Source organism: Triturus cristatus, chromosome 8 (genome assembly GCF_964204655.1).
Source record: "Triturus cristatus chromosome 8, aTriCri1.1, whole genome shotgun sequence".
NCBI lineage: Eukaryota > Metazoa > Chordata > Amphibia > Caudata > Salamandridae > Triturus > Triturus cristatus.
Genome location: NC_140591.1, coordinates 42567181 through 42711359, shown reverse-complemented (window position 1 = coordinate 42711359; position 144179 = coordinate 42567181). Strand labels below are relative to the sequence as shown.

The following is a 144179-nucleotide window of genomic DNA, read 5'->3' as shown; positions in this document are numbered from 1 at the left end:
TAATCAGGTTACTGCCCAGCCCCTTTTTTTGATTTAGAGGGTTTAGGAATTTTTATCACGTGCACTTTATATATCATTGCTCTGGTCCTGAAGAAGCGCCAACGACCCTTAAGGCGACACAGGCGCGAAACATGTCGACCTATGACCTTTTGACACCCGGACATAGTATGTTTCCGGGGCAAGTTTTTAATCAGCAGGCAATCTGCCAAGGGTTTACTATCCATACATTTGCTGCATGTTTTACCCTTTATTAAATATCTCACCACTTTGCACGCACCACTTTCACCCTCAATTGGACCCATACCCCACACACCCACATGCGCCATCCTGTAGGCCTAAAAAGATCTCCCACAAAGAGACCCTTCGGGGACCCGTGGGGAATTGCAGCGCCGGCCCCACGAGGAGCAACAGCCCGATGATGAAGCATGACACCCCTTGGGGTGTGTGAGGGCAACAGAGTACAAGTGGTTGTTCCACTTCATGAATGGGCCCCCATTTTTACCTAGGATATCTTAATTTCTTTCTTTTATCCCCCCACCCCTTTTTTTCATTGCACGGGTGACTTATTGCACCCTCATGCGTGAGTGACTTTTGCACCCCGCATACAGGAACAGTGCCCCTTGTGTTAACGAAACTTAAGCATTTGGAGCATGGACACTGGACCTTTATTAGCTCCTTGCCCCCCCCCCTCTTTTGATATGTTTAATTATGCACGGCGGTTCAGCCGAGGGCCAGTACTATATTTGCTCTTTCTCTCTTTCCGTTTCTACGGGCACACGAGACATTGTTACTTTAATTAGGGGTCTTATCTACATGAACTCCCCCTTCCTCTTTTTCTGAAAAATGAGAAAATAGTCTTGAGGGTATACAAGGGTCACTACCCTAAAGACACCTCTCCACCACAACCCACTACCTCCCTATGGTCTTAACTTTAGAAGATTTAGTTGGTATATTCACTGACACTAGGAACACAAACCTTCTTCTTACTCTGTTCAGCACGGGGTATTCCCGGATTAACAACGTGGGAGCGGCGTTCTTGCGGCAGGATATTTAGCGCGAGTAACAAGGCAGTGGTCAGCAGGCACTTCAATTTGTGGGCAATTTCGTGATCGCTATTACAACGATCCAAATAGATTTTTTTGCCAAAAAGATTTTTTTGCCAAAAGGAATTTTTTTGCTACTTCTTAGCCCAGTTTGGTATGCGGCTGACCATTTAGCTTTTGCGCATGTGCTCGAGAGATCTTCTCCCTTGTTACACACATGCGCTGTTTACCCCTGCTTGTGCGCATGCGCGCTCCATGTTGATCTGTGAGGACAACTCGGAAATTGTATACGCCCACACCTGACCTCACTTCTTTATTAGCACCAAGTTCCGCGGCCACTGTTTCACTCCCGGCAGTGACTTGGAAGGGGTAGGTGTAGAGGAGGCAGCCCCCCCGGAGAAACAGTAAGTAGATTCCCGTGGCATAAAATTTAGACATGGTGAGCGTTTGGCTCAGGAAAGTCTGTGCTGGGTTTCTGTTCCTGCATCTATGTGTCCATCTCCATTTTTTTACAGCCCAGTAATGTTGCGGGCATTCCCTGCTCTTGCCGGCGGAGGTACCCTCATAACATTATGAGGTAAGCCCCTTTTATAATCGATGACCTCACGGCACCGCCAATAGGCGAAGCAACATTCGTTTTATCAGCTGCTGTTACTGTAAGGCATAATCCCCACTTGGGAGGGTTACGAGTGGTACCGATATTGACATTATCATATGGCATGGTGTTTCAATAATACCACACTGGGCCACTGCCCCATTGAACGTACTTATATGCCCCCTGTGCCTGTTTCTTTGCTTATTACTTTTATTGATGTGAATACAGATGTGTCACATTATGAGACATCAAGTTGTTACTGATGCTCTTATCTGCTTTTTCTGTTTCTTCTCCTAGGTTTTTATCAGGAGCGTTCTTTCACCATGCAGCTGTAACCGTACTAATGGTAATCAGGTTACTGCCCAGCCCCTTTTTTTGATTTAGAGGGTTTAGGAATTTTTATCACGTGCACTTTATATATCATTGCTCTGGTCCTGAAGAAGCGCCAACGACCCTTAAGGCGACACAGGCGCGAAACATGTCGACCTATGACCTTTTGACACCCGGACATAGTATGTTTCCGGGGCAAGTTTTTAATCAGCAGGCAATCTGCCAAGGGTTTACTATCCATACATTTGCTGCATGTTTACCCTTTATTAAATATCTCACCACTTTGCACGCACCACTTTCACCCTCAATTGGACCCATACCCCACACACCCACATGCACCATCCGGCAGGCCTAAAAAGATCTCCGACAAAGAGACCCTTCGGGGGATCCGTGGGGAATTGCAGCGCCGGCCCCACGAGGAGCAACAGCCCGATGATGAAGCATGACACCCCTTGGGGTGTGTGAGGGCAACAGAGTACAAGTGGTTGTTCCACTTCATGAATGGGCCCCCATTTTTACCTAGGATATCTTAATTTCTTTCTTCTATCCCCCCACCCCTTTTTTTCATTGCACGGGTGACTTATTGCACCCTCATGCGTGAGTGACTTTTGCACCCCGCATACAGGAACAGTGCCCCTTGTGTTAACGAAACTTAAGCATTTGGAGCATGGACACTGGACCTTTATTAGCTCCTTGGCCCCCCCCTCTTTTGATAAGTTTTGGTTTCAGCCAGAGTCACAGAATTATTAGAAAACTTTGATGATGAGCTATTGTCATGTGTCGATGACATATACTGAAAGGACGATGACCTTATAGGGCACTTGACCAGAGTAGACCACATCATTTTGGGGTGTGCTCACTTGGGCGACAGATTCAATTTAAAAAAATAACAAATTGCCTACCTAAGCGTATTTTTTGGGGGGTATGAATTGTCAACTGAAGGCAAAACCCTGGTGACTAAATGTTTAGAAAAATATGCATTGCTCCAACCTCCAACGACTCTGGAAAGGTTGAAATCCATTTTAGGATTTCTAAATTTTGGCAATACATACATTCCCGATTACGCAGAACGGATAAAACCATTGCAGTGAGGGGAACATTGCAATCACTGTAATTGCAATCAGGGAAAGGCCCTGATGCTTCAACGAACTGCAGCGGTGCAGAGATTCCTAACACAGGTTGCAGGATCCCACTCCTTCCTGCTTGTTTCAATACCACATTGCAGTGATGCTTGTGAGAACCTGTTCCAGCCTCTCCTGAAGGGAAGGTAGTCTGTGCTTGTATGTGGCAAGCCCACCTTCTACAGCAAGTCATTGAAGCAGGGATAGACTGTTATCTCCAACCTATGAAATGTGCAGTTATCACCAGCACCATTTTCTTGAACAACCAAGGGCCAATGAGGAGGCCAACGAGGAGCACTGCAAACTACAAATATTTCTGCTTGACTTTAACCCAAGGTAACTCCTGTGGGACTAGAGCAAGTAATATGAAAATATACGTCCTGTAAGTACAAGGACATCATCTAGTTCCCCAAATCCAGAGCAGCCAAGATCTGGGCTAGCGTGAGAAGTTTACATTTGTGCCTCCACAGCAAGGCATTCAGGGGCCAGGGGTCCATGATGGGGTGGGGTCTCCGTCCTGTCTTAGCACAAGAATGTAGCAGGAGTAACAGCCCTCTTCTCTTTCCAAGTCCAGAACCCTCTCAAAAGCACTTTTAGAGAGCAACACTCCTACCCCCTGTAACAGAATGGAGAGGTGGTCATCTGAAAGTCAGTTGGATGTGAGGGAAGATTTGGCTTAGGATAAACAAAGGATACACAGCAATGCAGAACGATTTGCATGATTCATTGGTTATAGCCACAGTGGAAGATTTAATTGAATCCTGGTCCCCAGGGGATGAGTTTGGGTCTCTAAGGGCAAGCTAGAGCATCTTAGTGGTTTTTGCGACAGGAGAGGGGGACAGGGAGGACTGGTGCCTTTTCTGGCTTGCACATTTTCTGCAAGACCCATGCCCCCGGCTTTGCAAGGACTGCGGTGTTTGCTGTGGCGGCTAGGATGATTATTGCTGCCTATGTATGTCGGAAGTTGGAGTGTTATGTGGTGCGGCTAGTTAGGCCTCACCATGTAATACGATCACGATACCCCAAAGCTGGTCCTTGGATTCACAATAATAAATCCTTAGCTCAGTCCTGCTGGTGTGGCAGAGAGCAGCCAGGCTTTACTAGAGGCACACGTGTTAAGCATTTCAAAGCAACAACAGGTACAATAAGTAATTGACACGACTCGAAAGAAATCCAACACTAATTTATAAAAATAAAGCAGTTGTTTATATAATTTTAGACAACAAAATTAGCAAAATTGAAGCAGTTTAACTGGAATTATGATTTTTGGAGTCGCAAATATGTTAATATTCAAACTATTTACAACAATAGATCAATGTCTATTCTTGATCCACAGTGAGAATGTTGATCTGCATTTGTGTGACGGAGAGCAGTGGTTCATTTTATAACAGGCTTGATGCTCATACGCTTCGGTTCATCGAGAGATTTCTCTAATGTTCAGTGACTAAACCCACAGTTTGCCAGGTTTGCCTGAGTGAAGTCTCTGAGCAGGCTCATGTTCGGTGTCTGTGGAGTAAATGATACATTTTCCTATTTCTTTCCTTTTTCTAGTGGGGGTGAGATGAAGAGCAAATGACGCCGATTTTGTAAAGCGCCATCAATACGTTTCAGCGTGAAGCCAGGCGCTATCTTCCTATGACAGTAAAGGAGATAAAAAGGCAATCAGAATAACAAGCACATGAATGAAAACAACAAAAATCTCTCACCTACTCACAGGAGACATAGGGGCATTTGTCTCATACTGTGGGGATTCTAAATTAATCAGACTGTCCATTTATACTTGGAACTGTAGGGCAGCAGTGAGGATCTGAATGGAACTCTGGCATCTGCCTGGGTTAGTCTGTAGGTATCTAAATCCGAAAGGCGTCACAGTCTATGTTTCTGTACCTGGCAGAGGTGGTCTCCTGAAGCACTGCAAGTACTTTACTTCAAGAATGTAAGCAAGGCCAGGGGGTCTAATGGGAGACTTGAATGTGTGTGGTGAAAAGAAGCTTTGATGGCTGAGTATGAACCTGAAAGGTGAGAAACGACTCCTGAGTGAGGCTCCCAGTTTATGGTATTTTTAGACTTCTGTCGGTATTTATGCATATTTAATGTGTTCTCATTTTTGTGTCATTTGTGCATATTTTTGTTTGGTTGGTGAAAAAGTTAAGTTGCAGCTGGGATGATTTTTATATGTGTTTAAATAATAAGGGTATCGCACAGTTACTTCGGATATTGTTACATTGCAAGTAAGTACATCTGGATTTTAAATTTGCATCCATTTTGGTTCCTCTCCTTGGAATATTCACCAAACACCAGACCGGATTCTGAACTATTCTCGAGCAAAGCTTCTGCATGCATAGAAATGCGATCCCTACATGCTGACGTCAGTTCCTTTTTTCCGTACCTTCCGGCTCAGATATGGAGCTCCGCCACCCAGAACTTTGGCCTTCCGAAGAGTCCTTACTAAAAGATTTGGCATGGAATGATTTTCCCCTACCTGAAACTACAGGGTTCAAGTCATGCTAGGAGTGAGAAAACAGATGTCAGTCTGTGACCCACACAAGGTGTTCTCTGCTGTTTGAGTTTGGGACACGATTCACAATTGTGTGACTAGTGTGCCGTCCACCACCCACATGTGATCCGGGACTGAGGAGTGCAGCTGTACATCACTGATCATAAGAAGTTCAAGACCCTTGCGTAAGTGCATCTCCCATTCCAGGTCACGGCCATCAACTCGCCGTAGCTCCGGTGCCTTTTATGAGAAGTCTGCTCTGCAGTTGAAGTCCAAACGGAGGGACAAAAAGCCAAGCAAGACTCAACATCATCCCACTACTCCAAATCCAAGGACAAGGTGCGAGGCCATAACTGTGACAGTGGGTCCCCCTTGGGCTCCCTGGTTATGGAGCCGATTCCCCAACTGACCCTGGTTTGCGTTTCCCAGGCCTTCAGCAACACCTCAGAAGATCAAGGCCTTCAAAGAGGCCATGTTTGCGATGTTTAGCCCACTTCCGCTCTCTCTTATATGTCTTTGGGCTCTAAGGACCCATAGGGCCCTGCTGTCTGTTTTCTGCCACTCTTGGTGTCGTTTGACATTCTAGGGTCTGTTTTAGGTACTGCACCAACTATGATACCCATGTCTTCTCTCGCATCAGGAACTGTACTAGACTGTTCCTCCTTGACAGTTTTTATGACGCGCCTGGCATCGATAGAGGATCTATCTGGTGCTGATTCTGATGCCTAATCTACTTTGTTCCAACCACAAGCTACAAAATTATTAAAGTGTAACGGGTCCTACACAGCCTGACTCTGTACCAAGGCCTCTACCGTGCTGGATGCACCATCCGAGGCTTCACTGTCTCATCAGCACTAACTCTGAACATGATGGGGAAGGGGATAGTGTATTAACCCTCCTTAGGACAAGGAACATTTTTTACATGGACTTACAAGAGGCAAGTGGCTTGATACCCCTCTTCTCATGATACAGGGTCAGAGTCACCAGTTGGGTCACTAACGGAGGAGAGTGCACCAGTTGCAGTAGTGGGACAGTGGGTAGCTGAGGTCACAGACTTGCAGCTGCCTTTGGTTGCAACCAAGACTAATGTCCTCACAGACATTTTGCAGCGTGGGCCAAGCCACTTATGAGCCCTCGCTTCTCCTTAACGAAGTCCTCACTGATACCTTGATGGGCACTTGGTGAAAGCCCTGTTCCAGCCCAATGGTAACCAGGCAGGTGGCCAGGAGTCAGAGACAGGCCCCTTGTGATCCCGATTATCTGAGTAAACACTCTACCTCAAGGTGCCTAGTGGTTCCAACTTGAACCAGCAGGGTGAGCCCCAACTCATTCCCTACAACTGCTCCGCATCAGGAGCAACTTAACTTTTTCACCAACCAAACAAAAATATGCACAAATGGCACAAAAATGAGAACACATTAAATATGCATAAATGCCGACAGAAGTCTAAAAATACCATAAACTGGGAGCCTCACTCAGGAGTCGTTTCTCACCTTTCAGGTTCATACTCAGCCATCAAAGCTTCTTTTCACCACACACATTCAAGTCTCCCATTAGACCCCCTGGCCTTGCTTACATTCTTGAAGTAAAGTACTTGCAGTGCTTCAGGAGACCACCTCTGCCAGGTACAGAAACATAGAGTGTGACGCCTTTCGGATTTAGATACCTACAGACTAACCCAGGCAGATGCCAGAGTTCCATTCAGATCCTCACTGCTGCCCTACAGTTCCAAGTATAAATGGACAGTCTGATTAATTTAGAATCCCCACAGTATGAGACAAATGCCCCTATGTCTCCTGTGAGTAGGTGAGAGATTTTTGTTGTTTTCATTCATGTGCTTGTTTTTCTGATTGCCTTTTTATCTCCTTTACTGTCATAGGAAGATAGCGCCTGGCTTCACGCTGAAACGTATTGATGGCGCTTTACAAAATCGGCGTCATTTGCTCTTCATCTCACCCCCACTAGAAAAAGGAAAGAAATAGGAAAATGTATCATTTACTCCACAGACACCGAACATGAGCCTGCTCAGAGACTTCACTCAGGCAAACCTGGCAAACTGTGGGTTTAGTCACTGAACATTAGAGAAATCTCTCGATGAACCGAAGCGTATGAGCATCAAGCCTGTTATAAAATGAACCACTGCTCTCCGTCACACAAATGCAGATCAACATTCTCACTGTGGATCAAGAATAGACATTGATCTATTGTTGTAAATAGTTTGAATATTAACATATTTGCGACTCTTAAAGTACACGTGTAAATGTTGTCTTTAATTCCGCACTGCGAGGGCTGATTGCGATTGCAGTATGATGTGATGTTTATTTGTTTTTGTTCAGAAATGATTGCCATTTAGGCGCCTACTTTTGTGAAAAATTATGTGTGAGTTGAGTGGTTGAAACCAAAGAAGCACAGTAAGTGAATGCTGCCAGCTCACTGAGGCATAGACTTGGGAACTTGTTTTAGTTTTTGCTTAACACATTAAGACGTTTTGAGATTTAGGTCTTGATTTACAAATAGACCGTTTGCAAATGGTGATTGTAATTTGTGCGTCGTCTCTTTGCATTCGTTCTGAATTGTAATTGGTCACAATATCTCTAGTAGCAGACCGGCCTGTCTAATGTACATAATTTAGGCAGGTTGCAATTTGTGACCTCCTGTGATTGGCTATAAACACAGGGGTGGTGATGTACAAACAGGGGACCACCATTTCTGTGTTTACATTCCTTTTTTCTTTTAACAGCAGCCCCTTTTCATTAAAAATACCAGTACTAATTTAAATTAATAAAAAGCTTTCCTGTTTAGGTTAACCTCAGAGTAACCAGTGGTCCCTTTGACCATTGCCTGTTCTTATCCCCCCCACACCCCTGGGGCTCACCCCACTGACACTATTCCGAAAGGGGAAGAGGTTTGTAGGAGGCTGGCTTAGTATATGATGCTCACTTATGTAAGTGTAGCACCCTGCATTAATGCAGACAACCCTTATGGTGATTTTAGTGGTCTTAGATAACCTTAGAAAGCTCTCTAAGTGGTAGCTGTGGAGAGCAGCCTTCAGGCTTAGTCCAGAAGGAGTGAGAAGCAGCTTGTTTTACCAGAACTTAATTTTATTGGTATAGATTAAGTGAAAAAGTAGCACACAGTGTATTTATAAAAATAGGTATTTATTATAAGACACTCACTAACACAAATATTTCCTACCCGGAGATATACACAATGCACACAATAAATTGCAATAAAAACAGGTAAGTAGCACAAATACCCAGTGGTCGCCGGGGAGGGTGTAGGGGGGGAAAGAGACCAAACCATATACTAAGATAGTGGGATGTAAACCACAACCTCAGTCAAGACTATACCAAGAAGATGTAGAAGTACGGGGGACCCAAGAAACTAAAAAGGTAAGTAACCAAGAACCCCACAGAGGCAGAGTGCAGAGTGCGAACAGAACCGCATGCTCAATTTAAGTCAATGTGTAAGTCGCAGTTGCAATTTTAAAGAAGGACCGTTCCCATTGGACCCTGGAGGAACCGCGTGGAAGAATGAAAGGTTGGGGAGCCACTCCACCAGTGGATACCCTAGGAACCAGAATACGTACAACAGGGAAGCCGGGTACATAGGTGTGAAGTGGCATCGGAAACCCCCGTCGAACTCAATAGAGGACATCAGGAAGATGCCGCTGTTGAAGGTGAAAGTGTCTAGTGGAACCCAAAGGTGGATTCAAGTTGAGAAGTACCTGCAAGCACAGGGGACAGAGTCTATGCCACTCAGGAGTTACCAGGAGGCACGGGAGATGAATGCCCACCGATGTTGGGAGATGCAGGAGAGTTGACGATGACCTTGGAGCTGCAGCTGTGTGGACCAGGCGACGCTGTGGAAGACCAGGAGCTGTTCACGAGCTGTCCCACGTCAGATGTCGAGAGTTGAGGGGCCGGTGTCTATCGGGGGCACCAACAAGCCTTGGCAACTGCAAACAACGTGGCACACAAAAAAGGTGCAGAGTTAGGACCAGCAAGGTCCAAGGTACTCACCAAGTGCAGGTGAGTCGGAGCAGGCCTCAAGCAAACAGGGAAGCCCACTGGAATCAAAGAAGTCCCTGGAAAGGACCAGAAGATCTCTGGAGACAAGAGTTGCCCAGCCTTAGCGACAGCCAGCCGACGCAGTGCATAGGGTCTCGGTTCCAGCAGTGCCGCAAGGGATACTGACCTCAGACTCCGTCTGAAGACAGTGCAGGCCTCGAGGGAGTTGTATAACCACCACCTGTGGAACTGAGCCTATTGGAGTCTTTAGGAGCCCAAGATCAGCAAATCGATCAGCTATGTTGCGGTGCCTGCAGATGCAGGGGAGTGACTCCTTCACACCAAGGGAGATTCCTTCGATGTCTTTGATGTCTACAGGTCCTGTGAGAAACCTGTATAGAGCACAGATACTGACGGGGCAGCAGACTTGCAGGACGATGAGACCTGGAGGAGACGGAGACTTCCCGGTTGTAGTCTCGGTTCCCCAAAGCGCAGTTTGATGCGGTCAGTCCGATGCGGTCAGCACGACGTAGTCAGTGTCCAGACCGTTGAAGATACCGCAGAGTTTAATCTGAATCGAACACCACAATGAATCTAGGGACCTACAAACAGGTAAGCCCTTAAGTACCCTAAGGAAAGGGTTGTGATGATTCAGGGGTCCCTCCCAGAGTAGGGACTGGACAGTGGGGAGGATACTCCCATGTCCTTTGTCCAGTTTCATGCCAGGGCAGGAGACAATGGCTCCCTGAACTGGTTCAAACTGGAGTATGCAAGAAAGGCACCAAGTGTGCCCTTGAAGCAGTCTCAGTGGTGCTGGCCAGCGCCCCCACCCTGCCCCAATAGACTAATCCCTGTCTGGGAGGTGGTGACACCTCCCTGTGACAGGATATCTATTGTTCTATCTTCCCCTGCTCGAGCTGGGTCAGCAGCAGGAGGGCAGAATCGAGTCTCTGGTCGGCAGCAGCCCTAGCTTGCTGTCCTGTTCTGTAAGACTTGTACCGGGAGCACTAACGGCCTCCAAGAGGAGATTTACCGTTCATGGAATCATACCACCCACACTGTCTATGGTGTGGGGGTATGATTCCAACATGTTTGATACCAAACATGACAGGGTTCGTTACAGACAGTTTAGAGTTAGCCATCGCGTGACGCATGGCCACTCTATATGTCGTAATGGCTGATGCACTTACAACCCAGGATAATGGACTCCAAAGGTTGTAGGGGTGTCCTGCTCATGCAGGGGCACCCTAACACTTAGAAATGAGCACCCTGCCTTCAGGATGGAAAGGCCTGCTTTAGGGATGACTTATAGGTTTTAAGTGTAGTGACCTCAGATATAGGGAAACCTATATCTGTCGTAAGCACCCACTTACTTACACAGGCTGCAATGGCAGGCCTGTAGTCACAGTTTGAGTGGTCTCCCATGGGTGGCATAATGCATGCTTCAGCCCAAGGGAGGGGGGGCTGGGGTACCTATGCCCTGGGTACTTCAGTGCCATATACTAGGGACTTATGAGGGTACACCAGAAGCCAATCTGGGATGTACCCAAGTACTCACCATTACCAATTTAGGGGAGAAAGCACAGAGACTGGGGTCCTGGTTAGCTGGATCCCAGTCAGGCTAGCCAGACACAGCATATCACCGGGCAAAAAGTGGGGGTAACCATAAGCAGATCCTACTTTCCTACACGGTCTAACTGGGAAAGCTCGCCCTTTGCTAATTGTTGTTACCCTCTTTGAAACCCATACTGCAGGTACAAGTACCATGAGTTTACAAATCGCAGGGTTTAATTTGAAAATATCTTTGTACATCTGTCTCTAATCCTGAAAGAGAAGGTTTAAGGTCTGGCTCCTTTCTTTAATTTAATATAAAATAATGTTATTATTCACCCAATCGAGTAGGGGCCTTTTTAGATTCATTCTTAGATCTTCTTTCTTTGTCACTATTCCATACCAACTTCATAGCGCTGGTGGACCCGGACTCTAACTATACGGCCAGAATCACTCTGTAGTTAACTGGATTTTAAATTTATTAATGGGATGGATTCCTTAGAGCTCGGTCACTGTCCTGGGGTCTATGCATGAAAAAGGCCATGTGCTGGATCTGATTTTTGGCCCATCTGAGGCAGTGAACTGCAGGAAAATTATACCCCAGGTGTGGTTCTCATCATTCTTTTTGTCAGAGTTACTATCAAGTAGAAGAAGTACGTCTCTTCCACACAGGAGGAGCTAATGCGAGTATGCGGATCCATCCTTGGGGTAGGTTATCCATTCCAGACTTTGTCCATTGACTTGGTACGAAAGACAGGGCTCCTATATTGGATTTCACTGCTGAGGATTTAAAAGTCATGTCCTAGTGGTTGATATAGGCTAAGATGCAGTTTCACCTTTAAAAAAGGCTGGTACAAAAAGCAGCAGACCTTCAACCTGTGGGCGTAACATAGGTCCCCACATCCCCCGCAGTGCGGGGGGGGGGCCAAGCTCCAGGGGGCCCCCTCAGCACTGCACTTCGGCCGGGGAGCTCCTGATAGAGTCCGGAGGGGGCCCCTCCACGTACCTTGCAGGGGGGCCCCCTCAATTATCGTTATGCCACTTCTTCAACCTATTGGTATACTTCCTCATTAAAAGAGGTCAAGTGTGGCTGTAAAGAATTGGAGAGAGTCTGGCGTCTGTACTATTCCCCTTCCTCCAAATTACCCCCTAAAAAGGCCATGATGCACTATAAATAAATGCTAGTCACAGCTAAATCTGAATACTACGCTAAAAAGATCTTAGCAGAAAACACTCCTCCGAAATATTTAAATAGTCTGAGCTTTGTTTGTCCCAAAGTGTGCATTATCTGCTTCTCAGCAATCAAAGGGACTAGCAAGTAAACTTTCACATTTATTTGAGGAAACATTATAATGTATTACTTGCAGAGATTTTCCACACAGAATATGCAATGGCGGCTGCTTGTTTTTGAAAGTGGTTGGGCGATCAGGCAGATATGATCGACCCCCTTTCCGGCACTCCAGAAATGCCCTTAGGCGCAACCCCAAATCTCTCAATCATGGGCTGTTCTAAACAGTGTTTATTACAGGCCATGATTAAGAGCGCTGGAGTTGAACCTGAAGGCAGTGCAAGTTTTTCACACTGCCTGGCAGTGTTTAAAAATAAATAAAACAATATTTTTAAAAACATACCTCCCTACTCTGCTACCGCAGTCCATGGCAAAAGGGCTGCAAGGAGTCTCGGAGCCAACTCTCCTAACCTATCCAGACGCTGCTCTCATGCTATTAAACACCATGACAGAAGCACCAGCATTGGTTGGAGCAGGCTGACTCAGCACTCCTACAAGCACTGGAAGCCTGTGCCTGATCTCCACCCAGCTAAGACAGCTTGGGTTGGAGAAGTTTAAACTACGTATGTCAGGCTGGCCATTGCAAGACAGCTGACCAAAGTGACATGCACACTTTGAACTTTAAGTGTGCACCACTCCACCTCCCCTATTGCCAGTAAGAAGTAATGACTCCGCTCCAACAGTTGGCTCAGGCTGGCATGAAAAAATGAAACGGTAATAAAATCATTTTATTTTTCATGTTTGCTGCACCGGCAGCACGGTGGGCGACGCTCCTCCACACTAATGGAGAAACCACTGCTGAGAATATGCTGTTCTATCCAGATGTGTTAGTTAATCATTCCCTCCGGGTCTCAATGTGTCCTAATGTGGGCCGTCCAAGCTCAGTCTAGTCAAAACTGCTGAAGTCCCACACACACCAGGTGGGGATGCAGTGACCAGAGAAGTGTAATTAGTGCTTTGCTTGGATCACTTTGATCCGTTCTGTTTGGAACAATTCATCAGGATTGCCTTTGGAGCCGATTCCTCTTAATTTGTGGAAAGCAGCTACTTCCAAACTTGCCAGTCCTTTACTTGATGTCTACGATACCTCTATAGATAATACTCGGGTTCCACCAAAGGAAAAAGCTGCTCATTGTTCCTTTATTAAAGAAATTGAATGTAGATAAAACATTCCTTTTCAAAATTAGACCAATCTTTCTGCTGCTCTTTTCTGTTAAAATCATGGAGAAGCATGAGAATAGGTCGAACTCCATCTTGCTGGAACAAAATTAGATCCCAGACCCTCCACAGCTTGGGTTCAGTTTAGGACACAGTAAACAAATGTCGTGAGTCCTCAGACCTTGGTCCCAGGACCTCACTCTCTCCGGCAGCTCAGCTCAGCGATACTCTGCGCCGCCTCGTGTCCAGCCAGCCGCCGCTGCAGGGTTCGAGCCTACCCTGGTCTCTTCTTTTCTTCTTGAGGGATTGCTTCTGTAACTGTCTGATACTATTTCCGTTATTCTATTTTACTTAATTTATGCCTGCTACTGTGTAATTGTATTCCTTCCCATCTGTTCCCCATTGCTGTGTATTTTGCCTCCCTCCGTTTTTCCTTCGTTTTCTGCCACTAACCTCTGACCCCTACCCTTCTGCCCGCTCCCGACTCTCAGCTGCTCGTCACTCCTCCCTCCCCTTCAAATTCCGACAGCTGCGTGGTCGCGCGCAACGGGCGCGCCTAAGGCAAGCCCATCTGCACCTGTCCGCGCCCAGCGCCAGACCCCCTGGCCCCTGCAACCTCCACACGACCTGACGCTGGCTGAAATTCCACATGCTTCCAGGCCACCCCGAAGCTCACCCACGGACCCTTCACCTGCCGAAGTTGCAGCTACACCAGCCAGCGCACACCAGCACGTCCTGCCCATTCCTACACTGCAGGCCACAACCATCTCAGCTGCATACTGCTCAACACCCGCTCAGTCCACAAGCACGCCGTAGAACTTTGGGACATGCTCGACTCCTCCGCCCCGGACGTCGCCTTCCTGACGGAGCCCAGGATAAACACCTCCTCGGCACCGGACATAGCCATAGCCATCCCGGACGGCTACAAGGTCACACGCAGAAACCAGAAGGAGGAATCGCCATCATCCACAGGAACACCATCAGCATCTCAACCAGCACCGGAGACGGCCTTAGCATGGCAGAACACCCACACTTCCAAATCCACGTCAATAACAACACCACACTCAGAGGAACCCTCGTCTACAGACCCCCGGGCCGCGATCACAATTCAGCGAATCCATCGCTGACCTCATCAGCACGCACGCCATCGCCTCCAAAGACTACATCCTCCTCGGAGACCTGAATTTCCACCTTGAGAACACCAACTACAACTCCACAACACTGATGGACAACCTCACCAACCTTGGACTCAAACAACTCGTCACGACACCCACCCACTCCGCTGGACACACGCTCGACCCCATCTTCTCTGCAAGCTACTAGGTCCCCTTCAGCCACACCACCGAACTCCACTGGACCGACCAACACTGCATCCACTTCTCCTTCGAGAAACACACCACACACAACCAACCGCAAAGTATCCCACACCGTAACTGGAAAAACGTCACCGAAGACCAGCTCATCACCACACTCGCCCAAGACCCTCCACCCGAGGCCTCCGAGGCTGACGCAGCAGCCCACAACTTCAGACAATGGATCGACGACTGCGCCAACACTCTAGCCCCGATCAGGAAACCCTCCAACAGGCGCAATGACACGAGAGCCATCTGGTTCAATGCCGACCTCCAGAACACCAAGCACACCTGCAGAAGACTCGAGAAGCAATGGCGCAATGACCAGACACCAGACAACCACGCAGCCCTTGTGAGCGTCAGACGCAAGCACCACCAACTCATTCGATCCGCCAAAAGAACCTCCTTCAAGGAACACATCGACCACAACGCACACAACAAGAAAGAGCTATTCAACATAGTGAAAGAACTCGCCACCCCCAGCTCCAGCTCCAATGACGTACCGACGTCACAAGAACTCTGCAACTCCCTGGCTACCTTCTTCCACCGCAAGATCGCAGACATCCACAACAGCTTCGACACTCAGGCACCGACGACAGACGCCGACACCCCCGACTCATCACCCACCAAACACACCGACCATCTGCTCTCCTGGAACAACGTCAATGACAAAGACACCATCAAAATCCTGAACACCATCCACTCCGGCTCACCTTCCGAACCCTGCCCCCACCACATCTTCAACAAGGCAAGCTCCATCATCGCACCCCAACTCCGAAAGATCATCAACAGCTCCTTCGAGACCGCCACCTTCCCAGAGAGCTGGAAACACGCCGAAATCAAAGCCCTCCTCAAGAAACCCAAGGCGGACCCAAAGGACCTCAAGCACTTCCTACCAATCTCCCTGCTCCCGTTCACGGCAAAAGTCATTGAGAAGACCGCCAACAGACAACTGACCCACTTCCTGGAGGAGAACAATGTCCTGGACTCGTCCCAATCTGGCTTCCGCAGCAACCACAGCACCGAGACCGCCCGAATCGCCACCACTGACATCAGGACCATACTGGACAAGGGTGAAACTGCGGCCCTCATCCTCCTGGCCCTCTCGGCCGCCTTCGACACCGTCTGCCACTACACCCTGCATACACGCCTCCATGACGCAGGGATCCGAGGCAAAACCCTGGACTGGATCACCTCCTTCCTCATCGGCAGAACCCAAAGAGTCCACCTCCCCCATTCCAATCCGAAGCCACCACGATCACCTGCGACGTACCCCAAGGATCATCCCTCAGCCTGACCCTATTCAACATCTACATGGCACCGCTTGCCAACATCGTCCAAGCACACCACCTCAACATCGTCTCGTACGCCGACGACACACAGCGGATCCTCTCCCTCACCAAAGACCCGGCCACCGCCAAATCCTACCTTCACGAGGGAATGAAGGCCGTCGCAGATTGGATGAAGACCAGCCGACTGAAGCTGAACTCAGACAAAATGGAGGTCCTCATCCTCGGCTCCACCCCCTCCGCATGGGACGACTCCTGGTGGCCGGCCTCTCTGGGAGCTGCCCCAACACCCACTAACCACGCACACAATCTGGGTTTCATCCTGGACTCAAAGCTCTCGATGACCCAGCAAGTCAACACTGTTTCCTCCTCCTGCTTCAATACCCTCCGAATGCTCCGCAAGATCTACAGATGGATCCCCACCGAAACCATGAGAACGGTCACCCAAGCACTTGTCAGCTGGGCTCCCAGCATTTGAGCTTTTGATTTATCACCGTTACGGCAGCTTTCTGCTTAAGGAAATACGAATAGCTTTTAATGTGATGTAATGTGTATGGTTCTGGGTTTTAAAACTTTTTAAACAAAAACGAACTGTGTGTGGGAACTTATTTGGGGGGAGTATTTCTCGTAGTCTTGCTTCTTACTCGCGTTCTCGGTCGCCCTCACTTTCTGATGGTGCCACTTCGAGCCGCCATCTTAGTTAGTGCTTGCTCTAGTGGCTCAAAGGGCTGAGGCTTCAAATGCGCATAGCGCGAGCACGCAGCGGCTCCCAGCATTTGAGCTTTTGATTTATCACCGTTACGGCAGCTTTCTGCTTAAGGAAATCCGAATAGCTTTTAATGTGATGTAATATGTATGGTTCTGGGTTTTAAAACTTTTTAAACAAAAACGAACTGTGTGTGGGAACTTATTTTGGGGGAGTATTTCTCGTAGTCTTGCTTCTTACTCGCGTTCTCGGTCGCCCTCACTTCCTGGTGGTGCCTCTTCGAGCCGCCATCTTAGTTAGTGCGTGCTCTAGTGGCTCAAAGGGCTGAGGCTTCAAATGCGCATAGCGCGAGCGCGCCGCTGGTGCGCCGAAGGCGCGCTTAATGCAAGCCCGTCTGCACCCGTCAGCGTCCCGGCATCGGCCAGCGCCAGCCCCCTGTTCCTGATGCTACTTTTAACTGTGGTAACTACATTCATTACAGCTTTAATGACCTGTTGGCACTCAATGATCCCTGTAGCTGTGGTATAAGGTGGGATGCTGCACTCACTAGCTCCTATTAATGCACTAAGTGTGTTTTCGCCTCACCACTGCCCCAGGACAAAGGGGCGAGGAGGAGGTGTGGCAGTTGTTGTCAGAGAAGAATGGGAGTGCCGTTTCTCTGAACTTGTTGATTCCCCTGAAATTGAAGCCCTTGATTTCTGCATAAAAGTCTCCCCCCATTATTGTTTAGGTGGGATTGTATTCTATCGCCCTCCTGGCCCTTTAGGCTCTTTTCCCACGCTGCTGGACACATGGATTCTACCTCGAGCTGTGCGCTATTCTCACTTTCTGCTCCTTGGCGATTGTAATATCCATATGGATAACCCTGAGGGGAACGATACGCGTAACTTTCTTTCTTTATTGCATTCTGCCAAATTGGTCCAATATGTTTCCTCTCCCACCCATAGTGCTGGCCATACGCTTGATGTAGTCTGCTCTAGTTTGCCGGTGGTAGTGAATCCTCCGCTGCCTGTTATGTGGTCTGATCATTATTTGGTTCCATTTGCGTGGAATATCACCAAGGGTCTTCCTTCGTCTAGGCTTCGTGGTGCGACTCCCTACAGGGTGCCCCAGAAGATTGACCCTGTATCTCTGTGCACCGCGTTAGCCGACCGTTTGCCACACCTTTCGGAAAATCTGGACCAGGCTTTGGGGCAGTTTAATGAGTGGATTGATAGGGCGGTTTGTGATCTCTCGCCTATGGTCAGACCTCGTCGCCCTAACATGCCATTGTCCAGCCCCTGGTTCACGCCTGTGCTTAAATCACAGAAACAACAGTGCAAAAGGCTTGAAAGAAGATGGCGACAACATCACCATGTCACGGATAAGATGGAATTAAAAAAAGCTAAAAAACTTTATTATGCGGCTATTATCGCGGCTAAAAGACGTTACTATTCGGACCGTATTGCTTTGTCTGGCAATAATGCCAAGGCATTGTTTAATATTGTAAAAAGTTTTGTCTCCCCTAAAGCTCTGACTAACGTGCACACACCCTTGTCTAGTTGGTGTGAAGAGCTTTCGGATTTTTTTATGTCCAAAGTTAGATCTCTTCAACTGATTTTTGACCCTCCAGCAGTTCAGACCTTGCATCCGTCTGTTGACTCCTATTCTCCCTCTTCATCTGAAATTTCTTTCGCCTCCATTTCTGCTATATCTCGTGAGGAGTCTTTGGCTGCCTTGGCTACTCTAAAATCTGGTTCCCCGTTAGACACTTGCCCTGCAAAAACTTTGGCTTGCACGGCCCATAACATTAATCCCCTGGTGAACCAGCTGATCAACACCTCTTTAGGGTCGGCCACGGTTCCTTCTTCATGGAAGCAGGCCATGCTGGTCCCTCTTATGAAAAAACCTACGCTTGATCCTCATACCCTTTCTAGCTACCGTCCCATTTCATTATTGCCTGGTGTTGCCAAAGTTTGTGAAAAACTTGTGAACAAACAACTCACGGCCTATATCGGACAACACGGCCTATTACACTCATCGCAATCGGGTATCTCTGAGGCTATCCGGGAGTCATTAGATTTTGGGGGCAGGGCAATGTTGGTCCTTTTGGACCTCTCTGCCGCTTTTGATACCGTCCCCCATGCTCTCCTTCTGGCCCGACTTCACAAGCTCGGCATCGTCGGCACCCGCATGGAATTGGTTTAAGTCTTTTCTCACCGGTAGAACTCAGCAAGTGTGGATCCCCCCCTTTTACTTCTACTATCCAAGATGTTCTCACGGGGTTCCCTCAGGGTTCCACACTAAGTCCGCTGTTGTTTAATCTTTACATGACCCCGCTTATTCAGCTTGCAGAGGACTTTGGTGCTAAAGTGGTAGTGTACGCTGATGACACCCAGCTTTTGTTTACTTGGAAAAAGCATGAGCCCTGTACTGACCACGTTAGATCTTGTTTGTCTGCGGTGTTCAACTGGTTCAATTCGGCCCAGTTGAAATGTAATGAAAATAAAACAGAGATATTGTTTTTCGGGGACTTCTCTCCTGGGTTCCTCCATACCTGTTGGCCAGTCGACGTTTCACCTCCTTTTCCATCAGGTCTCCCTGTGAAGAATCTGGGGATCTGGTTTGATGAAAAACGTAGTTTTCATAATCAAATCAGTAAACTGACTGGTACTTGCTTTGGCATTTTAAAGATGCTCAAGAAATGTTTGCCCTTGCTGCCCCTTGCCACTAAAGAAACGGTAATCCGGGCCTTGGTCACCTCCCTCCTTGACTACGCCAATGCCTTATATGTTGGTCTCCCTGGTTATCTTATTGATAAATTGCAGGTGGTGCAGAATGCCGCAGCGCGATTGCTGTTGGATTTACCCAAGCACACCAGCGTCAGACACCATCTTCGTAGGTTACATTGGCTGCCACTAAAAGCTAGAGTTCTTTTCAAGGCCTTGGTGACAGCCCATGCAGCACTCTACGAACACGGCCCTCAGTACCTGAGGAAACGCTTTTCGTTTTACGTTCCGGGCAGACACCTTCGATCCTCGAATGTGTGTTTGATGTCTGTGCCCAAAATCCGTTTGACAAGAAAAGGTGGTAGCTCCTTATCTTATCTGACGGCTAAGTCTTGGAACTCCCTTCCTTTGGAACTCCGCAGCCTTCAAAATCCCATCCTATTCAGGAAACAACTCAAAACTTTCTTATTCTATTAGTTTTTCTTTTTCCCTCTTCATTTCTCTTGCTGGTACCGCGCCGGGACACTCCTCAGAGTAGCTGTGCGCGTTATAAATCCTTAATACAATACAATACAATACAATACTACGGCAACACCCTCTATGCAGGAACCATGACGACACTCCAGAAGAGACTCCAACGCATACAGAACACCTCCGCACGACTCATCCTCAGACTCCCTCGCCAGAGCCACATCACCACCCACCTAAGAGATCTGCAGGCTCCTGGTCAAAAAGAGGATCACCTTCAAACTCCTCACCCACGCTCACAAAGCACTCCACAACACCGGACCAGCATACCTCAACAAACGTCTGTCCTTCCACGACCCGAACCGCCAGCTTCGCTCGGCCAACCTCGCCCTCGCCACTGTCCCACGCGTCCGCCGAACAACCACCTGCGGCAGATCATTCTCCCATCTCACCGCAAAGACATGGAACTCCATCCCCGCCCACCTGCGTCAAACCCAGGACCTGCTAACCTTCAGGAGACGCGGCAAGACCGGGCTGTTCGACCAGTAGCTGCCCCCCCACTCCCCAGCTCACAGGAGAGTAGTGCGCTCTACAAATGCATTGATTGATTGATTGATTGAGTCATGGCCTTATGTTGTGTCTATCTATGTGAATCGTGGGCAGGCATACATACCGATATATTTAGTGAACACCTATGCTGCTGGTGAAGCTTAGGACATGGGTAGGCACATCATATAGTTCATGCAGCATATATGGTCTATGATCATACCCTATTGGCCATAAAAAGGTGTAGTGGGAACCAAAGGTTTCTAGGGCGAGTGATGGGAAGCTGTAGTTGTTTGTATAATTCAGTATTTTTATTACAGTAAATAAATCTTTCTGCCACAAGTCTTTGGGCTCATAATAGTGGTTGAGAACTTATGCACAGGTTTTTGTAATGCTTTAACATATCCGAGAAACGCCAACACAGGGTCTGGTGCCAACTTCAAATCTATCATGATAGATAAATAAAGATAGATTTGGCTCTCCGCTCCTGCCGGGCCTGTTATCGCCGGCGGCGGGAGGGGCACCAAAGCTTGCAAGGTTCATCCCGGAGACGGCACCACACTCTTGGGGGGCTGTTGGGGTCCCGGCAGCAGTTCCGGTGCCACTGTGGAGCGTGGCTGGGCATCTGCGGACGGCCACGGAGACCCAGTGGCGAGAAAGACGACTGCCAGAGATCCCCGGCGGTCCCCACAGGGATAGGGGACAGCTGCAGCACAAGATTACAGCAGCTCCCTTTGGTGAGGCAAGAAGCGGGCCCACGCGTCATAGGGCGGCAGCAGCAGACTCCGACGGCGATTTTCACGCGAGGCCCCGGCTTCATGGGCTCGAGTGGGCCTCATCTTTAGTGGCCACGCTAGGGCAGAGCCGCCGCTTCCTTTGACCACGCGGCGTCTCTGTGCTGCCACATCACTTGCTGCACACCTCATTTAGAGAGCCTGAACTGGGGCTTGTCGTCGTGGGCCCCGGCGGCCCCCTGTGACCTGGGGCTGCGCCAGAGTGGCTTACGGGGCTGGTTCTGAGGCGAGACCTACGGTGCTGCCTACAGGACCCACACTGCATGGAGGCCTGGTGGGGGCACCAAAACACACAAGGACACAAGAGCTCCTGGCTGGGGGGCTTTGGCTGTGTTCCCCCACCCATCGGCTCTGTGGCGATGACCCCCTGTATCGCTGCAGCCCTGAGTGACTTGGGCCTAAAGCTGAAAACTGCTGGGGGGGCAAGACTTGTGGAGTGGCTAGGCCCAGACAGCATTTCGTCAGTAGCCCTAACCAAGAGGTGAGAGAGGAGGCGGGCTGAGGTTAGACAGCGCTGCAGCGGTGGGGCCCAAGTGACGGGCTGCTGGTGATTATCTCGCCCACCATACAGTGCTTGAATTGAGACACGAGTAGTAGGCCTACGCAGGGAAGGCATTCCGGGGGTGCCCACTAGCTGCAATATCGTTCTTCCAGACAGCGCTCCACCTTTACACACAGTCCTGCCCCTCATGTAGAGCCTCTTGCACCCGGCCTGCGTCTCATCCGAGAACCCTGCTCACGGAGGAGTTATAGCAGCCCCTAAGGGCAGGAAAGACAGGTCAGTGAAAGACCTCCTGCTTTAATCGCCACAACAGACGGAGAGCCAGCCTGGAGCTAAGGCTGTGGATGAGTCAAAGGGAGGCGAGGGCCCAGAGGCCCCGGTCGGCTGATTCTTCCCGGGGTCACTCTTCTCCTCGCTCCGAGAAGACCTGTCCGCAATGAAGCGCGAGCTGTCTGCGGAATTTTGGGAAGTGCGCCGAGACGTGGATTCCCTGGTGGAGCGACTTAACACTTTGGAGGAGCGCGAAGATAGCCGTGACAAAGATATCGAGAATCTCTGGCAGGGAGCCCTCAAGCTACAAGAACAGACTCTGGACCTACAGGCTCACACGGAGGATCTGGAGAACAGGTCCTGGCGGAACAACATCTGCATCCGCGACATGGCACACGGCGAGGGAGACGGTGACATCAAGGCGCTGGTGGTAGGCCTCTTCCGCTCCATACTAAGAGAATACCGGACTTCCCGATCAAGTTAGACCGCCCTCATAGGGTGGACCCACAGAGGGCAACCCCTGCTCCCCCGGCGGACATACTGACCTGTATCCATGACTACCAACTAAAAGAGAGGATCCTCTGCGAGTCCCGGCGCCGCTTGGACTTTACTTACCAAGGCAAGAAGCCCACGGTAGACCTGGACCTAGCAGCCTCCACCCTGCTTAAACGCAAGTCCTTCCGTCCGATTACACTTCACCTCCAAGGAGATGGCATTAAATACTCCTGGGGGCACCTGTTCAGACTGATCTTTCCTTACAAAGGGGAACTGAGACATCTCCGCTCACTCTCTGTGGCTTATAAACTCCTGGGTATTGAAGAACCCGCCACGGACCAGCCTCAAGTAGACAGTCGTTCTCGCCAGAGCGGCCATGGATGGACTACCTTTAAAGCCTCCAAGCCAGTCGGCACATCCTGACTCGGACACTACGGCCAGGGAGCGGCAAGCAGTGTTGGCGTCCCTTACAGATGCACCACTGGAGTGAGGCGGGACTAGCTTCAACTGAGAAAGGATGCTTGAAGTTAGCACCCTTGCCCAACGTTGGCAACTTTATCAATATCTACATGGGCCTTGCCTGGTGGGAGCGGGGAGCCGCGGGCCACAGGTACCCTTTACTTTCTTTCCTGGGAGCAGTACGCTCCGGACATTGACTCTATGTTCTATTGCATTATACCTATGTTATTGCCTTGTTGGGGTTTTGTTGTCTTCGTAGATGGGTTCCCCCCCCCCCACTGTGCCTCATTTGTCTTTCCTATGTGTGTGCGACTCTCGCTTGTCTGGGTCACTCTGTCCAGGCTCTCGTAGGGCCTGGCTGTAGCAAGCGGCAGTGGCCCTTTCACACTCGCAGCGCAAACTGTCCGCAGCACCTGCGTAGATGAATGTCACGATCATGCCTTTGAATGTGAAGATACTCAATAACCCTATTAAACGTAGACCTGTCCTGTCTTATTTGGAAAGCTCTGGAGCCCATTTCTGTCTGTTGCAGGAGACCATTTGCTACCCGGCGACACACATAGATTGTGCTCTAAGCCCTTCCCTCAGCAATATTTTTCTTCCCTTCTTACCAAGAGGGCTGGGGTCGCCATCCTTGTTGCCCGAACTTTCTCATGGAGGGTGGGGGCAACGATCTCGGAGATTAAGGGGAGTCTCCTGACACTTTCCGTGACCTATGGGGTGCGCACACTAACATTGGCCACTATTTATGCCTCCAACAAGGGCCAAGAGGTGTTTTTACTTAAGGCAGTAGGGGACTTAACTTCTTCGCTTGACTGGCAAATTCTCATAGGGGTTGACTTGAATATTGTGTTCGATGGCCAACTGGACCACTCGATTCAGAGGCAGGGACAGACAGGGGCTCCTTCCATCACCAGCCAACAGTGGTTGCACGACTTAGGGTTAGTGGACATGTGGCGTCACTTCCACCCCACACCACTGATTACATCTTCTACTCCCATGCCCGGGGTACCTATGACAGGAAAGATTATTTCTTAGCATCCTGGTCTCTTCTCATGTCGCACCCTTGACCCTGTTCCAGCCAGGTCGCTATCCACGCCGCACAGCTCCACCTGCTGCACCCGTATCTCTGCACCTGGATCTCGCTGCTGATGCGAGTTCGAGGCCCTCCTCCACCCACAGGCTCCCGTCTGCACCTCATCCCTGGTGGCCCAGTGGTGAGCCGTAAGTATCTGTCTGCTCGCTCTGTCCCTTTGTTTGTATTTCTTTATTTCCTTTTTGTATTTCTTAGCTGTAATTGTACTGTATTTGTAATTGTAATTGTATTGTAATTGCGCTGTAGTCTGTTTTCTACTGCCCCTGTATTTCGTTCTCTGTCTGTTTTTCCCCTTCAGCCCTTCCTAGGGTTTTCAGCCTTCTCCTCTCCCGCCGCTGGGTCCCCTGGGGCCCCGCCCCCCTCGCCCTATCGCCCCCACCTCCAAGCTGCTCCTCCCTCCCACCTCCCCTTCTTATGGTGGCCGCTGCGCGGTGAGGAGAGCGACCCTTGACCGTGTTCAAGGGAGGTCGCTCCCCACGCCGCACAGCTCCACCTGCTGCACCAGTGTCCCTCCACCTGGATCTCCCTGGTGCTGCGAGTTCGAGGCCCTCCTCCACCCGCAGGCTCCCGTCTGCACCTCATCCCTGGTGGCCCAGTGGTGAGCCGTAAGTATCCGTCTGCTCGCTCTGTCCCTTTGTTTGTATTTCTTTATTTCCTTTTTGTATTTCTTAGCTGTAATTGTATTGTATTTGTAATTGTATTGTAATTGCACTGTAGTCTGTTTTCTACTGCCCCTGTATTTCGTTCTCGGTCTGTTTTTCACCTTCAGCCCTTCCTAGTGTTTTCGCCCTTCCTAGTGTTTTCACCCTTCTCCTCTCCTGCAGCTGCATCCCCTGCGGCCCTGCCCCCCTCGCTCGCCCAATCGCTCTTGCCTCCCAGCTGCTCCCACCTCCCATTCCCATGGCGTGCGCTGCACGGTGAGGAGAGCGACCCTTGAACCTGTTCCAGGGAGGTCGCTCCCCACGCCGCACAGCTCCAACTGCTGCACCAGTGTCCCTGCACCTGGATCTCCCTGCTGCTGCGAGTTCGAGGCCCTCCTCCACCCGCAGGCTCCCGTCTGCACCTCATCCCTGGTGGCCCAGTGGTGAGCCGTAAGTATCTGTCTGCTCGCTCTGTCCCTTTGTTTGTATTTCTTTATTTCCTTTGTTTATTTCTTAGCTGTAATTGTACTGTATTTGTAATTGTAATTGTATTGTAATTGCACTGTAGTCTGTTTTCTACTGCCCCTGTATTTCGTTCTCGGTCTGTTTTTCACCTTCAGCCCTTCCTAGTGTTTTCACCCTTCTCCTCACCTGCAGCTGCATTCCCTGCGGCCCTGCCCCCCTTGCTCGCCCAATCGCTCCTGCCTCCCAGCTGCTCCCACCTCCCATTCCCATGGCGTGCGCTGCACGGTGAGGAGAGCGACCCTTGAACCTGTTCCAGGCAGGTCGCTCCCTACGCCGCACAGCTCCACCTGTTGCGCCCGTGTCCCTGCACCTGGATCTCGCTGCTGCTGCGAGTTCGAGGCCCTCCTCCACCCACAGGCTCCCGCCTGCGCCTCATCCCTGGTGGCCTAGTGGTGAGCCGTTTTTCCTTTGTTTTCTGCAGCTGACCTCTGACCCCTCCCCTCCCCTTTTGCCCCGCTCCCGCCTCCCAGCTGCTCGTCCCTCCCACCTCCCCTCCAAATGCAGACTGCTGCGCGGTCACGAGCAGCGGGCGCACTGCTGGCGCGCCAAAGGCAAGCACATCTGCGTCCAGCACCAGACCCCCTGACCCCCGCAACCCCCACAGGACCCGATTCCCGATTTATCCGAGTTGTAAGGGACTGTTTTGTACACTGCACTGACGCGTGAGTATGGATACCATGTACGAGTGTTGTAATCACATGTCGGTTGTGTGGCATACTTTGCAATCTGATATGACATGTTCAGTTTAGCAAAAATGCCAAAATCAACCCTACCCCACCCACACAACCTCCTATTGGTCCACGAACTATCTCAATCAAACAAAAACAAAAAAGGGGTTTAGTCTTGGGGGCTTCCTGTTACCGCAGCCTTATGCCATTTTGCTGCAGCCCTGGTGTCTATCTAGGTATATAGGAAATAACTAACAAATTATTACAACTCAACATTATATCAAAACTATCCTATTGTCTCTGCCATGTGATCATGCATGCAGTCGCCATCTTACATATTAGGAGTTGCAGAAAGAGTGGTCAGTAAACAACAATTCTGTGCAGTTCTGGTATAGGAGATCCTTCCTTTATTGGGCCAAGAGAAGTGCAGTAACCTTGTCACTACAGTTTAAGAAGTGCACAATTATGGCACATGATGGAGTGCCTGGAGGGGGGCGCTGCATGAGCCCTTGATGCGCATGTTCCACAATTAAGTTCTCTGAAAAAAGATGATTTGATGAATATGTCTGCCAGTATCATCTCAATAAAAGTTTCTATTTTGCTCATGTTCATAGTTTTGGGGATGTCCAGTGCCAGTAAGTTGTTTCTTCTTGAGCGGACTTACAAATCTTCATTTTTAGTTTTGATTTCAGCCAGTTCTTTACTACATTTGGTTAGATGGATGTCATGTACCACAACTTTGTTCTCGCAGTCAGTTATCCCTCACTCCACCATATCAATTCTCTCTGCCTATTCTCTCCTTTAGTTGGTCTACGCGCACAGTCAATGAGTCATTTTTCTCATCTATTATTCTATTATGGACAGCCAGTTTTCAGGTCCAGTAGAAGAGTATTAGTGCTTTTTTTGTTGTTTTTTTTAAATCGGCTGTCCATTGAGGGCTGTAACCCCCACCTCTGTGTTTCCTTGCTTCATCACACCCTTGTGATTGTAGGACAGTTTGGAGTGGTGCTGATCTGGTTTACCTACGTTTAGTTTCAAGAGAATCATTAGCTTCAGCGCCGGATCAGAGGAAACTCTGCTATCCCACAACTGCGTGGGCTCTGGTAGTTGTTTTCCTGTGACTAGCAGGTTTGTGAGTGTCAGGGCTCCACTTGCAAGGGGCTGACAGACGTAAACCTGCTGATGCCAGATATGCAGAATGAATTTGGGCTCCCAATGAGCATGCTAGAATTGTTACACCACACCGCACTTTGACACAGTAGGCATGAGTGATAACACAGTTCTCCCATGTTGCCTTTTTCTAGCTGTGTTCTCATGTGTTTGTCTCCCATCTTCAACTGGGCACGGCGATGTATACCAGATGATGGTGGTGGGGTCTGCCACTGCCAAGTAGGCCAGTGCAGTCCATCTATGAGCTCTTCCAGGGCGAATCAGGTCAACACCAGCGCAGGCCTCTGCCGGAGCGCCACTCAACAATGGCCCCTCGTCTGCCGGTACCCACATGGAGCTGTATTACTGCAGAATGGAGTTATCACATGGCCCTCTTCACTCCATTAGAACTCTCAGCCGGCATGAGCAACTGCTGAAGGAGTGGACTGGCTTCAGGCATCCCCTAATGTGCTCAGCTGTGTGATCAAGCCAAGTACCTTCTCTGACCTGACACTATTTAGGTATGCTTTTGTTTGGTGTTTTTGAGCATGTTAGCTGTAGGATAGAGGTGATTTTAGACTCTGGCTGTAGGAACTTAGTGCAGAGTGGGCAGCAGCTCTCTGGCACCCGCTCCCCCCCACTGCAACCCCTTGTGCTTAGGCTATGGTTAAATAACTTTACCAGTAACTAATCCACATGAGAATAAAGCATGACAAATCATACAATGCAAAGCTGCTGAGTGCAATTAGCTACTTATTAACTTTGTTGATGGATGACTAACTGAAGATTTCCCTACTCGAAAGTCACGCCCTCTTCTAACTTACACAACATATTACATTTGCTTAATCAACATACATTCTGTTTTTATTATTATACTGATTAAGACTATTTAATGTTTAGCATTCGTTTCAAAGGTCATAATTCAGAAAAAAGGCCTCTTCACCATGAAATAGATACCATATAACATAGCTTTCGTAATCAAATAAATATAATGACACAAAAAGAAAGTATTTGTACCTTATTTTGGGCTTTTCACAGAGCCACCTTCCACAGAGAGTAAAGCTCTTCAGTGTTGAAGACAGTCAGCAAGATCTCCATACCGGACCCTCATTTAGGGTATACAAATCAATGTCAACTGAGAGTAGACTGTGAATGATGTGAATGATGCATGCTTCATATTTCGTTTTGTGTTTTTCAAACCATGGAGAATGCTTAGGAAGTGGTCTAAATTATCTACAGCTTTCCATCGCGTGTTCTGCTTTTCTATGAATAAGCTTTATTTACTTTCCTCATCCCACGTGGGTGTGTTACAGTCCAAGCTGTTGAACCTGGGAAGCACAAACTGCTTCTACCAAAATGTATTAGAAATTGAAAAAATGTAGGTATATCCCCAAGACCATTCTTCTGCCGAGTGTGCACTATAGACACAATGCCATGAAAGGAAAATTTGCTGTTTAAGAAGGGAAATGTATTAATATGAAATCCTATTAGCAATATTGCGCAACAAAGCAGAAAGAAGACATCTATGCTAGAGAGTAAACTATACACAAAGTAGAGAAAACGTTTCTAAACTGGACTGTTGTTTACAACTATGACAAGATTATAAACAGTAGATGAAATCAAACATTTTCAAAAAATAAAAAAATGCACTTGGGATTATTTATATCAAATATAAATAGTAGGACACCATAAGGATGGCCAGATTAACCAATATCACGTGGATGCTGCTTGAGAGGTCTGAGTTTCCTTTAATTAAATAATTAGTACATTACAGGTATTGTAATCATGGTTGTTTTTTGGTTTTTTTCCAGAGTTTTATATAGCGCGAACTAGACCCGAAGGTATTGGGTATCAGAGCACTTTACATGAACACCAGTTTCGTTACACAAGGACACATTCATGGTTCTTTTTCAATAGAAACTGACAGACCTCGTAAAAATAATTGTTAAAACAAAGTCCAAAACTTGAAATTTTCCTGTAAGATGGTGTCATCTGGTCACCCTACACATCATAATTACTAGAATAAAAATACATAAAAAGATTAAGGAATCCTATCCTTAACAAACTATACTCTTCCATTTACAAGCAGACATATTTGCCTGATCTGAGCAATGACTTAAGATCATACTTTAATAGAGGAAAATCACATAGCAGAAAATCCTGTAATATGGTCATATACTGACCACAAGGGGTTCTGGAGGCATTTCAAGGGTCCCTATGAAATGAGGGTTTCATCAGCAAGTGAATGGCCTCAAACCAGTCTGCAGAGCTTTACTATTACGTTTTGTTGATTCAATATTCCATTTATGTGGGGAACGGCATTAACAATCTCACAAAAATGGAGACTTCACTTACAGTGTTTAGTAAACATTTCCATTTGAAAAACAGACAATACATAATCCAACTGCTACAAAATAATCACGTAAGATAAAAAATACAAACTAAGATTTATGACTTGACCCTACATTCCCATCTAAGGCATGTGCTGATATTTAGAAACCACACAGCCTTTGGTCTTGTGGTTTATGATATCATCAGAACCCCATGATGGAAACATAGGACCAGAATGCATGATTACCTATTATATCCTATAAAAATAAAGGTTATCCATTAAAATATACTTGGAACTTAATGTTTACATAATTCATTAAGGCTTCCACCATCCCCACGTGCATTAATGCAATAGAAAAATGTGCTGAAAGGTCAACAGTGTCAAAGGTTAGCAATATGTTGAGTAACAAGATCAAAGAGCTATCTCTCCTTACAGCATGCACAAGGCAACTTCCAAAGTGGGAGGGTAGTTTCAACATATTGTGTTTTTCCCAAGCTAGAAAGCGCAATAAATGAATCTTATCTGACACTGGCAAGGTACAGACACTTTTTCTTCATAAAACTGATAACTCTGCATAATGAATAATGAATGAAACCCTCCCACATTTACTGTAGCCATAATTATTTTCCTGAATGTGCTACTGACAGCGACTTATAATTTCATAATAGACTGAAACACACCTTATTCAATGCTTATGTACGAGTTTTCATGTGTGCACATTTCCCAATGCACATGAAGTGGCAAAAAAGCATGGAAGCTGTTCCCACATTCACACAGAATGTTATTTCCACTTTTTGTGTTCACTAACTGGCCACTAGGCATAATAAATCCTGAAAGTACTTCCCTCATTTACTTAATCTGTTGGTTTGCAGGAGATACCTTGTAGTTTATGAATGAGTGAAACATCCTACATATTTTATATTGTTTTTCCTGTGTGTGATTGCTGATGGTATTCTAGGTAGGTTGAGCTGACAAAGCCTATTCCACCTTTATTGCATTTGCATGATTTTCTTCTATATGCTTTCAAAGATGGATAGTTAAGACTGATGCTTTAGTAAAGCTCTTTCCACACCCACAGCATGTGTGTTTTGTTCCGCTTGTGTTTTAGCTGCTCACGCTTTAGACGCATGGATTTATTAAAGCTCTTTCAACATGCACTGCATTTATATGCTTTTTCTTCTGTATGCCATCGCAGACAGATGGTTAGGTCTGATGCTTGAGTAAAGCTCTTTTCATTCTCTTCATGTTTCTATTTGTTCCCCTGTGTGTTTGATGGTGGCTCTTCGGATGTGTGAATTTACTAAAGCGGTTTACACATTCACTACAAGTGTATGGTTTCTCTGCTACATGCATTTGCAGATGGAAGGTTAGGATTGAAGAGTAAGGAACTGTACACAATCACTCTATGTGAATGGTTTTTCCTGTATGCATGCGCTGGTGGATCTTCAAAGTTGATAAATGAGCAAAGCTCATTCCACATTCACTGCATGTGTATGGTTTTTCCCCTGTGTGTGTCCGCTGGTGGCTCTTTAGATGTGTAGATCTACTAAAGCTTTTTCCACATTCACTGCATGTGTATGGCTTGTCTCCTGTATGCCTTCGCAGATGGGAGGTTAGGTGCGCTGCTTGTGTAAAGCTCTTTCCACATTCACTGCAAAAGTATGGTTTTTCTCCTGTATGCCATCGCTGATGGATGGTTAGGCCGGATGCTTCAGTAAAGCTCTTTCCACATTCACTGCATGTGTATGGTTTTTCTCCTGTATGCCTTCGCAGATGGACGGTTAGATGTGATGTGTGAGTAAAGGTCTTTCCACATTCACTGCATGAGTATGCTTTTTCCCCTGCATGCCGGCGCAGATGGACTGCTAGGTGTGATGCTTCAGTAAAAATCTTTCCACATTCACTGCAAGTGTATGTTTTTTCTCCTGGATGACATCCCATATGGATGGTCAGTTCTGATGCTTCAGTAAAGCTCTTTCCACATTCACTGCATGTGTATGGTTTTTTCCCTGTGTGCGTCAGATGGTGGCTCTTTAGATACGTAGATCTACTAAAGCGCTTTCCACATTCACTGCACATGTATGGTTTTTCCCCCGTGTGTGTCAGATGGTGTCTCTTTAGATTCGCAGATCTACCAAAGCTCTTTCCACATTCACTGCAAGTGTAAGGTTTTTCCCCTGTGTGCATACGATGGTGTTTCTTTAAAGATGATAAACAAGCAAAGCTCTTTCCACATTCACTGCAAGAGTATGGTTTTTCTCCTGTATGTTTTAAGTGGTGGCTCTTTAGATTTGAGGATGTACTAAAGCTCTTTCCACATTCTTGGCAAGTGTATGGCATTTCTCCTGTATGCTGGCGCAGATGAATGGTTAGGTCTGATGCTCGAGTGAAGCCCTTGCCACATTCACTGCATATGTATGGATTTTCCCCTGTGTGTTTTCGCTGATGGACCTTTAGTTTTGATAAATTAGTAAAGTGCTTGCTACATTCACTGCAAGGATAGGTTTGTTCCCCGGTGTGTGTTCGCTGATGGATCTTTAGTTTTCCTAAGAAAGTAAAGCGCTTTCCACAGTCACTGCAGGTGTAAGGTTTTTCTGTGTTTGTTGGTTGATGGATCTTGAGGTTTGCTGAGAGAGTAAAGCTCTTTCCATTTTCACTGCTAGTGTCTGTGTTTTCTTCTGTATGTGTTTGATATTTGTCCCTTAGAGCTGATGAGTCATTAAAATTCATCTTACATTCATTACAGCTAAATAAGCTTTCTGTCGAGATGTTACTGGCGGCAGTGTAGGGGTGATGAATGATGAAAACTCTTCTCACAAACACAGAACCTTTATGTTATTTCTTTTGTTTGTTAATAAATTCTTAGTTGTGATGGCTGTTGAAAACTATTGCCACATTCGCTCTGTCTCATGGGTTGCCCTGTGCATCGTTGGTGGTGCTACTTCAGTACTGAGGAGAAGCCAAAGCTCGTCTGACTTCGTGTGCATGTTCTTTCTTTGGGATTTAGAGTCTAAGCGTTGGGTATATTTTGCCGTAAATCAGGTTTATCTGTTTGCTGGCTGACCATGGTGGTTCCTGAATCACTAACTATAACTTAATATTCACTAGGTATTTGCAGTGTATCTGTTCTTAAGAAATAATGTTGAATGGTTACTGGTATTCTTGTAAGACTAATAACATATGTATATATGTATATTCTTTCATCAGGAGCTGTGTCTTCAATCTTACTAAAGAACTTTCTAGGATGTGTGCAAAGAATAAAACTCACAGCTTATCTAAATAGTCGGTTTCTTGGACAATATTTATGAAATATGCACACGAAGAACAAAACTCATTACCAAGTCGTTCTGTTCTAGAATAATGTTGTGCATTGCGAGTAGCCAAACACTTCTTTCTTTGGACTTTCAGATGTCTGCTTCTCAACTCATGTTTGTATACCTATGGTCTCTTTCTATGGATTGTAAGGTCCAGCCAAAACAGTGTTTATGAGGGATTAACACCACAGCATCAATATTATTATGTTAGAGAGGGGAGCACTGTTTAACTACCTTATAATTATCTATGATAAAGGGTGGTATCTAACATTTTTTCATATTGGATGTGTCCTGCCAGTGTAATTTTTGTGATTTTAATTTATTTGGGTGTTTTAGGACCGGCGGCATGGATGTCCTCAAACTCTTGAAGTCGTCGGATTGCACTTGATGTTCTTGCAGGATATGTCTGTTCATGTACGAAAGTCTCTGTCTCCTACTTAGTTTTTCTAGTTTGCAAAGCTGTTTGGCATCATTTCTGGTTCTTCTTGAGTATCAGATAGATTTCCAGTATTTCCATGTTTTCTTCATTACTCTTCATCTTATTGTGTGGTCAGGAATCTCATCTCTGAGGATATATAAATATTTGTAATATTGAAATCTATAAGCAGGAAAGCGTACACTATGTCCCTCATGAAATATAAAAACAAATTTGAATACTTGAATACATTACAGCCACTTGAAAGTACTCTTGCTAGCAAGGTAGTCCATTTTTTTAGCTCACTGTGCCACTATCGAAAATAATCATTCTTATAGAAATCGGCATTGGTCGTGCTCCAAATGAAAAAAAAACAGCTCAGCTTGTACCAGAGTCCACATTCATCTGAATGGTATCATAAGCAACAACATGTAATGGTATCGAGCATGTTGGGCTTGGTCAGTGAGTTGCGGCTTAAGTCCTATGCCACAGCAAGGCAATTAATTGATACACTTCACTTTATCATGTTCATAGCTTAGGAAAGAATGTTACAATGAAACAAAAAACACAACATAGCCGTTTTGAAAAATAGAATCCTTTTCAGGAGAAAAATCTAATCCTAGAGGGAAAATGAGAATTGGGTGACATGTCACAGTGTACGTTCAATGGCAAAAACAGTAGCCAAGCAATTTCTATATGATGTGAAAGCGCTATTAGAGGACCTGCCTTATTTCAGTTTATTAATGATCCCTGCTGGATGCACAGAGATTGGCCACGTGTTCAATAATGGTGTATTTTTTATATTCAACACAAACAGCTTAGAGAGAGGGCAGTTCTTAGTGTTTGCAACCTTACCCTAATCAACTAAGATGGCATGTGCGAATTTCTGTCAAAACAATCCAGTCTTAAACAAACTGCCGTCAACCATATGACGCACAATTAGATTTCGATGTGATACATATGATGCTCAGATCAGTAAGGAAGCAACCCTATCTGCTAATCAGATTGAAGTAAGCTGTGTAGAACTAACTGAGGCGGACTTGAACAAGGCATATACACAAGATAAAACAAGTTCTGGAAGTGCCAGATTTAAAATGAATTAAAATGGTACACGGTATACTTGGCTTCCATGTAGCTACATGAGATAGGTCTGGATATCACAGAGCAGAGTTTTATCCACATATTGTAGTCCTGCTGATTACTAGCAGTTTAACTCTGAGATAACAGTAAACGTATTGATAGGTGTTTAAATAGACAATTTCTGTATTGACCCTGCTTTGAGGTAGGAGAAGAATAGTTATGCACTGCTTCGAATGATAAGGCTCAGAAAGTGGTTGAAAGCTGCTGCTCACTGGAGTGTTGCTCAAAAACTCACATGCAGCACACAGGAAATGCCCCTAAGCTGAGTGAGCACCTGGGAAGATGATACAAAATGCTATCTAATATGATGTTCGTCTAAGAATGTTACCTTCCTGAAACACAACAGAGCTTGGTTAAATACTTGCCAGTCTTTCTCTAGGGTACCCTTGTAGACAATTAGTGTAACGGATTTAGAACTATTACACTTTGTAAGTATGCATTATGCTATTATTGATGACTTGTTGGTTTGGTAGATAAAACACTTCATACTATGTTTGATGCTTGTAATTAAAGATTAAAACATAATACAAAGAAATCTGTCAATGTACCAGAAATTGGGAGCATAGAGTTCACCAAACAATACTCAGAATATTTACAGAAATGTCTAGCACTTAAAGGGAACCAAGCACCTTCTAACTGGTACATTCAGTGCAACTAAAACTATAATCTACAAAATCTATTGCTGACTACAGACTTATCCCAACTCAACATACAACTCCATTTAATACTACTCACAAACAGCAGCAGCGAGTGAGAGAAGGTAGGAATCTAAACATTTTAGCAAAGTAACTACAGGACACCACAGACACAGATCACCACAAGGCCAAAGGGCAGCATTATGCATTTGAATAGTAACCTGGAGACCCAGCAGTACCGACACAACCATCTCCAACCACAAACCAAACAACTCCTTAAAAGCATGGGCTGACGTGAGGTTCAAGATGCAACCCTCCAAGACATGCTCAGAGATAAATCGCAAATCAGGTCACACGGCAACAGGCAGTAATTTAGGGACACAATAACTTTGGGCAGAAACATAAAAAGCAAAAGTAAAAATAGCAGCACTGCACTGAACATCGATTGGGAGACATTGTTTTAACGTTAGAATACATGTACCCTTAAATAAGTAGATATGCCCAGTATTCCCCGCTCATAGTCATATGGCAGTCATTATTAAGATGTGTCCACACACTGCATCAAACTGCTGGGGTGTGGAGTAATTTATACATTAAACTTACCCAAAGGGTAAAATGCTAGTGAAATATATCTGGCCTACAAAGAAATTCACTCCTCAAATCTACTCCCTAAATGAATTATATGTTTGAGCAAAAAAAAGCAATAATAGATTTCTATTTTGTTTAGATAAAATTAGCGCAAATTAAATGCTTTGCAACAATACGAATATAAAACAGTTTGTACAAAACATCCTAAAGCATAACAAATGCTCTGTAATAGGTCATTTCAGGTCGCTTGGCAATCACTGTACACAAAGAAAGATGTAGCCTATTAAATATGATAGGCTGCTGCGAAAAGTATTACATTAACAATGGCTGTTTCGACTCCCTGAAGATATGTGCACAGCATCCATTGTCCGTATACCAGAGGCTGGGAAACCTGCAGCCAGGTAGGCCTCCTACAGGCGAATATCTGCTTAATTCAGACACCAAAATACTGGCAAACCAATTGAACAGGGGTTTGTTTCTTGGATTTGATACACCCAGACCAGAATGAGTTTATGCCACATAGATCGACCAAACTTAACCTTTGATGACTTTATAACAACATTGCCGCAGAAGAGGGAGTTAGGGCTCCGCTGGCGGTAGCCTCACTGGCCACCAACAAGGCGTTCGATGCAGTGGAATGGCCCTTCTAATTCGGCATTATGAGCAAGATGGGATTTGGTCCCAACTTCTTGAAATGGGTCTGGTTGCTCTATGCTAACCCTAGGGAGCAGCTCAAAGTCAGTGGTGTCCTCTCTCTGGAATTCCCCATTAAAGGGGGGCACGAGGCAGGGCTGCCCCCTCGCACCAATGCTATTTGCCCTAGCAATAGAGGCGCTAGTGGCATGGATTTGAGTTGATGCGCAAACCTCTATGTGTAAGATATTCTACTTTAACTAGCTGACCTGGATTAATCTTTTTTTGCGGATAGATGAGATCTTCACTATTTATGGGAACTCCTCCGGCCTTGGGATAAACTGGGAGAATTCTCTAATATTACCGATGGGCGGCTGGAAGTGGAGGGGCACCAACCAATGCGGTTAAGGTTTGCCACCCATTGCTTGAAATTCCTGGGCCTGTAGATAAAAAACAAAATGACACGTACTATGAGGATTGCCTTATCATACTGGTTTATAGGGTAGACAAAGATGTGACGCACTATAGGGCACTGCCGCTGCTGGAAAGGACAGCAATATTTAAAATGATAGTGCTGCCAGGATTCACCTTTATACTGCAGATTTGCCCATATGCCTTGCCCAAAACATTCTTCATTGTGATCAATAGACATCTGAGATACCTGCTCTGGCTAGACGGCCCACTGTGACTAGCACTCCGAACACTTCAGCGGTCCACCTGTGATTGGGGTATAGCACTACCTAACATATGTAAATACTACTTCCGAATGAATCGCCTGGCTGGGGAGAAGGGGCTATCTGCATGCACTATACGGCGGAGGGCTCTCTGCAGACGTCCCCAAACCAGCGATGGTGGTAACTACTTGGCATAGATTACTGAGGGAATTAAATTGATGCGAAGACCCCACTGTGGCTGGGCACAAGACTAGATCCGGTGACAACATTACCATGCTTCAAAATATGGGACGATATCAGCCTCTCCAACTTGGAAGATGTGTGGGGCGCAAATGGTATCGTACATTTTGCACATCTAAGGACAGAGTATGAGATGGCGCCCACACAGGTATTTAAATAGCTCCAACTGCACCACTCAGTGAAAGCACAGATATCACCGGGGGAGGAACCTAAAGACGAATCACTGCTGGAGAGGAGGTTGCTGAATGGCCACATGACCCCGAAGGCACTCTCCATCAGATATGCTACTTTACTGACTAACACACATTGAGGTCCAGTTGCCAAACTGACGAAGTGAAACTAGCGTGCAGGAGCGAAACAGGCATGTTTTCGGCTGAGTCATCTGAAAATACTGCATCCAGGAGTGTACATTCATACATGCCCTATGGGCTTGCCCCGAGATATGCCCTTTCTGGATGGGAATTACTGAGAGGCTGGAAAGCACCGTAGGCCTATACACCGACAGACAGGCAACCATAGGCTTGCTGGGGATATGGCAGAACTCGGATGTCTAGTCTTACAAAAAATTTGCTGGTTACCTTGGGCTTCCTACTGGCAAAAAGGGAGATTGCATGACTATGGGGGAACCCAACTAACCCGCAGCTGTGGAACTTGGAAAGGGAAGTGAAGATATGTTGTGGCAAGGAAAAGCTGGTATACAAGGGAAAAGGGTGTCAAAGGCAATTGAGAAAATTTAGAATGGTTGAGAATATCATCGAATTGCATGGGCAACCAGCTGGGCCGGGAGAAGAGGCAGGGACGGAGCCGTGCTAACGGAGATTATGGACGGCTAAGATGGTGCTCGACCCCTTCACCCCTAAACTTATTGCAATACAGATTCTCCATACTGAACTGAGAGGAACTATTCATTCCCCACTGGGGCATGGGATTTGGGACATGCAAATATCGGTGCAACTGTTTATCTGTTTGACTTAGGTTTCCTTTAAAATGCAAATAAAATAAATATTAAAAAAAACAATGGCTGTATCAGTCATCATGTATGATGGATGACACTTCTAAATCTAATGGCAGCGGATGGCCTTGGTACTGGGTGGAGATTGAGACAATTTGTTTCTCGGGATGTACAGTTTACCTGTGTGGTGTACACAAGAACTGGTCTGCAATACTTATTGATGCAGCCCTTGTTGTGCTCATACTTTTACAGCAGGTGTGCAAATAATGGTTGTCTCTCTTGTCAAATCAATTGACAAGCAGAGAAGTACAATCTACAGCCCTGGTTGGCAAATGTCTAGCAGTATCTTTGGCACGGCCTTTAAGAGTGGAATAACAGCACAGACGAGTATTCTTCGTACTAGACTAAGCTGATGGCTGCAGCAGCGGCCGTGTCCTTTTGCAAAAGCAAAAAATGCTCACATTGTGTGCCCTGGCACTCATTTGGGGCCGGGGGTAATTTGAGATGGTGTTCGGATAACAGTGCATTTTATAAATACATGTTTTAGTATCGTAGGACTCAGGTGACGTGGAGCTCATTCTGCAAGTACACTATGGGAAGGAGCTATTTCACTTGAATTACAACTTGTGAAACAAAAAGGCAAAACACTGACCATACTACCCAAGGTGCATTATTCCACTCATCTATACCTACGATCGTAAACTGTGAACAACACTTTATAAGCAAATCTCTGCATGACATATATGGTCACCATTGATGCAAGTGTGAAGGCCACAGACTGTGGTAAGAAATTCAACCTTTATAAATAAGAAAGCAAACGCTTTAGATCTCCATGAGGACGGCTTGTAATAGCGTAAACACCAGACCTCTAGTAGAGTCAATGACCATAATGATGAAGAAAGCCACAAATGTTAACACATGTCTCGAGAACACAAAGGAAAGCCAGAGCCAACACTAAATGCTACAATGCCAGCATCAGAAGGCGCGCTCAATAAAGCACCCAGAGGAGTCAGCGTTGCAGCAGAGTGACACACCAGAGACAGCCGCAGATAAAAACTCTCCAGGCAGAGCATCCAAAATTGAGAAAATTCTGTTGATGCTACAGGTAGCCATGAGAGAACAAGATGGAACAATGGCTATGAATACATCGACCAGGAAGAGTTGGATGCAGGATTTTAGTAATAGTATGGAACTCAATTCTAGTGAAGAATGTGTACATGACATATAGAAATCACTGGATTGTGAACGACTTGTGAACCTGGAATACAAAAAGTATAATTCAATCTTATTCAGTATACATTATGGGGCATGTAAATCAATGAGTGTAGTTATGAGGCAGGGTGAGGTTTGTTTTTATCAGCAAAGACAGGTGCCATTGGGGGGTGGGGTTTAAGCTACTTGCACGATTATTAAAGTTCTTCACTCTTTGCCAAGTTTTTCATCCTTCTCCTATTCAAGCTAGAAAAATGTTCCATATATCATAAAAATTGGAGCTGTAAGTAAACAGATGCAATCATAAAACGGTGTCTTGCGCTGATCAGACTGTGATAGTAACAGTGTTTGGACAAAATATCGTGAAAAATATATTGAGATGCACAAATATCGAGTTTTGAATATTGTGATGTATAAATATGTGCAAAAATATTGTTGACAAGAATATACATTTTTTAAGGTCTGTAATATCGATGTAATTTTTAATTATTACTACTTATTTAATTGATAATTATGTACATTGTTTAATTCATTTAAAATAGTATTGACATTTTTTGGTGAGAGGTGTGGTTTAGGAAGGGGTAACTGATGGGAATTAATAATAATTATGAATGCTAGTTATTAATAATCATTTAATTGATAATTATGTAAATTGTTTAATTAAATCTGTTGGGTATGTAGGGTAGAGGGTTGGATGTTATTTAAATAAAATGCATTATTAGTTAATTATTAATTATGTAAAGTGTGTAATTAAGATATGTTTTAATTTATATATTAGGTATAGGTTGTTGGGATAAAGGGAGGGAAGTTAATTAAATATAATTATTAGTTATTCATCATTTAATTGATAATTAACTGTGCAAAATGTGTCATTTTTTAAAGATATATTTTAGGTTTGTGTTCTTTAGTTTGCAGAGGTAAAAGGTGGGAAGTTATTTGAGTAATAGTAAATGTAAAAATAGTTACTTGTTTATTAAAAAATGTGTTATTTATTATGTTGTGTTAATTGTGTTATGCTTTTTAATAATAAATGTGCACCCCTCCTGAGTCCAACCATTTCCATAATGTTGTACAGACTGGAATGGAAATAATATATTTGTACCCCTCCTGAGTTCAACCCTTTCCATACTGTTGCATCGACTCAAGTGGGAACAGTAATTTTTACCCCTCTGGCGTCCATCGCTTTCTCTACTGTTGCACAGAGTGGCGTGGGAATAGTACATTTTAAGCCTATGCAATCCAATACTTTCCCTACTGTTGCATCAATGGGAATAGTAATTTGTACTTCTCAAATGCTTTCCCTAGTGTTGCACCAACTGGGAATAGTAGCTTTTACCCCTCCTAAGTTCAACCCTTTTCCTACTGTCAGAATAGTAAATTTTACCCCTCCGCAATCCTATTGTTGCATTGGCTGGAGTGGGAATAGTAAATTTTACCCTTCCCAAGTCAAATACTATCCCTACTGTTACACAGACTGAAGTGGGAATAGTATTTGTATTATTCGTTCAATTTTATAGTTTTGTTTATATTGTTTACCTTTATATTAATATTATGTTTGTGTATTTAAAATTATATCTTTTATTCTATTTGTTACAGTTTATTGTGTATATATATATATATACACATACATATATATAATTAGTAATCATTTTAAAAACAATTGTAAATTAATATAAATTAAAATTATTTTAATAATAGTTCTAAATTACATATGTGTAAATACACACACTTGTTTTTTCAGAATTAGTGAAACATTTAGAGTTTCAAATAATTTAAATATTTGTAATTTACATTACTGTATGTGTGTTGCATAACACAGCACACATGCAAAATTTGAAAAGTATAGAGAAATTAAATCTTTTCTCCTCTTTTAAGCCTGCTTCAAGGAAGTGTTAAAGATTGCAGGAATTGCTGTTAGCATGAGCTAAAAGCCATTTTGATCTTGGCAGCCATTTTAGTTAGCCATGTGCTCTCTCCCTCTTCCAGAGCCTTGCACATGCTCAGAAAGACCTGTAGCTGCCAGAATGCACCTGCTCCTAGTATAGAACTGTCAGGCTGTTCTAACTGATGTCAGCAACTCATTACTCCTCCTACTTGTTGACTGTGCATTTTCTGTATGACCCTCTATGTGTGTAACTCTTCTCATGTGTACTTGTACCGCCTCCTTTTGAGCCCCTGTGTGGGTATAAAAGGCCCCTGTTCTCTGTACTCCTTAGAATGCCTCCTACAGTGGCCTGAGGGTACTGTGTGACGCAATCTCCCTCATGTGAGGTTAATAAATATGTTTTCTTGATATTACAGCTTCCGTGCCAATCTCTTCTTTGTTGCTTTAAAGGACCAGGTGTATCAGTGAACCCCTTAGAAGGTTTTTATTTCTTCAAATGGCGCCCAAAACGTGGACCTCATTGGAGAAGCGGCTCCAAGGGAGTGGTCTTAATGGGAGACAGGAATCTACTGAGTAGAACAGGACAGGAATCTATTGAGGAGGTACCCTGCGCACGGAGAGTCTCTGTCTCTGCAGCCCAGTATATTTCTGGTCTTCCTGATTTGATCCTCCAAATGTGTGCCGCGCCCGACTGAGAACTTCTTTGGCGTGAGTCTTTTAAAACGACCGTTAGGTCACTCAGAACTTGGCAGTGAGAGGTTGGCGATTTGTGCTTGGGAAGGTCGTCGACATGTGATTTGTTTTGTTTGGCCTAAGACTTTGGAATTTGGAAATATATGTAAATTGCAATTTATGTAGGTAGGTAATGAGGAGATTTTTCTCTAACTTTTGAATAATTCGTAACGGTGCATATTGTGTTAAGTGCCACTGCTGTATAATATTGTATATGCTACAATATTTTTGGCATGCCTGTTTCAAGCGCACTTCGTAGAATGTGCTGCTTTCTTGGAGATACCAATGTGAATCTTGAATAAACTCAGCCGGTTCCCCTAGAGGGGATACCTAAATAGGATTAGGTATAAAAAGGTATTTCTTCCTTGGTGACTAAGTACCCCATGGAACTAAATATGTACATAAAAAGGATCCTGATCTGTGCACTTAGAAACTTTTTTAAGTGGTGATATGCAGAGCGATTTTTGAGTGTTCTGCCAGCCAAAACTGGCGAATTTGGTGTATTTTGGCTTCTTGAACATGGAACAGTCTTTGGGCTGTTTTTTTGGTGTAGTTTTTTTTGGACTACTTTTGAGAAGCTTTTCTTGTGAATATGACTTACAATTAAGATTTACAAATGGTTTGGTTTAAGTACAGTCTGTGGGCTGTCTTTTGTTTCTGTCCTAAGGGTTGATTTGTGGGTTAATTGTGTGTTTGAATGTCTATGTGGTTTGTGGTTTGACATCGGTGGTACTTGTGTAAGTAAGTAGCGATTGCGCTCTTTGTTTAAGAATGGCTAGCCTTCAGCGCGCTGTATTGTGTGTTCTGAGTGTATGACCCCCTTCTGAAAATATCTGGAATGAGATCAATGTGTTTTTTGTCATCATTCTGTTATGCAAAATATCATTGAATAAAATACATTAAAAAAAAAATCCAGAAATGAAATCATGTAACATATGCTAAATAGCTGCACGCTACCATTAAATTGACAAAGTAAGAAACTATACATGTGTGCAAATTGCCAAAATGCTAAAGATAAAATTAGAATTCACATTCAATGGGAATAAAATAGGCCCCATACAAAGGAAGGAAAAAAACGAAATTGTGTGCTTTGCAATAACTAGGACTAAGATATAAAATGTTACCGCATTTTCCTTAGATACGTTGTATTAGATATTAAAAGGCATTCACATCATCTGAGTGAATTGGTTGTTGCTGAAATAAATACCACATTACAGAACGATAGATTTGTGCTGGCTTGAAAGGCGTGTAAAGTGATGCCTGCTGGTCAAGAGCACTGCTGCGTCAATAATACATGGCTATTCTTGGTCCCAAGCCACAAGGAAACTGCTGAGTCAACTAGATTTTAAGTTAGTGCAAAACACGGTATAAAGGCCTGCATTACAAACTGTTGATTTTAAAAGTTACAAAAGACAGTTTCATTATTTTGGATAACAGAGAAAAGATTAAAAGTAGGGATTTCCTTTATTAAAGCTTTTTTACATAAGCACATCTGTGGTTCTGATGTTAAATAATAACTGTCCTTTAAAAAGTGGCGCAGACTTTTCATATTTCAAGTAAGGCTTCTGTGCTTATGGTTATAAATGATTGCGTTTTAATATGATAGGACAGGAATGAGGCTTGCTTTTCATATGTGGAACCATCAAATGGGTTGGTGTTATAAAAAATAAAAAATAAATAAAAAAGGGGGAATTTTGATTATATGAAAAAAAGTTTATTAAAAATAAGTGCACTAAATTCGTTTTTTAATCTCTATAATGTCTAAATAATCATACTGTGAACTCCTAGCATCAAAGTTGAATTTAAGCAGCGCTTTACCGCAATGGGGGGGAACTAAAATGGAAAATTTCACTTTACCCAGGTGTATCAAAACTCATTTTATAAGGGAGTACCTTATACATTTCTGATCCCCCATGCCTGGGATAGCTAGAGGACACTCTGGGGATGACTAATAAGCCAAAACATTGTAGGTTATTCATTTTTAAGTGCCCCGAACACCAAAGTCTAAATTGGGCAACATTTACTGTTTAAAAGCAGTGCTGCCGCTCAGGGCAGTTTTCAAACTGATCTCAGGCTTCAGTAATGCACACATGCACGTATAGAACACGCAGCTGACCTCTATACTGCTAGACAGCACACCACACACTGCACACAAATGAAAAGAAGTATAAAGAAATCAGCAGAAGTTATTATCCTACCTCTAAATTACTGGCAAACATGAACGGAATAGGACTGCTTTTCAGCTGTGAGTCTCCATAAGTTGCTTTGAATTGGAAAAGCTGCATGGAAAGCCTTGCACAAAAATAGGACAGCTGGTAAGGGGTAAAGGTCGAGTTCTGCATTTAGCAGCCTAGCAGGGCTACGGGCACGGTTTGATTTGACACTTCGACCTCTGAAAAATTCTGAAAGACGAGATGACAGCGCAGGGAGAGAAAGAGAAGCTTTGCTTACTATTTTTGGCAAAAGCAAGTTTTTGTGCAGTCATATGAACAGAAGGAATTATAGTGGTATATGTGGGCCCTGATTAGAGCATAGCTCTGCCATGTATATGACACTAATGCTTTTAGCTTAAAGATTACTGTGCAAGGGCTGAGATAAGGTGGCAATGGGATTTAGTTTGCATTCATTCGCCCTCATTTTACACTAGTGCAATTGCTAAAGGAATTGGTGGTTGGTTATTAATGTTTTCTAGCTAGCTCAATGTGCTATTTACCTCCTATAAGTTTGTTTGTGTCCAGTTGCCACAAATAGGGGTAGATAGTGTTGACAGAAGGTAAACCTATTTCAGGTTTTCCTACTGTCGAATGGGGGAAGGAGGATAGCTCCTCTACAAATTAAGGGTAGGCAAATTTATGTTTTCTCTCTCTTTTTCTCAGTCTCTTTTGAGCCTGTCTAAGCTGTCTAGGAAACAGCCATGAGACATTTAATTGGCTATTCAGTAATACTGTTTTAAAATTTGTTAGCATTAATAAAATGAATAAATATATATGCTATGTTACTGCCCATCCTGTATGATGAAATTATGAAAGGATGAGTAGTCTAGATTGTTGTTCCCTTATTTGACCTTTAAGGGAAACTATATGTTATTCTTATGTTATATACAGTTTTGCAAGGGCATTGTTAGTCTTTTATTAGCTAGTCTGTGTAATTGAGCTGACAGCCCTTATTAGAGCTGGTGAATAGGGTTTTTTTCCTTTGAAAATGATGTTGCATAGTCCACATCGTGAAAAGTAGAATGCATACGGTTTATAATGTCAGGGAAGACGCCCATGTGATCCTCAGCAAACATTTTTGAAGGAAAATATTGTTTTATAGGAGTTTATTTGTTACAACATGTTCTGCTGGAGAAATTTATGTACCCACTATGTTGAGTTTTTTTTAGTTCTTTATGTAATAAGAATCCCTGTTAAATTAGCAGTTTTAGATTTTCCTGCTGCACCTATAAGATGAGAGCATTGTCCTAAGCGTACAATGTAGTTGTCTTTATGAAAGAAAAATCATTTTAGAAGTGTCTGCAGTCCTGTACAAGTAATGCAAGGTTTATGAGTAAAAGTGTAGAACATTTCCTTTTTTTCTTGAGGTTCTTCAGATGAATAATATAGGAATACAAAAATGTAAGGTTTTGGAATATGTCTGTATTGTTTTCTCTTTACCTCAGAATTTAGTAAATGAACATAGACTTCCTTAACTGCTTCAAATAGTGTAATAGGTTCAGTTTTTTTTTACTCTCAGATAGATGAAGTGGTTCTTGGGTGCTTTGCTAATATATGGTGCGCCCCAAGACTAGGAAGTATTCTGAGACTATCCTCTCTGTTGATAGATTATTTCTGTGCCTTGTCTAAAGACCTTTTGTTCTGTCCACCAGTAGATATTTGCTGCCTTCCATCCATTGCCAGAGGGGCCCGGACATCAGATCCAGCCTGAGGAGTCCGCACCAGTCCAGCTTGAAGCCAAGGTGAAGGGAACCAGCACAGGCGTTGCTGACAACTAGAACCTCAGTGAAGGTAGCAGGCCAGAAGCACTGGGACGTGAAGTGTGTACCCCTGCCACTGTCTTGGGTGAAAGACGGGGTCACAAATCAGAAAGGAGAAGTCGTGGATCCAATTTTTTATGCCCAGCCGAGAGTCACAGACCGACCAGGATGGCAAGGAGGCTTTTGCTTGAGGTGACCCCTTTTGAAACAAGGGTTGCTTCAGGTACTTCCGCATCATGCCCCTGAATCCTGGCTGTGAAATAAATTTAAAGTTTGCACCTTGGTTTATTGATCAAGAGATACCTGGGCACACTGGATACAATCTGTGGCCCCAACGAAAGAGCAGTGTGCCAGCAGAGCAATACAGGAGTTAGGGAAGGACTTGAGTTTAGGGTACAGATGCTGTGCCTTTGGTGCCTCTTAGAGTGAAGTGAAGAAAACTGGTGCACTGCCTGAGACACTGGACAGGATCGTTGATAGACTTTTTCTTCTCAAACTGGACCGTGATTCCTGAGTTGCGAGTTGTGCAGCTCCACCGTGGGAACAACAAGAGCCTGCCTGTGAGGCTCAAACGGACACAGGGAGAAGACTCCCCTCTGGCTGATTGTACAGCGGCTTCAATTTCCCAAGGACTTCTTTTTGTTAGTAATGTACCCTTTCGGTCGTCCCATTTTTGAGGAGGAGCAGCCCTTTGCGGCTCATCGTCCTAATTCTCATGGCCATGTGTGGTCCTCCTGGTCCCCTGCAGCCAGGATTGTTTTTGTAATAATATGTCTGACTGTTTTAAAATTTGCATTAGGAATAATGTTTATTCTGCAAGAGAAACGTTCATCTGAGCAGTTGACAAATGTTACTTTACCCTTTCCTTGACTATAATGATTGATACTCTTGCCCTCATAAAGGAACACTGGAAATGTCTATTGAAAATGATTTTTACATAGAATTAGACTAGATGGTTCTAGGGTTTGCTTTCTGCTTGGGGTTGAAAAATATTGATGGTTCTGTTTGTAATAATAGTCATTACGCTCTCCTGCTATCTGTATGTTAATTATGACCCAATGCTCTGTTCCCTTTGTGCTTCTGTCTATACCTTATATATGCCCGCTTAACAATATTTAGAATGAGAAATGCCCACCTAGCAATGGATTAGAATATTGATGAATTTATGAGAATGTGCAAAATATTTTCTCTGTTCCTTCAAGATCATAGGGATGTCTTTAGCTCATGCTAAAAGTACCGTCTGTTAAAGATTGCAGGAATTGCTGTTAGCATGAGCTAAAAGCCATTTTGGTCTTGGCAGCCATTTTAGTTAGCCATGTGCTTTCTCCCTCTTCCAGAGCCTTGCACATGCTCAGAAAGACCTGTAGCTGCCAGAATGCACCCGCGCCTAGTATAGAACTGTCAGGCGGTTCTAACTGATGTCAGCAACTCATTACTCCTCCTACTTGTTTTCTGTATGACCATCTATGTGTGTAACTCTTCTCATCTGTACTTGTACCGCCTCCTTTTGAGCCCCAAAAGGCCCCTGTTCTCTGTACTCCTTAGAATGCCTCCTACAGTGGCCTGAGGGTACTGTGTGACGCAATCTCCCTCATGTGAGGTTAATAAATATGTTTTCTTGATATTACAGCTTCCGTGCCAATCTCTTCTTTGTTGGTTTAAAGGACCAGGTGTATCAGTGAACCCCTTAGAAGGTTTTTATTTCTTCAGAAGCATAATGTTTTGGTGTAAATATTTGTCTAAAACTGCTAATAGAGAAGTATTTACATCAAACCCCATGAGTGGTTGCCTGAAAACACCCATATACAGCCCATGGAACGACCTCTTGAAGCAAAGTAGAGTATAGAACTACTTTTTATGACCGACCAACTTTTCAAGGAACATGCCGATTTGCTTTTGATATTAAATAACACCAAAATGCCTTGCAACGAGTTTGTATAATGCAAAACAGACAGAGGGCAGATCACCCAACTCTGGATGAGTAGGTGGGTCAGTGCATGCTGCGCTGTGACTAACTGGGCAGCAAAAAGAACAATGACATCATGGTGAATGGCCTGTTAGCTGAGTGCTGACACATGGTTAGGGTTCTTGAATGGGCCTCGACGGCGTCAGGCTGGCATTATATGCTGATGAGGTCCTAACATTCCTTGATGGACCTCAGCAGCCAGGACCCCGGGTCCTCCAGATCTCTGGGAAATTCTCAGTGTCATCAACAAAGATAAATCCTCTGTGTATCTCATTGGGCGCCCCCCTTCCCTGTTGGAAAAGGCACCAGGATTTTAGTTCCAATTTAAATACCTCAGCGTAAGACCGCAGAAACATCCCCCGCCACACGATGAGAAGCGTACAAGGCGGTATTACAAAGGGCATGCATCTCTAAACAAAAAGGCATACTGAGGGCAATACGCACCCAACTGACAACACTTCAAGGCAAAATTTGCGCTCTGGAAACGGACTACCATAAAACAAATGACCCATGCATGCTTGCCTTGATTAGGGAGAAAATATCTGCTTACGCCAAGGAAGCCGAGCGAGAAGTGAAATACCTAGGCAAGGACGCCCAAGCACGCTGATATGGCGAAGGGAATAGACCTGGGTAAACACTGGCAGGTATCCTTAAACACCGACACTCCTCAACATAATACTTGAACTAGTGGAGAGGGAAAAAGGTGTAAAAGATACGCACGCTGGAGTGCTAGATACAATGTCTAAATTCTATGCAGCGCTATACACATCCAACAATAGTGGGGACACAGACGAGCTCCCAAGGTACTTCGATACACTGCAGCTTATATGACTAGACATTGCACATAGAGAGTTCCTGGAGATGTCTATTACAATAGAGGAGATTGCACAAATCATCAGCGCAATCCCGAGCGACAAGACGCCAGGCCTGGACGGCTTCACTACTTCCTTCTATAAGGAAAACACCATTGGCTCCTCATCTACTAGCTAGTATAAAGACTCATTCCAAAATGGCGTCCCCCCTCCCACACTGAGGGAGGCGGTTATAACATCACTGTTAAATCCTGATAAACCACCCAATAATTGTGACTCTTACAGGCCATGGTCACTAATTAATGTTGATAACAAAATACTACCAAAATCCTCGCAAACCGCATCTTGCCTTTATTTCCCACTATGATAAGACCGGATCAGGCCGGGTGAATCCCAGGGCGTTCCACTGCACATAAGCTATGTACCCTGTTTGCAGTGAAGCACCATCTGGACCCGGATGTGAAGACGATAGCTGCTCTGCTAAACGCCACCAAAGCTTTTGACCCCCTGGCATGGGATTACTTGTACCCACTGCTTAAACGGTTAGGACTAAGCCTCACTTTTATCTGGTATATACAATTGTTGTATACCCTTCTTACGACTTGGGTACGACCCAACAGGCTTATCTCAGAGCCGATTGGCAATGTTGCCCTCTGTCGCCACTTTTATTTGCCATTTCCATGGAGCCACTGGCCGCAAGGCTCAGACAACACCAAGCACAGCGGGGCAATGGATTTACCTTGCGGGGTCCATAATCTCACTTTACGTGGACGGTGGCGTATATCTGTGACCCGCGCAAAAACCTACCTCCAATAATTCGTGAGATGCTTCAATTCGGAGGCCTGTCCGGGATAAACATCAATTGGGGTAATTTGATGCAATTTCCGCTCACAGACAATACTGCCCCATTTCACACCGACTACCCCTTGACTTGGGCCACCAGCCCAGTGCGCTATCTAAGTATATGGGTAAGCCGAAATATACAGGAACTGTGGTCTGCAAACATTGGACAGGCAATTGAATGGCTCGAAAATAGGATTCCGGTGTGGTCCAAGCTCCCTATATCACTGGCAGGTCGCATTGCCATTGCCAAAATGGTAATATTACCAAAGTTTTTATACCTTTTTCAAAGCATTCCCTGGCAACTAACTAGCACATTTCTTCAACGGCTCTGTACCAACTTAATCTCGCTGGTTTGGGCGGGAGGACAGCCATGTAAACCCTGGGAAGTTGTTACTTTGCCCCTAGAACAAAGAGGGTTGGGAGCAATAGACATGACGCTTTATGCTTTATGTGCACAAGCGCAATTCCTGCATACATCCCACCCCATTTTAACCCCACATGGCGCTAGAAAAAGTTCATGCCACTCCACCCCCTTTTGCCACCGCACTATATGCCCCTTACAAGATGCCTAGAGGAGCAATGAACACAGTGGAATGTGTCAGATGGGCAGTCCAGGAAAAAGGACAGGAATTCCCCAATTATATGCACCATCGATTCCACTTTGCGATAACCCCAGGATACCGCCACTTCAAGAGGTTGGAGCTAAACAAAGAGCAAAGTGCCTACATCTCAATACTTTCTCCAACATATATCCGGGTGATACGTTCCTCCAGACACCTCCATCGGACGACAGAAAACCTGGTAAATGCGTCGACACACTACTATACTATCAAATCAGTGTCAAATGCTGCGATGGGAACACCATCTTCCCGGAAAAACCACAAACACTTCCAATATTATAACACATGATCAACACATCCTCAGCCCGGAAATTGACAAGGCGCCTATACCTGGGGGTATAACAGAGTAAACTAAAGACAGTACTACGTGCTAAGACACAATGGGAAGCAGATCTAGTCCGTGAATTCACAGACACGCACTGGGCATTCTGTTGTGGACAGATGGACGGATTATCCCCAAACTACTGAGACAGGTTAATACACTTCGAATTTCTACACCGGCTGTATAGCACCCCGCTGCAATTATATCAAATGGGGCTCACCGACACCTGCCTCAGATGTGGTGCGCCTGTTGCGGAGTTTCTACACCTGGCATGGACCTGTCCCAGGATTGCAGCGTATTGGTCCTCAGTCTTTGCAACAATCCAGGGCATGGTGGGGGTACGTATTGAGTGCGCGCCACTGACGGGGCTCTTGGGGGTTACATAAAGAAGGTCCTGCCTGGAAGCCGCAAACTCGTGGCCATGCTCCTGCTTCTGGCCAAACGAAGAGTGGCTATGGTGCGGGGTAGACGGCCGACCCAGAAAGAGAACGATTGGCTCCAAGATGCAGCATATTGTTGTGATCAATTATCATGATGCCAAAGAAATCTCGCCCTAAAGACATTTGGGAACCCCTACTAGGCTTTTTGAGATCCAAAAACGAAACCTCTGTAACAGGGTCCCCAACTCACTCCCCAAGCCAGATCAGTCAGCTCGACATTGATATCAGCCCAAGTAGTATATCTGTATGATCAATAGCTCTATATTGCACTACAAACAGTCATTGTCTAGGAACAGATCAAAATAACATATATAGGTATTGTCTCAAAAAGAAGTATTAATATGTAATGGCCACGCATAATGCAGACGCAGAGAATAACTAGCCCTAGCAAAAATGATTGTTTACTTATTAACTGCAATGTAATCACCTATTTACCAGCGCTGCAAATGTTTGTTTTAAAGTTGTTTACAAGGCCTGACTGTGTGAGCACTGACATACTGCTCCAAAATGCTGGAAATGTGGACACACGGGCCAAATGTTTGTAAAGTTATATAAATGCTAATAAAGCTAAAAAAAAAAAAAAAAAAAAAAAAAAAAAACCTCAGGGTATACATTGCGGAGGATGTGCAGAGGGTCTGGGCAGAAACATTTAACTGCAGCTGGATCGCCTGACCCAGCCTGGGGTTCTGGTAAGCACTCCCTCTGTCCTCCTTGGGGGATCCTCGATCTTTAAAATGATAATCTAGCCCCACTTATTACACCGACTGCAGAATTATTCCATATATTATTCCCTGCTACCTCTTAACTCAAATGGATGTCGCCTCGCAAGATTTTCAGGGGGGCTACCTCCCCTCCCAAGAATTGCTCTGTCAAAATGCTTCAAATCCATGTACAACAGAGGTATAGTAGCTTCATATCATAGGGCAACCTATTTAATTATTATAAATGAATGATGGTTTGATATCCAGGGGGGGCTCAGTCTTCTACGTCTAATAAATGGGCACCGTGGAGGACAGAGGTAACCCACCTACTTTATGGGGGACAGACCCCTTCTTCTCTCCCTCTGGCCACGAGAGTGTCATTTCCGGTTTGGAATAAAGCTATTAGGTCTCTGGAAGTGGTGTATAACATGGAAGACAGCCCTGTAGTTGGGGTATTGGCTGAGGCAGATGCTTGGGGTTACAGAGACTCCGTGGTGGGATTCAATTTCAAAGATGGAGATGTCATGTCGAGTTACATTGAAATCATTTCCAGAGCTCAATAGTCAATATACCCTCCATTGTAGTCAATTTATTAGACTTCTGTAGTTCTTGTGAGCTCTTATTCCTCACATAAAAGACCTGGATGAGCTCCCCGACTATAGCAAGAGAAGTTTTAATGGAGGAATTGAGGTCATAAGATCTCAGAAGTCTATAGCTCTTTAGCAAATTGTTCACTTGACTCTTTCGCCCAGCTTTGGGAGGAGTGGGAACAGAAAATAAGCCGCCTGATGGAAGACGACTGGAGGGAGGCATGGGTGTCCCTCCAGGAAGTGGTGACTTTGAGACAGTTTAGGGCTATTCTGCTGAAATTCCTGCATTGGGCCTAATACACATGTGACAGGCTGAGGAAGATGGGATTGGTCTCATGACCAAACTGCCAGAGATGCTCCGTTCAGAGAGGAGACCTTACGCATACCGTTTGGACCTGTGAAAACTTGATTCCCTTTTGGGAAGGGGTGCTCTTGTGCCCGGGGAGGGTGATGGGCTGGCAGCACATTACAACTGACACAGACAGCAACAGATACAAACTGGCTTTGCTAAGGTTAGGCCTGGTGGTGGCCAAGAGTTATATCCCCAAGGCATGGAAAGATGCCGAACTCCCTTCGTTGGAGGAAGAACCCGGACCACTGCATGAATCTTTAACGCCTTATCTAGGAGGCTAGACAGTGTCTACACAAACATTATAAAATATTGTTGGGCTGGTGCCTGTACAGGGGTATCCTACTTGAGCCCGGTTGTGGGCAGTCCTGTACCATGTATAGTGAAATAATGGCCTACGGAATTGGTAGACTCCTATGATGTCCGAAGGAATGGGGTCTAGGAATGTACCGGACACATCACAGATGATTGTTCTGGATGACCGAGCTGACCTTCATTTGAAGACATATTGTTTATCTGCGATGACAGATTTCAGCAATGTTTTATCTGCATCTATTGCTAAAAAATCAATAAAATGTATTGTTAAAAAACAAAATCCACACATCATTGCTATAGCTTTTAACTTTAGACAATGCAGGGGAGGAGGTCAAAGGATGTTTTTTTTTTTTTACAGTGAGGAGCTACACAAAAAAAAACGGGCTCAAGATTGAGTGTACCACAGGGAGAAACTATTTGTGAAGGGTTGATGGCAGCAAAGACAGTGCCTAATTAAATAGTAGGGTGGCCTGAGAAATTTAATAGTTGGGTTGCTGAATACAAATTGTCATTGCAGTGTCATTAGTCAGCCAGGGTCTTCCCTCAAGCGAAGTCAAGGCATCTACTGGTGTTTCAAAGAAGAAAGGTTTGGCCTTGAATATCACCTTAACTTTAGCGGGGTATAAAACATATTTCAGTCCCAAGAGACTCCGATTTTCCTTTATGTGGTTGTAGGTTTTTTGTTGCTTATGACCCATTGGGGTATAATTTGGGGATACCATTATTCTAGGTCAGCCAAATAGTGTCTCCCTCTTTGCTCTAGTCTTATGAAGACGAAGCTCTCCGCCATGTTGGTTGGGGAATCGTGCTACCACTGGCATGAAAGGTAGGCCCTCACTAATTATTGCCATATGTAACCTATCTGTAAAAAAAGAGGAGGAAAAGTTGTCAAGCTCTGTCAAGTAGAGCAAGGTTTTCAAGAAATCCACTGGTTCCAATCCCTCTGCCCCCTCCAGACATCCGCCGAATCTCAGAATATTCTGGTCTTTATTGCTGGGAGTATTCAGTCTGTCGCTGGGGAAGCCTGTTCGCCTCCTCTTATGGCCCTGGGTTGCTTGTGTTCTAGTTCAGAGGGTACCGGGCCTGGTGGTTCAGGCTGGACCATTGTTACTGGAGAAGGAGCAAGGCTTCTATGCTAAAAGCTTCGCCCAAACTCCGGTGGCGTGGTGGGAGAAAAGTGTTGGATTGGGATGCGGTTCGGGAGATTGCCACTGCCTGAGATTAATTCAAGCGTTCCATCCTACACATTGCTTTTGTTGACATTTTATGCAATACAGACATACAATAGCTTGTTCAGCTGACAAATTACATATACAGAACATCAGCAGGCAGTCTTCAAAAGTTACAAAAGAAAGGAACATCCTGAAAATAGCTTCCTCAAGAGGAAACGCTCATTACATTTTGTACTGGGAAAGACACCACAGTTAAGGTGCCAATTGCAAGGATTTTCTACAAATGGAAAAACACCCGCATACCTGGAAAGCGTTGCGGACATAACATATACATACACATTCCTTCTGCTAATATGAATGGCTGTCAATGTAAGCTGGCTGCGGCCTAGTCATGAAACGCCGCTTCTTGGGCCAAGAGGGGCAGAGGACCACAGCCCCCCAGGGCTTTGCGGCAGGAGCAGCCCGTGCTGTTTTGGCGCGCCTCTCATGTGGGTGGGGCTACTGCTGCGCGGGACATGCTCAGGGGCATGCCCGGACGAAGACCGGACAAGAGCGGGTCTGTCTGCGCCCATCCGCAGCCAGGCGAGGCTGGGCCATGGCCCTTGGTTTTTGCCATCCTATTGGGCTATAGTCGCTATAAGGTACTGCTTTACATTTTGCATTTTCCTCATACCGGCCATGTATTGTCTGTTGTGGTGGTGTTCTGAAGGTGCTCTGTGTAGAGTTACAACCCCCTTCCTGGTGGTTTGAAAAAGAACCGTCCTTGGACATTAGGGCGCCCAGACGTAGTAGCCACAAGGAATTACACGAAGAACAATGGGCTCAGCCGCCATTTCCAAACTCCATCTTAACCAACCGTACCAGGAGTCACATTTTTATTGTATACGATCATGGGCAAGAGGAAGATAAACACGGGCCTCTCTGGAGGGGACACAGTAACCACTTTAGACTCCTTTCTAGTAAGGGTGGTAAATGTCATCTCCAAAGAAATACCCCTAACTGAGAGGAGACTTTCCCTGGAGTCTACAAATCACACACAGGATCCATTTCCCCCTGTTGATCCTCAGACAATTGAAGATTCAGCTGGTTCCACACCCAAAGTAAACGCTACTGATGATCTCTTAGATAGTTACTATGTGGAGATATCCCAAGAAGACGCTACTATTTTGTCTGAACCACGGGTGAAAAAAAAAAGTCTCCCAAGAAGGCGGCTTACACAGGAATGCTGGGCCATATTGATCTAAACAAGGCTATGGATAAACTAATCCCTAGGTTTGAATCACTGGTGAAACTACTATTGGCCCCAATTGTGTCACGGCGTGCAGGGATAGAGGCCATGCTTACTCATCTCACGCAGTCTGAATTTAGTTCTTTAACTGATAAAGCAGAGGTGGTAGCTGTGGGGACAAGTTTTGCAGCTGGGTCCCCACCCACAGGGCTAATAAGTGAGGGGAGTAAAGCTAGTAAGCATAGCTATGCCACGAAGTTGGGACTGATGGCTACACGACTGACGAGAGAGGGTGCTCAAGCTCCCAAGGTTCATGGTACGTCTGCAGCTTTAGGTGTGGCAGTAGGCACAACACCCCATTCACACACACCATCGGCCCGAGGGCTGCCCTCAGATCTGAATAACTGTCTGAAGAGCCCAGAGTTAACATTCCTAACATAACCAGATCGAGCCAAACTCCAGTTAACGATACTAATAATTTAAATCTGCCCCCCCGAATCACCCCTATTAAAGGCTATCTTGACGGGCGTCCCTCCTATTAAGCAGGGCTCAAGTCAGTCTTTGGTAGATCTGATGCACAAGGTCACTCACTGGTGTGATAATACAATGGTAACTGGGCACCACATTTCACCACACATTATAATGGCAAGAAGAATGGGATGGGTTGGCACCAGTGTAAGTAAGAATATTGAGGGGGACTGTCTTGTGGTTAACCTAAGTCATCCTAAATAACCGAAACCTATGGTTGAGAGCCATTATATCCAAGACGCTAAAACGGCAATCAGGATTGTCCCCCTTCAATTTTTCTACCCTACCAGCTCTTCCCTCCCAGTTGGTCTTTTTGCCAATAGGGCCCCCTTGCCAGTAAGGATACCACAAGGGCTGAATACTAGGATAGCCGTTCCCTTTGCCATAGAATCGAACTTCTGATGGGCCTAGACAACATAGATTGACAAGCGCTCCTACACACTGACACGACAGCCCCGGGGCCCGCATCGTCAGTAGTCTGTGTGCCCATCTCCTCTCCCCAGGAGGACCCCATTACTATTACCCGACCAATTATGAAGACAATGACCTGGAATATTGCGGGTTTGAGGGCCAAAAGAGATGATGCACAGTGGCTAACGACACTTGGGCTTTGTCATATAGTCGCATTGCAGGAAACTTGGGGACACATCTGAATCCTTTTTTCTGGACGGATTCACTTCATTTTTCAAAGCCGCTTCTCCCTCCTCAGCGGGGGGCGCTCATTCTGCTATCGCTTAAGATCTCTTGTACCACAAAAGCCATTCACCTCATCTACTAGCAGTAGAGCTAACATTTACCAATCGCTCCCCTCTGTTGGTGGTACATTTCTATCATTCTTTAGTAGAAATTTTGGCACTGAACACATCGCCTCACTGGGGGTTTTCTTGATTTTAATATACATCTCTTTCAGCTCAACTGCACACTAGTAAAAGGTACTTGAGATGAATTACCTTCGGCTGGCTATTTTGAACATACGGACTAAGGACTTCAGTTAGAGGGTCTACTTACAGCTAACAATCTGCACAGTCTAGAACAGTCGATCCTGTCCCAACGTTCTCAGGAAGGGGTTGCTCCTCTACTATTGATTGTATTATGTTACCCGCTCCCTTGGCCCCCGCAGTACACAATCTAAAAGCGTGTTGGAGCAGCTTTACTGATCATAATATTTTAATATTGGATTTGACGTGGGTTCAAGATTTTTCTGGCAAGGTGGGTAAGAGTGTATCAAACAGTGCAATTAAACCAAGAGACCAAGCACGTAGAATTAGATGGGAGAAGGTGCTACCAGAGGCCTTTCTAGACAATTTCTATGCAGAAGGTTCAGAAGATTTTGCACTTTGTCTTGATAGCAGTTCACAGGATAGTTTGGTATTAGACGCTTTCAATAACCTAACCAGGCAGATTGCGGATAACTTAACAGTTGAAGGCAGAGTTGGAAGCACCGAGGGGAAAAAGTGGTTTGATGGTGAATGTTATAAATCACACAAAAATCTTATTATTGCTATGAAACAGAAACCCAGGGTAGAGGAAAGGGTTAGGGCATACAGGAGAGCATATACATTTGCCACTCAGCAAAGGAAAAAGGTCATTAGGGAGCAGGCTTGGAAAGCCCTGTGTCAGGCCAGTGTACTGGCCAACAGCTCCAAGTTCTGGGAAGTGGTTAACAGTCCTTTTTCTCAGACTCCCCAAACTCTACAAAGGACAGCACCATTCCAGCCCAAAAAAGGGCCAATAACATATAGGGATATATAGAGGAGTTGACACTGGGGAGTAAGACACTTTGTGGGAGCCTGGAACTGATACTTTACCATTGTCTTTTAATGTGGATGAGGACCTTAAAGCTATTGTGGCCACAGCCGGGAGGAAAATGCCGGGCCCGTATGGGGTGCCGTCAGACCTTCATAAAGCCGACTGTGTTGACCTGGGCTAAGATTTTGACACAGGTTTTTAATGCAGCCACCTCATGTGGATTACCTTCCTCACGGTCCACAGCCATCATCTTGCCTATCTTTAAAAAGGAAGTGAGGGACGATCCAGTATGCTACCGCCCGATTTCTTTACTGGACTCAGCTGCTAAAATCATGGGAAAAGTGGTACTGGGCCAATTAACCTAATGGCTAGATAATTTCAACGTCATCTCAGATTTACAATATGGCTTCAGGCAAGGTAGAGGGACTCTGGACCAATGTATTAATCTGCATGTGGTCATCGGAAAATATACTATAGCAAAAAGGGGTCACCTGCACATTGCCTTTATGGATCTAACTTCCGTGTTTGATCATGTCAATAGATCCAAGCTTTGGCCCCACCTACTAGACATGGGCATGGGCGCAGACTTGGTGGACTTTCTATACAGCTCACATTCCAATCTCACAGCCGCAGCTAGATACAATGAAAGAAGCTCAATCTCAGCCTCCAGGTAGGTTAAGAGAGGGATCAGACCGGGATGTATCTTGGCCCCGTCCTGTTTACCCTATATATTAACAAGTTAGGGGACGTATTGGCAGCTGCTTGAAAAGATTTACCCAGGGCTGGTACTAAACGTATGCCCACTCTGCTTTATGCAGATGACAAGGTGTTACTTGCACCGACGGCTGTGGGATTGCAAAGCCTTTTAAAAACTTTTACTGATTTTATGGTCTCTCTTGACCTTTCTTTCAATTTCTCTAAATCACACATTATGACAACAGGCAGCACAAAGCTACCTAGATGCAAGTACTTCTGCAGGGAGGCAGAACTGACTAAAGTTTCCACTTCCCCCTATTTGGGGGGCTGTTTGATGAAAGGGGGTCTTAGGTGGCACAAAGAGCACTTAAAAAGAGCACCTTGCCTAGAGCGGCAGGAGCCACTATGGACTTCTCTAAGAGACCAGGGGCCAAACCTATACCCGCCCTACTCAAGATTTATAACAAAAAATGCATACCTATGGCCACCTATGGTTACGACGTGTGGGGATACAAAGATGTAAGAAAACTGCAAGCGGCTGAGAATAGATTGCTGGGCAGACTTCTCGCTGCCCCCACTTGCACACTTGCACCCCTTCCCTTATGGTACATGAAGAGCTTGGACAGGGTTATATTTCCAGCATCATTGTAATTGCACCATTAGTGCGGTGGCTTAAAATTTGGTCAAGCCCCATTCATACCCTAAATCAGCTTGTTCTACAGGACTATATTGGGTTTGAGGGGGCTTTGAATATTCTATGGCTGGGTTATGTCCTGGAGCAGCTAAAGAGGTTTGGGCACCCCGAGCTGTTTATGCAGCAGCTGTGCTCCAGTAGGCTGAGAGATATTAAACAGTTGTATGAGGTTTTCACACATGCGTTTTCAATGCATGCCTTTACAATGCTGTCAGTACAATGACCCCGTTGTTACCAGGCGTTCCATTACAACGCAAGTCATTATAACGACTTGCTTTAGGGAAGCGCTGGAGTTTGGAATAGTACATTTTCCTATTCCAACTCCAGTCTGTGCAACAGTAGCGAAGGTGTTGGATTTAAAATCAAACACCTCAAGTTCCCTAAAGCAAGTCGTTGTAATGTCCCCTCAGCACTCGACACCCTTCGTGGGACAGCTCGCATCCAGCTCCTGGTCGTCCGCGACGTCTCCTGGTCCCTGTGGCTGCAGAGTCAAGCATCCCTTCTTTGCACCTGAAGCACCCAGCATCAGTGGGCATTCGTCTACTGAGCCCCTGGTCACTCTGAAGTGACCCAGACTCTGTCCCCTATGCTTTCAGGTTCCTTCCTTCCAGAATCCAGGCTTGGATTCCACCGGACACTTTTCACCTTCCTGGCAGCAGTACTTCTTTGCAATCCTCCATTGAAAACGACGAGAGTTTCCGACGCCACTTCAGACCTATACACCTGGCTCCCCTAGGATAGATAACTCCGGTACTACGGTATCCACAGGTGGGGTGGTTCTTCAAACACTTATGTTCCCAAGGGTTCGCTTGAAGTTCTCCTAGAAGGGTCCTTAAACTTTAAAAGTGTAACCGAGACTTCCCCATAGAATTGTATGGAGCCTGCGGTTGTGTTCCCACTCTGCACCCGGCCTCCGTGGGGTCCCTGTCTACTCACCTTGGGTGGTTCCTTGGGGTCTCAGTGATTCTACGTGCTCTAGACCTGGTCTTGATCTCAGTCATTACTGTTATACCACTATTTTAGTATATGGTTTGGTCTCCCCCTGTGTATTGTGCTACTTACAACTGTTCTATTGAGTTTGTATTGTGAGCTTTGTGTTCTATCCTTGAGCAGAGGATAATAGACAGTGTTATATTAATAAATACATATTTTTATATAACTACTGTGTGGTTCTCCTTCATTTGGTCATTCAGGAGGTGATATTCTGGTAAAACAAGCTGCTTTACATTCCTTCAAGATTAAGCCTGAAGGCTGCTCTCCACAGCTAACAGTAGGATAGCTTTCTAAAGGTTATCTTTGACCTCATACATCATAAGGGTCATGTGGACTGGTACAGGGTGCCCACTTTAATTAGTAGACAGTATATACCGGGCCACCTTCTCACACAGCCTACTTGGGTACCACAGTGCACACCTCTCCACAGTAACATATCTCAGGTTACTCACCCATATTATGCTCCACAGTGCACACCCCTCCACATTCACATATCGTTAGCCAGCCCCTTCTCAGCTGGAGGGTCCGTGGGTGTCGGCTGGTGAGGCTAGCATGCAGTTGTTGTTGCTGCCTGGGTTGAGTGCGTGGAGTGCTGCTGGGTGTAGCGATGGCGGTGCGGAGGTCCAGGGTACCTGGCGCTGGTAGCAGTTGGGTCATGGATGGGCGCAGCCGGGCTTGCCTTTGGCATTAAGTAGGGGTCGGGGAGGGCTGGGCAGCTGGGAGGCGTGAGCGGGGAGGGGAGCTGGATTGGGCCGGTCGCACTCGTTGTGCTGGGGGAGGGGCTGCGGGGGCAGCAGTGGCAGGGAAAGCGGGCAGGAGAATAAAAAGAGGGTAGGAAAATGAGTGAAAAAAAACAAGTGAAAAACGGAGTGAAAAAACGGAGCGAGAGAAAGGAGACAGAGGTCCACTGGACCACCAGGGATGAGGCGCAGGGAAACCTGTGGGTGGAGGAGGGCCTCGAGCACCAAACACTTGAGAGTGCAGGGGCAGGCCTCACTTAATGGTGGAGCTGCGAGGGAGGGGGGAGCAATTTCACTGAAAATGGGTCAGCTATGGAGCCACTCTGTATGTGTTGCAATGTGTGCGGTATGGGGGGGTCAGGCGGTGTTCAAATGCATCGAAGGACTATGGGCCATATGTATCATTCCAAATTGCGATTGTAAGCGAATCTCTGCGTTTGCAATCGCAGTTGGGTTTAGTGGCATGTATCAATGAAAAACTGCCACGCAAAATAAGGAAATCGCAAATTTTGAGATTCCCTATTTTGCAATTGCATTAAAGGAATCGCAAATTGCGATTCCTTAAATGCAATGTAAGAAGCACTGAAAAAGTGCAATTTGGACTTAAGGAATCGCAAATTACCACCAACTTCAAGTTGGTGGTATTTTGCGATTTCTTTGAAAAAGTAACTTTTTTGCATTTTTCAAAGTGCAATGTGGCGCACATACATGCCCTTAGGGCATGTATGTGCGCCACATGTGCACCCATGCTTATTTCAGGGATGCAACAGGGTGTCCTTTTGACACCCTGGCACCCTTGAAATTGCATTCTCAATTTGTGATTCTCTAATTGCGAATCGTAAATTGTGAATGCCTTCCCATGCATTCCTTTGGGCCTCTAGGCCCATAGGAATGAATGGAAAGGGTTTCCTTCGCAAATAGCGATTCTCTAAAATTCGCTATTTGAGAATCGCAAAACCAAACTTTCATATATATGGCCCTATGTCATTTCTTTTGTAAACAAAACGAGAAGAGAAAGCGGTCCATGTGTCTGTTTTTTAACTGACTGATGGATCTCAAAAAGGATCCCGTGTGAACGCGTGAAGTTTTCTTCTTATTCAAGTCAAAATCAGACCAACTGGATGGAACTGGGTCTAAGAGGTCGCTATAATTAAGAAGTCCTCTCATTTTATTTAAAGGAAGACCAAACAAGCAAAGAAATAAAATGCCTATATTCCTGAAATTAAAGACTGTGGTAATCAAAAACCAAAGAAGCATTTCAAGAGGAGTGCTACAGAAACTGTGGCTGCAGTCATTATACAGAAAACAAACCCTGCATTTAGCTGTCTCAGCTATTGCATCGTCCAATGTAGCCATAGACAATGTTGGGGAAATAACAGGGATGTAACCCCCTACACAGACAACAGGGGGTGGTAGGTTCTCTTGCATAAAAAGGTGTAAACATTAGCACTATTCAAATATGTGATACATTGGAACATTGTGAGAAAATGGGGGTACTCGCTATCAAACATTGTGAGAAAAAGGGGTACACGTTATCAAACAGCCACCCATGGAATATTGTCAATGAGTTCACGTCTGGAGGCGGTAAATCTAGCATTGTTCTCTTTCAAAGAGCATTTTGTCCATCTTCTTTTTGCCATTATCCACCGTCTCCAGATCAACCCACTGTACATCATTTATGGTGTGAATAGCTGTCAAATAGCGATTGCTCATCTTAGTGGTAACCTTGATTTTCCTACTGGTCATCTCAATATATGTCAAATTGCATGGACAAGTAACCATGTATATCACGTGTGTTGTATTACAATTGGTGTGTCTACTCAATGGTCTTAATGGGACTAGTCAGATGACAAATTACAGGAGCCACAAGGAAAATGTCCCACGACAAGATGTAAACCTCAAAGTTGCAATACTGTGTTTATCCTAGTGGGTGGTGTGTATAGTCGGGTGTGGACCAAAGACCTGGGTCTCTCAAAGTTCAGAGCCCCAAAGTTGATAATAAACTGGTTTTTGTTACTGATCTTGATGTAATTCGAAGAAACATTATATGTGGAGTCACGAGTTAGAGGATTGATCTTAGGGATAGTTTCTGTTAAATCTGAAAGTCTTTCTCGGTTTTGGTTCTAGGCTCGCTTACAGCTCTTTGTAATAATCTGATCTGGATATCCTCTCTGCCTCAAATTTTCCGCAAGCTCTCCTGTGTAGGAAAGTGAGTTTCTGTTGCAGTAACTCCCCCCCGCACCGCCCACCCCCACTTTTGGCTTGTGATGCAACTTTGACTGTAGGATACTGGGTCCCTGGTAATCAGGTTCTTAGTACCAGTGTTCTTTCCCTAAAACTGTACCATTGCTCCCACAATTTACACACATATAGATCCCTTGTAAAAGGTACCAGTGGTACCAAGGGCCTTGAGACCAGTGAGGGTCTCTAAGGGCTGCAGCATGTATTATGCAAACGTAAGAGACCCTATACTAACCTCATGCACACTGCACCCTGTGTGTTTTGGTACAGATAGAAGTGAAGAGTTGACCTGCCTACCAGTACTGCAAGAGGCATAGTTAAGACACCCCTACAGCAGGCTTTACAGCCCCAAGGCAGGGTGTACTATACCTCATGTGAGAGCATAACTGCATGAGCAGATGTGCCCCTATAGTGACTATGTCCATTCTTAGACATTATAAGTGCAAAGTGAAGCCGTACTGAGAACATGGGCTAGGACCTTGTCACTACGAGTTCCACAGCTCCATGATGACTTCACCGAATCCCAAGATGTTCGGTACCAAACATCTCAGATTAATGAGCCCACACAGATGCCAGTGTTGGATTAATTCATAAATGCACTCAGAGGGCACCTCATAGGTGCCCCCTGAAAACCTACCAACCCACTAGTGTGTGCCTGACTGGTCTGTACCAGCCTGTCATCTCTGGACATGTTTCTGACCGCTGCTCTTGTGGGTCAGAAACAAAGCTTGCTGTGGGTGGAGGTGCTTCACACCTACCCCAAACAGGAACAGCATTGAAAGGCAGTGAGCCTCAAAAGCTTACCTTCCTTTGTTATGCTAACCAGGGCCTCTCCAGCTAGTGGAGATGCCCACCCCCCTGACCAAGCCCCACTTTTGGCGGCAAGGTCGGTGGGAAAATTAGTAAGCGCTAGAGCTGTGTCCTCTCTCAGCTGGACCCACCCCTAAGGTGGCCTGAGCTGAAGAGAGATCCCCTGAACCTCTATTACCCTTAAATTGAGTATTTAGGGGCACCCCTGAAGATTAATCTCCATATTCCTGCCAACCTAAAAAAGAAGGACCGAAGAGCCATATCAGCAGTGAAGACTGCAGAAAACAACTGATTTGGCCCCAGCACTACTGGCCTATTTGCAGCCCTCAAAGAAACCTGCTCCAAAGACCAAGGACTCCCAAGGACACTGGCCATGTCCACAAAGAATCCAAGAACTCCAGTGGCCTGCTGGACCTCGCAAACCGACATCCGGACCCACTTCTGCACCCAAGCCCTACGGCCTGAGTCAAAGTTGCCCACCAGTCCCAAGAAGGTTCCACAGCTGTCCTGAGCTCGAGTCCAGCTCAGAGGGACCTCTTTGGACTCCATACGACCACGCCTGTAGCCTAAACATGAAGGGTCCCCACAACCACAATCAGAAAGACTTTTCTGATGGCCAAAGACACACCTTCACCCGCAGCCCCCAGGCCTTGGGGAGTTCAGCCGACTGTGTCCCTGAGTTCTTCAGCATCCCTACTGACTTCCAGAGCCACCGGTTCCCTTTGTCCAGCTTTCTGGTCCGAGCCTGCAGCCTTTGTTTGAAACCGTTCTCCATTGATTTGGATTGGGCATCTGACGTTGTGTTGGCACCAGGCCGCCTCTGTGCAGCTGAGGGTGTGTGTTTGGTGATGCCTCGTGGCCCCCTCAGTGCTGGTTTAAACTCTCGGAGATTGACCCCCAAATTAGATTTTACCTACCTTCAACCGGCACCCCTTTGCAGCCCCCCAATATCCATTTATTAACATTGGCCCATCAACGCTTCAGGGGGTTGAAGGAAGGAGCCTACTGGCCCCAGAACTGCTTGCGGCTGTCACCGCCACTGCACACGCCATTCTCGCGCCAGGAGGCGCTTCATCTGCAGCTCGGGGCTCCCGCAGCGCGGGAAGCCTATCAACACTTCAGGGGGTAGAAAGTCAGAGCGTGCAGGACCCAGTACTGGTTGGCTGGGCCCACCCTCTGCAGCTTCTGTTCCCAAGTTCTAGCACCTTCAATGTGATTTTGAAAGTGTGAAGCCTTAATGCCTTTACTTGGATATTGAGCCTGTTCTCCTTGTAAAGAACTGTTGTCTACCTTTTTCTTTTTTAAGTGCTCAGAGCGGTTTCCTTTCTACCCCTGGCCCATGTAGGCTTATTACTGTTTGCATAGTTTTTTACTTAAATCCACATACAATTGTTGGGATAGATCATGGGCGAAAGAAAAGGGGGTGTCTGTGGCACCGCCCTATCTCCTTCAGTAAAGTCTATCCCAAAGTCCACACCAAAGCTTTCTTCAATTGACCGGATGCTCGAACAAGCAGTTAGTGGTATTAGTTACGGAATTGTCAGAACCGAACGGAGGCTTTCCATCAATGCAGACGGTCTCAGTGGGGGTCTTCCCGGCCTGTCCCCTTGTCTTACATCGGATTTACTCACAGCCACACCCCATAACAGTGCAGAGCCTTTTTCCACACAAGGCCCTATAACAAACCGAACACTGGTTCCTCCATCTGCTACTCCCTCTGATCTCTCCAAATCTCCAAGCAATAAGACCTTGTCCACAACATTAACAAAGAGAGTTAAACGCGGTACAGTGCGTAAACAGACGGCTAGCCCTCTTCCTTCTCCCCTCGAGACCCCGCAAGTGTCTGCACATGTGCCGAGGTGGCCCTACTGTTTGCTTCGGTCCCATGCACAAGTGACCCAGACAGTTCAACTCCAAACTCAGTACAACTCTCACAGATGGACAAGTTGCATCTCATTAACTCCTTTATTGATCTCTTGGCTACCTAGCTAAAGACTCTTTCAGAAAATGTGTGCTCATCATTTGAAACTATTCTTTCTCCTCTGGTCTTACGTTTAGATATTATTGAGTCCAACTTGGCCGCCCTTGGCATTAATCTCAGAGATTCAGTCAAAGGTACTTCGATCAGCACTAGATCCAAGTTTTGTCCCTTGAATAGGACTCCTAATGGTCCTCCAGAAATGTCTATTCCAGCACTGCAGGTCCTGTCATCTGCTAGCAACTTGCCAGTACAAGCTGCCCTCCCTCATACTAAAGTCTTTGCTACCGAACAGACAGCAGACCAAAAACCTCCTTCCTCTTCTTGTTTCACCAATATCGCATAGAACCCAGAGGACAGAGTGCCACCAAGTCACTTCCAGACGCAGTCACTGCTACCAGTTATCAAACTTCCCCCTGCGGCATGTCCGTACGTGGCTGTCCTGAGAGGGGTCCCCTCATTGGGCCTGGACCAAGGCGAATCGTATGACCAGCTTTTTAACAAATCTTTTGACTGGCTAGAACGAAACAAAGGCTTGCCTTTTTGGCATGCTAAGGACATTTTGCATGCTAAGGAGATTCGTATGGATTGGACCAAATCGTCCGGACACACATGGGGAATGCAGCGTGGTTAATTTCAGTCGCCCAGACCTGTTATATCATCTGTTATTTAATGCCAGATCAAGCAACCGGGCTTTTACTTCCATTTCTTTGGTACCGTTAGGCTTTTCTTTTTATAGACCCTCTTCTGACCTCAGGCAGTGCCCACTCAATTCAGTTTTCATCCGTAGTGCTCATGATGCATCTTCATCTAACTCTCACAGGGTTCTTGATATATACCGAGATAATTTAGCCCCGATACCCATTGTCAGCCAACCATCTTCTAATGTCTTGCCGGTACCCCAGGCCTCACAGAGTGTTTCTCCTGCTGCGTGCCCTTTACTTACATCCAATAGATTTGAGGCACTATCCGACTTGGATTGACTCTTAGGCCCAAAAGTAGTCTTAACACCTGATTCCTCTGGTATTACACATCTGAATGACAACCCCACAGAGATAACCACTGCTACCCCGCCGCCAGTTAATGGCATTCGCAACCCCCACTCATATTACGCACACGCTCCACAGAATCCTCTCTGTACTTAGTTGGTATGTGGCAGGTCTGAAAGGGAAGATCAATAATTAAGATTGGAGGGCATTAGTTTCTAAGTTTGATTTAATCGGGTTGCAGGAGACCTGGCTTATTGCCCCTCCACACTTTGAGGGCTATGCGTGTTATTCAAGCTCTGCTATTACCTCTACCCATAGCTGCGTGGCCCGGCGGATCAGCTACCTGGGTTAGTTTAAGCTTGCAGGTAGAGGTATCTCAGTTGAAATCTAGTTCCTCTGCCTTTTTGGCATTAATAATACGAGTTCCAAAGACAAACATGGCTTTTTATCTGATACATTTTTATAAGAACGATTTTTTTAACGCTAGCTGTTCACACTATGTTAGCCTATTTAACTTTCTATCCCTACTACAATCTAAGGCTGATTATCGCGCTTCTCAAGTTCCTTTTATCCTTTGCGGCGACTTCAATGCTAAGATTAATGGGGGCCTTAGGTCATCAGACTCTGACATAAATAGGCACCGTACTTTGTAAGATGAAAGGGGCGCAGAGCTTTCTAAATATCTTACTGCCCACGGCCTGGTTGACTTATTTGACATTCTTGGGGGAGCGTACAATGCGGTGATTACTTTTAGAGGGGGGGGGGGGAGAGAGCTTCCCTTATAGATTACAAGTTCGTCAGTTAGGATTTTTTATCCTGGTTCTCCAAAAGTGAGATCCTCCTCATAGACTGGGGAGATCATAGCGCCTTGAGTGCCTGTGTGCTTTTACCGCTTAAGGGCCTGGCATGCAATAGGTACTCAGCCTCCATTACGCACCACTCAGCGGATGGCCTACGTTTAGTCTGGCGTATGAAAAATCCAAGAGTCACTTGCCGCATTATTTAAGTTACACTTAAATAAATTCCTCTGTTGCCTAGGTGAGAACGTACAAGAATCTAAGGCTTCCCATTAGAATAGTTTAATTTATGCAATCAGGGACTTTCTGCTTAAGCCAATTCGTAGCCCACATATACGGACCCAAGATGGTTTAATGGGGCATGCCCCTCGCAAACAGGAAGCGGAGGAAAGCCGTAAATGCCTGCCCTAGAAACAAGACTGAAATTTCCTTGGCTCGCCCGGAGTACAAAACTGCTCTAGCCAATAGGACGAGGGAAGTTTACTACCAAGCTTAGGAACTTTTGGAGCATGCGTCCCGGAGCAAGGATAGTAAATCCTTCTGGGACCTTGTTAAATTAATTCGGTCCAGGATCTTCTCCTTCATTCCCCCCTCTTGAAAACAATATCCCCGGAGAAGACTGGGTTACCCACTTCGCGTCAATTTATCATACTGAAGATGCGCCAATCATGTCTGCTTCTATCCACGATAGACTATTGAACTCTCCCCCACTTTTTCTTATTTTTTTTACTCTGGAGGAAGTGGAGTCGGCCATTTATGGGCGGGAAAGCTCCGGCCCAGATGGGGTACCGATAGATCTGTTGAAATCCATGCCCGAAATTTGGGGTCCCCTCATCACGAATGCTTTTAACACTTCCCTGTCTGTCTCTATTCAGCCCTCATGGTCTACTGCAATAATAGTACCCTTATTTAAAAAGGGTGATCGTATGTCGCCGAAGTACTATCAGCCCATTTTTCAAATCGAAAGCACAATCAAAATCATTGGCGGGGTCTTTCATGGCTGCTTGGTCGAATGGGCAGCTGACAAGGACATACTTTCTCCTTTCCAATTTGGATTTCGGCCTAAATTAGGAACCAATGACCAATGCCTGAACCTGGCTTTGACCATCTCCAAATACACCAAGGCCAAACGCTCCGCTATATATTTAGCTTTCATGGATCTATCCACCGCCTTTGATTCAGTGAACAGAACCAAATTTTGGCTAACGTTGCTGGATCAAGGCATGGACTTCCCTCTGTTGAATTTGTTATACGGTCAGCAGTCAGACCTTTCAGCTCGGATCCGCCTAAATTCACTTGGGGAACTTTCCTCTGAATTTACTCTAGAGTGAGGCAGGGTTGCTTATTGGCTCCTTTATTATTTATTTCATAGATTAATGTACTTACAGCTCACTTATCTTCTTCTCATATAAACATACCCAGAACCGCAGGCTCCCCTATTCCCACTTTACTTTATGCGGACGATGCAGTATTGTTAGCCCAGACCCCTAAAGCACTGGGACATCAGGTAGACTGTTTTGCATCATTTATGCACAATTTGAATCTCAACACTAATTACTGCAAGTTGCACATTATGTATTGTGGGCTGGTCAAATTAAGGCAAAAGAAAATTGTATCAATGGCCATGCTTTGAGGACTGTTGACAACTTTTGCTACTTAGGTTTAAATTTTAGTTCTACAGGGTCATGGAATCCCCATTGTGCTCAGGCATGTGTCTAATTAAGTAAAATTGCGGGCACAGTCTGCAACCTTATTAGTAAATGCGGTTCTCTCCAGGCAGAGGAAAAACGATTTTTGCGTAGGCCAGTGGTTCCCAAACTTTTCCAAACTGCAACTACCATTACCTATTGACTGATGGCCGCGGCTCCCCATTATGTTACCTTTTTGTGGTGGGTGGTGAATGTAAACCCATTCTCTGTAGTACTTTCATGTTTTTCCCAGAAAATAATTGGGATGAAGGTGATGAAGGTATTTTATATCATAGATGTAATCCTATCCTGGCCACTGCAGAGCCTCCTGCTGTGTCAACGACTGATTGGACTCATTGGAGGGACACAGTGTTCTCAGAGAAGTGAACTGTAAATCCACGTCAGTGTGCATGCCTGGAACATGTGCCATGTGCACCGCAGCCTGTATGACAGACTGTGAGCTTCATCAGGCGAAACACCGACAAGGTTTATTCATCTCAAATCAGAGCACGCAATTTTTCTAAGCCATTTACAAATTCTGAAAAAGACAGCAAGTGAGGCTTCTCAAATGAATTACAAACACATTGTGAGAAACAAAATATACCATAGCTTGCGGAACTAAATATTCACTTTAGCAAACAAATATACATTGGATACTACTATTGATAGTGACCACTGTTCTCTGCTTGTTTATTCCCATTTCCTTTTAAATAAAATGTGTAAAATGAGGACAATAGAAAAAAAAAAAAAGAATTAAAACGAACATGATCGAGACACAGTCAAGCACAATCAAGGTTTGGAGTAAGTCTGCAGCAATTTTTGGCAAATAAAAACATTAGATTGGGCACTGGCAATGCGCGTGGATTTCCTGCGAATTCAATGTCATTTCATTTGATTTGATGGTCACGGGAGCTTCTGTTTGCTGGGCTCCTTCCTGTTCATCGTTCTAGATTCAGGAAAGAGAATAAGTGGGCACAATAGCTAGCTAAAGGGAAGGCGTGATGAACAATTGTTTACTTACAATAGTATGATAGACTGTAAAGGCGCAGAACTGAAACTTATTTTCTAAAGTGAATAAGCAGATTTTTTTCACCTAAAAATAAATAAATCCTAAAGCAGCCTTGGAATTTAGAGACATGGATGATAGCCCTGGTTTCGATCAGGTCAAAAACCATGCAAATGTGGACAAACGTCTGTGTTTCTATGCTCCCTAAATTGTAAATATTTGTAATGAAAAACAGCAGTGTAAACACGAATATTATATTGTCTGCTACTGCAACGCTAATCCAAAAGGTTTCTACTGGCATTGGCACTTGTGACCTGCAGGTCTGTTGCACGCTTATGACTGCAGCAGACTCTCGACCCTCTGGATTGTTTAACTGAGATCGGAGAATGGAAAGGGGGGGCTCTTGGCCCCCCCGCCTGCATGGCGGTGCGGCGACCTCCCCCGTCCTTCCGGACTTCTCGGTTGTGGGGCGTGTCCACTGGGGCGCGCCCTGCCACCGATTGGTTGCCACCGTGACCCGGATGTCGTTAAACGACGTCCGGATCGGAGGGGAGGGGGGCGGGCCACTATGGGATAAAGAGGCGGGGAGCGCCCAGGTGACCCCCTTGTTGCCTGGATGCTCCCCCACAACGGACGTGCCCCGGCGTTCGGGGTTTCAATTTTCTTTTTTCTTTTGTTTTCCAGGTCCGCATCCAGGCGTGGTGATCTCGGACTTCTCGGCGGTGACGCGGCTGGAGGCTGTTTCCGTGCGTGGGGAGCAAGCAGGAGATTGCGGGACCGGGAGTGCGGAGCTTGCCGCCTTTTTGTGGACTGCGTCGGGCGGCTGGTTTTTGATCCTGGGATTCCGAGGTGTAGCCCCATTGCATTGAGGTGAGGTGTCGGGGGCTGGTGCGGGGTGTGTGCGGCCTTTTTTGTGGCGGTCGGACGCTTAGGCTTTCGGCAATTTCAAGTCTTCGACGCGTGGCGGTGAGAGAGCGAGCGGCTTTGTCCCTGCACACCGGGCGCCTTTCTGAATGCTCGGATGCTATAGTTAACTGGGCAAGAAAACCGAACATCTTGTGATTCTGAGCACATCACTTAATCTCCCCGTACCTAACAAAGCAAAGTCGTTATAGAAGCATAATAACATTGGAATTTCCTTTGTGAAGCCTTGCATTGATCGCACGCATATATAGGGTTGGTGTGAGGCGCCCTGATACCCTAGGATTGAGTGTGGGCTATAATTAAAGGTTTTTAAGAGATTGCTAAGGTAGGGGCAACAGCCAAGGACAGTGGAGGGTGAGTTGAAAGAAAGTTCAAGTTACATACCTTGTCTAACCTGGTACAGTCCGCTTTCACCAGCTGCTTGTATGCAATATTCCCATGTATTAATGAATTTTCTATTTTAGGCACGGTAACACTGCATTCCTGTAATTCACGTAGTGCGCGGAGTGGTGGACATCAGTGTGGTCGCGGGTGATATTCCGGCTGAGAGTGCGCCGGATTTTGAACGGTAAGAGGAGAGCGGGGGGCTCGCATTGCATTGCTTCTGGTAGCCGCCGGGTGGGTCTACGTTAGAGTTTACTCACCCCTGACAATCCGGATAAGCCGGGGCGTTGCGGTTACGGTTGCATGGTGCTTACAGCCCCCTGTATATCCTCCATCTGGTGAAGGTAATACGCGTAATTACACCTGTGTTGGAATACTAGTGTAGGGCGGTGCACCCAAGTAATGCCGGGGTCGTTGGGTGGTGAAGGAGGGTCCAGGATGGAGGTTATGATGCAGGCCATGATGCGGGAGATGAACACCATTAATAGGAGATTGAGTAAAGTGGATGAATTGGAGGCCCGCATGAATGAAAGGTTTGCTGATCCCCCAGTCCCTTCAGGCAGGCCCGCGCGGCAGCGGAAGGCACCCTTGCCGAGAGGGGATTTTGCTAGCCCACCAAAGACGTCTAAGGCCAAGAAGCCCAGGTGCAGTGCCCCAGCCCCAGTAGTACCGGTTTCGATTCCACCCGCACCCGCGGTTCCGGTACCCCTTATACTTGTGCCGGTGTTTCCGGCACCCACGGCACCGGCTCCTGCCATGCCGCCGGCGCCACCTCCTGTGGGGCCTGCCTCCCCGCCCGTGGTACCGGTACCGGGCCTGCCGCCGCCGGTCACTCCGTTGCCTACCATACCAGTGCCACCATCCATGCCCCCGGGGGCGCCCGTAGTCCCAGCGGATACCCCGGACTCGGTCCCGGCTGAATTGGTATCCCAAATAGCGGCCTTATTGCCTTGGCTACAAAAGGGAGGCGTGTTACCAGCGTCATCAGATCATGCTGCGGAAGCAGCACAGTTGGTAGAAAAGATTAAATCGGCAGCGGCGGCTGATAGAGCTGCGGTTCCCTCATCTTCTTCACTTACAGGTTCCAGCCCCGCCAAACCGAAGGCAGATGGTGGTCAACCGGCCCGGGTGCAAGAGAATGGTAAGGAGGTGGCCCTGCCTTTCTTGGGTGATGGGTCATTGCCCTCTAGGAGTGAGAATTTGGCACAACATGTGTCCCAGGCAACGAAAGAATTGATCTGGGCGGGAAAATATGTTTACATTTTTTCATTGCTACTTGATCACAGGGAAATGGAACAGGCAAAGACACTAAAGGAGTGGATGTATCCAAGTGAATGGAGGGCACAGTGTGCTAGATTTAGGGTAGAGGAGACCTTGCTCAATTGGGTTAGGGCTTTCGCAGTTTTCACGACCATCATGGCCGAACGGCCTCCTAATGTGCAGCCGCCATTGGCTTGCTACCAGAGTAGGATTGTGGGGTGGAGCGAGCAGTACCTGGGGGATGCCTGGAAGGAGTATGATGTCAATTTCAGGAAAGCTAAGGAATTTGACACATCATTGACATGGGACAAGGTTGACTCTGTGTCATGGCATAGGCAGTTCTCAGGGAGCTCAGCCCCACTTCAGTCCACCAGTGGGGTCAGGGGGTACTCCACCAGACCCCAACACCCATTTCGGGCGGCCCAGGGGAGCGAGGTCCCGGGTAGGAGTAGGGGGGGGGGGGGGTCTGAGAGAAAAGGAGTGTGTTGGGACTTTAATAAACGCACCTGCACGAGGGCCCCTGGCACCTGTAAATTCAGACATGCATCTTCAGTCTGCGGTCACCCCTCCCACCCCGAGTCATCTTGCAGGTCTAAGCAGAGCAACCACAGTCAGAGGGGGAGGGGGAGGGGGAGGCCAGCGTAGTTCAGATATTTTGGATATCCCCACCCCTATAGATGTTTTGGCAATGATCCCTTGGTTGAATAGGTACCCGAATCACACAGCGGCCACTCTACTTCAGGAAGGTTTTTCCCAAGGTTTTAGGATTCCGGCAGGGGGGTACACAGGTGGCGCACATTGCAGGAATCAACTGTCAGTACAGCATAACCCCGTAGTGGTGTCTGCTAAGATCAGCAAGGAACTGTCCTTGGGTAGGATAGCTGGGCCTTTCCAGAAGGTGCCGGTCCCCAATTTTGTGTGTTCTCCATTAGGGGTAGTACCCAAAAAAGAGAAAGGGGAGTTCAGGCTGATTCACAACCTGTCGGCACCTAGAGGAGCGTCATTGAATGATGCGATTGATGAGGGGATGTGTAGTGTAAAGTATGCCTCATTCGACCAGGCAGTTGACCTGTTGCGGGCACTGGGGCCAGGGGCGATGATGGCAAAATCAGACATAGAATCTGCTTTCCGTCTCCTCCCAGTCCATCCTCGGGACTACCATCTCTTAGGTTTCGCCTTCGATGGTAAGTTCTATATGGATAAATGCATGCCCATGGGCTGTTCCATCTCATGTGTCTACTTTGAGATGTTTAGCTCATTTTTGGAATGGGCCGTGAGAGAGGCGACGGGCCACCAGCAGGTTATGCATTATCTGGACGATTTCCTTTTCTTAGGTGCGGCGGGATCTCAGGAGTGCGCTTGGGCGTTACAGGAATTTTGTGTGCTCATGCGGGCTTTTGGGGTCCCGCTAGCGCCGGGGAAGACGGTTGGACCGTCCACCTGTTTGGAGTTTCTTGGTATCGAAATTGACTCAGTGGAAGGATGCTTCAGGTTACCCATGGACAAAGTGTCTAGGTTTAGAGCCACCCTACGTCAGTGCCTACGCAAAGACAAGGTTACATTGCAACAACTACAGGAGGTCGTGGGGCAACTGAATTTTGCCCTGCGGGTCATTCCAATGGCGCGCCCTTTCTCGCGCTCCATTGCCCAAGCTATGAAAGGGTTACGGGAAAAACATCACCACACGAGGTTGTCATCTGAGGTTCGCCAGGACATGCTTATTTGGATGGCATTCCTGGAGGATTTTAATGGCAGAGTTGTGTGGTCAGGTCCTCCCGCCACATCAGCAGAATTGGGCTTATGGACGGACGCTGCGGGGAGTGAGGGCTTTGGTGCCATCCTGGGGACCAAGTGGGTCGCCCAACGGTGGCCGGCGGAATGGAGAACTCGGGGTCTGACCACCAATATTGGCTTTCTGGAACTCTTCCCGATATGGGTAGCATTGATGGTCTGGCCGGAACACTTACGCAATCAATCCGTGGTGTTCTGGTCGGATAACATGACAGTTGTGGAATGTATAAACCAGCAGGGGGCACGCTGTCCATTAATACTGCGCTTAATAAAGGAGATTGTGTTGCAATGCTTAAAATGGAATGTGGTTTTCAGAGCCAAACATGTCCCTGGCATCCTCAACAATGCAGCTGACTCCCTTTCTCGCTTTAAAATGCAGGTTTTCAGGGAACATCTTCCTGCAGCAGACCCTCAGCCAGCGCAATTCCCGGCAGTACTTTGGCAGATTGGTGCCCCAGATTACAGGACCTCGTGGTTGCCAGCTTAGCCCCCAGGACCAGGGCAGCTTACGAAGGGGCATTTTTGTCTTACCGGGCCTTTTTGGGGCAGGAATGGGAGGTTAGGTGGGCTCAGGAGGACAGCTTCGCAGCTTACCTAGAATCGATGCACAGGGAAGGGCGCTCAGTGGCGGCTGCGAGCAGACATAGGGCGGCGGTCTCCTTCTTCGCGCAGGGTAAGGGCATGCGAGATCCCACTAACACCTTTCTGGTACGCAAGGCCTTGAGGGGTTGGCGCCGTATACAGGGTTACCAGGGTGATAAGAGAAGGCCCATTGGACTGGCACGGCTGACAGCCTTATTGGGGGCGCTGCACGGTGTATGTAGCTCGCAGTGGGAGGGACTTTTGTTCAAAGCTGCATTTTCCCTGGCCTTTTATGGGGCTTTGAGGGTTGGGGAGTTAGTGGCTAGGTCGAAAGCGGATAGGGTGGGCGGACTACAGTGGTCCGGTGTGAAGATCAGGGAGGACGTCATGCGGATAACAATTCAGAGATCGAAAACTGATCAGGATTCTAGGGGTCACACCATAGTGCTCCACCGGGCTCGGGCCAACCCTTGCTGCCCGGTTTCTCACGTGGAGGCCTTCTGCAGGCAGCGAGAGGGCACGGCGGGGGGCGCACTGCTGTGTCACGCCGATGGGTCACCATTGACTAGGTACCAGTTTAGACGAGTCTTGGAGCTAACGGTAAGACTGGCAGGTTTCGATCCAAAGGAATTCGGCACCCACTCATTTAGGATTGGGGCAGCAACCGAGGCAGTGGCAAGGGGTCTCTCAGTTGAGACTGTTAAGAGACTGGGGAGATGGTCGTCCGAACGTTACAAGAGTTATGTACGAATTGACATGTTGTGACAAAACGGTGCTCACGCTTGGTATGTTTTGGTTTTTTGCAGTTTCTCAAGCCTGTCACGCAGGGGAGGAACTCGTCACCGGGCACCGACGGCCGACACCAGCACAGCACGGAGGACACAGGAAATTGGTGACTTGGATTGTGGGCCACTCTTATGTTAGGCGTGCGGAACATGTTTTTCTTTCAGGAGACCGTAGGACGAGGGCGGCGCAAAAGGGGTTTGATGTCTCATTTTTCGGGAGGGGGGGTTTATGCCTCAGCCAGTTTCGGAATTTTTTCCAGGGACTCTTAGCTCAGCAGCGGCCCCCCGTCAGTGGTGATACTTCACCTGGGGGAGAATGATTTGGCCAAATTGGGGAGGCGCGTGCTTATTGAGGAGATCATTTCCACTGCGGGGTGGGTGGCCAGGACTTGCCCGGGTTCCACAGTAGTTTGGTCTCAACTTATCCCTCGGTGGCAGTGGCGAGGGGGGGTCTCGGTCAGGGCGTTGAATCACTCGGTACGGAGGATCAACACACAGTTGGACAAATTATTTCGGGCCCCCCAGTTGCAGACGATTCCACATGGGTGTATCTGGGGCGAGCATTTTTACTTGAGGGACGGGGTGCACTTGACTGAGGCAGTGAACGTCTTGTGGTCTAATAATGTCTTGGCCTGGTTGGAGGGATTTGCAAAGTAAGCGCGCTCCTGGTTTAGGTCTAGGTAAAGGGGGAGGCCAGATCGTCGGTTAACAATGCTGGCCTGTGGCGGTAAGGTCATGACCGGTGAGCAACTATTTGAAGGTCTGAGGGGGCGGGCATCATCCTAGGGAGGTGCCCGCCCAGGGGGAGGGGCCATTGGCCCCTCCTAGAACTTCAGGGGCAAGGTAACTGGTGCTTCAAAGGGGCGCGGGTTGGGGAGTCACGCTTTCCTTAGGCTGGTAGCCACCCCGCGCGCGCATACTCATGACTTCACCGGATGGCGCAGAGTAAGGGCCCTCCTTTAGTGGGTAAATGAAGTTCACGGCGTGGACCGGGTAATTACCGGGCCCGGCTGCGCATGCACACACCTGTAGGGGAGGCGCAGCTAGTAGGACCTGACACCGGTTAGCGACCTTGCCATATGGCCCAGAAATGTTAGTATACAAAAATGCAGAGTAGGATGTTAGACTCGGTTAGGAAACAATCTGTATTAGAGTCTTTGTTAAGGATAGTCACTCACACCTGTTGACAATAATGTATCTAATGTCCTGCTGATTTTTGTATAACTGTTTATCATGCAAATTATAAAATTTATTGTTTTATAACTTAATAAATACGGCCGGGGGGTCTCGCGACCTCCCGCCTTCCAAAGATACCACGTCTATGTTCTGTGTCCGGGGGTGGTGAGGTCATAGGGGGAGGGCGGTAGCCAGTCACTGACCATGTGGAAAGGGGGGGCTCTTGGCCCCCCCGTCTGCATGGCGGTGCGGCGACCTCCCCCGTCCTTTCGGACTTCTCGGTGGTGGGGCGTGTCCACTGGGGCGCGCCCTGCCACCGATTGGTTGCCACCGTGACCCGGATGTCGTTAATCGACGTCCGGGTCGGAGGGGAGGGGGGCGGGCCACTATGGGATAAAGAGGCGGGGAGCGCCCAGGTGACCCCCTTGTTGCCTGGACGCTCCCCCACAACGGACGTGCCCCGGCGTTCGGGGTTTCAATTTTCCCCACCCACCATCCCTGGAGTACGCGGTTGATGCGTTACTAGTCCGAGTAGTGGGCATTTGGCGCGGTAAACTGTTCTGAAATGTTAGTTTCTGATGAGGTTTTCTTTTAGGACTTTTTCCCCCATTGTAGTGATCAATATTGTATCGTGAAGTTATGTTCTTGTTTATGCTTTCTCGTAGGCCTTTTTCTCCCAAGGTAGTGAATGATACTGTATTATGTGTAACTGGTGCAGTTGTGTTAGGCCCTTCTTTCCCTTGTAGCTTTATGGTGTTATACATGATGTGTGATTTTAGTCAGTGTAGTTGTCCTTTAGAATTTTTTCCCATAGGTCGTCGTATTTATTAGGTATGGGGCATGCGGTAAGGTCATGACCGGTGAGCAACTATTTGAAGGTCTGAGGGGGCGGGCATCATCCTAGGGAGGTGCCCGCCCAGGGGGAGGGGCCATTGGCCCCTCCTAGAACTTCAGGGGCAAGGTAACTGGTGCTTCAAAGGGGCGCGGGTTGGGGAGTCACGCTTTCCTTAGGCTGGTAGCCACCACGCGCGCGCATACTCATGACGTTACCGGATGGCGCAGAGTAAGGGCCCTCCTTTAGTGGGTAAATGAAGTTCACAGCGTGGACCGGGTAATTACCGGGCCCGGCTGCGCATGCGCACACCTGTAGGGGAGGCGCAGCTAGTAGGACCTGACACCGGTTAGCGACCTTGCCATATGGCCCAGAAATGTTAGTATACAAAAATGCAGAGTAGGATGTTAGACTCGGTTAGGAAACAATCTGTATTAGAGTCTTTGTTAAGGATAGTCACTCACACCTGTTGACAATAATGTATCTAATGTCCTGCTGATTTTTGTATAACTGTTTATCATGCAAATTATAAAATTTATTGTTTTATAACTTAATAAATACGGCCGGGGGGTCTCGCGACCTCCCGCCTTCCAAAGATACCACGTCTATGTTCTGTGTCCGGGGGTGGTGAGGTCATAGGGGGAGGGCGGTAGCCAGTCACTGACCATGTGGTTTTTGTAACCTGTAAGTCGCATTGCTTCATATCTATCTGTGGCTTCCCAGCCCCACTTTTTTATGAATGCGTAAGAGTGCGTAAATAATATATGTGCCTCTTTGCAAACAGATACTTGTTCTTACAGCCTCTCTCTGGCACTAAGACCTCAGCGGCAGCATTAACATTTTGAAAGACATCAGTAGGGTCTGGGTTGAGCTATGCTGAAATTCTGGGCAAGGACCCTCTAGATTAGAACAGCAGAAGGAGAGAGACAGCACGCCATCATGTTAGGGAGTGACAGTCACCCGCCCTTGCTGCCTGCTGAGAACTCAGCAGGAAACCCGCGCAGGACCGAATCTGTGGGCAGTCTGACTCAGCGGAACTCCTGGAATGCAGACACACACTTCCGTTTAGTTGGTAAAGGGAGCGTGAGCTGATTGTTTGTCCTGTCGCCTGCATCCTACAGCTGAGCTCAATGAAGACAACGGACTCCCGCTCTATGTAAGCATTCGTCACTGCGTGCAAAAAGACCCACGGGTTGCATGATGTGTTCTCCGCTTGTCAGACAGCGGACTTCACCTCACAGGACAGCGCGAAAGCAAATGCATTGAAATATCCTCGTTTCCCTCTGTCCTGATACTGGACGGCTTGAAAGTGAGGTTGCACTGCCCTCTTATGGCCCAGGGCAACCACCGCAGGCCTGAACACAGGGAGCAGTGTTGAATTTAGATGCACATAAGTGCAACATACTATTAATTACCGATTCCCAAACTGTGGGCTCATCTGTTCGTGGCGCCCCTGGCTAGTTTTCACAGCGCACCGGGGTGCCGCGGCGCAGTTTGGGAACTGCTGGCGTAGGCAGTTAAGTTTACTGCCCTGCACTCCAAGCCTTATCACCCACCTCAAGTTAAGTCAGGGTTTTACTGGCGCCACTCTTATTATGGGTTTGCACTTTGGCTGAACCCAGCCGCTAAAGTCTATAAGTACATAATATCCGATTGCCTGATGCTGGATAGGGCTCGCGCCATACCCTGGTTGAGATATATGTTATGTTATTACAACTTATATAGCGCACTTATACCCGTGGGTGTCTTGGCGCTTTCAGGCTCAACATACTATGTCAAAGAAGCTAGTTTCTAAAAAGCCACATCTTAAGTTGTTTTCTAAAATCAAGGAGGGCGGGAATCGTCCTGAGGTGTAATGGGAGGAAGTTCCACTGCTCGATGGTATTATAGCTGAAACTCCGACCACCCCAGTTCGTCTTTTTGATTCTAGTGGTGGTCATCACGCTGGGGTTAGCCGATCGCAGGGGTCTATTTGGAGAGTACCAGCTGAAAATATTCCAAAGAAATGTTGGACCTTCTCTATGCAGTGCCTTGTGGGCAATGCGGAGTTCCTTAAGTTTATCACGCTGGCAGACAGGAAGGCAATGCAGGTCCTGGATACCTGTCCTAATGGACTGATATTTAGGAATGTCCAGGACTAATCTAGCGGCGGCATTCTCTACCACCTGCAGCCTCCTAAGTAGTCTGGCTTAGAGGTTCATATATAGACCATTGCAATAGTCTAATTTGGATAAAACTAGCGCGGTCACAACTGTCTTTCTGGTGTTTTTGGGAATGAAGGGAAGGATTTTACACAACCTTGGAAACCTGGGTCTCAAAGTTAAGTTTTTCATCTATAATAACACCAAGATTCTTGGCTTTAACTGCTGGTGTAGGAGGGGAAACCAGGCTGTCTGGCCACCAAGCCATAGACCAAGGTGGGAGAAGGTTACCAAACAATACCACTTCAGTTTTGCTTGAATTCAGCTTCAAGCAATGACAACTCATCCAGCTGCTCAAAGCAATCATACAATCATGCAATTTGAGGGAGTGATTAACATCCTTACCCACTGTCAAAATTACCAGCTGGGTATCGTCAGCATAGGAAGTGGGAGTCAAATTACAACTTCTGATCAACGGGGCAAGTTCAGAAACATATATGTTGAAAAGCGATGGGCTCAACGAGTAACCCTGAGGAACCCCACGAGGCAAGACAAAGGGCGAGGACTTAAACTTACCTAGATGTACCGTTTGGGATCTGCCTGATAAGAACGATGTCAAAAGAGAGAGGGCCTTTCCTCCTATCCCTATGGTTTTCAAACGTTGGACCAAAAGAACATGGTCCACCGTGTCAAACACTGCGGAGTGGTCCAGCAGAATGAGAGCCGCTGTTTTTCTACTCTCAGGGCCTCAAAAAACCAAGGAGCTGATGGTGTCTTTCTATACTTATTAACCATGGTAATAGGTGCTAGTTTTGCAAAGTTAGACTCAAGCCATGTGGTGCACTTTTTAGCTGAAGAATCTACTTCTCTTTCAAGGTCCGGTTGGCTTTGAACTAGCTGGTGTGCCAGTAATACCGGATCAATTTTATGCCAGGGTCTGCTGAGTATCTTGGTGTTTGATGTAGTTGCAGTGTTAGATAGAGGCAACTTATATCTAAATAATATTGCATAATGATCAGTTCAAGCTAAAGGAAGAATGGAGAGATTAGAGATGGCGGGATTGTTGGTGAAAAGACCATCTAGAGTGTGTAGGGTCTTGTATAAGTTGTTTAAGTCCTAGTTCTAATGTCATTTCAAGGAGATCCCGTGTGTCTTTATCTATTGTTACTTCTAGGTGAAAATTCACGTCTCCTAAAATGGTAAAGAAATTGGATTCGAGACCTAGTTTTAGTAGTGAGTGGAAGTTAGATAGAATATATTTTTGGGGCCTGGTGGACGATAGATCAACGTCTCTTGTTTAAGAGGTGTAATTTTGAAGAGGAATGCTTCACATTCTGAGGGAATTATTGAACAGTGTGTGTTTAATTTTTAGTTGTCTCTCGAGTCTAAAAACCTTGTATCCTCGAGGAACCGCGATGTTGAAGTCAGGGTCAGTTGCATTGCCACCCCATGTTTCTGTCACAAACAGTGCATCAAGTTTGTTATCAACAATAAAGTCTGCTATTTCGTATTTGTGTTTTATTAGCAATCTTGCATTAATGAGGGCTAACTGAAGTTCACTGTGTTTTATGCAGGACTCCAGGGGCTCTCTGCTGTTGTTTTGCATCTTAATTGGGGCCCTATGAATTTTATCTTACAACCTGAGCATTGTGGATTTTCTAATCTTGCCAGTTCTTCACTAGAAAATGTATTGCATAATTGACGTCTAGAAGGGCATAACACACGCAAACTCTCACCGGTATATTGAATCAGAGGGTTGTCTTCAGGAACAGGGCCAAGGTTGCTGGCCCTGGGCCCGGTCAAGGCACGGACGGGCGCAAACAGGCTTGCCTTAGGCGCGTCCGCTACAGCCTCTACCTAAATAGGTGCAGCTGGAACGCTGACCTAGACCGGGAGTAGGAATCCGGAAGTGGTGCAAAGTTATAGGTCTTCCCTCCGCAGCAATCGGTGTGAAGCCGCGGCGGACAGAGGAAGCCGAAAGGTAAGGGCTAAAATAACTGTGCAAAGCTGTGCAAATGAATATTATAAGTATAAAAGGTTATTATAATAGTTAAAAGCGTACGGGCGTTGTCCAAAATAGCCGAGATGTGTGGGCAGAGGTGGCCTTAGGGGTCTTGTGTGGTCTTTTTAAAAGCCACTATATCAGCAGTATGAGACCAAGACACCCTTGGCTTATCTGGGTGGTTTATCAAACCTAGTCGCATCCCTAAAAATGCCAAGATGGAGATGAAAACACTTTTTAACCCCTTGAACGCATGTGGAATTCCCCCGCGGTGCGGGCGAATTCTACGGGTGCGCGATTCTGACGCCCCCCGGCTGTCTGACGCTCACACCCACCGTGACGGAAAGAGTTAAGGCCCACTAATCAAACATTAGGTTGAAACTCGAGTTATCCAAATCGTCTGTGTCGGAGTATTATAGTTTTCTATATGTGGAAATCGCAGAAATTACCGTTAGCTTAAGCTGAAGCCATTTTGTTTGTGGCATCCATTTTAGTTATCCATGTGCTTCTTCCGTCTTCACTGTTGCCTGCTTTTCTACTCTGCTTGAGTCATCAACTATAGTTAACTCCTTCAGTACTGAGCCAGAGCACTGCACATGCTCAGAAGGGCCTGTAGCTGCCAGAATGCACCTGTCTTAGAGTGCAACTGTCAGGCTGTGTTAACTGATGTCAGCAGAAATGTCTCCCCTCCCACTTTGCTGACCAAGACATATTTGTGTGCCCATGTTAGTCAATAACTATTCCTGTATGTGCCAGTAACTCCCCCCTTGAGTCTCCATGCTGACTATGCAACAAATGGGTATATAAGGCCCATGGCTTCTGTACTCCTTGGACTACCTCATACAGTGCCCGAGGGTGTTGTATAGATGTAGTCCCACTCATGAGAGGTTAATAAATCTATTTATTTGATATTACAGCTTCTGTGCCAATCTCTTTTTTGTTGGTTTAAGAACCAGTGGACAGATAAGGGTGAACCCCTGCACCAGTGGGCCCCTAAAAAGGCTCATTTCCACATATACACAGACAATTCCCCTCTGTATCTGTCGCTGGACCTGTCAAGGTGGGAGCTGTCCCTTCTTTTCCGCTTCAGAGCAGGGACAATTTATTGGTCTCATTTTTAAACACTTTTTAGAACCAGATGGGAATTTAGTTTCCTGTTGTCCCTGTGAAAATGACTCTGCGCAACCACTACTGCACTCTATGTTCTTTGGTAATTTGCACAGCGTAGCATGAAAGCACTTTTTAAGACCCCTTTTAAGGAGTCTGGGGCTTTGACGATGCAGACCAGCCCTCTGGCACCTACAATCTCTGTGCTCACCTGAAATTGTTTTTACTGTCTGCGCTTTTTTTAAAGCAGCTCTCGGGGCTAGAAACACTATCTTGGGCTATTCTGTAAGATCTATATGCGCATTTGTGGCTTATTACATAGAACTTGGCAGGTATGCTGGGCTGATTAATGGAGGACAGTATGAGTGCAGGACGGACCCTATTTGAGGTTTTCGATCTCTCTGTAGCTCCTCTTTATCCCCCTCAAATGGCAGCTCCCGCCCTTAAACCTGTAACAGTGCACAGATATTTGATTTTGATCTGTATTTTCTCCTGCTCATGTAAAGCTTGTATATTTGAAGTATTATTTGATGCGCCTTTCTTGGATCGTTTAAGTCTTTTATGCACCTTTTAAAACTGTTTTTTTTAACGTATGATTGTTTGAAATTTGTATGTGTGATTACAGCTGCATACAATATTTCAATGTACTTTTATGGCCTATTGTTTTTTGACCAAATAAAGTGATATTGTTTGTTTGATTAACATTGGGCCTCCGATACCAAATTTGACCTCTGTACCCGGCCGACCCAGTACCGCTGGTGGTGCAGTGTCTGTGCTTACTTGACCCTTGTCCAGTGTTGATCCTAAAACCCGAAGTGTAAGTCGTGCACTTATCCGTGAAATTGCATTATTGTTTTCCTTCTAGATGTTAACATTGAACTGTTTGAAAACTGCAATAAGTGTCCACTTTTTATACTGAGAAACTGTGATATTGCAAAACATATTTTACTGCAACAAAGTATCTTTGGTTCTAAACATACAAAACATGATATTTTTTACAGATCATTGGTTTCAGATTTAGTCACTGAGTGGGTGTAATCATTTCTTGCCCGAGTGTGCACAACAAATGCTTAACACAGCCCTCTGATAAGCTTAAAGGCTTGCCCAAACTATCACAAGAGGGAGCATTAGTGTAACGTACTTTAGCCTCTGTAAAGCCTATGGGGAGCCTCTGGACTCTGTGCACACTATACCTTATTTTGGTATAGGATATACAGAGCCAGCTTCCTGCTTGCTGTTTGTAGTCCTGAATGGCACCACAGTTTCTGAAAAAACTGGCTGTATGGGAGTTTTTCATGTAGTGGCCGTGAATGAAAACTGTTGAATCAATACAAGCGGTTCTTGTCAGGGGGTTTGTAGTACGTCTTTGTTTTCAGAACCTCTCGTGTCTTTCTGTGCTGTTGTCTCCCTCGTGTTGCAGGCTTTCTCGTGCGCTTCTCCTCCCAACTAAACTACCCCAAACTCTATCCTTGTGATGCTTCCGGAAGTGTGTGCTTCTCCCCGGCCGCGCTGCTTTCCTTTATGCGCTGCTTTTCCTCTCCCCATTCACTCTGCGTTTCTTCTTTCTTACCTGCTCCTACATTGCAAGCCTGGAAAAAATGTTTTTTTGGCTATGACTGGGCAGCGAATTGCTGCTGACGCCCCTGCCTAGCAAAATCACTTTTGTGCTATTCCTGTTTATTATTTCCCTTTCTTGCGGTATCTTGGATAGGTAAAACAAAATGGCCCTGGTATCAGTTAGTAGGCATGTAATGACAAGCAGGCAAGCAATGACGCTTGCATGTGCACCGGTCATCATGCATGTGTACGCCTATAAAATATGGCACTCTCTTTTTTTCGGGCCATGCTGCACAGCAACAGCTCTATAGCATCATCAAAAGGGACTGGGAAAGCCAATTGGTCCCAAAACCGAGGCCCAATGACTTTCCCAATGATGATTTCTCTAGTAAGTACTTTGATTCAATACCCCCCACCCCCCACACACACACACAGCCTGCAAAAAGTGATGATTTCAGGTTCAAATTGTGGTGGGTTTGGGAGTGTATGAGACGCCTCTGACAGCAACTAGATAGAAAAAAGATTCTGAATTTGTTTGGAAACTAATTTGGCTTCCAGATACAAGCAGCCTGCTGAACATTCCGAGCACAGCATCAACACAGATACACATGACCCCCATCTGACAATTCACTGCCCAAGTCTCTGCCTGATGAACATTCCGAGCACAGCATCCACATAGAGACAAATGACCCCCATCTGACAATTCACTGCCCAAGTCTCTGCCTGATGAACATTCCGAGCACAGCATCCACATAGATTCAAAGGATCCCCTGCTGACACTCCACTGCTTAAGTACCTGCCTGATGAACATTTTGAGCACAGCATCCACATAGAGACAAATGCCCCCCAGCTGACAGTCCACTGCCTAAGTACCTCCCCGATAAACATTCCTACCACAGCATCCACATAGAGACAGGTGACCCCATCTAACAATCCACTGCCTAAGTATCTGCCTGATGAACATTCCGAGCACAGCATCCGCATGGATTCAAAGGATCCCCTGCTGACAATCCACTGCCTAAGTACCTCCCCGATAAACATTCCATGCACAGCATCCACATAGAGACAAATGACCCCATCTAACAATCCACTGCCTAAGTATCTGCCTGATGAACATTCCATGCACAGCATCCACATAAAGACAAATGAGCCCCAGATGACAATCCAACTCCCCAAGTATCTGGCCGGATTCCTTGCAGGCTTGGCATTGCCAGAGTGAAAGCGGAGCCCGGCACCAAACATTCGGCGGCCTGGCTGATGGATTGTACATATTGTTTAGGAGACTAGAACTGGTGATAAGACATCACTGTTGCTGATACAAGATGTATAAGTGCACCTCAGGTTTTGACATTAAGCTTCTTGTTGATTTAAAGTATGGTTTCAAAATTAATTTTGGGTTTCGTTAGGTCTTGCTAGTAGTGTGGGTAGTGAAAGAGAGCATCCTTTTTTGAGCAATATGGAGTTAATAGAACAAAGTATAGTAATTAACAAAAAAAAGGCTTTTGTATCCCCCAGAGGGCCTCTGAGCTGTGGGAAGTCATTTGCTGCCAATCAACTCTTCAATTCCCTTGCAGAAAGAAAAGTACATGTGTGTCCAGGCAATGTAAACTATTTGTAACGCGCTCAGGATCTGAAATATGTAGTCATTAGTCTCAGTGTTAAAGAAAATGCCTATGTTTCATGTGTTTTGTGTAGCAAGAAAAAAACAAATGTAAAACTAGCCACCAGCTTGTGGGTTGAATATGTGCTAGTTTTTCAACATGTGGTTTTAATTACATCTTGCTAGTAATGTGGAGAGTGAAGTACAGTGTTGCATTTTTGGTTACAGAGAGCTAACAGAGCAATGCATGATTTAGCAGTTTTGATCATATGGGAAAAAGAAGCTACCATTAACCTCTCCGTGGATGGGAGTACTTACCTAAAGAGGAGGTGTCCCAACGATGCCCTCAGCATATTGAGAGTGGACGTGGACTTGTAAAGGAAGAACAGAAGAAAATGCAGAAAGAGAAGAAAGACTGGAAAACAGGGAAAGAAGAAAAAAATCTTAGAAGACATAAAGGGCAATAGAAAGGAAAGACTTGGAGAGGGGAAACCAACAAATGCCTATAAAAGGTTCTCTGATGCTGATAGTGTTTGACCCCAAGACCTGGGAAGCGAAGGACCACCAACGAGGAGTCAGCTGCCGGAGGAGGATACCCTGCTGCATAGGGGAACACAGAGGAGCTACAGCATGGATGACAGCCAGGAGAAATTGAAACCAAGAAGATGCTGTTGGAGGGAGGAGGACCACATAGCTAAGAGGCAGACCTCAAAATACAGACAAACAGAGATGGGAGCCTGCACTCCACCTGGAAAGCGGTGGCCCCACCATGGCTCAGGACCGTGGCTGACCAGGGGCGTGACAGGGAAGGAAAAGTTTGGGGAGACTAAGGGCATAGAGGCTGGCACAGACCCCGTGGTGGACAACCGGGGGCGAAACTATGACAATCGTGCACAGAATCCTGCTTACAGGGTGAGTTCTAAAATCACCTGGGTTTCTTTTCTTTTAGAAGCAGGTCTTGATGGCCTAACTAAGGGCCTTATTCTTGTGAGGGGGAGGAGAGAAGTGAGTGTGAATGAATAAGTATAAAGAATGTAGAACACAGCTAGAAAAGATACAGTTGAAGAACAGCCATGAATGAGAGGTTGAGAGAATCTGCTATCCAATATTTTTAATTTATTTTATCTTGGTTAAAATTACACTTACCTTTTCCTTAAATCTGAGGTCACTGTAGGTGGAGCTCTAGTCGGTCTCTGGAGCTAGGAAGGAGCCCGCATGGCTTAAGCCTAAGGGAAATAGAAGGAATGATCCTGTGAGACCTTTACAGACTTTATAAATAATCGAGCGTATATGATAACTGGAGAACAATAAAACAGTTAATTATTCAGAGTCTTGTAGTTGGCCTTTGTTACTGAACTAAACAAACCCACATTCCACGCCGTCTTTTTGCCCCAAGATAGTCAGTTTCATGTACAGTCTGTGTGTTTTTATAACATGTGTGAATGTGTTTAAAAGTGTCTGTGTTTGTGTGCACGTATCTGCCTGTCTTTGCATCTGGCCTAGTCTGTCTGTCTCTATCTCAGATCCCTGATAAGACGAGGGCACGCCAGGCTTTGGTCTGGAGGCGAGTACTGGTGTTTGACATTTTTGACACCGGGGCGTTTGTGGCCTAAATCTATCAGTGTGCATCTCCGTCACGCCTCAAGCGGCTCCCTTGCGTCATTTTTAGGCTATGCCTGAGATTAGCTTCTGAGATATTTTGTTTGATTCTTTCCTTGCTTCTCATTTGTCAGCGCCTATTGGTATCGCATTCTTTTGTGTGTGTTTGCACAGATTAATTGCTTTATTGGTGTCCTTAGATGGCTCCGGCTCGGATTCTGATACTTTAAAAAAATTCTTCCTTGCTCCTGTCGCCGTTGCTTGCCCGGTGCTGCTTGCACCTGCAAGCCTACTGCTGTTTTTGTTTGCCCCTGTCATCTTCAGTCATTGTTGCTTGTTAATTTCGGTTGCACCTAGTATTTTATTTAATCTAAACGAACTATGCAAACCTAGCATTTTGGTTGGAGTGAAACGCAAAATGGTCTGCTATAAGGACCATGCGTATTATTTTCTTTCTCTCTGTAGGCAGAAAAGTATGTGACCTCGTACACATACAGGAGACAGACACGAAACAAGGCAGTGGAGAAATGCGACTTTACTCCCAGATGTCACTGTAGCCCTGAGTCACATCGCAGAAAAATGGTAGCTGATATCAGTTATTATTTACCACGCCCCGGCTCTGACACCAGGTGGTACAGTGAGAGCTGTGCCCGGCCCAGCTGAGGCACAAAAGTAAATTACAGTGTTGTTGCTGCCAGTGCTTGATTGAGATACCAGAAGCTATGGTATTATTTTTAATACAGCAGGCACATGAACACGTCACAGCCACTTGCTGTCAAGCGCATCACACAAGTGGTCAGTGTGGTAGTTTTAAAATGCATGACCAAATGCATTTTAGTGTGGTGATGTAGACACCCCACTAAAAGGTGTTAGTCTAACCCCTGTTGCGCGGTATTTGGCAGGGGTACCATAGCACATTTGAGTGAGTTCACCCAGGCCCAGCCAACAGGTTACTAAACTGTGAATTGCCTGGAAGGCAATCTGATGCAGAACACCATAGAAGCACACAGTAAGCACTGCGCATGAGCTGTGTTTTTATTGACTGCATAGTGCCTCCTTGATCCCCACATGGCAGAGGAGCTCTGTAAATGCGTGACTAAAGCATTTTAGTGCAGTGATGCAGACACCTCACTAAAAGGTGTCAGTCTAACCCCTGTTGCGTGGTATTTGGCAGGGATAACATAGCACATTTGAGTGAGTTCTCCCAGGCCCATCCAACAGGTTACTAAACTGTGAATTGCCTGGAAGGCAATCTGATGCAGAGCGCAGTGGCAGAACACAGTAAACACTGTGCACGAGCTGTTTTTTTATTGACTGCATAGCGCCTCCTTGGTCCCCACATAGCCGAGGAGCTCTGTAAATGCGTGACAAAGCATTTTAGTGCAGTGATGCAGACACCTCACTAAAAGGCGTTAGCGTGTTGCGTGGTTTTTGGCAGGGCTACCATAGCACAATTGAGTGATTTCACCCAGTCCCAGCCAACAGCTTAATAAAATGTGAATTGGCTGGAAGGCATTCTTATGCAGAGCGCAGTGGCAGAACACAGTACGCAGGGCACACGAGCTGTTTTTATGACAGCATAGAGCCTTGTTAACCCCCACATGGCTGAGGAGCTAGAGCTCTGTAAATGCGTGACTAATGCTTTTTAGTGAGGTGAACCGGACACCAGTACTAAAATGTGTTCGTCTAATCTCTTGCGCTGAAAGAGCCAATCAAGACGGGTAATTACAAATAATAAAATCCTAGCAATGATTTTCCCGCTTCCTGGATTGGTGCATAAGCCCTAGTAGGCGTTTCAGAGCATTCACACAGCTAAATGTGCATCATGTGCACGACGTGCCCCGTGTCATCTATCCTGCTGCTGTTGAGCCTGTGCAAAGAATGAGAGCAGAAGTACTTTCAAGGTGTGCAATGAATCCAGGGTCGAGATGTGGACCAGGGAAGAAAAAGTGTGACGAGAGGGGTGACAGGGAGGAGAGGGGTGACAGGGAGAAGAGAGGTGGGGAGAGGAGGAGAGGCTGTACGGGAGAGGCGGTAAGGGGAGAGGCTGCACGGGAGAGGTGGTAAGGGGAGAGGCTGCACATGAAATGTGGGGAGGGGGAGAGACTGCACATGAAAGGTGGGGAGGGAGAGACAGCACATGAAAGGTGGGGAGGGGGAGACACTGCACAGGAGAGGTGGGAAGGGGGAGACACTGCACAGGAGAGGTGGGAAGGGGGAGACACTGCACAGGAGAGGTGGGAAGGGGGAGACACTGCACAGGAGAGGTGGGAAGAGGGAGACACTGCACAGGAGAGGTGGGAAGGGGTTGAGGCTGCACAGGAGAGATGGGAAGGGGAGAGACTGCACAGGAGAGATGGGAAGGGGAGAGACTGCGCAGGAGAGGTGGGAAGGGGGAGACGCTGCACAGGAGAGATGGGAAGGGGAGAGACTGCGCAGGAGAGGTGGGAAGGGGGAGACGCTGCACAGGAGAGATGGGAAGGGGAGAGACTGCACAGGAGAGATGGGAAGGGGAGAGACTGCACAGGAAAGATGGGAAGGGGAGAGACTGCACAGGAAAGATGGGAAGGGGAGAGACTGCACAGGAAAGATGGGAAGGGGAGAGACTGCACAGGAGAGGTAGGAAGGGGAGAGGCTGCACAGGAGAGGTGGGGGGGAGAGGCTGCACAGGAGAGGTGGGAAGGAGAGGCTGCAGAGGAGAGGTGGGAAGGGGAGAGGCTGCACAGGAGAGGTGGGAGGCTAGGATGCTGCACAGGAGAGGTGGGAAGGGGAGAGGCTGCACAGGAGAGGTGGGAAGGGGAGAGGCTGCACAGGAGATGCAGAAGGGGAGAGGCTGCACAGGAGATGCAGAAGGGGAGAGGCTGCACAGGAGAGGCTGCACAGGAGAGGTGAGAGGTTGCCCAGGAGAGGTGGGAGGGGGAGAGGCTGCACAGGAGAGGTGAGAGGCTGCCCAGGAGAGGTGGGAGGGTGAGAGGCTGCACAGGGGAGAGGCTGCACAGGAGAGGTGGGAGGGTGAGAGGCTGCACAGGAGAGGTGGGAGGGGAGAGACAGGACAGGAAAGGTGGGAAGGGGAGAGGCTACACAGGAGAGGTGGGGGGGGCGAGAGGCTGCACAGGAGAGGTAGAAGGGGAGAGACTGCACAGGAGAGGTGGGAGGGTGAGAAGCTGCACAGGAGAGGTGGGAGGGTGAGAGGCTGCACAGGAGAGGTATAAGGGGAGAGGCTGCACAGGAGAGGAGGGGAGGGGAGAGGCTGTACTGGAGAGGGGGAAGAGGCTGCACAGGAGAGCTGGGAAGGGGTGAGGCTGTACTGGAGAGGTGGGAGAGGCTGCACTGGAGAGGTGGGAGAGGCTGCACAGGAGAGGGGGAGAGGCTGCACAGGAGAGGAGGGAAGGGGAGAGGTGAAGTGGGTCGCAGGCGGGGAGGGGCCATAGCTTGAAGTGGGGGAGTGGGGAGTTAAGGTTGTCCAGGAGCGGGGAGGGGTGGACAGGAAGACCCCTACCTGCGCAGACACCTGCTCGGAGCCCTCTCTCCCTCGACCTGGGACGGTGAAGATGACAATCCGAGGCCGGGGGTGATGTCTGGGTCAGGGGGTGAAGGTCACCGCACAGACAGAGGATCCTTCCACCCCATACAGCTTGCGGAGCCGGAGGAAGAGGCCAGAAGTGACTGCATTCACTGCTGGTTGTGTCTCTGCCTTCGCTGACCCAGTAGAGGAAATCACGTGCCTGCTCGGCTGAGAGTAACTGAAAGAGACAACGGACTACACCGAAGGCGACAGCGAGCTTAGAAGTGACCAACTCACAAACACCAAATTGAAAGTATATTTTTCGTGTCGAGTTTTTCATCGTCTCTCAACACTCTCCTCTGTGTTTGTTTCGTGAAAAGATCTCACCAGAACGAGAAAGTTACACTGCATTGAAAATACACTTCAGCATCAAGTGCTGCTGTTTGTTTTAGCAGGAGCATGCAGTGTATTGTAAGCAGCATTTATCATACATGCCAACATTTCAGAAGAGCAAAGTGGGAGATTTATAAAAAATAATCGGGAGAATGGGGCCTTGAATCGGGTTACTGTCATGTATGGGCTTTGGAAGTGGGCTGCTGCAGGATCGGAAATTTGAAACACAAATGCACGTTTTTTTCTTACCTTTCAGAACCATGGAGTGCAATGGCAGGCAGAGAGAGGGTGATGCAAGTGTTGTGCACTGGCCTGGCAGGTTGCTGGCAGTGCATATGCTGGAGCAGAGTTTTCTGTTGAAAATTTATTGAGTTTTAAGCTCCAGTCTTGTTTATATGTTATGATTAAAATTACTGATTTTTAACCTCTTCAATGCCCGTGACGAGCTGGTCTCGTCATGGGCCGCGGTTGCGCTGTGCCCATGACGAGACCAGCTCGTCATAAACCCCGCCCGCTAATACAACGGCCGGCACAGGGCGGGGAAAGGGGAGGGCACTGAAGGGGATAATCACTAATTATTAGTTTTGTTAAAAGTCTTGATTAACCAACATTACTAATGAGAGAAAATTACACGCGGGAATGCATATATGTTGCTTAATAATATGTGAACTAAGTTGGTGTGCAATTTAATTAAATAAGTGTTGCTAAAGTGCTATTTGTTTCGTGTTTACGCTTTTAAAATAACGTGCTATAATGCTTCCTTGTGTCGCAGATGGCTAGGTAATTACATACACATAAGGGTATTAGTGGGGATTAACACTGTATAATCATTATGATGTGGTAACGTTGTTTTGTGTTTCTTTTAATTAAGATGGTCCGTTTTGGCCTAAACCAAGATGGCTGCTATTTACAGCCTGCGCTCGAGTGATTGAGATGTGACGAGAGGCCCTGCTGAACATGGTTGAAAGTCACCTGACTACAGCCTCTGTCTGAATTAAAAGTTTCCGTGAGGACAGCAGCTCCGGGCATGCTTCCAAGTGCCCTTGGAAAAGAATAAAGCCACAATGAACTAAGATAAACCTGTGGTGGCTTCGCTATGGTACCAAGGAAGAGCATTCATGAATGTATTGCTTCCAAACTCGAGTTTCCTTCTTCCGTGTTTTTATTTTTGTGATTTTTTTCTGAGCGGAGGTTTTCTAAATGTTGCCAGACGACATCCTTTCCTGCTCGCTCTGCTCAGCGGCTCAACGGACATTCAGAGTTTGTTTGTTACTTTTATTTCGTTAGTTTTGTTATAAATAATGCTAGACTAGAGAGGGTCTAAGGCCACTTCTTCCTGAACCTATGCTCGTGAGGATCGACGCTGATCGTGAGAACGGCGACTCGGGAGACTTTACTGAGAGACCTGTCCTGACCCATTTAGCTAGAATAGCTAATTATGAGAATAATGATCTTGCTATTGATTGACTTTCATTGAACTAATTTAGATAAAAGATGGTCTTTGTTTGAATATCAGTGTCGGGTGGTTATTTCTTTGTCATTTATTAAGTTCCGAATGTATTTCCTGTGTTTAAAAATCATGACTCAGGACATATCTCTATGGTCACATTGACCTCGCACTGGATGCAGATTGGTATAGGTTTCGCTCATATATACAGTGTGGATAGAGTAACGGTTATGAATGTTAGTGTGATGGGCCCTAGCGTATGATGAGTGTATGTGCGTGCGACTGTAGATTTACTCTGACCGTGGAAGTAGGGAGAATTTATATGCGCCGATCTGCAGCACATACACCACCCCCGCCCCCCCTCCCCTGTGTGGCAGCCCGGGCTGAAATAGCTTCCAGGGCACACACACACACAGCCGCCCCTGCATACTTCACAGGTCTTTAAAAGACCATTTGCTTGTTAATGGGGCTTTGCTGGTTTTTCACCCCTTCTGGAGCCCCTGCATCGCCAATCTGACTATTGCTGGAGGAATTAGCACGTTACACAATACCAAGCCCTGTCAGCTGAAACCCCCGAGGAATCGGGTTTTTGCAGACAGTAATCGGGAGGCGGGAGACTAGCCTTGAAATCGGTAGTCTTCCGCCTGAATCGGGAGAGTTGGCATGTCTGGCATTTATATACATTAGCTGCCAGGTTTTTACTTTGACTGTCTGGCATTTCCATATTTTCGGTGTGTGTATGTGCAGAGCTGCCAAGTTTCCATATGGCTTGTGTGTGGGTTTTGCAATTGCAGGTCTTGGCGGAAGGGAGCAAAAGACCACATGGAGAGATTTGGCTGCGGAAGGACAGGACAGTGCTTGGCCCCACAGTGTGGGACCTTATCTGGAAACCTAACAGGGGTCGCCCAGTTAACGCGACTCTTTGGGTCTGGAATAGATATGTTAGCAGCTACATAGCTGCCAAGGTTTCAGACTTCTTCAGCCCTGCCAAGCACCACGCATCAGGGGTTAGGCTAATGCATTTTAGTGTGGTGGTCCGCATCACCACACTAAAATGCAAAGTCACGCAATTATAGCGCTCCCTGAAGCTGTCAAGCCAGAGCGCTGTAAGTGAGCAACGCAGTGCACTGTTCTCACAGACACTGAAAGCTGCAGGACCTGGGGACTGGCTCCGGTACGCTTGCTGTCTACAGTTGCTGTCACATGACAGCATGACTTTACAGAAGACTCATTCACAATGTGTCCGATGAGTTAATTTGCCCAAGCCCAGCCCGAGACACAAATTATAATTAAGGCGGGCTGCCTGCTGCGCGATTTGAGCAGGCACCAAAAGTTGTCACCATAGCTGCCAAGGTTATAAATTGCTATGTGTGACATTTTCATAATGTTAATGTAATTACGAGTGACATTTCAACAACTATGAGTGACACTTTCTCGTAAGCAAAATCAAGCAGTGAAGACGAGGGAAACATAAATATCAGAAATTACACCCATTTGAGCAACAACAAACTCTAAGAAGATCTTAAAACAGCTGTAAAGTGTAGGAAGCTGGCTCTCTCTATACTATACCTAAGTAAAGTATGGTGTGCACAGAGTCCAGTGATCCCCAAAGGTAGGCAGAGGTAAAAGTAGACAATACCTTACTCTCTATTTGTGGTAGAGTGTGCGAGCAGTAAGGCTTTATCAGAGGTTAGAGTTAAGCACTTATTGTGCACACTCAGCCAAGAAATGATGTCACGCACTCAAACACTGAACTCAGACCAATATTTATTTCTAGAACTAAGCCAGGCCTGGTGCAGGTTAGTGAAATAGTACTTTGCAAGAATAATACAGTTTGATACAGTTGAAATGCAGTAGAATGCAATTGGTTTGCTTACTAGGGCGGCAGGGTGCAGAGTGCTGATGCCCAATGTTATCCAGTGGGGGTGAAGGAGGCCTCCGGTTGGTGGCTGCTCACGAGCAGGCCACAAGGTTGTGGGAGCAAAGCTCCTGGACTTAGGCTCAAGGCAAAGGATGATCCGATTTAGCATCTAAGGTGCACCCACAGCGGCACAGGGGCGGCTGGGTGCAGGGTGCTGGTTTGGCATCGGGTGTCCTGTTGTTTTCAATGGGGATTCTCTGGTTGCAACAACCATTACAGGCTCGGGGACGAAAATCTTCTGGAGGCAACCACCGGTAGTTGAGTTAAGTTGGGATGCCTGGGGATACCGGGACACTGTTGGTTGGGCCACCCAAGGCCGTAGGACATCAGGTACAGGGTGTCTTTTGGCATCAGGTTTCTCTTATCTGCTCAGGTTGCAGTCGGGGGACTCCTCCAGAAAGGGGCTGCAGGCGTGAGTTGGAGACTTGAGATAGGTCACGGATCACCAGATCCCAGGTCAGGATCGCCGGGGAGACCTCCTCGTGGTGTTGGGCCACTCAAACACGACAGGGGGAGGGGCTGCACAGGAGAGGTGAGAAGGGGAAAGGCTGCTCAGGAGATGCAGGAAGGGGAGAGGCTGCACAGGAGAGATGGGAGGGGGAGAGGTGAAGTGGGACGCAGGTGGGGAGAGGCCATAGCTTGAACTGGGGAAGTGGAAAGATAAGTTTGTCAAGAAGCGGGGAGGGGAGAGGTGGACAGGAAAACTCCTACCTGCACAGACACCTGCTCAGAGACCTCTCTCCCTCGGCCTGGGACAGTGAAGATGACAATCCGAGGCCTGGGGTGATGTCTGGGGTAAGAAGATGAAGGTCGCCGCACAGACAGAGGATCTTTCCACCCCTACAGTTGCTGGACCCTGAGGAAGAGTCCAGAAGTGACTGCATTCTCTGCTGGTGCTGTCTCTGCCCTCGCTGACCCGGAAGAGGAAATCACGTACCTGGCGACCTGAGAGTAACTGAAAGAGACAACGGACTAAGAAGGAACAGAGATTGCAGCGACCCTGACCAGGCCTCGAGGCTGAAACCAGCTGCAGCCGAAGGAGGAGAAGAAACCGAACCCCGAATGGAAATGATGTCGGGGGTCGAGTTTAACACCGCCCCCAACACTCACCCCTGTGTGTATCAGGGGAAAGGAGATGTGTGTCTGTCCTAAGCCCCCCAAAACTCACCCTTGAGTGTGTCAGGGGAAAGGAGATGTGTGTCTGTCCTAAGCCTCCAGCCTTTCAGAGCAGCTCTGAGGGGAGCAGCAGAGCTCAACAGCATCGGTGACAGCAGCAGACCCCAGACTCTGAGGAGGGAACGTGTGAGGGAGAAGGGAAAGTAGAGACACGGATAGAGGGCATTGAACGTGGGAGGGAATGACGAGAGCACCGTTGCAAGGAATTCTGGTCTCCAGGCGTGCATCACGGACCCCTGTAGAGCGACATGACTGCAGCACTGCCAAGTACAACGCATCATGGGTCAGAATAACGCGTTCTAGTGCTGGTGTCCCCATCACTGCTCTAAAATACATTAGTCATGCACTATAGCTCCTGAACCCTCTACGTAGCAAAATGTGATATAGTACATTGGACCTGGAGGGAAATGACAAAAGTGCTGCTGCAAGGACTTAAAACTTGAGCCAGAAGGGAAAACTTTTTTCAAATAAATATTTATTTATTAGAATTTAAGTAAAGACATAAGGAAAACTGGCATGAGCACACCGCGTGCCTTAGGATTAATTCATGCAAAAACAACAGTTGATGGACAGAATGCAGAACAATGTCATACATTCACTCCAGTACAGAGATCTGGGCCTAAATCCATCTTTTTTTTACTCACAATGCCATTCCAGTTTGGACCCAGCCATATGCAAATCAGTCTTGACCCTGTGCCTCATGGGAACAGTCCAGCCCGAACTGCGAAGCCAGGTCCTCCCTGGACTGGAAACAAGCATCCTAGGACCGGTTTTGGGGTTTCACCCCTCTTCAGCCAGGATAGCTTGATTCTAGTGGCATGGAGAGCACAGGACTCACGTCTGAGCATACCTGTTGCACTCGGGGTGACAAATGCAAAAACAACAGTTGATGGACAGAATGCAGAACAATGTCACACATTCACCCCAGTACAGAGAATCGGGCCTCAATCCATCATTTTTTTGCTCACCATGCCATTCCAGTTTGAACCCAGCCATATGCAAATCAGTCTTGACCCTGTGCCTCATGGGAACAGCCCAGCCCGAACTGCCAAGCCAGGTCCTCCCTGGACTGGAACCAAGCATCCTAGGACGGTTTCGGGGTTTCGTCCCTCTTCAGCCAGGATAGCTTGATTCCAGTAGCATGGAGAGCACGGGACTCTGTCTCTTCTTCGCAGCAGTCTGATTTTTTTTGTGCTCTCTTTCTCCCGTTTATGGCCGGATAATTTACAGACGGTTGAAACGCCGTCTATAAGATCCCGGCTGAAAAAGACACTCCATCTGATCAAGTTGTGTCACTTCCTGGTTAGCAGCACTGATTCTGGTGCTTGGTTTTTAAGGGTTTAATTCACCCTTGGTCGATACGCTTTGGAAGCCTTGGGAGTGGATCTATTGTGACCACCCATCAATATCCTTCTATTTGACAATTACAAAACCTTTTAAATTGCCTGAAAAAGTCCAATGTTTTGGACGAAACGCGTTGGTTGTTCTTTGCTGTATTTACAGTTTTAATATCGAACAATAAAAGAAGATTTGAACACATCAGCGACAATCATCGGGAATTGATTGGTCATTCTGACTTTGTGATATTTCTTATTTAGATATTGTATGTTGCACCTACCTATAATGTTATAATTTGTATAGTCGACACTGGACTACATCTTGGTAGTGGGTGCTTGAAGTGTGTGCACATGGCCAGGTACATGGCGCTCATCATGTTATAGGTGAGGAATTTTGGGGGACCACGGGATAGGTGCAATCCTCTGTTTGGGTTCCACTGTCTTTTTCAGTTTATTTGTTACTTCTTAATATATGTTGTGCAACAGAATACACAGGAACTCTTGATTTATACCCTTATCCTTGAACATTCCTGGATTAATATCTCATTTCACCACTTTTTTAATTTCCTTTATGTCTATCCCCGTGTTTCACGAGCACTATGTGTTCACCCTGCACATCAAGCACTTATTGTTTAATTTATATTGATCTATTGATGCTACTGCTAATGAATTATAAGATTAGAAATACATACTTCTTTTGTAATATCATTGGCCATATTTTTCTTTAATTCATTTATATACACAATACATTTGCCTGAATAAAAAAGTTGTTTCTTTTAAACGATACCTTCTTGGACTCCGTGCAAATGCTCCGAACTAAAGCAGCCAGTATCGGCTTGTGCCTGAGGTGGTCCCACAGCCTGACAGAGGCAAATTAAGTGGGTTATTAGTAACACTGTGATCTGAGCAGGGAGGAGTCATGAGCTCTCTGCTGTTATTTTTGTTTTTCATATAGTTATATAGAGGCAAATGGTCTGGCTTCAACTCCCGATGATGCCTGCCTCAAGTTCTCCAGGCAGACCATGTGGCGCTGAATTCAATAAGTAGATATAGCCTGTGCATCTCTTGGGACATACGAAATGTGCAACGTAATCTGTATCTGATATGAAGCGCTCATCTGCCCTTGTGCTGAGTTTGCGCTATGTCACATCCCACATACTTAGGATTCATTTTCTTTTTTCAGTTTGATACTTCATCACTGCACTGACTGTCATTCAACTTCTTAATTTAACTACATACGTTCTGAGTGTTTGGTTCCCTCGCGACATTCTGGTATGTTTTGATCCATCATATAAGCATTTCATGATGTTTTTAAATAGTGGGAGACACTTACACGTCTTCCCCCGTCATTAACCTAGATACCGGATTCAATTCCATCTTCGACGTCCGATGGATGACCCTTCTGGTGCCTCTCACCTCTAGGCCACTTTGGCTTACTACCTTGGAGTCATTCAATTATAAAAGACCCGGTAAGTGTGTTTCTTCACACAGCCCATATTATGTAATGATTCTGTTACATAAGAACCAAACACTCATACAGATGTTCCCTACAGGCTGTCCAATACACTATCCTGTCCTGATGAAGACCCGCTTTTGACTTCTTCAACTCATGCTGTTGGTCAGGGTCGAAACGTCAACGGTTTTTCTTTCCATCTATGCCTTAAGATGCCCTTCAAGCAGAGAAACTATATAATTCAGTTATTAAGCTAAGGGCCTTTGTGTTTGAATTTGAAATTAGACCTTGTTCGCTGTGCTTTCATTGTAAGTATATGTACAGTATTATGTCACCCCTGTGTTTAAATACACAAATCTTGTCACTTTGTCACTATACTCACTATGTCATTATAATCACGCTCACATGCGCCGTTTTTATCCATTTAATGACCGGAAAGCCCTTTTCACTTGTTTTCGTCATGGTCCTTTCTGACCCATTGTATGAATAATTGAAAAACATATATTAAATATCGCTCTGTTTGAGAATAATATACACTCTCAGTCTTTCTTTGTGTGTGTTCATCTGTCATTTGTACTTCAATCACCTTTCTAAATATTAAAACTACAAAGAAATTGTTGTCTACCCGACAGAACCAATTGTTGTTTATGTCACAGCAGCAGTGGCTGAGCAGCCAGCCTTTGCCCTGTCTATGGACCGGAGTCTGAGAGAGACACAGAGTGACATGTGCCTGCCTGCCTTCCAGCGCAACCAAGCCACCAGCAGCTAACAGCCAGGAAGAGATGGCCTTAAGGTGGAGCTGGGCTGCAGCCAGACCATAAGTTAAGTCCAAGAGCAGAGCTTCTCCCTGGCAAGCACAAGGCTCAGGCTTCCAGCACAGTATGGTACACCGCAGTCTCCAGCCAAATAATTGATTAATAGAGTGATAACTGCAGAGGATAAAGGTGCGAAGCGGAGAACTGGCATGATTGTGATACTTCAAATACCTCTACCCCTTCTATGGCGCTAGAACCGTCCAATTAACAGTCTCATACTCTCAGAATCGAAGCATTTCAAGTTTCATTGTTAACAAAATCATTGTTGTTATTCATTGATCTGATTCTGCTAACAAGCACTGGCAACACCAACAGGTCTGGCTTGGTGTGTGATATTTCTGGATACAGTTCCCCCAAACTCATAGAGGCACTCAAATACTGTCCATTGCTTTGATTTACTCAAAAGAAAGTGTCACTCAAAGAGACGTACATTTGACAGTTGTATGTCACTCATGGCCGCACTGAAACCATAAAAATGCCATACATGAGCAATCTGAAAGCTTGCCAGCTGTGCATCACTCACTGTCAACATTCCTTCAGACTGGGGGGCCGAGGAGTGTGTGAGCGGGTTCAGAAATCCCTTCGTGAATGCTTGTGAGACCTGCATTGATGCGTACTCTACCGGTGTCTCTCCACTGGTAACCAGTCATCTACTTTGGGGGTCAGCCCTATCATCCAAAATCGAAGCGAGTATAATTAACACCCCCATCAACGGGTTTATGGAAGAGTTTAACATACTCCAAAAGCATTCTCAAAGGAGCGCAATCTACCTTCACACTTACTATCTTTACCGTCGTCTGTGATACCCTCACAGAGTATGAGCCAACTGCGGGTACGCTCCCATGCCAATTAAAAGTCACCAACTGTGTCACTCACACATCAATCACACTACCCAGACCTACCCGGGTCTAATCTGTAGAAGAAACTGGGGGAGCAGTATAGTCTATTCAGAAATGTAAAATGAAGCAGTTAATGGCTATAGCTTACTGATTTAGTTTGAGCTCAGCATCATTTCCACACTTCAGATTTAATATCCTTCACAAATCCAATGCTCGTGTTTTTACGGGCCTTGTTAATAGCTGTACCACAGCAGTCATAACATTGAGAAATTCAACCTCTCCCCTCCAGGTGTCATGATCATTTGAGTGAGTGGGAGAAACTCTACAGGTTTGTCTGGGAAAGAGGGCCATATGGCAGTTGTCTCCTTGGTTCCTTTAGATTGTTCTAGTATTTGATGTTCATGTACAGCTGGCCTAGTTCCACCAGGCCAGCCTTTGCTAGTCTAGATTTAATGCCCTTATCCAGTGTTGAAGACGGAGCAGGATTGTTAAGGAGCGGGTTGGTCAGGGAGTATACTTGTGACACACTGGCCACTCTATAATGGCCCACACAACCAATTAGTGCTGTGAACGGTTTGTCTGAGGTGTAATGGTTGAGGTAGCTTAATTGCAACACTGTTTTTAAGTTTCCACATCTACCTAAGATTGGAGCGCACTGTAACTGGATCAAACCACACACAGCGGGACTGCGGGGCCTGATATTATCTCTCCAAGTCAGGGGCAGCAACCCCCATTTATCATATCGCATTAGGACCAATCCCCAGTTCAGTTTAGGGCTTCGTACGCCACATACCAACCTCAGCAATACCCCTGTGTTGATGGCTCTCCTGAAGTTATGTAGCTAAACACTCCATGGCCAGAGGTCAGAGGGGGCATCCCTCTCGCGCACCTCTATACACTGGACATGGCATGGAAGTAAGTCCATTGGCAACACTAAGCTCCTCATCAGTGTGTTGAGTCAGTTCGCAATGATCCAAGATAGACTTCTATTATTGAGAGTCAATAGTGATAGTCATCTGCAGGATGGGCATCTTTGCCAGGATTCATAATTGCGATGATCACGGGCTCTCTAGCAGGGGGGGACAGTATTTCTATTGATTACTGATAGATCACCTACCCTTGACACAAGAATTGTCTTAAATGCCATATCAAGTTCTCCAGTAAGACTGTCCAATCCAGAGGCTTTGTTACCAGATAGGCTGTCAAAGGCCAATGAGATTTTCTGTGCATCAGTTGGCTCCTGCCGATGGGCCTGAGCTACACTCTCAATTCATCCCAAGGTAATCTAGGAGCATTTACCCCAGCCACTTCACAGAAAACAAGTCTTATTGAGTGAATAATATGTCAAAAGATGCTGGCAAACAGACCAGATCCTAGGAATAACATACACTCTCCCATGACTGCAACTATGGATAGTGTGGAAAAGCTACTCCATTAAGATAGCCATCATTTGACGAGACTGTGCCGGCCGGGCAGAGAAATCCAGCATTTGTCTTTCCCCACAGTGGAAAACCTTTTCTACCGCTCTCCATGGCCCATGGAGGCTCGCCTGCTCAGACGTCTTCCCGCTCTGGGTTCGGAATCTTGGCAGCGGGGGACTCCTGGGTCGCTGTATCTGGCTTGACTAGGCCCAGTGTCTTCGCATGACGGACCCTATGTGCCTGTTTACAGATGTGGCCCAGCTGCTGAGGATGGTGCTATACATCTCCCCCCCCCATAAGGTGGAGGCTCCCGCTGGCCTGGATGGCGTGGCAGCAGTTGGGGCCGGTCTGCCACAGCGACAGGCTCCATGCACTCTCCTGCGGTCACCAGCCTCCTTGGCTGGCTAGCTGGCGTGGCACGCTTGACTGAATTTGGTGGGGGCGCGCCTGGAGGCACGGGCCACCTGAAACGTGAGTGGGGCCTGTGAGCAGGTGTGGGTCAATAGCAGGATGAAACTGCATCCTGGGCCTGCCTCAGGTGCTGAGCCTTTGCCTGATCTTTTGGATCCATATCGCTGGCCCTGCGCTGAAGGTAGACCCTCTAGTCACACTAGTTGTAGCAAGTGGGGGGGGGACCCTGTGTTGCTTTATTGCTCATCTCCCTTGCTCTGCAGATGGGTCGACTGGCCCTGTGGCACCTCCTTTTCTACTGATTTAAAGACATGGTTCTTCGCAGAAAGGAACAGCACGACTATTTGATTGTGCATTAGAGGCTGTTGGTCTGCTTGTGCCCTCCCCTCCACCCCACTTCTCGGTGGCCGCTTACTGAGGTATGGCAGGACCTTGGCTATGGCACCGCGGGTCAACCCTGACTCGATGCAGCCACTTGCTCCCATTGCTACTACCTAACTCTTGGCCTCTTAATTGAACGACATCTGGGGAGACGCGGTTTGGATCCAGAACGCACACTGGGGGTGCTTTGAAACCTCTTGATCAGTTGGAGTGTCGCAAGTCTGTTGTCGAAGATGCGCATTTGTCCTCTGCTGGTCAACTCCTCCATATGGAAAACGTACTGTAAGTCATCAAAAATTAAAATGAGGACCTTGAGGCTATCTCCCAGCGGAATAACCTGTACATTGTTTGTAACCCTGAATCGACAGCCATGGACAAGATGGAAATCAATATTGAAACCATGCTAAGAGCCTGATTTGGCAACAAACCTCTCTCCATTCTTCATCATTGAACGTGCACACTGTACCCTGGAGCCGTGTCCTCCCCCGGGCACTGCTAGGCCTATTGTGACTCATAGGGAAATGGACACCATACTGCATCTAGACTGAGAGTTCCAGCCCCTCTAGTATCAAGGCAACGCCATCTCATTGTATCCAGACTTCCCTCTGGCGGTGCCATCTGCGTGCAGAACATTAGTGCCTCTTAGGCACACACTACAGACAACAGGTGCCACCTACTCGCTACTTTGCCCTGGAAAGCTTCACATTAACCACAATGGGAAATCCTAATACTTTACAGACCCGCAAGGTTGCCTCGGAATTCGCATGTGGTTAGGGTGCCCCAGTGGAAGGGAATGCTGCCTTTCCTATTAAATCGAATACTGGTCATATCAGTGATAATTGTTGGACTCTGCTGCTGCCTGGTGGGGGACTGCACCCCCCAGGGGACTCCTGCCTCCAGTCTGATGCCCGCAGAGGGTGCGGATTGTGCTGGCAGCGATGGCGTTGCCCCCTGGCCCAAGGCACACATTATAGTTTCATGGACAGAGCAAACATGGCTAATCAGCTTCTTCCCTCTCCTTGGCCACCCAGCAGTACACCGGCTGGGGAGAGCGCTGGAATCTCTTGGCGCCACCCTGGAATGATCCCTACATATTACTAGCTTATGATTGTGTATTCCTGGGCTTCTGGAACTCAACTCGCTTGGAGGATTGAGGTGGGTGTGATGTGTGGGGACCGTTTGTTGCTTGTTGCACACAGTTTTTTCATTTTCTGGTCGCATTGCTCTTCAATACTGCCGGTTCATTTTCCTCTTGACTGAAACATGTAGCCACGGGACTGCATGCCCTCCAAGAATCTCGATGACCACCATTAGTTGTCTTACCTGCAATATTCAGGGGCTCAATGTCTGGTGCAAAACACGGCTGGTACTTGCATACTTGAATCGCTGTTGCATCGATGGATGCATGTTGCAGGAACTCCATCGCACGGAATCAGGCCGAGGCCGATTGTGCGCTGGATGGCTTGCGGAGACCCTAGTCTCCCTCTTATCTAATTATGAATGGGGAGTCGCTATACGCCTCCAAAAAGGGGTACTGTGGCATACGCCCTAGGTGATATGTGATACAGAAGGCAGGTTTGTCATTTCAGCAGGACACTTACACAGCCACCCCATAATCCTAATATCAGACTATGGTCCGAATAGATCATGCGGATAGATCCAGCACCATATGCCGCCCGCACCTAGGGGATGCTACTCAGTTACATATACTCTTCACAGACTCTGTGCTTAAAGATATTTGGCGACTCAAACACCCCACCAGCACCGAAGGCACATGCATTACTGCAACTCACAATAAATGGTCCAGATAGACTGCTGGGGGGGAAGTGCACACCGCTGCATGGGATTTCCGTGGACTCTGGGGTGAGCTCCTTCTTCTGCCCCTGCTCTCCTGGTGATGAGTGCCACTACAGAGGGACTCCAAGTCCCACAAGTTTTTGTTGGGCCTGCACCTGGCAGTAATTGTCAGTAACTGGAAGCACTACAAAACCGTGAGGGAGTCCCGCTTTACTCAGAACTCAGGACAGGATTCAGTCATTTTAAAATTTGAAAAAAACGATTTTTTTTATAAATAATAATTATTTCGGTAAACAAATAGAGAAACTGTTAGCTCTGTTAATGTAAGGAGAGAGTATCTAAATTCCAAGCGCAAAGCTTACCTGTCCGTCGGTACCCCGGGGCGGTCAATGAGTTGAGACCGGAGGTACCGAACGGCTGGCCAGCTCTGCGCTTATATAGTGAGTGGAAGACAGTCAATTGTTCCCACCTGTGTCAGTCACGACCCTGAGGTGGCCAAGTATATCGCCTGGCTTAAAGAAAGAGGCTCTGTCATGACTGAGCATGCTCAGTAAGGGAGACACTTATTCATAGCGCGATGAGTGAGCATGCTTAGTGAAGGAGATACTTATTCAAAGCCTGAAGAAAAATACTCAAAATTGAAATAAATTAAATTAAATTAAATAGAATGAAATTAAATGGCAATGATGGAGTAAGGCATTGCTTAAGGAGAGGGGGATAGTTCCACAGTGTGAACGATCAAAGAAACTATCAAAGAAAAAGGTTCTGCTGTAGTGTTGCGCATGTGCAGTGCCAAAGACACTAATCATAGCCCAAGAAGCAGATTTACAATAGAATCATCTCCAAAAGATGTTATATTAAGCACAACCTTGTGCAAATTTGAGGACTGATTGAGTGGTGCGCCTCAGAGTAGGGTGCGGATACAAAGCATTGGTAGTGGAGAGTCAACCACTGAACATCATGTGTGCTGTATCTTATGTTGTGATGTAACAGATCAGTAGTATGATACATCTACAGTAGAAGCCAGGGTATGTCATCATTCAGTCCATTGGCATCAGTACGTAGATGTGTACCCATCGTTGTTCTCTGATCAGTAAGAATTGATGAATGTCACTGATATTGCACGATTGTCACTATTGCAATTAGTGTGTTTCATGAGAGACCATGGTCTCTCATGAAACACACTAATCGCAGTAGTGACAAACTGATCTACATGATCACATGCCCTTGCCTGATGCGGTACATAGGCATGAAAACGAGAAAGGTGAAGACAAGAATTCTGGACCTTAAAAGCACACTGAGAATGACATTAGTTGGGTGGTACTAGAGAAACCAACTATTCCCCCTCATACCAGCCGGCCCAAAGATGGTGACGCTGGTGGCTGGGTTTGTACGAAAGAGACAGAGCAACCCTGCTGAACAATCTTAAGTACCCACTTGTTCGATGTTATAGACTACCAGCGGGGCATGTGAGGTAGGTTCCTGCTGCCAGCTGGGTGCCCATAATAGTTTGAGGGCAAACTAAAGTAGTTTGGAGGGAGCGGTTGCTGAGGGGCCAGAGGGGTGGCAGACGGGGTGGACCGCTAGCTGTATGTCCGTGGAGGCCACAAAAGGGCTGGGGTGCCTCTTGGCCTTGGTGACTGGGCGGGAATGGACGTGGCTGGTAACCCCCACAACAGCCACAAAAGCCACAGAAACTGTCCCAAAGGATAAAGGTTAAAACATCCCTACAGAACACTCCGGTGCGCGATCCTTTATGGCACTGCAATCGCTTAATTTGGTTTTATGCAACATAATGTACCAACAACAAACAAAGGACAGAGAATTCTGTTTTTATTAGCGTCAAACACATAACTGAAAAAAACATATATTTTTTTAATTAGCAGTACAATATTGGTTAAAAGTTCCACCCACTAAAGCAGAGTTAAACAAGTACTATTTAAATGTGTGCAGCCAGGGTAAGATAAGTATCAGTAAACAGCCTTAACGTAAGAAAACGAGTTCCACAATTTTTGGGCCTGGTGCCACTGCACCTGCTGCACCATTCAAACAATGAACCTAGTGCCTGGGGGAGAACTGCACCAGTTGTAAAATATAGCAGTAATCTGTGTTTAATGGGGTGCGTAGAGCTTTTGGTCCTGGTGCCAATGCACCTGATGCGCTATTGAAATCATAGCCCTAGTGCCTGTCACCACGGGGCCTCCGAGGGCTGTGTCAGGCCATGACGGCTGGCAGGGTGCCGATCGGTGATCTTAAGCAGCATTAGATCATGTAATCAAGACCCCGTGCACTCAGAGCATTCCGTTATGCGGAAACAGGGAGCACCTAGCACTGCCGGCAGTCACTCGTTTATCAGGACAAATTCTCTAAAGCCCATCTTGGTCGCCAGCTTGGCCATGCCCCGGAATACGGCTTTTATTACAGTGATGGTTTCGCTATGTGTTACTTTGGTCTTGGGGATGCCCAGTGCCAGAGGTCATTTTGTCCTGAGCAGACTTCCAAATCTTTTTTTTATTTTTATTTCAGTCATTTACTATGTTTGGTTAGTTGGATGTTATGTACTGCCACTTTGTCCTCACAGTCAGTTATCCCTTGCTCCACCATTTCTCGCTCCCTGTTTGTCTATTCTCTCCTTTACATGGTCTACACGCACAATCAATGAGTGGTTTTTCCCATCCATGATGGACGGCCAGTTTTCAGGTCCAGTAGAAGTAGGGCTGTAACCTCCCACCCCTGAATCCGTGTTTTCTTGTTTCATCACCCCCATTTGCTTGTAAAACACTTTGGATTGTCACTGATCTGGTTTACCCACGTTTGGTTTCAGAAGATCCATTGGATTCAGCATCTGATTAGATGAGACTTGGCTATCCCCATGTTTGGTTTCAGAAGATCCACTGGATTCAGCATCTGATTAGTTGAGACTCTGCTATCCCCATATTTGGTTTCAGAAGATCCATTGGATTCAGCATCTGATTAGATGAGACTCGGCTATTGCCATGTTTTGTTTCAGAAGATCCATTGGAATCAGCATCTGATTAGATGAGACTGTGCTATCCCCATGTTTGGTTTCAGAAGATCCACTGGATTCAGCATCTGATTAGTTGAGACTCTGCTATCCCCATGTTTGGTTTCAGAAGATCCACTTGATTCAGCATCTGATTAGATGAGACTCTGCTATCCCCATGTTTGGTTTCAGAAGATCCACTGGATTCAGCATCTGATTAGTTGAGACTCTGCTATCCCCATGTTTGGTTTCAGAAGATACACTGGATTCAGCATCTGATTAGATGAGACTCTGCTATCCCCATGTTTGGTTTCAGAAGATCCATTGGATTCAGCATCTGATTAGATGAGACTCTGCTATCCCCATGTTTTGTTTCAGAAGATCCATTGGATTCAGTATCTGATTAGATGAGACTCTGCTATCCCCATGTTTGGTTTCAGAAGATCCACTGGATTCAGCATCTGATTAGATGAGACTCTGCTATCCCCATGTTTGGTTTCAGAAGATCCATTGGATTCAGCATCTGATTAGATGAGACTGTGCTATCCCCATGTTTGGTTTCAGAAGATCCATTGGATTCAGCATCTGATTAGTTGAGACTCTGCTATCCCCATTTTGGTTTCAGAAGATCCACTGGATTCAGCATCTGATTAGTTGCGACTCTGCTATCCCCATGTTTGGTTTCAGAAGATCCACTGGATTCAGCATCTGATTAGTTGAGACTCTGCTATCCCCATGTTTGGTTTCAGAAGATCCATTGGATTCAGCATCTGATTAGTTGAGACCCTGCTATCCCCATGTTTGGTTTCAGAAGATCCACTGGATCCAGCATCTGATTAGTTGAGACTCTGCTATCCCCATGTTTGATTTCAGAAGATCCATTGGATTCAGCATCTGATTAGATGAGACTGTGCTATCCCCATGTTTGGTTTCAGAAGATCCATTGGATTCAGCATCTGATTAGATGAGACTCTGCTATCCCCATGTTTGGTTTCAGAAGATCCACTGGATTCAGCATCTGATTAGTTGAGACTCTGCTATCCCCATGTTTGGTTTCAGAAGATCCATTGGATTCAGCATCTGATTAGATGAGACTGTGCTATCCCCATGTTTGGTTTCAGAAGATCCATTGGATTCAGCATCTGATTAGATGAGACTGTGCTATCCCCATGTTTGGTTTCAGAAGATCCACTGGATTCAGCATCTGATTAGTTGAGACTCTGCTATCCCCATGTTTGGTTTCAGAAGATCCATTGGATTCAGCATCTGATTAGTTGAGACTCTGCTATCCCCATGTTTGGTTTCAGAAGATCCACTGGATTCAGCATCTGATTAGTTGAGACTCTGCTATCCCCATGTTTGGTTTCAGAAGATCCATTGGATTCAGCATCTGATTAGATGAGACTCTGCTATCCCCATGTTTGGTTTCAGAAGATCCACTGGATTCAGCATCTGATTAGTTGAGACTCTGCTATCCCCATGTTTGGTTTCAGAAGATCCATTGGATTCAGCATCTGATTAGATGAGACTGTGCTATCCCCATGTTTGGTTTCAGAAGATCCATTGGATTCAGCATCTGATTAGTTGAGACTCTGCTATCCCCATTTTGGTTTCAGAAGATCCACTGGATTCAGCATCTGATTAGTTGCGACTCTGCTATCCCCATGTTTGGTTTCAGAAGATCCACTGGATTCAGCATCTGATTAGTTGAGACTCTGCTATCCCCATGTTTGGTTTCAGAAGATCCATTGGATTCAGCATCTGATTAGTTGAGACCCTGCTATCCCCATGTTTGGTTTCAGAAGATCCACTGGATCCAGCATCTGATTAGTTGAGACTCTGCTATCCCCATGTTTGATTTCAGAAGATCCATTGGATTCAGCATCTGATTAGATGAGACTGTGCTATCCCCATGTTTGGTTTCAGAAGATCCATTGGTTCAGCATCTGATTAGATGAGACTCTGCTATCCCCATGTTTGGTTTCAGAAGATCCATTGGATTCAGCATCTGATTAGATGAGACTCTGCTATCCCCATGTTTGGTTTCTGAAGATCCACTGGATCCAGCATCTGATTAGTTGAGACTCTGCTATCCCCATGTTTGGTTTCAGAAGATCCATTGGATTCAGCATCTGATTAGATGAGACTGTGCTATCCCCATGTTTGGTTTCAGAAGATCCATTGGTTCAGCATCTGATTAGATGAGACTCTGCTATCCCCATGTTTGGTTTCAGAAGATCCATTGGATTCAGCATCTGATTAGATGAGACTCTGCTATCCCCATGTTTGGTTTCAGAAGATCCATTGGATTCAGCATCTGATTAGATGAGACTCTGCTATCCCCATGTTTGGTTTCAGAAGATCCATTGGATTCAGCATCTGATTAGTTGAGACTCTGCTATCCCCATGTTTGATTTCAGAAGATCCATTGGATTCAGCATCTGATTAGATGAGACTGTGCTATCCCCATGTTTGGTTTCAGAAGATCCATTGGTTCAGCATCTGATTAGATGAGACTCTGCTATCCCCATGTTTGGTTTCAGAAGATCCATTGGATTCAGCATCTGATTAGATGAGACTCTGCTATCCCCATGTTTGGTTTCTGAAGATCCACTGGATCCAGCATCTGATTAGTTGAGACTCTGCTATCCCCATGTTTGGTTTCAGAAGATCCATTGGATTCAGCATCTGATTAGATGAGACTGTGCTATCCCCATGTTTGGTTTCAGAAGATCCATTGGTTCAGCATCTGATTAGATGAGACTCTGCTATCCCCATGTTTGGTTTCAGAAGATCCATTGGATTCAGCATCTGATTAGATGAGACTCTGCTATCCCCATGTTTGGTTTCAGAAGATCCATTGGATTCAGCATCTGATTAGATGAGACTCTGCTATCCCCATGTTTGGTTTCAGAAGATCCATTGGATTCAGCATCTGATTAGATGAGACTCTGCTATCCCCATGTTTGGTTTCTGAAGATCCATTGGATTCAGCATCTGATTAGATGAGACTCTGCTATCCCCATGTTTGGTTTCAGAAGATCCATTGGATTCAGCATCTGATTAGATGAGACTCTGCTATCCCCATGTTTGGTTTCAGAAGATCCATTGGATTCAGCATCTGATTAGATGAGACTCTGCTATCCCCATGTTTGGTTTCAGAAGATCCATTGGATTCAGCATCTGATTAGTTGAGACTCTGCTATCCCCATGTTTGATTTCAGAAGATCCATTGGATTCAGCATCTGATTAGATGAGACTGTGCTATCCCCATGTTTGGTTTCAGAAGATCCATTGGTTCAGCATCTGATTAGATGAGACTCTGCTATCCCCATGTTTGGTTTCAGAAGATCCATTGGATTCAGCATCTGATTAGATGAGACTCTGCTATCCCCATGTTTGGTTTCTGAAGATCCACTGGATCCAGCATCTGATTAGTTGTGACTCTGCTATCCCCATGTTTGGTTTCAGAAGATCCATTGGATTCAGCATCTGATTAGATGAGACTGTGCTATCCCCATGTTTGGTTTCAGAAGATCCATTGGTTCAGCATCTGATTAGATGAGACTCTGCTATCCCCATGTTTGGTTTCAGAAGATCCATTGGATTCAGCATCTGATTAGATGAGACTCTGCTATCCCCATGTTTGGTTTCAGAAGATCCATTGGATTCAGCATCTGATTAGATGAGACTCTGCTATCCCCATGTTTGGTTTCAGAAGATCCATTGGATTCAGCATCTGATTAGATGAGACTCTGCTATCCCCATGTTTGGTTTCTGAAGATCCATTGGATTCAGCATCTGATTAGATGAGACTCTGCTATCCCCCATCTGCATGGGGTGTGGTAGTTGTTTTCCTATGACTAGTGGGTTTGTGAGTGCTAGGACTCGCAGGTCCGCAGTTTCTGGTTGTAATGTTCAAGTAAGATGGTGCTCATTTGTGATCATGGAGAATCACCCCATTATGATGGTGAATGTGCAGGTCTGTGTTAATATTACAAGTGTATGTGCGATTTATCACACCTGATAAATAATGATAACACTGGGTACGTTATTTATCGGTTGCAATAAATAGCACCTATTAAGTGTTTGTGGAGAATAACTTACGCCTTTTGGTGTTTAATGCACCAAAATCCATAGTACAGTAAATAACGTACATATTTCTAATTTTAAATTTTAGCAGGTTTGACCTGCTGAAATTTTACGAAGCTTGAGGTATTTAATACAACTGATATTTATCGGATACAATAAAAAGGTTTTAGCCCGTAATCCCAACCAGTGCATAATCAGGGGGTTACCAATTGGCCGGAATTAACAGATCCAATCAAAGCCAGACTTTGATGCTAAACACAACCCCCAAGAGTGCGGCAACGTCAAGTTCAGTTGTTCGATCTTGCTTTCGCCTAGGCAGATTATAACCCCTGTGGCCCACAACCGGTCCTCCTACCCTAGCCCCAGCGCCGTGGACACAGGCCCAACAATGAGCTCTTACTCCGTCAGGTAAAGTAGGTAAATATACTCATTAGCACTGGCAAGGGGCGGACAGACGCACATCAGCTGTTTTCAGAATCTTGCTTTGTGACACGCAGCATGAACGGAGGCGCTCAATGAGCATGCTGGAATGGTCATGCCACACCTTACTTGAACACAATAGGCCCCCGTGATAACCTAGTCCTCCCTCTTTGGCTTTTTGGAGCGGTGTTCTCATGCGTTTTACCTCCCACCTTCAAATGGGCACGTTGATGTAGGCCAGATGATGGTGGCGGGCCGTACCACTGCCCAAGAGGCCAGAGCAGTCAATCCATGAGCTCTTCCAGGTCTAATCAGGCAGTCACCGGTGCAGGCCTCTGCCGGAGGGCCACTCAGTAATGGCCCCTCCTCTGCTGGAACCCCCATGGAGCTGTAATGCTGTCGAATGAAGTTACTGTATGGTTTTCTTTACTCCATTCAACCTTGCAGCTAGCATCAGTTATCATGGCATGACTGGCCTCAGGCATCCCGTATTCTGCTCAGCTCAGTGGTCACACCAAGTACCCTCCCTGGCCTCAGCATGCACCAGTCACATTGGGACAGCAGTGGTCCAGGCCCACGTATCTGTCCAGGCAGCAGATTTCTGCTCTCCAGAATCAGCAGACGACACACTGTTTAGGTATGCTGTTGTTTGATTTTTTGAGCACTTTAGCTGTAGGATGAGATTAATTTTAAACTCTGCCCGCAGACTCTTAGTGCAGAGTGGCCACCGGTGGCAGCAGCTCTCTGGCACCACCCACTGCACACATGTAACCCCGTGTGCTTTGGTTAAAGTTGAATAAACTTGGCCAATAACGAATCCACAGCTGCTGAATATAATTTGCTACTTATTAACTTTGCTGATGGATGACTAACTGAAGATTGCCCTACTCAAAATCCATTTCCCCTTCCAACACCACAACATATTACATTCTGTGCATCAACATACATACTGTTTTATTTATTTACATGAAAAATACTTTTTAACATTAGTTTCTAAAGCCATATTTCAGAAAACAAATCACCATGACACATTTGCTGTAAAGCATAGCCTTCTGAATAAATACAATGAAACAAAAAGTATTTGTACATTATATTGGGCCTTCCACAGAGCCACCTTCCACACAAAGTCCAGCTCTCCAGTGTGACCGAGTTAGCAAGATCTCAATACTTGACCCTCATTTGGCGCATACAAATCAATGTCAACTGACAGTAGACTGTATAAATTCAGCTTGGAAGTCCATGGGGTGATTGGCGCACACTTCCATATTTAGTTTTGCATTTTCAAAGAAAGGAGAATGCTTAGGAAGTGGAATAAATTACCTACATCTTTCCATAGCATATTCTGCTTTTCGTAAAAGAAGTTTCATTTACTTCCTCATTCCCATGTGGATTTGTTACAGTCCCATCTGTTAAATCTAGGAAGCACACACTGCTTCTCCTTGAGTTCATTAGAAACAAAAGAAATGCATTTATGTCCCCGAGAGCATTCTTGTGCCGAGTGTGCACTACAGTCAGAGTGATATGAAACTTAAAATTCCTGTTTAATAAGACAAAATGTATTAACATAAAATCCTTTTAACAGTATTCCCCAATAAATCTCATAGATGACAATATCTATACTAAAGTGTATTCTGTGAAGAAGAGAAAAATGTTCTAATGTATATCGTTGTTTACAAATATGACAAGATTAGTAACAGTTAAATATTTTTTTTTACTTAAAAAATGCATTCAGAATTATTTGTTTCTATTAAATATAAGTAGTGGGACACCATGAGGATGGTCAGATGAGTCAATGTCATGTGGATGCTGCCTGAAAGGTCTGGATTTCATTTATTTGTGCATTGTAAGTATTATAATAATGTTTCATTTTCAATATAAAATGATTGTTCAAAGAAAGTCTAAGACTTCAACATGTTTTGCCAATTGGGGACATCTGATCAACCTACACACCATAATTCCTAAAAAAAGAAAACCAATATACATAAAAAAAGATAGGTGTATCCCATCCTCAACACATTGTACTCTTCCATTTACAATCCTATAGAATTCCCAGATCCAAGCAGTGAAATGACATCATCCTTTAATAGACGACAAACACACAGCAGGTTATCCTGTATATGCTGTTATACTGACCCCATGGGGTTCTGGAGGCATTTCATGGGTCCCTCTAAAATATGGGTTTCATTAGCAAGTGGACAGCCTCAAACCAGTCTGCAGAGCTTTACTATTGCATTTTGTTGGTTTAATATTCCAATTATGAAAACTCATACCTGGCCATTCTTATTTTAATTAATTAATCAGGAGAACAGAATTAACACTCTCACCCTTATGCAGACTTCACCTACAGCTTTTAGTAAACATTCCCATTTGAAAAACAATACATTTTCTAACCCAACTGCCACAAAATAATCATGTAAAATAAAACATACAAACTGGCTAACTTTTATGACATGACCCTACATTCCCATCTAAGGGATCTGGTGAGATTTACAAACCACACCGCCTTTAGCCTTGTGGTTTATGATAGCATCAGAACACCGCGATGGAAATGTAGGACCACACTGCATGGTTACCAGGGGTGGGCGGCAAATTCGGTTCCGCTCGCGGTGCTGTCTCAGCCCGAGGCTGGAGGGCACCAGCAGTCCCAGTCTATGGCACAGATCAGAGACAGTATAGGCATACTCGCATAACTTTGCGGATGAAAAAGCCTTCAAAGCCCATATCCAGAGACCCGTCTCCATTTATTATCTCTGAAATGATTGAGCTAAAGAGTTTGAACTGGCGCTGGTGGCTCTGATTGCTCTCTGGACTTTCATTGCCAGGTGTTCAATGAAGTATTATTTCTTTATACAGTCACAATCGTGGAAGGTAATACATCTTTTTTATGCCTATAAGTCAGTTGTATGTGAGAGAGCGTGCGAGGGAAGGGAGAGAGTGAGAGAGAGAGAGAGAGAGATTAGAGAGAGAAAGAAAGAGAGAAAAATAGAGACAGACAGAAAGAGACAGCAATAAAGAGACACTAGAGAGCGAGAGAGAGCATATGTTTTAACATGCACATCATCCGTGAGCCAGGCATTGAATAATCAATCAACGAGAGTCACGAAGGATATGGAGGGAGCGAACGTTTCCGTTCAGACCTGGAGGTGGGAAAGGTTTGCAGCTTCATCCTTGCGCCCGGTACTTGCTCCCTAGAATTGATGGGATCCAGGAAAAGACGTGAACTGGGAGACGAAGAACATGTTATTCCGCACCAGGGGCAGGGCAAACATGACTCAGCACAAGGGAGAGAACACTTGTGAGTCAGCACCAAAGAGAGAGCGGACTTGCTGGAACTCTCCAGACAGTATGGAACTTGGACACGAACATGAAAAGTCTTTCTTTGAAGAAAGAGGAGTTGAAACTGGGTAGCTGGAGGTCTTTGGTATGAAATAAAGCATGTTTTTCCTACATATGCTTGCGTGGATCTCTACATGACTGGTGATGAGTTGAACCTAAGGTCTGTGCAGGGGACAGACGTGAAGTCCATCCACCCCTGGACAAAGGATTTATGTAACTTTTTTATGGAAAAATTGGGACCCATGCCGCCCAGCGCTGCATTTGACGTCTAAAGAGCATGGACTTGTTGTGGATTCATTCCTTTGACGGGGATTGCTGCAAGAGGCATGTAAACTCGCAAAGAAGTCCCGCCCCGAAATCTCCACGAGCACGCGAAATTCCACGTGTTCGCAGAGATTTTTTGCTGTTTCGCTGAATTTTGCGAAAGGCAATTTCTCAAATTCCGCCCACCCCTAGTGTAAATAGTCTTCATGGAAGTGTGCCAGGAGGTGTGGTTCACCTCAACCACTTCGTGTGGCAGATCAAATGCAGATGACTGCCGGCGCTCAATCTCCATGCATGGAGGTGTGGACTACACAGGTTCAGGTGTGGGACCCTGCCCTGCTACTGCAGACAGGAGCCCCTGATGAAGTAGTAGCTGATCAGAGGGTAGATGTTCATGCCTAGATGTTCAGAGTGTCATACTTTCCTGGCCCAACCCAGAGCTACTATGATGACATGATCCTGGCCTTTCCTGATCTTTTTCACTATCTGGGAAGGAGAGGCAGGGGTGGGAAGGCACAAAGGAATTATGTGTTCATTCCAGATGGAACACATCACCTAAGCAAGTGCTCGTGCAGAGATTCTAACGTGCAAAACTTCTAATACTGTGCACTCACGACAGTGACAAAAAGATCTAACCAATGTTCGCCTCACTGCTGGAAGATGCTCAGCACCACCTCAAGATGTAAATGCCATTCTTGATCTGCCAAATGCCACCATCTTGGCTAATCCACTCTTACATTCAAGGATGCCTCCAGATGATTTACAATCAGGGAAATACCATGATGCTTCACCTAACTGAAGAGGCACAAAGATTCCTAACTAAGCCTGGGCGTAGTGGGGCTACGTGAAGCAGCGCGTAGTGAGGCAAAACCTACGCGCGCGCTCCGCGTAGCCCCACTACGCGCCGCTGCCTCCCGCCCGCCCTCATTTTAAAATAATTTAAAGAAGTTTAAAGGTAAATAAGCCACCTTACCTTCAGTGCGGCGTCCCGGGGCTCCCTCTTCTTGCTGGACGGTAACTTCTTCACGCAAATGCGCATTGCGCGGACGCCCACGCATGCGCATTTCTCACGCTCGGTGCCCGCTCCCACTATGAACAGAAGGCTCTGAAATGTTTTAATGGAGCCAACACATTAACGGCCTCACCCCGCTGTGTGCGGCCGCCCGCAACCCCGTAACACTGTCCACATGTCAGGCCCGGTCGTGGAAAGTCTGTAAACTGCCCCTATAAAAATATAATCATTTTTTTTACAAAAACATTATTCTCGTTGGCCTCAAGCTAGGTTTTGGGACGAGGGCAACATTTATGTGTACGTCCGAGGGCTTGGGCATGCCCTCCTATGTAGCGATGGTGCGGGCGCTGCCGCAACTATGAAGCCGCCACAGTAACACCTTGACACGGATACGCTCTTTGATGGAGTCTGTGGTTGGCCCTGAAAAGAGCCTTTGTGTTTAGGGTGTGTTTCCACGGTGGTCTGCGGGCCTTTACTTGCTTGCTTTGCCCCCTGCCTTGTGGCTCTCGGTTTTCTTGGGCAGCAGCACGGCCTGGATGTTGGGCAGGACTCCTCCCTGGGTGATGGTGACTCGGCACAGCAGCTTGTTCAGCTCCTCGTCGTTGCGGATGGCCAGCTGGAGGCGTCTGGGGATGATGCGGGTCTTCTTGTTGTCCCGGGCCGCGTTGCCGGCCAGCTCCAGGATCTCAGCGGTCAGATATTCCAGGACTGCAGCCAGATAGACTGGGGCACCGGCGCCCACCCTCTCGGCATAGCTTCCCTTCCGGAGCAGCCTGTGCACACAGCCAACGGGGAACTGGAGCCTGGCTCTGGAAGAGCGTGTCTTGGCCTTAGCGCGGGCCTTTCCTCCTTGCTTTCCACATCCAGACATGGCGATCGATGCAGGGGCTCTCTCACACAACAGAGAAACTAGTACTGCTGTTCTGCTCGACTCCGGCGATATAAAGACTTCGGGTGAGTCTGATTGGTTGACAGCTAGGCGCTGATAGTACTTCTCATTGGAGGGAGGAGGGCTTCTGTTTCACCAATCAGAGTCCCAGAACCGCAGTGCACTAGGAGGTGGGGGGGCTTGCCTTTGCCTGCCAATGAGACGGGAGAGCAGAGAAGCAGTTACTTTACACGCCCAGCCTATAAATACAAGTGCCGCGCGCGCCAGCCTTATTCCTCTCGGCTCCACAGGAAGCGGTGCAGATTGTCGACAATGCCTGAACCAGCCAAGTCTGCGCCGGCTCCCAATAAGGGCTCCAAGAAAGCGCTCTCCAAGCCGCCCAAGAAGGACGGGAAGAAGCGCAAGAGGAGCAGGAAGGAAAGCTATGCCATCTACATTTACAAAGTGATGAAGCAGGTGGACCCGGACACCGGCATCTCCTCCAAGGCCATGGGCATCATGAACTCCTTCGTGAACGACATCTTCGAGCGCATCGCCGGGGAGGCTTCCCGCCTGGCCCACTACAACTCGCGGCGCACCATCACCTCCCGGGAGATCCAGACCGCAGTGCGTCTGCTGCTGCCCGGAGAGCTGGCCAAGCACGCCGTGTCCGAGAGCACCAAAGCTGTCACCAAGTATACCAGTGCCAAGTAAGGCTTTTAGGCGCATCCCCAATGAACACAACGGCTCTTTTAAGGGCCACCCACGACCTCCCCTAAGAGCTAATGTGCTTGTATTATGACCGGAGAAATAAGTGTTTTAAAAGGTAATGTTAAGCGCACAAGACCCGCTCTCACGGGGCTTGCTGCAGACCGAGGGACGATGGAGCAGGCAACCCGTTTTGCCTGTTTAAATAAACATGTTTATATGAACGAGCCCTCTTTGGGACCAAGTGTCACACAAGCACTGTAATGTAACGATGACGTTAAATAAGGCCACGCGGAATTCACACGGCTGCCCCCGGGCTTATTGTTTACCATGTTTTGGGCGACCGGTTTTAGTGTGTGCGGGTGTCACGTTGTGTTTGTACTTTAAGACCAAGGGTAATGGCTATAATCCGCCCCGGGGCAAGCGCTCCCGAAATCGGACACATGAACCCGGAGCACAGATGCCCCACAGCGCTGGCTTGTGACCAGCGGATCCCAACACGACCCTGTACCCAAACAATGCTCTTTATTAAACGATGGACACATTGAAGAGGCGGTTGTACACTGTGAACACGGAGTGCTCTGGTTTCCCAGTGCCGGTATAAGTTACCCAGTACTCGTGGTACTCCCAGCCAGCCCACCCACCCTAACCTGTAGAACATGCCATGGCAGATAAGAGAAGCTCGTAGGTGACAGGGTGGTGGCCCTTAAAAATGCAGTTGTGGTGGTTGTTCGGGTCGGTGTGTCTCCTTAGGCCCTCTCGCCTCGGATACGACGGGCCAGCTGGATGTCCTTGGGCATGATGGTCACCCTCTTGGTGTGGATGGCGCACAGGTTGGTGTCCTCGAAGAGCCCGACCAGGTAGGCCTCGCTGGCCTCTTGCAGGGCCATGACGGCGGAGCTCTGGAAGCGCAGGTCGGTCTTGAAGTCCTGGGCGATCTCCCTCACCAAGCGCTGGAAGGGCAGCTTGCGGATGAGGAGCTCAGTGGACTTCTGGTAGCGGCGGATCTCGCGGAGAGCCACGGTGCCGGGTCGGTAGCGGTGAGGCTTCTTGACTCCACCGGTGGCAGGCGCGCTCTTGCGAGCAGCCTTGGTGGCCAGCTGCTTGCGAGGCGCTTTGCCGCCGGTGGACTTGCGGGCTGTCTGCTTGGTGCGGGCCATGGCGGGAGCTGTCTCTCTCAGCGACGAGTGAGGAAGAATGGAGTTCAAGCAGGCAAGAGCCCTATTTATGCACTCGAAGACGGAGGGCTGCTGTGGTTGGCTGAAGCGACCGCCCCACGTTCGAAAATAGCCCGCGGTGTGCAACGATTGGCTACTCAACCGGAGGCTGCAGCCTGTCTCTCCAATGAGCTGTGGAGAAAAAGACACCCTCCGATTGGATGATGTAACGTTGGAGCCGATGCCCGCGCTTCGGTCAGCCTATGTCTCCGTGTCCATCCATTCATTTGTAGTCACACGAACCACTCACCCCCCTTCTCGACCCTGGTCAAATGGGCGAGGAGCCCAGGATGTCATAAGTGTACCGCCCTTGGTCACCCTGGAACACGCCGCCGTCAACTGCGCTCGATTTCGAGTTCACAATCGTCTGCTTTATGCAAACACCATTTCGAGTCTGCCCGGATACAGTGAAAGCACCAAGGCACACGTTATCTCACATTTATTATAAACGGAGGTCTACTAACTCCCAGACCCCCTTCTTTCTTTGGTACAAAGATGTCTATCCACGCAGCACCAAAAGAGCCGTTTATATGACCAAGATCACACACGGCACTCGCGTGTGGAAAGGTACGCTAGGGATTTACTGTGCCGTTTATTATTATAGAGAAGTGTGCACGCGGGGTGCAAGGGTGGGGATGAACAAGCTCTCTTCTAGACAGGGTGGATGGCTCTTAAAAGAGCCGTTGTGTTTGCAGTGTCTCGGTGCAAGCCCTTACTTCTTCTTGGGCGCTGCCTTCTTGGGCTTGGCTGCTTTGGGCTTGGCTGCCTTGGGTTTGACTACCTTGGCAGGGCTTTTCTTGGCCACTTTGGGCTTCGCCACCTTGGCTTTCGCTGGGCTCTTGGCAGCCTTCTTGGCGGGGGCAGCCTTGGGCTTCTTGGGGCTCTTTGCTGCCGCTGGCTTCTTGACCTTCTTCGGGCTCTTCTTGACCCCCGCGGGAGCCTTTTTGGGCTTCTTGGCAGCAGGGGCAGCTTTCTTGGCCGCAGGTTTCTTGGTCTTGGCGGCCGCCTTCTTGGCCGCCTTCTTGCCCTCAAGCTGCTTCTTGTTCACCTTGAAAGATCCGGAGGCCCCTGTGCCCTTCAGCTGGGCCAGGGCGCCTTTGCTGACCAGGCTCTTGAGGGAGGCCTTGACCCGGCTCTTGTTCTTGTCCACATCGTAGCCCTCGGCGACCAGCCCCTTCTTCATGGCCGACAGGGAGACTCCCTTCCTCTCGGCAGAGGCGGTCACCACCTTCAAGATCAGATCGGCCACGCTGGGGCCGGAAGGCTTCTTGGCCTTGGAGGCCCCCGCTGCCTTCTTCTGCTGCTTCTTCTTGGGGGCGACCTCAGCGGGAGGCGCCGCGGCGGCTGGAGCGGTTTCGGCCATTGCAATGCAAGTCTCGGCGCGGGCGCTGTCACAGAACAGAAATGTCCCTCTCGGCCCGAGCCCCGTGAATATATACAGGGAGGAGCCAGCCTCTGATTGGTCGCGAGCAGACAGGGCTCTGCGAGGCACACTCGGCTCTCTGCTCCGAGCTGACCCATAACCCTGGGTAGAAGGTGCGACTTCATCCCCTTGAAGCCTAAAACCTGCAAATGTCACAAGCATCAGTAAAACTGGTGCCTGGATGCTGGATGCTGGAAACACACCCAAGGCCTTGCAGGCCTTATTCTGATTCTGTAAAGAAGTTAAACACACTTTCCTGAGTATATGAAGTGTTTTGTTTTCACACCACCAGCCAGGGGTGAACCCTGAACTCTGACCCTGCGCGGAGCTCCACAACCCTGCGTAGAAGGTGCGACTTCATCCCCTTGAAGCGTAACACCTGCAAATGTCACAAGCATCAGTAAAACTGGTGCCTGGATGCTGGAAACACACCCAAGGCCTTGCAGGCCTTATTATGATACTGTGAAGGAGTTAAATACCATTTACTGAGTATGTAAAGTGTTTTGTTTTCACACCAAAAGCCAGGGGTGAACCCTGAATTCTCACCCTGCGCGGAGCTCCATAACCCTGGGTAGAAGGTGCGACTTCATCCCCTTGAAGCCTAACACCTGCAAATGTCACAAGCATCAGTAAAACTGGTGCCTGGATGCTGGAAACACACCCAAGGCCTTGCAGGCCTTATTCTGATACTGTAAAGAAGTTAAATACACTTTCCTGAGTATGTGAAGTGTTTTGTTTTCACCTCTGCAGCCAGGGGAGAAACCTGAAATCTTACCCTGCGGGGAGCTCCATAACCTTGGGTAGAAGGTTTGACTTTGTTCCCTTGAAGCTTGACACCTCCAAGTGTCACAAGTATCAGTAAAACTGGTGCCTGGAGGCTGGAAACACCCCAAAGGCCTGTCAGGCCTTGTTCTGATACTGTAAAGGAGTTAAATACACTTTCCTGAGTATGTGAAGTGTTTTGTTTTCACACCTCCAGCCAGGGGTGAACCCTGAATTCTCACCCTGCGCGGAGCTCCATAACCCTGGGTAGAAGTTGTGACTTCATCCCCTTGAAGCCTAACACCTGCAAATGTCACAAGTATCCAAGTATCAGTAAATTGGTGCCAGGAGGCTGGAAGTAGGCCCAAGGCCTTGCAGGTCTTGTTCTGATTCTGTGAAGGCATTAAATACACTTTACTGAGTATGTAAAGTGTTTTGTTTTTACACCAACAGCCAGGGGTGAACCCTGAATTCTCACCCTGCGCGGAGCTCCATAACCTTGGGTAGAAGGTGCAACTTCATCCCCTTGAAGCCTAACACCTGCAAATGTCACAAGTATCAGTAAATTGGTGCCAGGAGGCTGGAAGTAGGCCCAAGGCCTTGAAGGCCTTGTTCTGATACTGTGAAGGAGTTAAATACACTTTACTGAGTATGTAAAAGGTTTTGTTTTCACACTAACAGCCAGGGGTGAACTCTGAATTCTCACCCTGCGCGGAGCTCCATAACCCTGGGTAGAAGTTGCGACTTCATCCCTTTGAAGCCTAACACCTGCAAATGTCACCAGTATCAGTAAAACTGGTGTCTGGAGGCTGGAAAAACACCCAAGGCATTGCAGGCCCTATTCTGATACTGTAAAGGTGTGAAATACACTTTACTGAGTATGTGAAGTGTTTTGTTTTCACACCACCAGCCAGGGGTGAACCCTAAATTCTCACCCTGCGCGGAGCTCCATAACCCTGGGTAGAAGGTGCGACTTCATCCCCTTGAAGCCTAACACCTGCAAATGTCACCAGCATCAGTAAAACTGGTGCCTGGATGCTGGAAACACACCCAAGGCCTTGCAGGCCTTATTCTGATACTGTAAAGGAGTTAAATACACTTTCCTGAGTATGTGAAGTGTTTTATTTTCACACCTACAGCCGGGGGTTAAACCTGAAATCTTACCCTGCGCGGAGCTCCATAACCCTGGGTAGAAGGTTTGACGTTGTTCCCTTGAAGCTTGACACCTCCAAGTGTCACAAGTATCAGTAAAACTGGTGCCTGGAGGCTGGAAACACCCCAAAGGCCTGTCAGGCCTTGTTCTGATACTGTAAAGGAGTTAAACACACTTTACTGAGTATGTGAAGTTTTTTGTTTTCACCCCTGTAGCCAGGGGTGATCCCTGAAATCTTACCCTGCGCGGAGCTCCATAACCCTGGGTAGAAGGTGCGACTTCATCCCCTTGAAGCCTAACACCTGCAAATGTCACAAGCATCAGTAAAACTGGTGCCTGGATGCTGGAAACACACCCAAGGCCTTGCAGGCCTTGTTCTGATACTGTGAAGGAGTTAAATACACTTTATTGAGTATGTAAAGTGTTTTGTTTTCTCACCAACAGCCAGGGTGAACCCTGAATTCTCACCCTGCGCGGAGCTCCATAACCCTGGGTAGAAGTTGCGACTTCATCCCCATGAAGCCTAACACCTGCAAATGTCGCAAGTATCAGTAAATTGGTGCCAGGAGGCTGGAAGTAGGCCCACGGCCTTGCAGGCCTTGTTCTGATACTGTGAAGGAGTTAAATACACTTTACTGAGTATGTAAAGTGTTTTGTTTTCACACCAACAGCCAGGGATGAACCCTGAATTCTCACCCTGCGCGGAGCTCCATAACCCTGGGTAGAAGTTGCGACTTCATCCCTTTGAAGCCTAACACCTGCAAATGTCACCAGTATCAGTAAAACTGGTGTCTGGAGGCTGGAAACACACCCAAGGCATTGCAGGTCCTATTCTGATTAAGGGTGGGCGTAGTTCGCGAAGTAGCACTTCGCGAAGCTACGCAAAGTGAAGTTCGCACTACGCGAGCTACGTGTAGCACTTCGCGAACTGCGAAGTAACATGTTCGCACTGTGCAAGATGTTGTTTTCAATGATTGCACAGTGCGGACAAGCAACCGGCACTGTGCAATCAGTGAAAATGGCATCTTGCACAGTGCGAGCTGTAGTTTTCTGCTGCTCGAGTAGATTTTTCCTCGAGCTGCAGCTTTCTCAACGCGAACTGGTAGTTTCTCATCGCGAGCGGTCGCGAGCATACGCGACCCCTCGCAATGAGAAACCTGACCTTCTCGCGTTGGGAATCTCGCCGGGAGGTTTATTTTCCATGCTCGCGATCGCGAACAAGGAAAAGGTTTCGCCAGGATGTCATTTTGCTTGCTCGCGGTCGCCAACTTGACGTTGAGGACCGCGAGCAAGCAAAAAATGACCGCAGCACTACGCAACACTACGCTACGCGTGTTCGCACTGTGCTACGTGCAGTTCGCGTAGTGCGAAGTAGCGCGAACTTCGCAAACTACGCGAGCGTAGCGTAGTGCTTCGCCCAGGCCTAATTCTGATACTGTAAAGGAGTTAAATACACTTTACTGAGTATGTGAAGTGTTTTGTTTTCACACCACCAGCCAGGGGTGAACCCTGAACTCTCGCCCTGCGCGGAGCTCCATAACCCTGGGTAGAAGGTGCGACTTCATCCCCTTGAAGCCTAACACCTGCAAATGTCACAAGCAGCAGTAAAACTGGTGCCTGGATGCTGGAAACACACCCAAGGCCTTGCAGGCCTTATTCTGATACTGTAAAGAAGTTAAATACACTTTCCTGAGTATGTGAAGTGTTTTGTTTTCACACCACCAGCCAGGGGTGAACCCTGAACTCTTACCCTGCGCGGAGCTCCACAACCCTGCGTAGAAGGTGCGACTTCATCCCCTTGAAGCGTAACACCTGCAAATGTCACAAGCATCAGTAAAACTGGTGCCTGGATGCTGGAAACACACCCAAGGCCTTGCAGGCCTTATTCTGATACTGTAAATGAGTTAAATACACTTTCCTGAGTATGTGAAGTGTTTTGTTTTCACACCTCCAGCCAGGGGTGAACCCTGAATTCTCACCCTGCGCGGAGCTCCACAACCCTGCGTAGAAGGTGCGACTTCATCCCCTTGAAGCCTAACACCTGCAAATGTCACAAGTATCAGTAAATTGGTGCCAGGAGGCTGGAAGTAGGCCCAATGCCTTGCAGGCCTTGTTCTGATTCTGTGAAGGAATTAAGTACACTTTACTGAGTATGTAAAGTGTTTTGTTTTCACACCGCCAGCCAGGGGTGAACCCTGAATTCTCACCCTGCGCGGAGCTCCATAACCCTGGGTAGAAGGTGCGACTTCATCCCCTTGAAGCCTAACACCTGCAAATGTCACAAGCATCAGTAAAACTGGTGCCTGGATGCTGGAAACACACCCAAGGCCTTGCAGGCCTTATTCTGATACTGTAAAGAAGTTAAATACACTTTCCTGAGTATATGAAGTGTTTTGTTTTCACACCACCAGCCAGGGGTGAACCCTGAACTCTCACCCTGCGCGGAGCTCCACAACCCTGCGTAGAAGGTGCGACTTCATCCCCTTGAAGCGCAACACCTGCAAATGTCACAAGCATCAGTAAATTGGTGCCAGGAGGCTGGAAGTAGGCCCAAGCCTTTGCAGGCCTTGTTCTGATACTGTAAAGGAATGAAATATACTTTACTGAGTATGTGAAGTGTTTGGTTTTCACCCCTGCAGCCAGGGGTGAACCCTGAAATCTCACCCTGCGCCGAGCTCCATAACCCTGGGTAGAAGGTGCGACTTCACCCCCTTGAAGCTTAACACATCCAAGTGTCACAAGAATCAGTAAAACTGGTGCCAGGAGGCTGGAAGTAGGCCCAAGGCTTTGCAGGCCTTGTTCTGATACTGTAAAGGGGTTAAATACACTTTACTGATTATGTGAAGTGTTTTGTTTTCACACCTCCAGCCAGGGGTGAAACCTGAAATCTTACCCTGCGCGGAGCTCCATAACCCTGGGTAGAAGGTGCGACTTCATCCCCTTGAAGCCTATCAACTCCAAATGTCACAAGTATGAGTAAAATTGGTGCCTGGAGGCTGGAAGTAGGCCCAAGGCCTGTCAGGAGTTGTTCTGATACTGTAAAGGAGTTCAATACACTTTCCTGAGTATGTAAAGTGTTATGTTTTCACACCTCAATCCAGGGGTGAACCCTGAAATCTCACCCTGCGCGGAGCTCCATAACCCTGGGTAGAACGTTTGACTTTGTTCCCTTGAAGCTTAACACCTGCAAATGTCACAAGTATCAGTAAAACTGGTGCCAGGCGGCTGGAAACACACCCAAGGCCTTTCAGGCCCTATTCTGATACTGTAAAGGAGTTAAATACACTTTCCTGAGTATGTGAAGTGTTTTATTTTCACACCTCCAGCCAGGGGTGAACGCTGATATCTCACCCTGCGCGGAGCTCCATAACCCTGGGTAGAAGGTGCGACTGCATCCCCTTGAAGCCTAACACCTGCAAATGTCACAAGTATCAGTAAAACTGGTGCCTGGAGCCTGGAAACACACCCAAGGCCTTGCAGGCCTTGTTCTGATACTGTGAAGGAGTTAATTACACTTTACTGAGTCTGTGAAGTGTTTTGATTTCACACCTCCAGCCAGGGGTGAACCCTGCAATCTCACCCTGTGCAGAGCTCCATAACCCTGGGTAGAAGGTGTGAATTCATCCCCTTGAAGCATAACACCTCAAAATGTCACAAGTATCAGTAAAACCGGTGCCTGGAGGCTGGAAACACACCCAAGGCCTTGCAGGCCTTTTTCTGATACTGTAAAGGAGTTAAATACACTTTCCTGATGATGTGAAGTGTTTTATTATCACACCTCCATCCAGGGGTGAACCCTGAAATCTCACCCTGCGCGGAGCTCCATAACCCTGGGTAGAAGGTTTGACTTTGTTCCCTTGAAGCTTAACAACTGCAAATGTCACAAGTATCAGTAAAACTGGTGCCAGGCGGCTGGAAACACACCCAATGCCTTTCAGGCCCTGTTCTGATACTGTAAAGGAGTTAAATACACTTTCCTGAGTATGTGAAGTGTTTTATTTTCACAGCTCCAGCCAGGGGTGAACCCTGAAATCGTACCCTGCGCGGAGCTCCATAACCCTGGGTAGAAGGTGCGACTTCATCCCCTTGAAGCCTAACACCTGCAAATGTCACAAGTATCAGTAAAACTGGTGCCAGGAGGCTGGAAGTAGGCCCAAGGCCTGTCAGGAGTTGTTCTGATACTGTAAAGGAGTTAAATACACTTTCCTGAGTTTGTAAAGTGGTATGTTTTCACACCTCAAGCCAGGGTGAACCCTGAAATCTCACCCTGCGCGGAGCTCCATAACCCTGGGTAGAAGGTTTGACTTTGTTCCCTTGAAGCTGTAAACCTCCAAATGTCACAAAGTATCAGTAAAACTGGTGCCTGGAGGCTGGAAACACACCCAAGGCGTTGCAGGCCTTGTTCTGATACTGCAAAGGGGTTAAATACACTTTACTGAGTATGTCAAGTGTTTTATTTTCACACCTCCAGCCAGGGGTGAACCCTGAAATCTCACCCTGCGCCGAGCTCCATAACCCTGGGTAGAAGGTGCGACTTCATCCCCTTGAAGCTTAACACATCCAAGTGTCACAAGAATCAGTAAAACTGGTGCCAGGAGGCTGGAAACACACCCAAGGCCTTTCAGGCCCTATTCTGATACTGTAAAGGAGTTAAATACAGTTTCCGGAGTATGTGAAGTGTTTTATTTTCACACCTCCAGCCAGGGGTGAACCCTGATATCTCACCCTGCGCGGAGCTCCATAACCCTGGGTAGAAGGTGCGACTTCACCCCCTTGAAGCCTAACACCTGCAAATGTCACAAGTATCAGTAACTCTGGTACCAGGAGGCTGGAAACACACCCAAGGCCTTTCAGGCCCTATTCTGATACTGTAAAGGAGTTAAATACACTTTCCGGAGTATGTGAAGTGTTTTATTTTCACACCTACAGCCGGGGGTTAAACCTGAAATCTTACCCTGCGCGGAGCTCCATAACCCTGGGTAGAAGGTTTGACGTTGTTCCCTTGAAGCTTGACACCTCCAAGTGTCACAAGTATCAGTAAAACTGGTGCCTGGAGGCTGGAAACACCCCAAAGGCCTGTCAGGCCTTATTCTGATACTGTAAAGGAGCTAAATACGCTTTCCTGAGTATGTGAAGTGTTTTATTTTCACACCTCCAGCCAGGGGTGAACCCTGATATCTCACCCTGCGCGGAGCTCCATAACCCTGGGTAGAAGTTGCGACTTCATCCCCTTGAAGCCTAACACCTGCAAATGTCACAAGTATCAGTAAATTGGTGCCAGGAGGCTGGAAGTAGGCCCAATGCCTTGCAGGCCTTGTTCTGATTCTGTGAAGGAATTAAGTACACTTTACTGAGTATGTAAAGTGTTTTGTTTTCACACCGCCAGCCAGGGGTGAACCCTGATGTCTCACCCTGCGCGGAGCTCCATAACCCTGGGTAGAAGGTGCGACTTCATCCCCTTGAAGCCTAACACCTGCAAATGTCACAAGCATCAGTAAAACTGGTGCCTGGATGCTGGAAACACACCCAAGGCCTTGCAGGCCAGGGGTGAACCCTGAATTCTCACCCTGTGCGGAGCTCCATAACCCTGGGTAGAAGTTGCGACTTCCTCCCTTTGAAGCCTAACCCCTGCAAATGTCACCAGTATCAGTAAAACTGGTGTCTGGAGGCTGGAAACACACCCAAGGCATTGCAGGCCTTATTCTGATACTGTGAAGGAGTTAAATACACTTTACTGAGTATGTAAAGTGTTTTGTTTTCACACCAACAGCCAGGGGTGAACCCTGAATTCTCACCCTGCGCGGAGCTCCATGACCCTGGGTAGAAGGTGCGACTTCCTCCCCTTGAAGCCTAACACCTGCAAATGTCACAAGGATCATTAAAACTGGTGTCTGGAGGCTGGAATTAGGCCCCAGGCCTTGTTCAGTTACTGTGAAGGAGATAAATACTCTTTACTGAGTATGTGAAGTGTTTTGTTTACACACAAACAGCCAGGGGTGAACCCTGAATTCTCACCCTGCGCGGAGCTCCATAACCCTGGGTAGAAGGTGCGACTTCATCCCCTTGAAGCCTAACACCTGCAAATGTCACCAGTATCAGTAAAACTGGTGTCTGGAGGCTGGAAAAACACCCAAGGCATTGCAGGCCCTATTCTGATACTGTAAAGGTGTGAAATACACTTTACTGAGTATGTGAAGTGTTTTGTTTTCACACCACCAGCCAGGGGTGAACCCTGAATTCTCACCCTGCGCGGAGCTCCATAACCCTGGGTAGAAGGTGCGACTTCATCCCCTTGAAGCCTAACACCTGCAAACGTCACAAGCATCAGTAAAACTGGTGCCTGGATGCTGGAAACACACCCAAGGCCTTGCAGGCCTTATTCTGATACTGTAAAGGAGTTAAATACACTTTCCTGAGTATGTGAAGTGTTTTATTTTCACACCTCCAGCCAGGGGTGAACCCTGATATCTCACCCTGCGCGGAGCTCCATACCCTTGGGTAGAAGGTGCAACTTTATCCCCTTGAAGCCTAACACCTGCAAATGTCACAAGTATCAGTAAATTGGTGCCAGGAGGCTGGAATTAGGCCCAAGGCCTTGCAGGCCTTGTTCTGATACTGTGAAGGAGTTAAATACACTTTACTGAGTATGTAAAGTGTTTTGTTTTCACACCAACAGCCAGGGGTGAACCCTGAATTCTCACCCTGCGCGGAGCTCCATAACCTTGGGTAGAAGGTGCAACTTCATCCCCTTGAAGCCTAACACCTGCAAATGTCACCAGTATCAGTAAAACTGGTGTCTGGAGGCTGGAAACACACCCAAGGCCTTGCAGGCCTTATTATGATACTGTAAAGCAGTTAAATACACTTTCCTGAGTATGTGAAGTGTTTTATTTTCACACCTCCAGCCAGGGGTGAACCCTGAAATCTTACCCTGCGCGAAGCTCCATGACCCTGGGTAGAAGGTGCGACTTCATCCCCTTGAAGCCTAACACCTGCAAATGTCACAAGTATCAGTAAAACTGGTGCCAGGAGGCTGGAAGTAGGCCCAAGGCCTTGCAGGCCTTATTCTGATACTGTAAAGGAGCTAAATACACTTTCCTGAGTATTTGAAGTGTTTTATTTTCACACCTCCAGCCAGGGGTGAAGCCTGAAATCTTACCCTGCGCGGAGCTCCATAACCCTGGGTAGAAGGTGCGACTTCATCCCCTTGAAGCCTAACACCTACAAATGTCTCAAGTATCAGTAAAACTGGTGCCTGGAGGCTGGAAACACACCCAAGGCCTTGTAGGCCTTATTCTGATACTGTAAAGGAGCTAAATACGCTTTCCTGAGTATGTGAAGTGTTTTATTTTCACACCTCCAGCCAGCGGTGAACCCTGAAATCTTACCCTGCGCAAAGCTCCATAACCCTGGGTAGAAGGTGCGACTTCATCCCCTTGAAGCCTGACACCTGCAAATGTCACAAGCATCAGTAAAACTGGTGCCTGGATGCTGGAAACACACCCAAGGCCTTGCAGGCCTTATTCTGATACTGTAAAGGAGTTAAATACACTTTCCTGAGTATGTGAAGTGTTTTATTTTCACACCTCCAGCCAGGGGTGAACCCTGATATCTCACCCTGCGCGGAGCTCCATACCCTTGGGTAGAAGGTGCAACTTTATCCCCTTGAAGCCTAACACCTGCAAATGTCACAAGTATCAGTAAATTGGTGTCTGGAGGCTGGAATTAGGCCCAAGGCCTTGCAGGCCTTGTTCAGTTACTGTGAAGGAGATAGATACTCTTTACTGAGTATGTGAAGTGTTTTGTTTACACACAAACAGCCAGGGGTGAACCCTGAATTCTCACCCTGCGCAGAGCTCCATAACCCTGGGTAGAAGGTGCGACTTCATCCCCTTGAAGCCTAACACCTGCAAATGTCACAAGCATCAGTAAAACTGGTGCCTGGATGCTGGAAACACACCCAAGGCCTTGCAGGCCTTATTCTGATACTGTAAAGGAGTTAAATACACTTTCCTGAGTATGTGAAGTGTTTTATTTTCACACCTCCAGCCAGGGGTGAACCCTGATATCTCACCCTGCGCGGAGCTCCATACCCTTGGGTAGAAGGTGCAACTTTATCCCCTTGAAGCCTAACACCTGCAAATGTCACAAGTATCAGTAAATTGGTGCCAGGAGGCTGGAATTAGGCCCAAGGCCTTGCAGGCCTTGTTCTGATACTGTGAAGGAGTTAAATACACTTTACTGAGTATGTAAAGTGTTTTGTTTTCACACCAACAGCCAGGGGTGAACCCTGAATTCTCACCCTGCGCAGAGCTCCATAACCTTGGGTAGAAGGTGCAACTTCATCCCCTTGAAGCCTAACACCTGCAAATGTCACAAGTATCAGTAAATTGGTGCTAGGAGGCTGGAACTAGGCCCAAGGCCTTGCAGGCCTTGTTATGATACTGTGAAGGAGTTAAATACACTTTACTGAGTATGTAAAGTGTTTTGTTTTCACACCAACAGCCAGGGGTGAACCCTGAATTCTCACCCTGCGCGGAGCTCCATAACGCTGGGTAGAAGTTGCGACTTCATCCCCTTGAAGCTTAACACCTGCAAATGTCACCAGTATCAGTAAAACTGGTGTCTGGAGGCTGGAAACACACCCAAGGCATTGCAGGTCCTATTCTGATACTGTAAAGGAGTTAAATACACTTTACTGAGAATGTGAAGTGTTTTGTTTTCACACCTTGAGCCAGGGGTGAACCCTGAAATCTAACCCTGCGCGGAGCTCCATGACCCTGGGTAGAAGGTGCGACTTCCTCCCCTTGAAGCCTAACACCTGCAAATGTCACAAGGATCATTAAAACTGGTGTCTGGAGGCTGGAATTAGGCCCAAGGCCTTGCAGGCCTTGTTCAGTTACTGTGAAGGAGATAGATACTCTTTACTGAGTATGTGAAGTGTTTTGTTTACACACAAACAGCCAGGGGTGAACCCTGAATTCTCACCCTGCGCAGAGCTCCATAACCCTGGGTAGAAGGTGCGACTTCATCCCCTTGAAGCCTAACACCTGCAAATGTCACAAGCATCAGTAAAACTGGTGCCTGGATGCTGGAAACACACCCAAGGCCTTGCAGGCCTTATTCTGATACTGTAAAGGAGTTAAATACACTTTCCTGAGTATGTGAAGTGTTTTATTTTCACACCTCCAGCCAGGGGTGAACCCTGATATCTCACCCTGCGCGGAGCTCCATACCCTTGGGTAGAAGGTGCAACTTTATCCCCTTGAAGCCTAACACCTGCAAATGTCACAAGTATCAGTAAATTGGTGCCAGGAGGCTGGAATTAGGCCCAAGGCCTTGCAGGCCTTGTTCTGATACTGTGAAGGAGTTAAATACACTTTACTGAGTATGTAAAGTGTTTTGTTTTCACACCAACAGCCAGGGGTGAACCCTGAATTCTCACCCTGCGCGGAGCTCCATAACCTTGGGTAGAAGGTGCAACTTCATCCCCTTGAAGCCTAACACCTGCAAATGTCACAAGTATCAGTAAATTGGTGCTAGGAGGCTGGAACTAGGCCCAAGGCCTTGCAGGCCTTGTTATGATACTGTGAAGGAGTTAAATACACTTTACTGAGTATGTAAAGTGTTTTGTTTTCACACCAACAGCCAGGGGTGAACCCTGAATTCTCACCCTGCGCGGAGCTCCATAACCCTGGGTAGAAGGTGCGACTTCATCCCCTTGAAGCCTAACACCTGCAAATGTCACAAGCATCAGTAAAACTGGTTCCTGGATGCTGGAAACACACCCAAGGCCTTGCAGGCCTTATTCTGATACTGTAAAGGAGTTAAATACACTTTACTGAGAATGTGAAGTGTTTTGTTTTCACACCTTGAGCCAGGGGTGAACCCTGAAATCTAACCCTGCGCGGAGCTCCATGACCCTGGGTAGAAGGTGCGACTTCCTCCCCTTGAAGCCTAACACCTGCAAATGTCACAAGGATCATTAAAACTGGTGTCTGGAGGCTGGAATTAGGCCCAAGGCCTTGCAGGCCTTGTTCAGTTACTGTGAAGGAGATAGATACTCTTTACTGAGTATGTGAAGTGTTTTGTTTACACACAAACAGCCAGGGGTGAACCCTGAATTCTCACCCTGCGCAGAGCTCCATAACCCTGGGTAGAAGGTGCGACTTCATCCCCTTGAAGCCTAACACCTGCAAATGTCACAAGCATCAGTAAAACTGGTGCCTGGATGCTGGAAACACACCCAAGGCCTTGCAGGCCTTATTCTGATACTGTAAAGGAGTTAAATACACTTTCCTGAGTATGTGAAGTGATTTATTTTCACACCTCCAGCCAGGGGTGAACCCTGATATCTCACCCTGCGCGGAGCTCCATACCCTTGGGTAGAAGGTGCAACTTTATCCCCTTGAAGCCTAACACCTGCAAATGTCACAAGTATCAGTAAATTGGTGCCAGGAGGCTGGAATTAGGCCCAAGGCCTTGCAGGCCTTGTTCTGATACTGTGAAGGAGTTAAATACACTTTACTGAGTATGTAAAGTGTTTTGTTTTCACACCAACAGCCAGGGGTGAACCCTGAATTCTCACCCTGCGCGGAGCTCCATAACCTTGGGTAGAAGGTGCAACTTCATCCCCTTGAAGCCTAACACCTGCAAATGTCACAAGTATCAGTAAATTGGTGCTAGGAGGCTGGAAGTAGGCCCAAGGCCTTGCAGGCCTTGTTCTGATACTGTGAAGGAGTTAAATACACTTTACTGAGTATGTAAAGTGTTTTGTTTTCACACCAACAGCCAGGGGTGAACCCTGAATTCTCACCCTGCGCGGAGCTCCATAACCCTGGGTAGAAGGTGCGACTTCATCCCCTTGAAGCCTAACACCTGCAAATGTCACAAGCATCAGTAAAACTGGTTCCTGGATGCTGGAAACACACCCAAGGCCTTGCAGGCCTTATTCTGATACTGTAAAGGAGTTAAATACACTTTGCTGAGTATGTGAAGTGTTTTATTTTCACACCTCCAGCCAGGGTTGAACCCTGATATCTCACCCTGCGCGGAGCTCCATACCCTTGGGTAGAAGGTGCAACTTTATCCCCTTGAAGCCTAACACCTGCAAATGTCACAAGTATCAGTAAATTGGTGCCAGGAGGCTGGAATTAGGCCCAAGGCCTTGCAGGCCTTGTTCTGATACTGTGAAGGAGTTAAATACACTTTACTGAGTATGTAAAGTGTTTTGTTTTCACACCAACAGCCAGGGGTGAACCCTGAATTCTCACCCTGCGCGGAGCTCCATAACCTTGGGTAGAAGGTGCAACTTCATCCCCTTGAAGCCTAACACCTGCAAATGTCACAAGTATCAGTAAATTGGTGCTAGGAGGCTGGAAGTAGGCCCAAGGCCTTGCAGGCCTTGTTCTGATACTGTGAAGGAGTTGAATACACTTTACTGAGTATGTAAAGTGTTTTGTTTTCACACCAACAGCCAGGGGTGAACCCTGAATTCTCACCCTGCGCGGAGCTCCATAACCCTGGGTAGAAGTTGCGACTTCATCCCCTTGAAGCCTAACACCTGCAAATGTCACAAGCATCAGTAAAACTGGAGTCTGGAGGATGGAAACACACCCAAGGCATTGCAGGTCCTATTCTGATACTGTAAAGGAGTTAAATACACTTTACTGAGTATGTGAAGTGTTTTGTTTTCACACCACCAGCCAGGGGTGAACCCTGAATTCTCACCCTGAGCGGAGCTCCATAACCCTGGGTAGAAGGTGCGACTTCATCCCCTTGAAGCCTAACACCTGCAAACGTCACAAGCATCAGTAAAACTGGTGCCTGGGTGCTGGAAACACACCCAAGGCCTTGCAGGCCTTATCCTGATACTGTAAAGGAGTTAAATACACTTTCCTGAGTATGTGAAGTGTTTTGTTTTCACACCTTGAGCCAGGGGTGAACCCTGAAATCTAACCCTGCGCGGAGCTCCATGACCCTGGGTAGAAGGTGCGACTTCTTCCCCTTGAAGCCTAACACCTGCAAATGTCACCAGTATCAGTAAAACTGGTGTCTGGAGGCTGGAAACACACCCAAGGCATTGCAGGCCCTATTCTGATACTGTAAAGGAGTGAAATACACTTTACTGAGTATGTGAAGTGATTTGTTTTCACACCTTGAGCCAGGGGTGAACCCTGAAATCTAACCCTGCGCGGAGCTCCATGACCCTGGGTAGAAGGTGCGACTTCCTCCCCTTGAAGCCTAACACCTGCAAAGGTCACAAGCATCAGTAAAACTGGTGCCTGGATGCTGGAAACACACCCAAGGCCTTGCAGGCCTTATTCTGATACTGTAAAGGAGTTAAATACACTTTCCTGAGTATGTGAAGTGTTTTATTTTCACACCTCCAGCCAGGGGTGAACCCTGACTTCTCACCCTGCGCGGAGCTCCATAACCCTGGGTAGAAGGTGCGACTTCATCGCCATGAAGCCTAACACCAGCAAATGTCACAATTATCAGTAAAACTGGTGCCTGGAGGCTGGAAACACACCCAAGGCCTTGCAGGCCTTATTCTGATACTGTAAAGGAGTTAAATACACTTTCCTGAGTATGTGAAGTGCTTTATTTTCACACCTCCAGCCAGGGGTGAACCCTGACTATTCACCCTGCGCGGAGCTCCATAAGCCCGGGTAGAAGGTGCGACTTTGTCCCCTTGAAGCCTAACGCCTGCAAATGTCACAAGTATCAGTAAATTAGTGCCAGGAGGCTGGAATCAGGCCAAAGGCCTTGCAGGCCTTGTTCTGTTACTGTGAAGGACTTAAATACTCTTTACCGAGTCTATGAAGTGTTTTGATTTCACATCTCCAGCCAGGGTTGAAACCCGAAATCATACCCTGCGCGAAGGTCCATAACCCTGGGTAGAAGGTGCAACTTCATCCCCTTGAAGCCTAACACCTACAAATGTCACAAGTATCAGTAAAACTGGTGCCAGGAGGCTGGAAGTAGGCCCAAGGCCTTGCAGGCCTTATTCTGATACTGTAAAGCAGCTAAATACACTTTCCTGAGTATGTGAAGTGTTTTATTTTCACACCTCCAGCCAGGGGTGAACCCTGAAATCTTACCCAGCGCGAAGCTCCATGACCCTGGGTAGAAGGTGCGACTTCATCCCCTTGAAGCATAACACCTCCAAGTGTCACAAGTATCAGTACAACTGGTGCCTGGAGGCTGGAAACAAACCCAAGGCCTTGCAGGCCTTGTTCTGATACTGTAAATGAGTTAAATACACTTTCCTGAGTAAGTGAAGTGTTTTATTTTCACACTTCCATCCAGGGGTGAACCCTGAAATCTCACCCTGCGCGGAGCTCCATAACCCTGGGTAGAAGGTGCGACTTCATCCCCTTGAAGCCTAACACCTGCAAATGTCACAAGTATCAGTAAAACTGGAGCCTGGAGGCTGGAAACACACCCAAGGCATTGCAGGTCCTATTCTGATACTGTAAAGGAGTTAAATACACTTTAATGAGTATGTGAAGTGTTTTGTTTTCAAACCACCAGCCAGGGGTGAACCCTGAATTCTCACCCTGAGCGGAGCTCCATAACCCTGGGTAGAAGGTGCGACTTCATCCCCTTGAAGCCTAACACCTGCAAACGTCACAAGCATCAGTAAAACTGGTGCCTGGGTGCTGGAAACACACCCAAGGCCTTGCAGGTCTTATCCTGATACTGTAAAGGAGTTAAATACACTTTCCTGAGTATGTGAAGTGTTTTGTTTTCACACCTTGAGCCAGGGGTGAACCCTGAAATCTAACCCTGCGCGGAGCTCCATAACCCTGGGTAGAAGTTGCGACTTCATCCCCTTGAAGCCTAACACCTGCAAATGTCACAAGCATCAGTAAAACTGGTGTCTGGAGGCTGGAAACACACCCAAGGCATTGCAGGCCCTATTCTGATACTGTAAAGGAGTGAAATACACTTTACTGAGTATGTGAAGTGATTTGTTTTCACACCTTGAGCCAGGGGTGAACCCTGAAATCTAACCCTGCGCGGAGCTCCATGACCCTGGGTAGAAGGTGCGACTTCCTCCCCTTGAAGCCTAACACCTGCAAAGGTCACAAGCATCAGTAAAACTGGTGCCTGGATGCTGGAAACACACCCAAGGCCTTGCAGGCCTTATTCTGATACTGTAAAGGAGTTAAATACACTTTCCTGAGTATGTGAAGTGTTTTATTTTCACACCTCCAGCCAGGGGTGAACCCTGACTTCTCACCCTGCGCGGAGCTCCATAACCCTGGGTAGAAGGTGCGACTTCATCCCCATGAAGCCTAACACCGGCAAATGTCACAATTATCAGTAAATTGGTGCTAGGAGGCTGGAAGTAGGCCCAAGGCCTTGCAGGCCTTGTTCTGATACTGTGAAGGAGTTAAATACACTTTACTGAGTATGTAAAGTGTTTTGTTTTCACACCAACAGCCAGGGGTGAACCCTGAATTCTCACCCTGCGCGGAGCTCCATAACCCTGGGTAGAAGGTGCGACTTCATGTCCTTGAAGCCTAACACCTGCAAATGTCACAAGCATCAGTAAAACTGGTTCCTGGATGCTGGAAACACACCCAAGGCCTTGCAGGCCTTATTCTGATACTGTAAAGGAGTTAAATACACTTTACTGAGAATGTGAAGTGTTTTGTTTTCACACCTTGAGCCAGGGGTGAACCCTGAAATCTAACCCTGCGCGGAGCTCCATGACCCTGGGTAGAAGGTGCGACTTCCTCCCCTTGAAGCCTAACACCTGCAAATGTCACAAGGATCATTAAAACTGGTGTCTGGAGGCTGGAATTAGGCCCAAGGCCTTGCAGGCCTTGTTCAGTTACTGTGAAGGAGATAGATACTCTTTACTGAGTATGTGAAGTGTTTTGTTTACACACAAACAGCCAGGGGTGAACCCTGAATTCTCACCCTGCGCAGAGCTCCATAACCCTGGGTAGAAGGTGCGACTTCATCCCCTTGAAGCCTAACACCTGCAAATGTCACAAGCATCAGTAAAACTGGTGCCTGGATGCTGGAAACACACCCAAGGCCTTGCAGGCCGTATTCTGATACTGTAAAGGAGTTAAATACACTTTCCTGAGTATGTGAAGTGTTTTATTTTCACACCTCCAGCCAGGGGTGAACCCTGATATCTCACCCTGCGCGGAGCTCCATACCCTTGGGTAGAAGGTGCAACTTTATCCCCTTGAAGCCTAACACCTGCAAATGTCACAAGTATCAGTAAATTGGTGCCAGGAGGCTGGAATTAGGCCCAAGGCCTTGCAGGCCTTGTTCTGATACTGTGAAGGAGTTAAATACACTTTACTGAGTATGTAAAGTGTTTTGTTTTCACACCAACAGCCAGGGGTGAACCCTGAATTCTCACCCTGCGCGGAGCTCCATAACCTTGGGTAGAAGGTGCAACTTCATCCCCTTGAAGCCTAACACCTGCAAATGTCACAAGTATCAGTAAATTGGTGCTAGGAGGCTGAAAGTAGGCCCAAGGCCTTGCAGGCCTTGTTCTGATACTGTGAAGGAGTTAAATACACTTTACTGAGTATGTAAAGTGTTTTGTTTTCACACCAACAGCCAGGGGTGAACCCTGAATTCTCACCCTGCGCGGAGCTCCATAACCCTGGGTAGAAGGTGCGACTTCATCCCCTTGAAGCCTAACACCTGCAAATGTCACAAGCATCAGTAAAACTGGTTCCTGGATGCTGGAAACACACCCAAGGCCTTGCAGGCCTTATTCTGATACTGTAAAGGAGTTAAATACACTTTGCTGAGTATGTGAAGTGTTTTATTTTCACACCTCCAGCCAGGGTTGAACCCTGATATCTCACCCTGCGCGGAGCTCCATACCCTTGGGTAGAAGGTGCAACTTTATCCCCTTGAAGCCTAACACCTGCAAATGTCACAAGTATCAGTAAATTGGTGCCAGGAGGCTGGAATTAGGCCCAAGGCCTTGCAGGCCTTGTTCTGATACTGTGAAGGAGTTAAATACACTTTACTGAGTATGTAAAGTGTTTTGTTTTCACACCAACAGCCAGGGGTGAACCCTGAATTCTCACCCTGCGCGGAGCTCCATAACCCTGGGTAGAAGGTGCGACTTCATCCCCTTGAAGCCTAACACCTGCAAATGTCACAAGCATCAGTAAAACTGGTTCCTGGATGCTGGAAACACACCCAAGGCCTTGCAGGCCTTATTCTGATACTGTAAAGGAGTTAAATACACTTTCCTGAGTATGTGAAGTGTTTTATTTTCACACCTCCAGCCAGGGGTGAACCCTGACTTCTCACCCTGCGCGGAGCTCCATATCCCTGGGTAGAAGGTGCGACTTCATCCCCATGAAGCCTAACACCGGCAAATGTCACAATTATCAGTAAAACTGGTGCCTGGAGGCTGGAAACACACCCAAGGCCTTGCAGGCATTATTCTGATACTTTAAAGGAGTTAAATACACTTTCCTGAGTATGTGAAGTGTTTTATTTTCACACCTCCAGCCAGGGGTGAAGCCTGAAATCTCACCCTGCGCGGAGCTCCATAACCCTGGGTAGAAGGTGCGACTTCATCCCCTTGAAGCCTAACACCTGCAAATGTCACAAGTATCAGTAAAACTGGTGCCTGGAGGCTGGAAACACACCCAAGGCCTTGCAGGCCTTATTGTGATACTGTAAAGCAGTTAAATACACTTTCCTGAGTATGTGAAGTGTTTTATTTTCACACCTCCAGCCAGGGGTGAACCCTGAAATCTTACCCTGCGCGAAGCTCCATGACCCTGGGTAGAAGGTGCGACTTCATCCCCTTGAAGCATAACACCTCCAAGTGTCACAAGTATCAGTACAACTGGTGCCTGGAGGCTGGAAACAAACCCAAGGCCTTGCAGGCCTTGTTCTGATACTGTAAAGCAGTTAAATACACTTTCCTGAGTATGTGAAGTGTTTTATTTTCACACCTCCAGCCAGGGGTGAACCCTGAAATCTTACCCTGCGCGAAGCTCCATGACCCTGGGTAGAAGGTGCGACTTCATCCCCTTGAAGCATAACACCTCCAAGTGTCACAAGTATCAGTACAACTGGTGCCTGGAGGCTGGAAACAAACCCAAGGCCTTGCAGGCCTTGTTCTGATACTGTAAATGAGTTAAATACACTTTCCTGAGTAAGTGAAGTGTTTTATTTTCACACCACCAGCCAGGGGTGAACCCTGAATTCTCACCCTGCGCGGAGCTCCATGACCCTGGGTAGAAGGTGCGACTTCATCCCCTTGAAGCCTAACACCTGCAAATGTCACCAGTATCAGTAAAACTGGAGTCTGGAGGCTGGAAACACACCCAAGGCATTGCAGGTCCTATTCTGATACTGTAAAGGAGTTAAATACACTTTACTGAGTATGTGAAGTGTTTTGTTTTCACACCACCAGCCAGGGGTGAACCCTGAATTCTCACCCTGAGCGGAGCTCCATAACCCTGGGTAGAAGGTGCGACTTCATCCCCTTGAAGCATAACACCTCCAAGTGTCACAAGGATCAGTACAACTGGTGCCTGGAGGCTGGAAACAAACCCAAGACCTTGCAGGCCTTGTTCTGATACTGTAAAGCAGCTAAATACACTTTCCTGATTATGTGAAGTGTTTTATCTTCACACCTGCAGCCAGGGGTGAACCCTGAAATCTCACCCTGCGCGGAGCTCCATAGCCCTGGGTAGAAGGAGATACTGTGTCCCCTTAAACCTGTAATTTTCAAAATGTCATAAAAAGAATAAATCAAGCGCCTGGAGGCTAGAAATGGGCCCGAGACACTGAAGTCTTGGATCTGATAATGTAAAGGGCTTTGTGTACCTTTTGAGTGAAGTTTTTTTTCCCACCTCCAGCCGAGGGTTAAATCCTGAAATATTACCCCAATCGAAGCTCCATAGCCCTGTGTAGAAAAAGTGACTTCGTCCCCTTGGACCTAAAATGTTAGTACTTTTTTTTTATTTTTGTATTAAACATTGTTAAAGGGGTGACTGGAGGCTAATAAAATGGACCAGATACTGTGAAGGACATTATTTCATTTTTGGGCGAAAAAAAAATAAAAAAATAAAAATATATGTATTATATTATTATTGCGATTTTTTTTATTGGGGCCCATCTCCAGCTAAGGGGGAAAACCTGAAATGTTACCCGAAGCGGAGCTCCATTGCCCTGGGTAGAAGTAGTGCCATGGTCCCCTTGAACCAAAATGCCAACAAAAGAATAAATAAATAAAAAAAAAAGTACTAAAACAGGTGCTTAGAGGCCCAGAGGGTCCCGAAATCGGTCACGATCGATCACAAAAAAAATGAGGATCCCACACCCCATGGCCCTGCATGGGAACTCTATTTTACTGACTATTAAGCCCCCACGGAGTGGGGGCTTACAGCGCCCGAGCGGGAGACAAAAGTTAGAATTAGCGCGGCCGATCCGCCGCCCGGCCATCTGGTCGCTCAGCTCCGAGGGCCATCTGGTCGCGCAACTCGGCGACCAGATGGCCGGCCGCGCTCCCGGCGCGGCTAACTCTAACCTTTGTCCCTCGTCCGTGTTCTGTAAGCCCCCACTACGTGGGGGCTTAATAGTCGAGGGAGAAATGACCGGCCCTGGGCCGGGCCAAACTCGCCTTGGGTCCCCAGTACAGGGCTCTAGGATGGCGGGCCCCTGGGCCGGCCTATACCCGCCTTAGGTCCCCAGTTCAGGGCTCCAGGATGGCGGGCCCCTGGGCCGGGCTATACCCGCCTTAGGTGCCCAGTACAGGGCTTCAGGATAGCGGCCCCATGGGCTGGACTGGGATGAACGCGCCCCTGGACCCCCATGCCGGGGCTCCAGGAAGGCACCCTGGTCCCGGGACAGTGCCTTGCATGGCAGGGTGGCTGCGGAGAATTTCCCCTGATGCACCCCTCACTCGACCCGCTGTGGGCCTAGAAAGCAGCCCTAGCGCATAGACACAGCTCTCCCATGACATCGTGGTCGGGGGTTTTGTTTTGTTTTTTCCGTGGGCAAGCCGAGTGTTTACCCGCCGAATCCGTAGAGGGTGCGACCCTGACGCTTCAGGGCGTAGACCACATCCATGGCGGTGACGGTCTTCCTCTTGGCGTGCTCGGTGTAGGTGACGGCGTCCCGGATCACGTTCTCCAGGAAAACCTTCAACACCCCGCGGGTCTCCTCGTAGATGAGGCCGGAGATGCGCTTGACCCCGCCACGGCGCGCCAGGCGGCGAATGGCTGGCTTGGTGATGCCCTGGATGTTGTCCCGGAGCACCTTGCGGTGCCTCTTGGCGCCGCCTTTGCCGAGCCCCTTCCCTCCTTTACCGCGTCCAGACATGGTCTCCTGTCGGTGCTGTGACTGAGCAGAAATGAGGGCCGCGGCCAGCGGCGGCTGCTTATATGGAGGAGCTGTGCCGGACCAGCTAGGGCGCTGCAAGCGGCCCACGTGACTCAAAGGATGGCGAGGGAGCCCGCCCCGGACCGCCCTCTGCAGGGAGCGGGGGCTGGAGCGGCCGTTGCCGTTTGAAAAAGAGCGCGCTCCCAGCCGCCTCTTTGTCGTGGGCTCTGCAGCTGCCGCCGGGGCATAGATCACAGTCAAGCACACACACACGCGCCTCCCTTCCCGGGCCCCCACTCGTCACCGCGGCCCGCCTAACCCTGGCGCTCGGTGCCCGCTCCCACCATGAACAGAAGGCTCTGAAAAGTGTTAATGGAGCAAACAGGTTAACGGCCTCGCCGGCAGCACCCCGCTGTGTGCGGCCGCCCGCCACCCCGTAACACTGTCCACATGTCACGCCCGGTTGTGGCAAGTCTGTAAACTGCCCCTATTAAAATGTACATTTTTTTTTTTTTTACAAAAACATTATTATTGTGGGCCTCAAGCTAGGTTTTGGGACGGGGGCAAGATCTACGTGTACGTCCGAGGGCTTGTGCATGCCCTCCTATGTAGCGACGGTGCGGGCGCTGCCGCAACTATGAAGCCGCCAGAGTAACACCTTGGCCACGGATACGCTCTTTGATGGAGTCTGTGGTTGGCCCTGAAAAGAGCCTTTGTGTTTAGGGTGCGTTTCCACGGTGGTCTGCGGGCCTTTACTTGCTTGCTTTGCCCCCTGCCTTGTGGCTCTCGGTTTTCTTGGGCAGCAGCACGGCCTGGATGTTGGGCAGGACTCCTCCCTGGGCGATGGTGACTCGGCCCAGCAGCTTGTTCAGCTCCTCGTCGTTGCGGATGGCCAGCTGGAGGTGTCTGGGGATGATGCGGGTCTTTTTGTTGTCCCGGGCCGCGTTGCCGGCCAGCTCCAGGATCTCAGCGGTCAGGTACTCCAGGACTGCAGCCAGATAGACTGGGGCACCGGCGCCCACCCTCTCGGCGTAGCTTCCCTTGCGGAGCAGCCTGTGCACACGGCCCACGGGGAACTGGAGCCCGGCTCTGGAAGAGCGTGTCTTGGCCTTAGCGCGGGCCTTTCCTCCTTGCTTCCCGCGTCCAGACATGGCGATCGATGCAGGGGCTCACTCACACAACAGAGAGAATAGTACTGCTGTTCTGCGGGACTCCGGCGATATAAAGACTTCGGGCGCTTCTGATTGGTTGACAGCTAGGCTCTGATAGTACTTCTCATTGGAGGGAGGAGGGCTTCATTTTCACCAATCAAAGTTCCAGTACCGCATTACAAAGGGAAGTGGGGGCCCTGCCTGAGCCTGCCAATGAGACGGGAGAGCAGAGAAGCAGCTACTTTACACGGCCAGCCTATAAATACAAGTGCCGGGCTCGCCTGCCTTATTTCTCTCGGCTCCACAGGCAGCGGTGCAGATTGTCGACCATGCCTGAACCAGCCAAGTCCGCGCCGGCTCCCAAGAAGGGCTCCAAGAAAGCGCTCTCCAAGCCGCCCAAGAAGGACGGGAAGAAGCGCAAGAGGAGCAGGAAGGAAAGCTATGCCATCTACATTTACAAAGTGATGAAGCAGGTGCACCCGGACACCGGCATCTCCTCCAAGGCCATGGGCATCATGAACTCCTTCGTGAACGACATCTTC

The 144179-nt window shown here is 47.1% G+C and overlaps 5 protein-coding genes across 6 annotated transcripts; all 5 read right to left on the bottom strand.

The window, feature by feature from the left end:
- Positions 1-28989: 28989 nt before the first annotated feature.
- On the bottom strand, positions 28990-91697 carry LOC146799963 (uncharacterized). Its single transcript, XM_085620893.1, has 3 exons — positions 91493-91697; positions 87541-87620; positions 28990-33472 (listed from the first exon to the last, which is right to left on the bottom strand). The coding sequence occupies exon 3, from the start codon at positions 32321-32323 to the stop codon at positions 30992-30994; it is 1332 nt and encodes a 443-aa protein (XP_085477019.1). The 5' UTR covers positions 32324-33472; positions 87541-87620; positions 91493-91697; the 3' UTR covers positions 28990-30991.
- A 25792-nt stretch (positions 91698-117489) lies between these two features.
- Positions 117490-117888, bottom strand: LOC146799962 (histone H2A type 2-C-like). The gene has a single exon (XM_085623696.1). The coding sequence runs from the start codon at positions 117886-117888 to the stop codon at positions 117490-117492; it is 399 nt and encodes a 132-aa protein (XP_085479822.1).
- A 1454-nt stretch (positions 117889-119342) lies between these two features.
- LOC146799961 (histone H3-like) lies at positions 119343-119753 on the bottom strand. Its single transcript, XM_085623695.1, has one exon. It carries the CDS (start codon positions 119751-119753, stop codon positions 119343-119345), a length of 411 nt encoding a protein of 136 aa, XP_085479821.1.
- Positions 119754-120522: 769 nt separating this feature from the next.
- On the bottom strand, positions 120523-121173 carry LOC146799960 (histone H1.5-like). Of its 2 annotated transcripts, XM_085624027.1 has the most exons (2): positions 120718-121173; positions 120523-120681 (listed from the first exon to the last, which is right to left on the bottom strand). In XM_085624027.1, exons 1-2 carry the CDS (start codon positions 121171-121173, stop codon positions 120523-120525), a joined length of 615 nt encoding a protein of 204 aa, XP_085480153.1. The 2 variants fall into 2 exon arrangements, with proteins under 2 accessions (XP_085480153.1, XP_085480152.1); XM_085624026.1 differs by having other exon boundaries at positions 120523-121173.
- Positions 121174-142174: 21001 nt separating this feature from the next.
- On the bottom strand, positions 142175-142486 carry LOC146799959 (histone H4). The gene has a single exon (XM_085623694.1). The coding sequence runs from the start codon at positions 142484-142486 to the stop codon at positions 142175-142177; it is 312 nt and encodes a 103-aa protein (XP_085479820.1).
- Between the last annotated feature and the right edge of the window lie 1693 nt (positions 142487-144179).

What these genes read in the sequence shown, in the direction of transcription:
- LOC146799963 (XM_085620893.1), bottom strand. Translation starts at nt 32,323, where the DNA reads ATGAATTTTAATGACTCATCAGCTCTAAGGGACAAATATCAAACACAT.
- LOC146799960 (XM_085624026.1), bottom strand. Translation starts at nt 121,173, where the DNA reads ATGGCCGAAACCGCTCCAGCCGCCGCGGCGCCTCCCGCTGAGGTCGCC.
- LOC146799959 (XM_085623694.1), bottom strand. Translation starts at nt 142,486, where the DNA reads ATGTCTGGACGCGGTAAAGGAGGGAAGGGGCTCGGCAAAGGCGGCGCC.
- LOC146799962 (XM_085623696.1), bottom strand. Translation starts at nt 117,888, where the DNA reads ATGTCTGGATGTGGAAAGCAAGGAGGAAAGGCCCGCGCTAAGGCCAAG.
- LOC146799961 (XM_085623695.1), bottom strand. Translation starts at nt 119,753, where the DNA reads ATGGCCCGCACCAAGCAGACAGCCCGCAAGTCCACCGGCGGCAAAGCG.